The sequence below is a fragment of the Phocoena phocoena genome, chromosome 2 (assembly GCF_963924675.1).
Source record: "Phocoena phocoena chromosome 2, mPhoPho1.1, whole genome shotgun sequence".
In the NCBI taxonomy this organism is placed as follows: Eukaryota; Metazoa; Chordata; class Mammalia; order Artiodactyla; family Phocoenidae; genus Phocoena; species Phocoena phocoena.
Window position 1 is genome coordinate 75,674,901 of NC_089220.1, and position 109,981 is coordinate 75,784,881.

Here is a 109,981-nt window from a genome sequence, read left to right on the forward strand (position 1 = left end):
ATGCAAATCAAAACTACGATGAGATCACATCTCACACCGGTCAGAATGGCCATCATCAAAAAATCTAGAAACAATAAATGCTGGAGAGGGTGTGGAGAACAGGGAACACTCTTGCACTGTTGGTGGGAATGTAAATTGATACAGCCACTATGGAGAACAGTATGGAGGTTCCTTAAAAAACTACAAATAGAATTACCATATGACCCAGCAATCCCACTACTGGGCATATACCCTGAGAAAACCATAATTCAAAAAGAGTCATGTACCAAAATGTGCATTGCAGCTCTATTTACAATAGCCAGGACATGGAAGCAACCTAAGTGTCCATCAACAGATGAATGGATAAAGAAGATGTGGCACATATATACAATGGAATATCACTAAGCAATAAAAAGAAATGAAATTGAGTTATTTGTAGTTTGGTGGATGGACCTAGAGTCTGTCATACAGAGTGAAGTAAGTCAGAAAGAGAAAAACAAATACCGTATGCTAACACAAATGGAATCTAAGAAAAAAAAAAAGGGTCATGAAGAACCTAGGGGTAAGACGGGAATAAAGACACAGATCTACTAGAGAATGGACTTGAGGATATGGGGAGGGGGAAGGGTAAGCTGGGACAAAGTGAGAGAGTGGCATGGACATATATACACTACCAAACGTAAAATAGATAGCAGTGGGAAGCAGCCTCATAGCACAGGGAGATCAGCTCGGTGCTCTGTGACCACCTAGAGGGGTGGGATAAGGGAGGGTGGGAGGGAGGGAGACGCAAGAGGGAAGAGATATGGGAACATATGTATATGTATAAATGATTCACTTTGTTATAAAGCAGAAACTAACACACCATTGTAAAGCAATTATACTCCAATAAAGATGTTAAAAAAAAAAAAAGGCAAAAAACCCCCCAAAACTAGCTGTGCCACGTTAGGCAAATGACTTAACTTCTCTGTGATTTAGTTTCCTCATCTTTAAAATGGGGATAATAAAATGCCAGATGAAAAGTGCTTCACACAGTTATATAAAAGTTATCTATTATTATTATTAACATAATGATGGCCAATAATACTTAAAATCAAATACTACCCAACCTCAAAACCACTAGATGTCATGATTCTGAATTGCTTTAATCTTTCTAATTTTTCCAAACTTTGTAGATAAAGATTTTTTGCTTACTTATTTTTTAATTTTTTAAGCTCAGGGTTTTGGTTATTAAGAAAAAGAGATGAAAGAAGTCCCTGATTACAGATTAATGATGATAATATTCCAGTAAAAATAAGTCCATGTATACATTTTTAAAAATCTGTAAAAATCTACACCAAATAGTTAAGAATGCATATTTTTGGAGGACAGATCACATAGAAGCTTTCACTCTTTCTGTATTTCAGTTTTTTACAATAACCACAAATTATCAGAAAAAAGCAAATGCGGGACTTCCCTGGTGGTCCAGTGGGCAAGACTCCGGGCTCCCAATGCAGGGAGCCCGGGGTTCGATCCCTGGTTGGGGAACTAGATCCCACATGTGTGCTGCAACTAAGGAAGTCCACATTCTGCAACTAAGGGGTCCGCATGCTGCAACTAAAACATCCCGCACGCTGCAATGAAGATCCCACGTGCCACAACTAAGACCCAGTGCAGCCAAAATAAATAAATAAATATTTTTTTAAAAAGAAAGAAAAAAAAGTACATAGGATATTTCCATTTGGAAAGCTTTAAAATAAAAAGAGAAAAAACCAAAACACTAGAAGCCTTGAGAAGGTGTATATCCAAAGTGACCAATAATTTTATTATCAGTATTTAAAACCTTTTTTGCAGAATCTATGCCTGTTGGAGGACAGCAGGGGCTGCCTAGGCCTAGGGTCTTGTGGAAGGGATAACACTGATAGGTAATGAGGGGCCAGTCAGGGAAGAACTGTAAATGAAACAGTGAAAATGGAGGACTGGAATAGAGTGCTATTATAGGATTTTAGTGTGGGAGTCACACAATAAAACTGAACGCTTTCAAATGATTACCATGACAGCAGTTTGCAGGATCAGCTTGGGGGACAGACTCAATGTGGGATAAACAGGATGCAGTCAAAGAGTAAGGCTCTTGAAAGTGGTGTGTAATATATTTATCACGTCATTTTTCAGGTAGAATATGGTTGCCTATAGCAGATAGGTTGCCAACAGTCAGAAAGGTCTTCAAATTAGTGTAAAGAAGGATAAAGTAGCGTTGGGTATTAGAAAGCTCTGTGAAGTTTTAATTAAGTGCTTTGTCTGGATCCATCAGAGACCACCCCTCACTCTCCAGTGAAGTTGCTTATGATATCCTTGGATGATAAAGGATGTAGAGGAAGAGAAGCAATGATGATTGTACTAGTAAAGACCATTTGACTTGTTGAATGGAATAGGTAGATAATTAGGTATGCTGAGGGTGTGTAGGATGATAAATATTGAGGAAAATATTCAGCTAATAAGTTAGGTAAAAAGCAAATTAGGCATTTCATAGCTGTTGCTGCTTTTCCTTTTGTCTCCTTCCTCTTGACAGGTGGCTTAGAACTTTGAGGAGGGAAAGTTGCAGGAGATACATTATTCTGGCAATACCTCTAAGCCACATAAAGCCTTGTTCAAAGAGAATTACTTCTTGAATTAAAGACAAAAGTACAGTTTTGTTTTTTCTCTTTAGCCCAAGGTAAGGAGTTACTGTTTCTGTTTCCTTATCTCTTCCCCTACTTACCCTCCATTACTGGAGTCTGGCTCATGGCTTTCTTTCTACATACACAGCCACCTAATAAAAGCATTCAGCTTTAGAAGTTTAAGGGTGTTTAGAGTAAGCAGAAGAGATAAAGGGACCTTCCTCCACTCCATTTCACCCACCTAAGTTTACAGAGCCTTAAAACCAGAAAGTCCTGAATGTTTATCGTCAACATGGTGCTTTGCATTCTGCCTTGTATTATGCTATTTTTGCACTTGTTTTCTCATCCTTAGTAAATTCAAGCTACCTGATGGAGGGACTGGATGTTAATTCTTCTTGTATCCTCCACTTCCACCCCATCTAGCATAGGGGTGAACTCCTTGAAAACATAAATGCTGTCTCTGAAGTACTTCCCTTGCACCAAATACAGTGTTGGTTAATAAGTAGGTCACGATAAAGATCATGCAGTAAAACTGATTTCTGGTAAAATGAATTTAAGTACTTTTCATTAACATTTTATAGACATTTTTACTCTCTGAGAACAGTGAGTAATAAAACATGCTAGTGTTTATTTTTGTTTACTTAAGTCAGTAATTACATGAATTACATGTCAATCAAGCCTCACAGCATCTGGGTCCCTCTGAATAAGTGCTATATAAAATATTTAATAAAGAAAGGATAGTCTAACTGTCCTGGGAAAGGAACAATTTCCCCTGATAAATAAAAGCTAATGATTAATTACTTTAACATGAATTTCAGACACTCTGTTTAAGGTCCTAGGACATGTAATAGGAGAGAAAATAAGAATGTACACGTACAGAGAGAAATAAGAATTAAACTCTGCAATCGAAAGACATACTGGGACTTCCCTGTTGGTCCAGCAGTTAAGAATCCGCCTTTCGATGGAGGGGACGTGGGTTCGATCCCTGGTCAGGAAACTAAGATCCCACATGTTGCGGGGCAACTAAGCCCATGTGCCACAGCTACTGAGCCCGTGTGCCACAACTAGAGAGCTCGCACGGCACAATGAAGAGCCCTCATGCCACAAGGAAGGCCTGATGAAGCCAAATAAATAAATAAATATTTTTAAAAAATTTTTAAAAGACATACTATCCAGAAGGGGAGAAGAGACGAGTGTAAAATTAACCACAGTGCTATGAGGTCGTCTTAAATAAATTGCAATGTGGCAATTGAGCTGAGGCTTTAAGTACTTGGAGATGTTTTCCCTCTGATTACTTGTTCTAAGTTGACAATTTGGAAAATATAGAAAAGCACAAGGAAGTGAAAAAAAAAAGCACACGTAGTTCTCCCACCAAGAGAGAACCACTATTAACATTTTAGTATATTTTTTCTTACATGCTTTTTGGTTTTGCTTTTTAAATCTGCTTAAAGCAATATATGCATATGGCAAATAAAACAGTACAGAAAGGCATACCAACGAAAAGGCAAAAGGTTCGCTCTCCAAATGTATGTCAAAATAAATTTCTAGGCCCAAGATGGCATCGCTCCTGCTGGGGGTGTCACATCAGCAAACCAAAACTTCATGTTCCTGTAAAGGCTCAGCTTGACCAGAAACGCAGTACATCCAGTCAGCCAATCCTCAAACGCCATATTTCTGGGCTCTATACTTATTTCCTTGTTCCTTAATCTTTCTAAATAAGGTCATATTCCCAACCCCAGCCAATCCCGCCCTGATTGCCTTGCAGCTTCTAATGCTGCATAAAACTCACTCTTGCTCAAACTCCCTGGGGGAGTGCTCCATGGCTTGTGAGTCACTGTACTCTTCCAACCATGGATTGCTTTCCTTTGAGTAAAGGACATTAAACTCGTTACTAAATTGTCTTAATTTTCTCCTTTGACAGGTAAGTTTCCTTGTGAACCTCTCTGAAATTCAGAATTAATTCAAAACTAATGCATACAACTGTATTCACATATGCATATATTCCTTAAAATGTATACAGATGGCATCACATTCTCTAGATAGTGTTCTGCATCTTGCGTTCCCTAACTACACAAAGAAATATCTTTCATTCCTAGCACAGCTGGTCCTATTCCATTGCGTGCATGGCTGCTATAATACAACCAGAGGGACTGCAGTGCAGACGACGCCAGTAGGTGGGGGACGGGCCATTTCAGGGTGAGGGGAATTAAGGGACCAGATTTCGGGGACGGGCAGGGGAGAGCTAGCCGGATAAGCCAATTTGGTTGACATGTAGGGTATTAGTGAGATGATTGGGGGCCAGAGAATGGGTGCTGTAGTATATTCCAGGCCAGCATTTTGGACTTTCTTTACCTTTTGTGGTGGAGAGGTAAGGAAGTCAGTTGTTTTGACCGAGATATGGGTTGTCTGAAGAAGGGCTTGACAGGCTGAGAAGTGTCCAGGAAGGAGCTCTAGGGTTGGAAAAGCTGCAGGGCTGGTCAGTTTTCTGGTCTTTAGTGCCCCCTCCCCACTCTAAGAAAAGTGTTTTCTTTACCCATACCGCAGGACCGAGAACTAACTTAGAGAGCTTTTCCTTTTACCTATGCCCAGGGCAAGGGCGGATCCTTCCAACCGCTAGCAAACAAAACCCAGCAAGCCTTCTCCGCCCTTCCCCCGCCTCCGCCGCGGGAATTCCGAGATCTGGGCGGGCCTTCTACTAGGCGCTCTGAGGAGCACGGATAGGACCCCGCGGCCGCCAATCAGACCTTCCGGATACCCGGATGTGAAGCGGTGCGCGGTACAAAGGCAAGTTTCCACCCAGCTCTCCGTCAGGTACAGTGGCCAATAAGCATTTCTCAGGCGATAAATGACAGGAAAAATGACCAGTTACAAACTAGATTCTCTCACGCATGTGGAAATTCGCTAGGTTAGTCTAACCCACTCCTAATTATGATTGGATAGAATTGTGAGGAGCTGTAAAGCTGTCTAATTAGAAGCGGGAGCTAGAAAAGTCGCAGCCAATAGGAGGATTCCCAGGAGTGGGGCGGGGGTTAGGCCTTCGCCTCGGCGGCAGAGGAGACGCGGGGGCCATTTTGTGAAGAGGCGAAGGCTGAGCTGTTGCGGCAGCGTTGCGGACCTCGAGCAGCAGTCGGCTTCTCGGCGTAGAACTCGGGAGTAGGAGATTCAGAATCGAATCTCTTCTCCCTTCCCCCTCCTGGTAAGTGGAGGGGGCGAAAGCTGGGGAGGCGCTGGGTTTCTCGGGGAACGCGAGGGGATGTGGGAGAGAAGACGAGGGAACCCTTCCCTCGGTAGAGTACGTAGGCCCTCATTTATTTTATTTGCTTTGGGTGATTAGGTCTTACGCGCGCGAGAGTTTTATAGGCCTCAGCCCTTGCGTAGATTTTTAACCTAGTGTCCTCTAGGCCACAATCGGCAGGGAAAATGTCCCTTTTCTTTTTCGGTCTCCTGCGTTAACGGATGCTGCCCTTTCATTTTCTATGAGAGGACGAAAGGGACGATCGAGATGCTTATTAATGTAGTTCAAGTTAATGTAGTGTCGATGCCTCCTGTTAAATTTAAATATTGAGCGGGGGGTGGGGAAGCGTTATCAAGCAGATATTGTACCGCAAGCTTCTAAATTCTGGAGGACACCTCACGGTTTAAGAATAGTAAATATTATAACAATAGATTTAATATTTTACTGATTTATTTTATTTTACTCCTTTCTGAAGAAATGATGGACCTCGAAATAGTTATTTTCAGTTTTATTTTTTTAAATTGTAATCTCATTTACGTATTAACATTAATAATTAAAGGTGGCTTTTTATCTGCAGGTTACAAATCACTTGAAATATATAAGTTAGTGGAACTTGCTTGAGGTGGGTATTACTATCTTTCTCAGACAGGAACCGAGGCGTGAGTGTTGATTGCCAGGGTCATATTAAATCAGTAGCAGAACTAGTAAGGAATTTGGCCACCAGCTTAAGTCAAGTGGCTTTACCTATTGGAATAGTAGGTATTAAAATTACTATATTTGAATCTTTACAAGAACCTAATTACAACAACACTAGCGGTAACTGGAAATTCCCAGATTATCTTGGGAAAATGTTAAATTACGAGAATTGCGTTTATTATTAATGTAACGTCCTAAGATGATAAAGTTTGACTTTCAGGATATTTTGGCATTAATTTTCCAGACCATCCCAACTTAGGTAAAAATGCATAACTGTATGCTTTTTTTAAGCAAGTATTACAGTGCTTACTACTTACTAGGTCCTGAAACTTTACTAAAGTTTTTTGCCAAGTTCGTAGAAATTACGTAGGTTTATAAGTGGTATCACAATCACTTATCCAAGAAATCGCTTTTTTTAATCCTTGGCTAAGATTTAGTTGCTTTTATTTTTCATAATGTGTTACTGTCACAAAAAGTAGTATTATTAAGTACAGTTTAAACCAATACTGTGGGGTAAATTCACGCCGTAGGGAACGTTTTTGATAGAAACTAAAAGTACTCTTATTCTACATAGCTATGCATTTGTTGACCCCTCACCATGTAGATATTGTAATAGGGATCAAAAGCATTGCCTTTAAAAAAAAAAGCCTAAGTATATTATTACATGGACTTAAAACTAAAGTTAAGTGCAGAACTGTTAGAAGTGAGACAAGGGCAGTGACTGGTTAATTTAGGAAACCATACACCTAATAGATATATTGTTGGCAAATAACGAGAAATGTAAGAAATTAGTATTTAAGAACAACTATTGATGGGAATTGAAATTAACCGAAGAGCACTTCTCTTGCCTTGAGATGTTAGAAACATGGATTCCTTAGGATCAGCATGTACCAAGGTAACACTTCCTTTGATTTAATATTCATCTGGAATGATTTGGCCACAAAATTAATACCTGAAACAATTCTAGATTTGATTTCAAATAGATAGGCATTAGTAACGTTTACATGTTCGTTGGAGAGAGGAAGGATTTAAGAAGGTTGAGTAAGTTACAGATCTTCTGACCTCTGTGTTTCCCATGCTCATGCCTCGGGAGTGCCTGGTGGTGTTTTGCTGTTCCTTTGTAAACACACCTTATTATTTGTGATTAGGTCTCTAAGAGTGTTTCACATAGCGTTGGACCTTGTTTTGGATGGAATTGCTGTTAGAAACAAGCAAGGAATAAACTCCAAAACAGCTAGTAATTCTAATCTTAAAGATTGATTATATTAACTGGTGGATGTGTGAGATTTAAGTGGTGAATGTGACGGTTGAAAGAACCTTGGCCTAGGAGTTAAGAGAACTGGATTTTTCTCACCCTGTTCATTATTACCTGACAGGCAAATCAGTTAAACTTTCTGGAATGCAGTTTTATACTTATAAGGGGGCTTATGCATCTTACCTGTTTTAATTTCTACTTTCTGTAACTCAAATCATTTGTTGCCAGAAGGCTAAAAAGTGTACAGAAACAGTTTTATTATTGACAGTAGTTTTTGTATATTAGTTATTACTGGTAACTGCCTTAACAGTATCTGTCTTCAAGTAATTTTATTAGTTATCTTTGAGGAGCATTATGTGGTCATACTTAACATGTACTGATTCGTTCTCATTGGGATTAGGGAAGTTTAAGGTTTTGTACATAATAGATTTACTAGAGAAGTGACTTTGGTGTGACAACTGCATGTATTCTCTTAGATATTGGAAATCTGGGGTTTATAAAGGGGAAAAGGATTACTATAGGGTTTTATAGTATAATATAGCATTTACTATGATATGTTATAATGTTCTCGTATTTATTTTATATCGATCTTAACTGGAGGATAGAGATTCCTTATTAAACTCTACACAGTTCTTAAACATGAGCAGACATTAGAATCAACCGGGGGCTGGTTAAAACATCTTGCTGGGCTCTCCACCACCACTTTCTAATTAAGTAAGCCTGGGGTAGGCCCTGCTAATTTGCATTTCTAATAAGTGCCATGTGATGCTGGTTGGCAGCCCTTACTTTGAGAATACCCCTTTAGAAGAAGGCTCCAAATCTCCCAGGGATTTGACAAAGTATAAACTAGGTATACTGCTAATTGCAAAGATTACAGTTAGGTGCTAAAGTTAGTTGGTCACTTTTATGAGTGGTAGCTCATCAACTTAACATCTTGGGAGACAGCTTCTTGATTTTGAAAGACGTAAATGTTTTCACATTAGCTGCTGCTTTTTTTTTTTTTTTTTTGCGCGGTACGCGGGCCTCTCACTGTTGTGGCCTCTCCCGTTGCGGAGCACAGGCTCCGGACGCGCAGGCTCAGCGGCCATGGCTCACGGGCCCAGCCGCTCCGCGTCATGTGGGATCCTCCCGGACCGGGGCACGAACCCTTGTCCCCTGCATTGGCAGGCGGACTCTCAACCACTGCGCCACCAGGGAAGCCCAGTTGCTGCTTTTTAAGCTTATGTCTTGTAACACTGGTGCAAAGGATTTGTTTGTAGATGAGCCACAGTTACATAACATATCCTGAAATTTTTGTACCAGGTTCAGGCTGTGACTCCTAAGACGAAAATTGAATGTTTCACCATAACTGAACATCCCTAACAGTTACTCAGAGGAGATAACATTCAAATAATGTACGTTTTCTATGTACATTTAGTTTAACATTTTGTACAATTTAACACATCAGTCTAAGCATAAAAGTAACTTACATGTCATGCCTAAACTGGTCTGCTACTACTTAAAAATTTACAGTTATAATTTTAGAGTTACAGTACCTGTTGCTGTTATCATTCATATGTAATTGACTCAAGCAACACTTTCTAAAAGCGCGGCTTAAAATTTTTTAGTTTACTGACATTTGAAAAGGAGAATAAAATCTCATGACTGGATATTGAACCGCACGTATGATCATTCTTACCTGCTCAAAGACCTGCAATCTAATTGCAAATCTTGTTGTAGCTGATGAAACACCCAGTCTGTCGTGGTGGTATTATGTATCAGATTCGTAGAATTCCTATCTTGGAATTAGCTGTATGTTCTAGTTTATAAACAGTGGGACCACAGAAATAAATTCTTTAAGGACCATAATTTACTTTTCATCTGTTTTATGACATTAAATATTCAGTAGCCATAATAATCTTTTTTCCTTCATTTGATTTTTTTTTCATTCTGTTATTGAGAGTGTTAATGTGCTCCTTATTTAAATCATCTTTCCCCCTGATAGGTTCTGTCAGGTCTTTTGGTTTGACCACTCACTGGTTTTGAAACTAGATGTCATTTCTAGTATGTATCTTCAGGGTAGACCATTCCCCTTCAGTTTGTATCATAGTAAAAGCTACATGGACTTAAAACCCACTAATCTGCTTCATAATCTTGATGTTTGACATTTGCTCACTTCTTCATCTCTGCTGACATGGTTTTTCTATATTTTCTTTGCCCAAACTGCTGATTATCAAATTGAATGTTCGAATGTGGACCTTTTTTTGAGACCCTTAAGGGAATACAGGTGCATATTTAGTCAACTTTAGGCACCTGCTGACATTGAAGAATTGTGAGGACAGTCACTGGTAGAGGCGATGATTCTATAGAAGCTGTCCCCATCCCAGTGGGATGTACGCTTTACCAAAATGTGTTAGATGCAATGGACAGATGTTTCTGTCTTGGGGGTTTAGGGCACAACATTTCTGAGGAACTCTGACTCAATCTGTCCCTTCTCCTTTCACAGGGCAGCAAGGCGAACCCCATCCCTACTCACTGGAGCTCAGCTTTGATTTTTAACCTCCCTTCCCCACCCTTCCAGAACACACACATTCCCATTCCAAAACTGATTTTATAAAGACATTTTAAACATAATGATGCAACTTGGTGTGCACTACGGCAGATTTACAGGTGTTTTTTTTTAAATTGTTTCCAAAAACGGGACTTGGATTTAAGATGTAATTTTTAAATTTCTATTTCTATTTTTTCTGCAGCAGTTGGGTAGGAGGAGGAGGAGCCTTTTAGCCTCTCATAAACTGACCTCTCAACTTCCTCGTGTATTTTTAAGTTTGATTGATGATGTGGAAAGGGCTTTGCTTGTCTGCTACTGAGAACTTTACCCTTGCGGTTTTTGTGGAAACTGCTTTTGGAAAGAGAAAAGAAATGAACTTTATTGACTTGACATTTTTGCACCTCCCGTTTTTCTAATCTGGGCTATTTTTATTTTTGTTTTTTTACAGTGAGATTTTTTTGATCTTCAGCTACAGTAAGTTATTCCATTTTTGTTTTTACATTTTTCCTGACTTTCCGCTGATTTCCTTTTTATTGTTGTTACTAGTTACTATTATTATTTATTATTATACTTAATGATGGTGATGATGATGATGATAATGACACTGATGATTTTTAACCGGATTAAAATCGAGTTTTTCTGAATGTTCATAAGAATTTCTCCGGCCTCCTGATTGACTTTGGAGTTTTGCATCTTGGGAGAGAAAGTGAAGGCATTAGCATTTTTAAGTGGATTGATCACATAAACCTTTTCTCTCCCAACCCCCTCCCTCCCCCCCCCCCCCCACCCTCATCCCCTTCCCCACGCTCGAAAGAATTTTACTGGCTGTTAAGTCTGTGACCTTATTTTTCCTGATCTTTAACTTAACTGTTTTAGAGCATCTCTGGACGTCGTCTGTATTTTTAATTTTTTTATTTTTGTTTTTTTTATTTTTAATCTTTCATTTGTTAAATTTTTAAACTGTGCTGCAATAAAATGTGTGTGGTACTACTTAACACCTAAGTTGGTGATGGCATTTTCCCAGAAAGCCATCTCCCTCCTGTTTCCCTTGAAATCCCATCCTGCTTTTCCTGTACACTACCCCTCACAAACCACAAGCTGCAGCAACATGGATGCCCAGCCTGGAGCAGCAGCAGCCAGGATGACCTGGAGCCAGGGGGGCCTTCGGAACAGATGCACACCCTTCCTGGGTGATGGTAAGAGGTGTGAGGTCCACTTGGTTTCATTGGAAAGACTAGGAAATACACTGGTTTAAGTTTAGTTGATGTGGTGTAGGTGATAACTTCTACCTGGAAATGTTTGGGTTAAGGCTTTTGTGCGTATCTCAAGAGATGTTTCCTAAGGGAGACCACTTCAGGGTTTTGTAAACTAATGGAATTATGAGTGTCAAACTGGGGCTTGCTGAGAGTTTTTCATATATGGAAAGAGCAGCTGAAGTTCGCATATACTTTAGAATGAAGACGACTTGTTTTAATGATTAGCAACAAGACAGACATACTAGGTGGTACTTTTTCTTAGATTATTGCAAATCAGCAAAAATTTTCTGTCATTTAGAGTAATCTTCCTTGGGTCTGTGACAACAATTTTGGATTGTATTCTGTTTAGACTGTTTTTTATCATTAAAATTTAACATGAATCAGACCACAAGAAGCATGCTGTGATACTGAAATGCTATCTTACTGGAAGGTTTTTTTAAAAATAAAAAGATAAATAGACTTTTTAACCTCAGAAAGCAGGAAAATCTGTATAATCTCTGTGTCCAAATCAGGAAAGATCTGGGAGTGACCTCTTTTTCAGTGATGACTTGTGGGCTAGCTAGGTATTGGGGAATCCACTGTGTTCCAAGGGTAATAAGAAAGAATGAATCTGGTCTATTCACAAGAAAAATGCAGAGATTAATAAGGATGTGGATAGCCAAGGAGTTGAGAATATTAGCAACCTGTAGTATTTTACTGACAACAGTGGAATATTTTGATAGCTCACTTTAGAGTTGCTTTAATCGATTTTGAGCTGGGATGGGGCAGGGAGGAGAAGTAGAGTGATTTTTAAAGGTATATTTAGTTCTGTGGGTACTAGGGTAAATCACATTCTTGACTCCTTCCCTTGCTCATTCTGAAAGAGTAAAATCTAAAGTGAACACTGAAGGCAACCTCAAAGGAAAACAGAATGGGAGAAAGTTAAGTAAAATGTCCTGAGGTTATCTGGAAGAGGAATGGAAACTTTTCTTCTATAGGTCCAAGTTTTACTGATACCCTCTTTTGTATGAAAGCTGTTTCTACCTCTCTGTTTCTGTTACTGTCATTGTGTGGCTGTTGTTAACTGTAGGTTCAGCTTAATTTATTTCTTAATTTTACAAATCCATTATTTTATGGGTCATGTTCTTCTGGTTTTGGGGATGCAAAAAGGTATAATAGTTCTTCAGGGATTCATAGCCTTGTGAGGGAGACAGATGGATGAGATAATGTCACCATGTGATAGAGGTGGGCACAGAGGTTAGAGCCATGCAAAGGTGGGTACCTAATTGACTTTTTTAAGAGGTCAGGAAATACTTTTAAGAGAAAGGGAGCTGAACTGAATCTTAGAGAGTTAAGGCCAGATTATAAAAGTTTTAATGCCATGCTAAGAAGTTTGTATTTTATCCAGAAACCAGTGGTGAACTATTGGAAGATTCTAAACTGGGGAGTGACATCAGATTTTCATTTTTAGAAATGTCATCTGATAGCAGTGTGGAAATGGCATAGAGGAGAATAAGATTGGAGTAGGTGATAAATAAGGAAGATACTAAAATAGGAAGAATAATGACCTGGCCTGGCCAAAAGCAATGGTATTGGGATTAGAAGGGGGTAAATTTAGGAGGATTTGGTGGTGGCTGTGATAGGAAGAGTGAGGGATTTGGCATGACTCCCAGGTTTCAAGTTAGAGATGTTTGTCGTTAAACATTTGAGTGCTTATTCTGAAAATCACCATTAGACTTGGGCACATACAGATGAGCAAAACATACTGTCTCCTGCCCTCTTGAATATTATTATAGACCATTGAGGGAAGAAATAAAGTGAATAGCACTTTCACAGTTTAGATCCTTGAAGGAAAAGAACAGAGTGAGATGATATTTAAGGGAACCAAATTTAGAATATGGAGGTGGGAGGGTGCTGCTAGCGAAGAGACCTTAAAGGAACTGATGTTGAAATTGAGGTCTGGAAGTAGATTATCTTACCTGAAAGCACAGGTATTGGGGGGGAAATCTTGGCCTCAGAGCAAGAAATACTACTGGAGAATAGTCACGAAGAATACATAGAGTAGCAGATGAAGTTGGAAAAGTAGGCAAGTATCAAGCATAGTGTACAGGTCCTTAAAAGGTCCATGTTAAAGATCTAGATTGTCTTGGGCACAATAGGAATCTGTTGAAGGACTTTGGAGAGATCTGATTACTTTCTTGGAATTTCCTTCAGGCTGTTGTGTGGGGAATGTTAGTAATGAGGACTAAGTGCAAGTAGGACTAAATAGGTTAGAAGACCTGTTATAGTAGGCCACTATCTGTTCACCTCTTGAAGAAAGTAGTAATCGCAGGCCTGAGGGCACTTGCCCTGGTTTTTCCAGATGCGTGTATTAATGAGCAAATGTAATGAGTTTGAAGAGGATAGGTTAGTTAGGCTTTAGGAAGTTACTTGTTATTTCTGCAACACCCCTGTTGGGTCAGACTTGACATAATAGCTTTCCTGTTTGAAAGGAAAAATGAAGTAGAAAAACTTGAATTTCTTCCTTTTGGAAGTAATAATCTGGGCACTTTACCATGTGTCCACCACTGTTAAAGTTCTTGTGTTAACTTAATCATCATCGTAACCTTATGTAAATATTATTGTCTTTCATGCTTTGGAGATGAGACTGTTGAAGCACAGAATTTAAATAATTTGCCCAAAGTTAGACACACTTAATAGATGGTGAGGCATGGATTCAACCTAGGCAGTTAAGCCTGCAGATTTCAACTCTTAGTCATACTAGACGGACTGTGCTTTACTTGACATGTGAAGTATTCTAGGAAAACAAATCTTTAATTTGGTTAAAGTGCCAAAAAAGAAAAAATAAACTGCTCTGGATTTCTATTTTGGGCAAGTTTTAAGCTAAATGTCATTGTTAAATATTTTGTTGTTCAATTCACTACAGTTTAAATAGCATGAAGTATCCAAGGTAATTGTTTAGGTAGATATAGCTTTGTAGTATAATTTTATGGACTCTTTGGATGTGACAGCATTCTTTAGGGAAGTAAACATGTTTAAAAGTGAGTTTCAGTTGGGAGAAAAAATAAATAATTGTATTATTTATGGTTTTAAAAAATATGTAACCCAGAGGGATGTTACTAAATCCAGTGGTTCTTTTTCAGTCCTTATCAATTACATTTGACCTGTTGGTGTGATTTAACCAGTCGAGCCACTTTCTTCCTTAAAATATTTTTTAACTTAACTTACAGGTTTTAATTTTCTTTCTGGCTATTCCTTCTCCCACTCAGCTGGAGTGCTCTGTGGTTCAGCTCTTCCACTTTTTTATTCACACTTCCTGGGTCATTTAATCAGTTCCATGATTTTATATACTACCTGTAAACTGATGATTCCCATGCATATATCACCATCCCGGACTTCTCTTTTGAATGATATACTGTCATCTGTCCAGTTACCTACCTGACAACTCCCTTGAATGTTAAGTATATCAGTTTAAAAGTATGAAACTCTGCTCCTGCTGTTCTTCCCTCAAACCAGTTTCTTCTGCCCATTTCAGTTAATGAAACTCCAGTGTTGCCCATTTCAGTTAATGAAACTCCAGTTTTCATGTCAGTTAGGATGGTTAGCCATCCTTGACTTTTTTTCCTCTCATACCTCACCTTTGGCATTGTAGAAAATGCTGTCATCTCTGCCTTTAAAATATAACAGGAATTCTCCACCCATTCTGCTATGGCCTGATCCAATTTCAAGCCATCATTTGTCTTGCGCATTATTGCAATAGGTTTATGTTTCTTTTGCCCCTCTACACCAATGTGTAACTAGATTGATCCCATTGAAATGTAATGCTTGAAAAATGTATTGAAATGCTTGAAAAATGCTTGAAAAATGTATTGCCTGAGTAGTTTCCTTCTTGAAATTCACTTAATAGCTGGCTATTTCAGTGTTGAAGTCAAAATTTCACTGTGATTTACAAGATGCCCTACCTGATCTGTCGTGCCCCTCCTCCCTTGTTAATGGTATACTACTCTGCTGCAGCCACACTGGCCTCCTTACTGAGACTTGAACATACTAGATGTTCCTACCTCAAAGCCTTTCCTTGGAATTTTCTTCCCCTAGACATTGAGACGGTTGGGTTCCTCAGTTCATTTAGGTTCTTACTCAAAAGCCACTGCCTCAGTGCTGTTTTCCCTCACTTAGCCTTCTAAATACTCTTTAGCTCTTTTCATCAACTCATGTTACATAAGTTTATTTTCTACTACGTAAAGATAGAAATATTTGGGAAATTAGACGCGAAACAACATTGATCGATTACTTCTGGACAAGGGAGAGGGATTTAGGAGGGTTAGGAGAAAACTTTTGCTTTGTGTGCTCAAAGGCTTAATGAGCAACACAGCATTATTTTGCTTCTAATTAAACTTAAAACTCCTTGTTGTAGGTATACATCAACTTCGGATTTTGTGTCTGGGTATAAATAGCATAACTATGGCCTGTGTAGTAGTTCAGTACGTAGTTTTTATAGTTAAGTTGTAAAAACAGCCTTAAAATAGGTTTGGCTGTGATGGAATGAATGAGTCATGTTAGCATTTGAGGGCATAGGCTGCTGTGTTGTCTGTGATGGAGCTGTAATCAAAATTTGGAAGAACTTTATCACTTTTTAAAAATTTATTCTCCAGTGGGAATGCATCGCTATCTTTAAGAGGTAGCCATAGCAGATTAAAGGACATCTGAGTTTTTCTTCCTACCTAATCTGATTCCAATTTCACCAGTCTGAAATATTCTTCCTGCTTCTTATTTAGATAAACCTACAGCTTTTGAGTTGATTTCAGAACTAATATAACTCCCTGGAAGTTCCTTGAACCAGTCTTAGGCTTTTCTAACTAGTCTGGAATGACATTTAGGAATAGTTTAGTAGAATACATGTTAAATGAAAATCTTCCCTTAGCCTTCTAATTAAAATTCTGTATTCTGAAAATGATGTAACCATTCATAGTGTGCTATAATTCCATATATTAATCCTAAGTGGTTTTGTGATAACTTTAAAAAACTTTATGGCTAAACTTGAGGTAGCAAAGTGCTTTCTAAAGAAAAATTTTCCCTTGTCCTTGAAGTTTTGTTGGCTTCTTATGTTAGAATTACAGTTATTTGTGCTGTTTAAGATGTAGTTTTACTGAAATTAAAGAGGAAGACTAATCAAATGACTTAAGATTGATGTGGATTTTTAAGAGAAGATACCCCCATCTTTATTTTATGTTTAATCCAAATTAAGCAGTAGATGCTCTCATAACCTTTAGAAAATGTAATGCAGACCCCTCAAAAAAGACATACTTAATCCAAAATAAAAGGTTTTGATGTGTCCTTTTAGACTTTTTGCATATGTAGGCCTTTGAAAAAGTAATGTCCTACATATGGCACGTACATTTAAGTAATAATTTTTTTCTTCAACACAAACATAACATAAAATGTTATTAGATAACAGCTCTCCTAAAATTTTTTGTGACTACATAGTATTACGTTGCATACTTGTACAATATTTTACTTAACCAGTACTCTATTGTTGGGCCCTTAGGTTTCCCCCCAATTTTCCCTTTTACAAACAATTTTTATAAACAGTTGAACAGTCTTACAACTAAGATTTTGTTAATACCCTTAGTTATTTTCTTAGAATTATGCCCCAGAAGTACAATTATTTAAGAGCATGAATGTTTTAAAAACTTTCAATCTAGGTTGCTCTCCAGGAAGGTGAAAACAGTTTATCTACTTATTGGCAATGTAAGTGACCACTAATAATAACTTCTAGTTTTGTGAATTACTTGAATCTTTTGCTTGTGTTTCAGGGTTTGACCCTGAAATTTAAGTGTTCTTGGTGTTTGATAAGTATAAATTGAAGAGTAAGAATATTTATCGAGGTGCTACCAGGTTGATTATATTTCTGTGTATACTTTGAGATTCACGTGTAATTCTTTTTCTCAGATATATATATGTGTATATATGCATATATTCAGTGCTATCTTAATTTTATTGTGAAAAAAATTGAAACATGCAAAAAAGAATAGTATAATCAGTCTCCATGAACTTGTCCAGCTTTAGCAATTCTTGGGTGATGTTGTTTCATCTATACCTGCATCCAATCCCTTCCCCTCCTGTAGTTTTGAAGTAAATAAATATTTGATATATTTCATCTTAGCTATTTCAGCATCTCTTTAAAGATAAGAGCTTTAAAAATAACCAGTCATTATCACACAGAAACATGTAATAGATATTTTAAGAAGGCATTCTCCAGTTGTGTTTTATTTCTACGGGAATGGTAATGTGGATGATTGTTTTTTGCTTACATGTTATGTTTTGCTTAGTTCTTCCTAGAATTTGGGAAGTTCTGTTTATTAGAGATAAGTGTAAAAAATTTTTTTGAATGAGAATCTTGGTATGATTATCCTCGTGTGATAAAGTTGAGTTTTCAGGATAGCAAAAGATGGGATTCCACTATATTTCATATACATTTTACTATTAAATTCTGAAACTAGGAATAATTCTAAATTTTAGCTGCTTGGATCTGAGTGATGGAGAATGATATAGTAACTTTAAGTCGGGTTTCCTTATTAAAATTTATTTTCTTATAAAAAATTATTTTGCTGTACTCGTGAAGTCTTTTGTTTGCAATTCAGAAATCTATGATAACAAAGATTTTTCATCAGTTTGACAGACTCATTTGATGACAAAACCTGACTTCAATTGACATGAGATTATAATCTGTTACATTTAGTGACTATGCATATGTATTAATGCAGAAATATTAATGTATTTTATTTGATAGCTGAATGCTTGCCCAGATCCCACTGGGTGTTACATAGCAAAACCACAGTATTATCTTTGTAAAACCTGAAAAATCTTGATTTTTTTCCTAACGTGTTTCCTGGGGAGACTTTTAAAAGTGTATTTGTTATAACTCAGTGCTCAGTTTGAGTTTACTGATAAAAGTGAAGCTTTCTACAAGATAATAAAGAAATGAAGTCTTATGAATAAATATTATTGATCCTTGCTATTCAGAATATGGTCTGTGCTACAGCAACAGCATATCATCATCATCATCATCATCATCATCATCATCATCTAGAAGCTTCTTAGAAATACAGAATTTCATGCCCTATCCTTTCACTCCTTTTTATTGCTTGCTTGGGAGTTGGAAATTTCGGTAAAGTTTCTGGCAAGAGTGTTTATGATGTTTGGGGAGCAGAGTTGAGGGTCATAGAGTAGCCATGTTTTACATAAATTTGAAATAATGCAGTATTTAAAATGACCATTATATATACAAAATTTGAATAATGACTCTTCCTAAATTACAAATAGAATTAAAAATCAAGTAATTTCCAACAGGCAGGCTGGATAAATGGCAATGCTACTTAAGCAAGTAAAACAGAATAATGAATTTCTATTTTTCACTTAGATTGCCATGTTTGCTTTTTCTTTCAGTGTTTTTTGCTGAAAACAGTCAAGATTTATTGACCTTATTGAAGTAATTTTGAAATGTTAATCTTAATTCTTTTCCTATGAAAAGCAAAATCTTACATATTCCTAATGCTTGTTTGATACTCGTAGATTCAGGAAATTCTTTTTCAAATGGCTTAAAATGTTCCCAGAGTGAATAGATGTTTGTTGATGGGCAGTTTTACTGTATAGAAGCTGCCCTAGTTAAGAGTATGTTGGGTTCTAAAATGCTGTCTTCCCCCCCTCCCCTTAAGTGTGATGTAACACTCAGAATAGAGGTGACTTAACATTTAATGATGGGGAAGGGGTCAAGTTAGGAGTATGGGATTAACAGATAGAAACTACTATACATAAAATAAAACAAGGATTTACTGTATAGCACAGGGATTATACCCAGTATCTATGTCTGTTAGGACTGCCAATGAATGAGAGACCCCAAATTATGGAATGCAATATCCAGTGAAAGTTTTGTTGTCCTAGAGATGCCCATTTCCTTGATTTTATATAGTTCTGAATTGCTCTTGAGGAAGGGAAGCACACAGCTTTGTAACTTCAGTTACGGGGTTTAAAGAAAAGCTTTGCTGACTTTCGGCCAAGCCATTAAATTCCAGGGTGGATGAAGCTGTCTTTACAGAATGAAAGAATTATGAAACTAATACGGTATTAAAGACTGAAAAAAAAGAGTATTTTAAAACCTCACAATCTTGCCACATCCTGAGACGTCTAACACTTCAGTGTATAATCTTCTAGATAACTTATATATTGTGTATGCTCCTTAACATCTTAAACATCTCTTGGTGTCAGTAAGTTATTTTCAAATGTTGCTGCTTGTATCCAGTTAGACTGATGTACTGAAATTCATTTAGTCAGTTTCTAGTATTATGAACTTGTTTTCTCATTTTTCACTGTTAATATGTCCACATCCTTGATTCCTTCAGATGAGTTCTCAGAGTGAGATTACTGAGTCAAAGAACATGCACACGTTTTGTTTTGGGGGTATTTTGTTTTGTTTTTAAAGAACATGCATAATTTTAAGGTTTTTGATAAAATAGTCCATTTGTTTTCTGAAAATATGGTTACTAGTTCATACTGTCAGAAATAATGTATGGAAGTGACCATTTCAATTTAAAATGTTTTTACTTGTTTGGTAGGTAGAATGTTTGGTTTAATTTTTGTCTCCTTTGTGGTGATACTGATTTTTTTTGCTAATCTCCATAGACCTTTAGAATTATTTGTTAATCATCTTTTGTGTCCTTCTGTCATTGTCCCATTTTTTGTTGGTATGTACCAATAATAGTAAATGATGTAGTAGTAGGAGCAGCTGCTGCAGCTACGCTTGCTGTGTGCCAGGCACTATGTTCATTGTTTTCTATACCTTGCTTCACTTACACCTCATTCATACGATTATCCTATGAGACAAGTACTATCAACAGTACTCATTTTCTGATAGAAGAATCTGGTGTTTGAAGGGGTTGGCTTTCCAGAGGGAAATGCACACCAGAAGTGGTTGAGTTTGAAATTGAAACAGGTCTGACTCCAAAGCCTCTGAGCTCTTAACCATTAGGATGTGTTTATTTTTATATACAATATTAAGAACTTGAATTGTGGACAAATATGTATTACATACATTTCATCAGTTTTTTGTTCTTTATTTATGGTGTATTTTAGTACAGGGATTTTTTTGTATTATGTTATTTAGGAAGTTCTCATCTCAAGGTTAGTCATTACTTTAAACATAGTTTGGTCACGGTGGGTGTGGCATGACTGTGGGAACAGGTATCTTTGTATCTACCTTTTCAGTTAAAAAAATTTTTTTAAAAACAGGTGTATCTAAACATTTACAATTTAAGTTATTAACTTGGGTCCTGTTCAGCAGTAAACCAGGGTGGAGCTTTTCAGTGTACAGACATATGCAGAAGGATTTCTCAGTTGAGATTGATCTTACTAATTATCACTGTTTCAAAACTAATATATAGCATGAAGAAAAATTTTCACTATTGAAGGAAAATTGTGTTGCCCTTACTGAACTTTCTAAAAGGATGGGTGAGGCTGCTTACAGTATGTTGAACAAATCAGTGAAGGGTATATAATTGGGAGAGATTGTTAGTGTTTTACACAACAAAATCAAAGTTTGAAATTTTCTTCAGGCTGGAACCCCAGGGATTGTGAACTAGATATAAGAGGATTAAATAGTATCTGAAATGCAAAGCCGTGCACTTAACAGTGAATTCTGCATGTGTTGACAATGCCAAATTTAGCAGACGTTATAGCGTCTGGATAGCATCTGCAGTGTGTTCCCCTCTTGCAAGAGCAACCAAACTTGGACTGCTGTGTTCAGAGGGACATTGACAGGTTAAGTTGTATTCGTTATCATGCACCATGTCTTATTTTTATGGAAGATAGGATAGGGAACAGTTTGCATAAGATGTTTTCAGTCAAATAAAAAATAATTCGAGGGGACTTCCCTGGTGGCACAGTGGTTAGGAATCCGCCTGCCAATGCATGGGACATGGGTTTGAGCCCTGGTCCGGGAACATCCCACATGCCGCAGAGCAACTAAGCCCGTGAGCCACAACTACCGAGCCTGCGCTCTAGAGCCCACGAGCCACAACTACTGAGCCCATGTGCCACAACTACTGAAGCCCCCATGCCTTGAAGCCCACGTGCCTAGAGCCCATGCTCTGCAACAAGAGAAGCCACAGCAGTGAGAAGCCCGCGCACCACAATGAAGAGTAGCCCCTGCTCACAGCAACTAGAGAAAGCCTGCGCGCAGCACGCAGCCAAAAAAAAATAAAATTATTCGATTGCTAATGAATGGGCATTAAAGAGAAGAGCTAAGGGAGGAAATTAGTTAAGAGCCAACTAAATTTTAGAATTGAGTGTATTCAGGTTGTGAATTCAGTGACTTTAGTGGCAGTTCATGAAGTTTGGTAATTGGTGAGCAAGGAGGTTGCAAGGGAATTTTAACATTCTCTGAAGAATTTGGGGGCATTTAACTACATGATTTAGTTTTTTCATCATTGAGGTTCTGGGAATATTTTCTTAAAGACTTTCATTTTTTAAATTTTCTGTTGCATTACTTATACTTTGACAGGAACAATCCTTTTTTATTATAAAATGTTTATTAAAGAAAACTTGGAAGGAAACATGGAGAGAAGGAAAATATTTACTTACAGCATTAGTGCTCAAAGATAACCACTTTCAGTATTTTGATGTTTTGATCCATTCTCATATCTCATTAGCTACAGATGTACCTGTACCCCTGTATATGTGGTTTTTTCTTTAAGACTTATTTTTTTTTTAAGTGTGGACCATTTTTAAAGTCTTTATTGAATTTGTTACAACATTGCTTCTGTTTTACGTTTTGGTTTTTTGGCCGCGAGGCACGTGGGATTTTAGCTCCCTGACCTGGGATCGAACCTGCACCCTCTTAACTACTGGGACTGCCAGGGAAGTCCCTCCCTATATATGTTTTATATTTTTATAATATATTTTTACCAACATGGAATCATTACTGTATATCGTTTCAGAACCTCTATATTGTAAACATTTTCCACTTAGTAAGTTTTCTCCAATCTTTTTGTTAAGTGGCTGGGGTTTTTTTGTTTTTTTGTTTTTGTTTTTTGTCAAAAGGATTCACAAAACTTAAAGATGGTCAAAGTTCCTTTTTCAGTTCCAAAATAGGATAACCTGAAATTTATTTAACATTGTCAGTTGCTTAATTAATACAAATTTGTTGACCTACCCATTGCTTGGCACTTAGGTTTAATTAAGAATTTTCAAATGAACTTACAGAAATGTGTACTGGTTTTACTTAGTTATAGCAGTGGAAGTGCCAGTTTCTTCCTCCACTCCACCGGATGATCATCCTTATATTAGCAAATCTGACAGAAAAAATATTTTCTGGGAACTTGCTTAAGAGTGTGTGACATGGTATATATCATTTTAACATTTGCTATAATAGGGTCTTTTTTAAAAACTTGAACAGGTAATATGTACTTTTGTAAAATACACCGTCCTTGTGTTTCAGCCCTCCTGTTCTTGTTTCTGGTAGCAACTGTCTAAATTACCATGTTTGTTCTCTGTATGTTTTTTTCCCTCCTGAATGATATTAAAGTTACAAGCGTGATACTTCACATGGGAACTTCAATTTCATGGCTGTATCGCCTAAGAATAATCTATACTATCAAAGCAATGAAAATAAACATTAGTTCAATATTATCTCGTATACAGTCCACATTAAAATTCTCATTTTTACAAAAAAAGTCTCTTCCCCACAACGTTGCTTTCTTAATCTAGAAATGGCCTCCTGCTCTGTTTTTGGAGGAGTCCCAACCAGGTGTGTTGTATAGTGTCCTCACAATCTTGAAATTGCCTGATTGTTTCCCTGTTGTATAGGTTCAAGTCAAATATTTTACCAAGAATATTGCATAGGGGAATGTATGTTTCTTATTTTGTGGAATCAGGAAGCATATGATGTCAGATTACTTGGTTTAAGTGGTGAGCCATGTTTCTATAGTAAAGGTACATTTTTTTCCTCTTTTAATCAGTGAGTAGTCTGTTGGGTAGTACTTTGAAACCATGTAAACCCTGTTTCCCTCCCACCAAGCTTTCACCCAGTGCTTTGGCGTACATTGACCGTTGTCTGAATCAATTCTTATATTGATATAATCTACACCAATCTAACAGTTTAAGTGGTCTAAGTCTTTTTCAATATGCTTTTCTTAAAACAGTTTTTCATATTTATGGTTTATTTTATTCTCGCCCTTATTTTTTTCGGTCACTCATACTTTTTTGGGACTGTTGAGTTTTTTGTCTTATATAGGTTTTGACAGTTGCATATGTAATTTTTACATTTGGATTTTGATCTGTTAATGTTTTTGTGTATAGAATGAGATTGGTCCCCAATTTTTGTTTTTAGATGGCTGTGAGGCACCACTTATTAATTTATTTTTCACTTATATTTATAATCTGTTCTTTTTTAATTTATTTTTTTATTGAAGTATAGTTGATTTACAGTGTTATATTAGTTTCAGGTATACAGTTAAGTGATTCAGTTATACATATATATATGTGTATACACACACACACACACTCAAGTACCATTTATTGAATTCTGCATTTCCCCCTAATTTTTATCTTGAATATTCTTAGTTTCAATTCTTAGACCATAGCAGTTAGCATAGTTTATCTAAAATGGCCAACTTTGGTGTTCTTGTGGCCTGAAAATACCACCATGTACTGTTTTTAGTAGCCTCTGTGTGATAGTCTTTACCTTGAGATCATGTCTATGTTTTGATGAATAATTATAGCTTTGGGGGTGGAGCAAATTATAGTCCCTTGGTATCTGAGGGGGATTGGTTCTAGGACCCTGACAGATACCAAAATCTGGGGATGCTCAAGTCCCTTATATAAAATGGTGTAATGTTGCATATAACCTATACACAACCTCTCATATACTTTAAATAATTTCTAGATTACTTACAATACTAAATATAATTACCTATAATACCATAATGTAATGTAAGTAGTTAGAAATACAATGTAAATGGTGTGCAGCAAATTCAAGTTTTGCGTTTTGGAACTTTCTAGAATTTTTTTCCCCTAAATATTTTTGATCCATGATTGGTTGGGATCTACAGATGCAGAATCTGCCGATACGAAGGGCCCACTGTACACTGGCCAACTTTTGTTTTTTGGCAGTACGCGGGCCTCTCACTGTTGTGGCCTCTCCTGTTGCGGAGCACAGGCTCCGGAAGCACAGGCTCAGCGGCCATGGCTCACGGGCCCGGCCGCTCCGCGGCATGTGGGATCCTCCCGGACCGGGGCACGAACCCGTGTCCCCTGCATCGGCAGGCGGACTCTCAACCACTGCGCCACCAGGGAAGCCCCTGCACTAGCCAACTTTTTGCAGACATATGGGCAGTTTATTGTTGCGCTCTGAAGAGGCCAGAGGGAAATAGTTGATGAATGCAGTAAAGACACATAGGAAGCAGAGAACAGGGTTGGGGTGGGGAAGAGAGTAACAGGAAAGTAGTGTGGAACAGGGACAAGGGTCCTTAAGGGGTAAAATAGGAGCTTAAGAGTGTTAAAGGAAAATAATTTAGACCAGGAGATGCTGCTCTAAGTAGGCAGAGATATTTATTTATAGTATCCAAAAGGTACTGAGGAATGCTTGATAAGAAATTGTGGAAAACTGTGAAATAGGAAGTCTTTGGACTTGATTGCCATCATCTTAAAAATTTGCCAACTCATTGCTGCCATCTGGTGACACTTTCTCTTTAAAAGGTTTCAAAGAAAGATGGGAAATAGCATATTAGGCATATGGCAGTTGCATCTAATTTAAATTGAATGTAGAGGCTATTTTAGGTTTTAAGGGATAGTGATAAAATTCTAAGGTGGGGTTTTGAATTTCCTAGTCCGAGGTAAGTTATTTCCCTTGTTCTCTAGTTAATATATCTGACATTTGATAAGCTGTATTGATACCATCTTTAAATTTCTTTTTTTCTGGTCCAACGGATCATGTGATATGAGTAAGTATAATGTGAGTAGCCTGTTGAATAGGGCAAACAGGTAGAGGACTGACTGAAAAGCTCAGTAGAAATATCTTGTGGCTGATTTACTTTCTGTTGTGTGTTTCCACCTGCCTCCATCCTCCCTGGAAATATGCCTACATATGATACTGAACACAGTCTGAATGAGTGGCACTGCTTTGTCAAGTATTTATCGTCCATCCCCTTTCCACTAAAGGTGGACTTCCAGTGCCCAGTACATAAAGACAAGGGAGTTGAAAGCTTGATTCCAATTATGAATTGATTCTTGCCTAGCTCCCAGCAAATTCCAGGACCATCATAACCTACATTTCTGGACCATTTGAAACTTAACATCTCATGATTGTCAGCACAATCTGCCTTTCCCACCTTGTCATATTTCTTCCCAGCAGAATTTACTTGCTCTTTTTTTTTTTTTTTTTTTTTACTTGCTCTTTAATGTGAACTTAAGAGAAGTTGTTATAAACATTTCCCAAATTTTAAACTGGTTTGACAATCCAGGCTAGGTTTGCCTCTTAAGAGGGCAGAGAGCACAGTAGCTCAGGTTCAGAATGAACAGTTGGAAATAGAATTGACAGGCTTGCTTGCATTCCAATTAGATGTAAGATTTTGTGTTTTCTGTTTTAGGATATGACTGGGATGGTAGAAGTGGGAATAGAAATACATTTCTATAATTCTTGTCCTTCATGCTGCCACTAAAATCTCTTGTTGCTTTTATTGCTTCAACATGAAACATGGTCAAATGGACACATAGATCCTTTGGTGTAATAAAGCAATAAAAGTAACTCAACATTCCTGGTTTTGACTTCTACTCACGTCTTAGTGATCCTTTGATGATAAAAATTGTGGAAGTAAGAACCTGGGATGACAACAAAAATATTATGCAAACACACATATGCGCATGCATCCATGAGCTAGAGGTTTGAGTACTGCCACCCAATAGCCTCTAGGAAAATACTCAATCTTTTTCTGTTGTCTGTGCTATGGTGGCATTCTGCTTTTCTGGTAACCAGATCCACTTGATCTCTGCTACTGAATTAAAGAGGACGCAGAGTATCCAGGGGACCATAATCATTTCAAAAATCTTTCCCCCTTTGGTTTTACTCTTTGAAACCAATTTTAGGAAAGAAACTGATTCTGTATATTTTTTATTCTATGTACTTTTATTTACTTAGCTCTTCTGTAGTAATCAGTACTGAGTTTTTAAAAGAATGAATTTATCTTAATGATTTTGCTGAGAAAACTTTTGCAGGGTGTGACCAGAGTACTCAGAAATTGCTGAGTGTTTATGATGTGCAGAAACATCTGATTTTCAAAAAGTGGAAGAAGTGATTTATAAACTCTGGATCCATGAACTAGACATTATTCTTCACGCAGACAGTAGAATAGTTTGTTAAAGTTAAAACTAATTCATGTGAATTAACGTTACTTCATTATGTAACAGTGTTGTTAAGACTGTTAGTGTACATTAGTACATTGGATGTTCTCAAAACATTTGAAAGTTTTTAAAAAATAAATGTTTAAAGAGCCTGGATTGTTGTTACTAATGTGACAGGCCCTTTTTTATTTCTCTCAAATGCATTTCCTGATTAGGAGTTAGGTGCTTGACTTTTAAAATGTTTTCCTAAAAAGAAAACAAAAAACTTACATGTTCATTGTAGAAAATTTGGGTAATATAAAAAACTATGCAGGTGGTAACAGTTGATTAACCACAAGAGTACCCATGGAACAATATTTTAAAATATTTCTGCCCTATGTTTCCTAAGCACACAATTATTATGTGGGTAGGTATATATGCCTCCTGTTAAGTATTGTACAATTATATATACTGCTTTCTAACTTAAACATTTTATCGTAATTTTTCGTGTCATTTAAAGTAATCTGAATTTTCTAAAGACTGCAATTGCTGGTAATTAGAATACTGAGTTTAAAATCTTTTACAAAAATGTATGTAGAATGTTGGCTTGGCCAAAAAGTTCATTCAGGTTTTTCCATACCATCTTACGAAAAACCGAACGAACTTTTTGGCCAACCCAGTGCAACCTATTGCTACAGCTCTGTATAAAGTAAAAAGCAAAAACTAACCCCTTTCTCTGCAACTTGCTTTTACACTTAAAATCTGATATAGTTAAGACTATACCCTCTGGGTCTGAGTTTTAACCCAGTCAGAACAGTTTTCTCCCATTTCTTCCTTCACTGATACTATCTTTAAAAAGCTAGGAGGAATTGACCTGTCTTATGAGGGTGACTCCAAAGTGTAAACTTCTGTGACCCATGAGCCAGCTTCAGATACACTATTCCATTTCTGTTAAGTCTTTAAAAAGAAAAAAAGCTTAATGAGTTACTATAAAGCAAAAACCCTGCAGTTTCTACTCAAGTTGAGAAAAATACAACTTTGCTAGCAAGGTTTACACTTTGGAATGATTCTGTGACAGTCCAGAAGTAAATGGAATAAAATATTTAAGGAAATAAAATGTTGTTCAATTATTTTTATACCCAGTGAAACTGACAAATATAAAGGACACAGGCAAACTGTTACTAAGATGCAAGAACTGATAAACTATTTTCCAAGTTCTTTCTAAGTAATATATTAGAATCTTGAGGGACCATAATGCCTAGAGAGATCTGGTAGAATTTTAGCATTACTAACCACAAAAAGATAATGCCACCTATATATAATCTTACAGAAGTGTTACACATGAGTCTGATCAATCAAGCCTTTGGTCCCAGCCTCCAATTTCTGAAAATACAAAGGACAGAAGTATATGTGGAATTATACTGAGGGTATGAACTTCTGGGAAAAACTGCAGGACAAATGCCCAGGATTCTTCAACAGATAAATTTTAAGTTAAAGGGGGACTTATAAAAAGAGCCTTAAAAGACACATCACGGCTTCCCTGGCGGTGGCGCAGTGGTTGAGAGTCCGCCTGCCGATGCAGGGGACACGGGTTCGTGTCCCGGTCCGGGAAGATCCCACATGCCGTGGAGCGGCTGGGCCTGTGAGCCATGGCCGCTGAGCCTGAGCGTCCGGAGCCTGTGCTCCGCAACGGGAGAGGCCACAACAGTGAGAGGCCCACGTACCACACACACAAAAAAAACACGTCAAATTTGTTTTAATGGGTAAGACTATACTATGCAGGGATATACATTTAGGTAATAGAACTATTTTAAAAGGAGGAAAGTGATTTTACTGTAAGGAGTTTTAGGGAGACGAAAGGGATTGAGAAAGGAATGGTGCATATGGGATTTCTGAGTTGGTATTGAGATTTTATAGAGACTTCAGCTGCTCTAGCACCTTCAGACCGTTAAGCTGCAGTACCTTGTACTCACCCACTATTGGAGCAGGCAAAATTCTCCCTGTTGGAACTGCTTTTCCTGACATTGGTTCCCTTTTCCTTTCCAATAAATACTACCTGGGTATTTTGGTATTCTTCAATTTCTGGGTCTTTTAGGCTCGCCGTTGCTTCTCTTTGCTTCTCCCACAGTGATAGATACCGTGTGTGTTAGCTGTTGGCTTGCCCTTAGCAGCATGCATTTTGGAGTTTTGGTTGGGATGGATGCTTTGACACAAAGTTCTGTTGTAAATGCTGTCCATGCTTTACCCATGGTTGTTAACTCTCTTTAAAACCCGGGGCGGGGGCTTCCCTGGTGGCGCAGTGGTTAAGAATCCGCCTGCCAATGCAGGGGACACAGGTTCAAGCCCTGGTCTGGGAAGATCCCACATGCCGCGGAGCGGCTAAGCCCATGCGCCACAACTACTGAGGCTGCGCTCTAGAGCCCACGTGCCGTAACTCCTGAAGCCCGTGTGCCTAGAGCCCGTGCTCCACAACAAGAGAAGCCACTGCAGTGAGAAGCCCACACACCACAAGGAAGAGTAGCCCCTGCTCGCCGCAGCTAGAGGAAGCCGCGCGCAGCAGTGAAGACCCAACGGAGCGAAGTATAAATAATTTTTTTTAAAAAGGGAGATTTTACCTGTAATTGCTATTGGTATATTTATTGTTTGTGAAAAACATTTGCTGAAAACTGGCTTAAGTCCCCACTTAATAGCAAACCTTAAGAGCCAAGCAGAAGTATTTGAAACCAGTTAGGCCTTTTATTTTAGTAGGTTTCTGTTTTGATTCCTCTTGGTGTTCTAAGACTTTCTGGTGCTCCCACTTAAGTTGAAAGGCTGTTGGTGATTCTCACTGGCCACTGTGAGGTAAATTTTTACTGCTTAGTCAAAAAATTAACTGTTTATAAAGGTGTAATTTAGAAGGCAAAGTAAAGACAGGCTGTTTCTTGAATTTCAGAAAGGATAGGAGCTTTACAGCTTTAAAATCAGTATGCTTATGAAATGACTAGGTATTTTAAGGGTCAGAATGGTGGTGGTCATGTATAAATGTTATACTGTCTTTTTTTTTTACATGTATGTATATATAAAACCTTTTTACATAATCCATGAAAACTAGTTTGTTATGATTATCTTGAGGATTGGAAAGTTAAGAGATACTAGACACTGGTATCTTGTTTAATTTGTTGTCAGTACCTTTCAAAGGGATGAATGGGAAATAATCTTAAGAATGTTACTCTAAATCTAGGGCGGGTCCATCTTAAACTCTTTAAATTTGGTGTGGGAAGGAGCAGTAGACTGATACAAAAGCTAAAGAATGTCAAAGCATCTGCACTTTAAAATGATATCATGAGTCTCCATGTAATTACAGGATTGTGCCTCTGTAACATACATAAAGATCATTTTTGTTTTGAAATGGTCTGAGGAAAGTTGTATCCTCTTCCTTGGTTCTCCTGGTTCTTTTTTTTTTAATTTATTTAATTTTGGCTCCGTTGGGTCTTTGTTGCTGCGCGTGGGCTTTCCCTAGTTGCGGCGGAGGGGGGGGGGGGCTACTCTTCGTCATGGTGCACGGGCTTCTCATTGCAGTGGTTGCTCTTGCTGTGGAGCATGGACTCTAGGCGCACAGGCTTCAGTAGTCGCAGCACGCAGGCTCAGTAGTTGTGGCTCACAGGCTCTAGAGTGCAGGCTCAGTAGTTGTGGCGCATGGGCTTAGTTGCTCCATGGCATGTGGGATCTTCCCGGACCAGGGATCGAACCCATGTCTGCTGCATTGGTAGGCGGATTGTCAACCACTGCGCCATCAGGGAAGCCCATCTCCTGGTTCTTTTTTGATTCACGCAGTGTTCTACCTGGTAGTTTTATCATCATCACCATCCAGCATTATTAAATGTTCCAGCTATATTTTGTATTATATTTTCACATAAAAACGAAAGAATCATTACATTTTGTAAAAAAGATGGTATTGATAATCTATGGCATACTATAAATCAGTTGAAGTACCTGGAAATAGATTATTTCCAGAGTGAATGAATTGGTTCTGTTTATTGCTTTTGTATAATAAAGTTAATTACACTTGAAGAGTAGTGTGTTAGGTCCACATTCATCTAGCTGAAGAAGAGTTTGTGGGCAGAATTTGGAGTTCTGTGTATCCGCGGGAATGAGTGAGACTCATTTTAGTAAAAGCAGTGTGCAAGAAGGTGGAGTTATGATAGATGGCAAGAAATAGTTAGGTTAGCATGACTGGGAAGGTGAAAAACAAGAAGTCAGTAGTAGAGAGCTTAGGGGGTTCTAATTTGCTTGAGGACTTTAAAACAGGGAGGTCACTTGGAATTAATAATGCCCAAGAAGATTGTGTTGCCAATAATCTGTGAAGAGGATTCCCCCCTCCCCCCCCCAAGGGATAATCTAGCAGGAATATACTACAGAAGAGGAGATTGAATTTCTATAAGGATTTATTCAGGGGGCTCTAGTCTCTGAATAGTAATATACTTGCTGCTATGAGATCCTTTTCAGTTGACTGAAAGTGGTTCAAAATAAGGTAGTAGGTAGTCACAGTGGTTCAAAATAAGAGTAGAACAGGTTTTTATCAAGGACTTTTGTTTTTAACATCTTTTCACCTGAATGCCTTTTTTTCTCGCAGTTTTTCAGCTTTGTGAAGCACCTTACCATCAAAGACAATGGCCAGCAATGTTACCAACAAGACGGATCCTCGCTCCATGAACTCCCGTGTATTCATTGGGAATCTCAATACTCTTGTGGTCAAGAAATCTGATGTGGAGGCAATCTTCTCGAAATACGGCAAAATCGTGGGTTGCTCTGTTCATAAGGGTTTTGCCTTCGTTCAGTATGTTAATGAGAGAAATGCCCGGGCTGCTGTGGCAGGAGAGGATGGCAGAATGATTGCTGGCCAGGTTTTAGGTAAGGTCTGGGTTGAATTAATTTTTCATTGATTATATCATTGATTATATAATTCAGATCTGAGAGTTTTTCTGTTCATGTCTTCTTTTTGTCTCCCTCTGCATAAACTTTAACAGTCTGAGGTGTTCTGGATGTTATGACTGACTTTAGCCTAATAAAAATGTTGGGTTTATAGGTTTCATAGGCTAAAGAGGATTTTACTTATTAGGCCGTTTTGTATTAGTAGAGACTGGATAACTCTTAGTTGGCAGTCTTGAGTAAGGTAGGGGAGATAGGAGTGATATTTCATAAGGTACTATTGCTGCTTAAAATGGCTGTGTCTTACTGCACAGTCGACTGGGTGAAGACAGTATAGCTTAGTCATGTATTCTAGAGTTCGATTGCTGGGCTGTATGTTGGGGCCTCACAATTATGTGTTGGGCAGTCTACCTAGTTTGGCTGAGCCTTAATTTTTCTCGTTTGTTAAAATGAAGGTAATAGGACCTCAGTTTATTATCTGTTCTTACCTGAGTAATAATACTTCGGGATTGTCAAGAGAAATTAGATAAATTGAGAGGATTAATTGAGATGTTTCACGAGAAGCTTCTAGTTCAGTATGTTTACACTCAATAAAAGGTTGTTTTAGATATTGGTTCTCCCAGTAGGGTTCTCTGTGGTCTAGCATGTTCAAATTTTGAGAAATGAGATCTGAGCTCTGTTGATAAACAGTTTATATTCTAAACTTTAGATCGCATTACATATGTTCAGTCCATTGCAAGTCATTCTTTAGAGCTCAGGATATTTTGTCTTTGGCCAGTGGATCGATAACCTTCAAGTTGGTTCCTGTGTCCTTGAGACCTTACTCTTCTAATATTGCATTGCTTCCTTGCTTTCTGGTACCACAAGATATTCCAGGTCATCTGTGTATTTCTTGATCTATCCTGGAGTTTGTCCCTTTTTCATAAGACTGTTGGCTCCTTTTAATGGGAGTTATTTAGAAACCTGTTATACCAGGAGTGTTTATCGTTACTGAATTTCAGTTGCATCTTGGGCAGAATAGGGGACACATTACTTTTTTAAGAAAACAAAATGTATGCTTTTACGTGCGCTTTGTACCGCAGTTTCAAACAATCATCGGTGTTTTTACCAAAGTTAAGATTACTAAATGTTATTTTAGATTTGAGGTTCATTTTATTACTGTATATTCTATTTTGGATATTGACTTAGTACAGTTTTCCTTTGATTGAACAACATGTGTTTGCACTGCGCAGATCCACTTATACGTGGAATTTTTTTTTTTTTAATAAATATGTATTACAGTATTACAGGAACGTTGGTTGAACCCCCCAATGCGGAACCATGGATAAGGAGGGCCAACTGTTAAGTTATATGCAGATTTTCAACTGTGCAGAGGGTCAGGGCCCCAACCCCTATGTTGTTCAAGAGTCAACTATACTGTAGTTTAGAATCACATGAAATAATTATTCTATAAGGTTGTATAATCAACTGATATATAATTTAGTTCTGTTTCATTTTATTACATTTTTAAATTGATTTAAAAATTCTATATTTAGTTTTGTAAAATCTTAAGATTCCAAAGTCAAAAAAACTGTAAAAAGCAAGGTTGTTAATAAACATTACATATTAAAAATTAGAAATGTTTAGTGAGCCAAGAACTCTGAAGATTATTCATAAATGTAATGGTGTTTAGCAAATAGTGTACTTAAATGTCTGTTTTTCAATTAGTCATTTAAACTGAGTTTTGGAGAGCTGGCTAGCTTTTGGCTAATTGTTTTTTGACAAATGGTCTCTTCTGTTAAAATACAAGGGAGAACATGAACTCTTTCATAGGTAGTGGGTGGCATGGCAAGCAGCTGGGTACTCTGGCATAGGTATTTTAAAAATTATGCTGTATATGGAAACTAGGATTTTTTTTTTTGCGTCTTTCCCTTTTCTTGGACTGTGTGTATACATGCATGTAAAGGTTGTTTACTTAAGCATCTCGCTGTTTGCACGGTATTTCTCTATTTTTTTTAGTAGTTTCTCCAAATAGAGTTTCGTTTGTTTTTTTCTTTATAAATTTATTTATTTATTTATAGTTTTGGCTGCATTGGGTCTTTGTGGCTGTGCACGGGCTTTCTCTAGTTGCGGCAAGCAGGGGCTACTCCTCATCGTGGAGCGTGGGCTTTTCATTGGGTGGCTTCTCTTGTTGCAGAGCACGGGCTCTAGGCGCGCAGGCTTCAGTAGTTGTGGCGTGCAGGCTTTAGAGCGCAGGCTCAGTAGTTGTGGCGCACGGGCTTAGTTGCTCCGCGGCATGTAGGATCTTCCCGGACCAGGGCTTCAACCCGTCCGTGTCGCCTGCATTGGCAGGCGGATTCTTAACCACTGTTCTACCAGAGCAGCCTTGCACAGTATTTCTTAAGTATTTTATATGCAACTTTTCAGGTTATCCTGTTTGTAAGGAGAATTAAAAATTCCCCTTTGGGGATAATTTTGAGGGTGCCATACTTCAACCATATTAATTCATGAATTGCTATATATTTATATCTCTGAGGTCATTTACTCATTCCTAATATTTGTGCTTATTTTAAATACACAGAATCATTTCTGGAAAGGCAACTGTTGGTCACTGATACTTTTCTTCTTTGATAGTAACTGAGTGAGCACTCTCTGAATGGTGAGAGTTTCTCATTGAAGTGTGCGAGGTGAGGGTAGAAGGTACCAGAGACAAACTTAATGTGTTTTGCATAATGAATGCTTTGTTGGTACAGAACAGAGGACAAAGAAATGGAAGATTAAGTCCAAACCTTGTAAAAAATTCTTGAGCCTATTTTATATGACAAGGAATGGTGAGGTACATCTTTTGACCTTTGTTGATATGTATGGCCATGTACACTTTAAAAAGCTGTAGTTTGAGGACCACCCCACCCCACCCTGCCCCTCAACGGAGGTGTCATTAAAGCTTTTGTTTTTGTTTTTTTCAGATATTAATCTGGCCGCAGAGCCAAAAGTGAACCGAGGAAAAGCAGGTGTGAAACGATCTGCAGCGGAGATGTACGGGTCAGTACCAGAACACCCTTCTCCGTCCCCTCTACTCAGGTCCGGAACTTTATTATTTATAACTGCATTGTGTCCATCAGTGGGCATCTTCTCTATCTGTTTTCTGGATGTGGGGAGGGTTAACTGTAGTATGTTTTATATGTGCGAAAGTAATGCTTTATTAATTTTGTGTTAATGTACCTCCTTTTACCCCATTTCCCAGAGAATTATTAGAATTCCCTGAGGTTTTTACTATTAAAGAGTAGTTTGGTATTTAAAGCATAAATTACAGTCCTTCAAGAGGAGTTATTTAGCTTCTAAGAAGCTGGGGAGGGAGAGAGGGAAGGAGGATGACAAAGAAATGTTTAATTTACTGTTGTATTTTTCCATGTTCTTATTTTAGCTGTTAATGTTGTGTGTTGACATTTTAGCAATCTTACACCTAAATTTGCAGTTTGGCCACTGAATGGCCAGTGACCTAAGGTGATTGGAATTTAGAGATCTGTTGTGTAATGATTGGATGTTAGTTCATGCTAATCTATTGATCTATTTGTTGGGTTGGTTTAGTGTGGGTTTTTTTTTTTTCCCATCGGCTGTTGTGAATTTACATCAACAGTTCCAAATTAATCCTCTTTGGTATTTATTTTTCAGCTCCTCTTTTGACTTGGACTATGACTTTCAACGGGATTATTATGACAGGTATGTTTAAAATGTTTTGTCTATTCCAGAAAGAAGCTGTCTAGTGAGAACCATTTTATTTTTCTATTGTGTAGTAATGTTCCATTTTGTAGTAATGAATAACAGACATGTTTTCAAATAAAACCCCCTCTTTCTGCCAGAACATAATGAAAAAATAACCTTCCCCAAAATTGTCAGAGGTAGACTAGCTAAGGTGACGTTTCTGTTGATTTCAAAGAATCAGTTTATATATATTGTCAGAGAAAATGTTTTAATTTGTTTGCCACATAAAAGTAAGGACTGACTTGCCTAATGATGAAATGGGACTAAATTAGCAGTATCATGTTCTCTTCATTATTTCCCTATTGCATACTGGCCCCTTGGTTTTGCATTGTAAGGGATTGCAGCAAAACTGTAAAAAATGATTCCTAACCTTAAAAATCCAATAGTCTCCTTTGAGCAAACCAACCAATATGAAATAGGATGCAATAAGCATATATAATGAATTAACAATACAGATTGCTTTAGGAGTTAATGTTGAAGTGTTTGTATTGTAGATTGGGGGTGATGATACAGTTCTAAAAGGCAGGGAGGTTGGAATAATGATTATGATTTCTTGTGCCTACAGAATAGCATTCGTATTTGAAAAAGTCATGAGAAAATTGGTAGATGTGTGGATAGGGATAAGTTATGTATGACTTTGAGTGTATAGAAAACTTTAACAGTGTACACTTCTACCTTCATGAGAATTGTCCTCTAAAGTTTTACTTTTAGTTGTCTTGGTGAGGCAGTGAAACTTTGACCATCCCTTTATCATCCTACTCTAAATAAGTTTGGGAAAAGCCCTTTTAAGTGAGGAATTCCAAAATTGAGTAAAAGAGTTAGAGACAGCAGAGAAGAGTGAAATCATTTAGATGTTTGCAGAAATAGCTTCAAATTTCTTACCACTGCTATTTGGTCTTAAAAATTGGTGACATGGGGGCTTTCCTGGTGGTACAGTGGTTGAGAGTCTGCCTGCCGATGCAGGGGACACAGGTTCGTGCCCCGGTCCGGGAGGATCTCACATGCCGTGGAGCGGCTGGGCCCGTGAGCCATGGCCGCTGAGCCTGCGAGTCCGGAGCCTGTGCTCCGCAACGGGAGAGGCTACAGCAGTGAGAGGCCCGCGTACCGCAGAAAAAAAAAAAAGGTGACAACACCACTGTTGGCCTCACTTCAGTTTTTCAAGAGGCAAGAGAGACCTTTAGTTATTCTCTGTATTGCTTGATATTATGGCGTGTCAGTGAAAAGGAATGTCTTTGACCTTCCATTCTAATCTCAGCCAGTAGAAAAAGAATTCTGATTAGTGATGGAGTAACCAAATAGTAGCTGGAAAAGAGCTCATTTAAATATATACTGAGGTCTGTTGGGGAAACGAACATTTTAAGAATGGAAAAACTTCTCAGGAAAATGGTATAGTTTTCTCTCAGACGTCATCCTGAAGATACTTTATTCACAAGATTAAGATACAGTTAGTAACATCCTGAATCAGCTGTTAGATTCTTAAGAAGATGGGAAATTGGCTGTGAGATGTGCTGAAAGCTCTGCTTCCTGTTATGTAAATGGAGGTTAAATCTGTCTACTTAGTCACTTTAGTTCTTAGTCATACCCTGAAGAACATGAAATTCACATGAATATTTCAAGACATAAATTTGACATTTCTACTACCTATTGTTATGTTAGGGAGGCAGCTGATACAGAGCAAAGAATAATTGAGGAATCCAAAGACTTAATCACTTAGTGGAAAAGGTTATGACCAGAGTCATATATGTCATCTCAGTTTTCTTATTCCTAAAATGGAGATAATAATGCCTACTAATAGAGTTGTTATGAAGACTAAAGGCAACGTGGAAGATAGATTGCATTATAAAATAACCCTCAAATATTATTATGCTTTTAATCAGTCAAGAATTCCCAATCTTTTTAGAGCATGAATATTCCTGTAATATCAAAATGAAGGGAATCATGGACACCCCACCATTCCTCTCCACAAAAACTAACATCTCTAGCATAATTAGAGTTCTTTATGTGGCAGAAGTCTTCATAGTGAAATGAAGACTGATTGGTGTTTGTTTTCTAGACATGCTGCTTAGTAGTTACTTCAACTTTTTTGTTTACTCTGTGTTATGGAACTTTTTAATTCAAATATACATATATAAGAAAGTAGTATATCAGTAAAAGATAAAGACTGCTTTTATAAACATAGCGACAATACCATTTATAATTAAAATAGTTAAAATAATCTCATCAGTGTTCCACAGACTGGAAATTTTTTTAGACCAGATTTTGCAGGTTGTATTTTGTGTTGTTTAGCATGTTCCTCTGCCACCTGTATTCCCTGTGAACTAGTGGGGTAGATTTGGAGGCTAGTTGAGATTCAAGTGCTATTTTCTTCTTTTCTTTTCTCTTTTTTGACATGGGAGAGGTGGGAGAGGAGACCAGAATATTTCATAAAGGTATTATGCACTTTAATCATCATTAGCCTGACTTTTGTTAGAAACTTTAATAATGAAGGCATTGGGTGTTTCTTAAGGAGATATATATATTTTTTAGATATCAGGGAGTAAGTGATAAATGATGTTTTGTTAGGAGAATTAGAGTGATTTGTATTTTTGCTTGGGTATTTGTGGGTATTGGTGATTAAGTCCTAAAGGTTATAAATACTCTACCTTTAAAACTGGAGGATAGGGCTTCCCTGGTGGCGCAGTGGTTGAGAGTCCGCCTGCCGATGCAGGGGACACGGGTTCGTGCTCCTGTCTGGGAAGATCCCACATGCCGCGGAGCGGCTGGGCCCGTGAGCCATGGCCACTGAGCCTGCGCATCCGGAGCCTGTGCTTTGCAACGGGAGGGGCCACGGCAGTGAGAGGCCCGCGTACCGCAAAAAAAACTGGAGGATAATCAAATATCAAAATTTAACTGAGTCACTTATATTTTAGTATGCTGTCTTCTGAGGAGACAGCAGAATGGATTCTGTAGTCTAAACGCAAATTACCTTTCTCATAAATTATGTAAATTAGGCCTGTCTTTTTATTTGTTCTTAAGGCCATTCCTGATGTAAAAGATGTTGGAAGTTCTTAAATGAGTTTAACATAAATTGTGCCAACATACGTGAAACTGCCACTTTAGATAGAGTTGTTAATGTCACTCAGATACATTGTCAGCTCTTTCAAATATGCTATAAACTGTCATGCAGAGTTTATAATTACTCAAAGATTTGTTAACACATTTTTTTTCTGGTAGGAATACAAGGCTCAAAGTTGGGTGAATATTCATGGGGGTCTGTGTATAAAACTAGGAGAGTTGCATCAGTTACCCTTGAGTACAAAACATACTGTTCATTGATGTTGAAAGTCTGATAAGTCCTGTAAGCTGACAAAGATCCAGTTTGAGTTGTGTCCTGTTGAATCTTGTTGCTTCTAGGGAAATTGTTGCTGGAATAGTTCCTGTTAGAGGACTTCTTGTGTGAAGCAGTTCCTTTGAGTGTTTTTTCTTTCAAATGCTTAAATTAATTTCTCTTTATTTATTTTAATTCTCTTTCCACATTGATATTTAGTCATTTATTTTTGAAATTACTGATCATTAGAAGGCACATTGTGCTGTTGTACTGAAAGTGTTGTAATAAAAATAATTGGCACATTGTTGGAGATATCTAACAGGCATTAAAGCTGTAGTTTTTGGTATATAGCACAGGGAACTCTACTTGATACTCTGTAATGACCTATATGGGAAAAGAGTCTAAAAAAGAATGGAGATATATATATATGTATAACTGATACACTTTGCTATACAGCAGAAAGTAACACAACATTGTAAATCAACTCTTTTCCAATAAAAAAATTTTTTAAAGCTATAGTTTTTGAGGAATCCTATCTTTCACGCAAGAGGATTGGAATATACTAAAAGTAGATCTGAAAGTTCTTCGGTAGGCTAACACGTATGAAATTGTTTGTCACAGCTAACCTGGCAATATTCTTATCAAGCTTGATTTATAAGTGTTTCTGATTTCTGCCACAAATATTTACAGTGTTTTCTTAAGTGTAAAAACATACCCATTTTTAGGAAAAGCTTTCAGATGTACTTTCTGTAATCAGTTGTAGTCCCGCTTTTCTTTCCCTTATAAGATCACCCAGGGAAAATGTTTTGGAATTAGAGTGGTGATGATAGCAGAAATTTGTGAGAATACTAACAGTCACTGAGTTGTACATATTCAAAGGGTTTATTTTGTGGTTTGGTATGCGAATTGTGTCTCAATTTCAATAAAAGAAATATCAGTTATGGACAGTGGAGTAATTCTTTCTCAGTCATTCTTCTATAAAGAACTTGGGAGCACTTAGTCAGATTTGATAATAGGCTATAGTATGATAGCTGAGATATGTTAAACACCTGGTAAGCAAAAGATCTGGTTCAAAAGGACCCTGGTTTTAGTTCAGTGGTCTTTGAGGACTTTATAATACATAACTTATCATAAGTTGCATATGGATAATAATGTCAACAATGTATAAGTGACTGAACTGTGAAGTTGTTCCACTAGAGATTTTTCAGAGTGCTGTTATTACTCCACATACAAATATATTAAGTAAATATTGCTAGTACACCATGAATAGAGCAATGAAGTAAATCTACAAGCAGATCAAATATGGTACATGTATGATATGTACTATATTATACAGTGAAGAAAGTGCTATGAAATTAATAGGGGCTGCTGTGTGTCCTGCTTTGTACAGGATTGTCTCATAGAAAGATGAATTGTGTTGCCCTTTGGGGAGCTATAAGCTCCCCTGTTAAAATTTAAAGAGCTCCAGGTAGTTTCACAAAGGGCAGTATTTGAACTTGCCTTTGGTATTAAGCAGGAGGTTTTTTAGGCGGATAGGGTGAGGGTACATCTCTAATAAAGATACGCAGTTATGAATATCCTTAGCATATTTGGGGAAGCAGCCAGCTGTGATTGGAAAGAATGTTGGTCGTCAAGGGCAGTTGTATGGCATATTTAGTTGTGTCATATTAGCAGTGATGTCTTATAAACAACTCCATGACTAGAAAAGAGAAACTGGAGGAGGAAAAGATGTGTAGTTACCATTGTAAATGTTGGAATGGGGAGAAATTTCTGAGGTAGACTGCTCTTGGCATGATTTATTGGGTCAAAGTTATGAGAGCAGGTGCTTTGTAGGGAGAAAATAGTCAAGTAAAGCTGAGATTTTTATCTTTTATGACTAGAATTATGCCATCAAAGGCATAACCTTTTTGCTAAGTGACAAGTGTTTGGAAGCTTTGAGTTAGTCGTTAGAATTTTGGGAAATAAGCAATTTTGTTGATACTTACCCTACAGATCTTTTCCACTAAGGTATGCTGGTGGTAGAGAGTGGAGAAAGGAAGTTGAGGTGGGGGAATCTCCATTGAAATGCAAGACAGGTAAAAGAGACTGACCATCATATTCCTTAAACTAATATTTGAGCCCTTATTTTGTTCTAGGCTTAGTGTTTTAGGTTTTGAATTAAGAAGTCAAAAAATACAGTACATGGATTGGAGGCACCACCACCCGTCTTATTGGTGTTAGAGGAGCTGTCTTCTTGGCTCCCTCCTTTTCTTCCAATTTTCTGATATTCCTGAGTAACACTGGACCCAAGAGATGGGCTTTGTATGTGTGTATGAAGGAAGAGTACATGAAATATTTAGGTTTTGGAGAACTGAGTGTGACCATCTGCTTGGAAAGGGCATGTGATTCAGAGAGCAAGAGGGTTCTTGGCTACTTGGAAAAGCTAAGAGATGCCTCTTTAGGTGACAGTTTAGATGTCATTTTAGGCATAGGGTGAAATTTTTCATTTGCTTAGAGCCCTTTTGTTGGTTCTTTCTTATGGGAACCTGATCATGTTGCAGTTGGCAGAAAGATTTTAGATGCGTGCATATATTAGTATGACTATACTTTGAACATAAATATGATATTATTGGATTTAAATTTGTGTCCTGGACTCTTGTTGAGTAAGTGGGAGATATTTATTTGAAGGGGAAGCATTTGAGTCTAGATCAAAGAATCTGCTTTGGCTCTGAATTAAGTGGTGTTTTGGGTACATTATTACCTAATGGAAATGTAACCTCTGCTGTTTTAGGAATCTACTTCAGGACATTCTCCATCCGGGTATACTTTGTCAAGCTCCTTGATGTTAATTTTTTCTTTTTTTAAAACGTAGCTTTGTTGAGATGTAATTCATTTTACAGTATACAGTTCAATTTATATATTCAGAGTTGTGCAGTCATGACCATTATCTAATATTAGAACATTTTATCACCGCAAAAATAAACAACTTACTAGCAGTTGTTCCCTATTCTTCCTCTATCCCGAGGCCTAGCATCCGCTTTCTATCTATAGATTTGCCTATTGCGGACATTTCATGTCAGTGGAATCATATGAGATGTCTTTTGTGACCAGTTTCTTCCGTGAATTTTTCACAGTTCATCCATGTTACACCCTGTATTAGTACTTCATTCCTTTATATTGTTGAATTATATTCCATTGCTTGGATAATACCACATTCTGTTTATGCCTTCATCAGTTGGTAGACTTTTGAGATGCTTCCACATTTTGAATAATGCTGCTCTGAACATTGGTATATACATTTTTGCATGGGCATATGTTTTCATTTCTCTTGGGTGTGTACCGAGGAGTAGAATTGCTGGGTCTTAATGATAATTCTGTTTAACTTCTGGGGGGACTGCCATACTGTCTTCCAAAGCATCTGTACCATTTTACCTTCCTATCAGCCATGTTATGAGGGTTTTAATTTCTCCACATCCTTGCCAACATTTGTTTTATTATGTATCTTTGTTGTTTATTCTAGTGTGAGGATTATCCTATTGTGATTTTGATTTGTATTTTCTTAAAAGCTGATGTTGGGTTTTCATGTGCTAATTGCCTGTTGTTCATCTTTGGAGAAATGTGTTCAGATCCTTTGCCCAGTTTTATATTGGGTAAAGCTTTTTCATATATTCTGGATATAAGTCTCTGGATACAGTATCTAATATCATTTTTGAAGTTTATTATTAATCTTTTTAGCTTTTTTTAATAGTTTCACCATTTTGTTTTGTGGTCACAGGAGATGTGTAACTATCAATTTATACTAAGGACATTTAGCTAGTTGGTTATGTTTTTGTTATAGACTTAAAGTTATAGAATTTTAGGCTCTCTTTGGAAATTATATATAGGTATAGGTAGATGTCTGGAAGGAACAAACCAGAACAGCGCTGTCCAATAGAACTTTGTGTGATGATTCTATATGTGCACTATTGTTGTGGTAGACAGCCACATATGGGAAATGTGGCTAACATGACTGCAGAACTGAATTTTAAATTTGTTTTAAATTAGCCACACATGGCCAGTCACTACTCAGCTGGACAGTACACGTCTGGAGTGCTACAAAGTTAGTCCTAACTAGGTATAACAAATTTTGAGTAGTGTTTGATATGAGAAATATAATGAGTGAAGACTGCTCTTATGGAAGTTGGAGAACCCAGACAGTAGTTTTGGAACAAAGCTGTTGGGAATAGTGAAAGAATATCCAGGAAACTAATGTTATTTTTCAAGGAAAGAAAGAGGACATATCCTTTTGATAAACAGGATAAGATTTTACTTTGATACCCTCTTAAACTGTAATCCATGGAATAAGAAACAGAGTCTACCAAATAGAATTTGACTTGTTTAGGTGGATAAACTTTTTTTCCAGGACCTTTATTACTTTACAGTGATAAATGTGCTATTACTGTGAGATTAGTGGAGTTTAGCAAGGGGAACAGATTAATAAGGTACAAAAAGTATAATAGCAGGAGAAACTCATCTATGGAAAATTGTCTTTGTGATTTCCTTACAGGAAGCATGGCATAATAGGCTCAAATTACATACATTATAGGCACAAGATCTGATTTTTATTTTGTAATAAATAGCTTGAAAAAGGATTCGGTTTTGTGGTAGATTATTATTCAAGTTTTGTCTGATTTTCTTAGGGAAAAACTCTCCCAATAGTCTTTGTAAAGCTAGAAAAAAGGCAGACTAATCCTACTGGCTTTCCTTAAATGGGTAGGTTTGGTTTGTTATCTGTTGTTGATGAATTGTGATAAATTCTTTCCTAGAGGCCAGTTTAGGAAAGTCACTTATTTTCTCAACAACTATTTGTTAAGATCTTATTAGAGGCATTGTTGTGTGCACCAGGGGTACTAGTGGAAAATAGATGGTCTCAGAGAAGATGAATGGGTTGAACATATATAGAGCACTGTTAAGATGTTGTGTATCTTTACTTTTTACTCTGAATGAGGGGGAAGGCCATTGGAGAGTTGTGAGCAGAAAGGATCTTTTTTTTTTTTTTGCGGTACACGGGCCTCTCACTGTTGTGGCCTCTCCCGTTGGTGGAGCACAGGCTCCGGACACACAGGCTCAGCGGCCATGGCTCACGGGCCCAGCCGCTCCACGGCATGTGGGATCTTCCCGGACCATGGCACGAACCCGTGTCCCCTGCATTGGCAGGCAGACTCTCAACCACTGCACCACCAGGGAAGCCCAGAAAGGGTCTTAGTTGTAATGTCTTAACAAGATTATTCTGAAAATAGATAATAAGTGGATGATGGAATTATCTATACAATCATTTGGGGAAGGATCAGGGAGGTGACGGTGGGAATGGTGAGAAGTAGTTGAATTTTGAAGTTAATGCAGACAGATTTGCTTCCAGATCTATGTGAGGGCTAAGAGAGGAATCAAAGATGTCACCAAAGTTTTGGCTTGGAATTTATAGAAACAGTGGATAGGGAGAGAACATAGAAGGAACCAGGGTGAGGGGTGAATATAACAGATGAGTTGTGGACATGTTAATTTAACCTCCTTATTAGATATCTACTTTGAGAGATGTAAAGTAGGCAGTAGCATGTGTGGAAATCATTAGTGATAAGGGTAGGTTTTGATAATGGTGGGGGCACAAAACTTTACAAGGAGATTGAAGAGAGAATGGAAAGACAAATTGTGGAGACAACTTAGAAAACTTTTAATATATATATGTGTGTATATATATATATGTGTGTGTGTATATATATATATATATATATACACACATGCAGTAAAATTTACTCTTTCGGTGTACAGTTTTTACATGCGTACCCATGTATCTACCAGTACAGTCAAGATATAGGTAGTTTTATACCTCCAAAAATTCGCCATGAAGCTCCTTTGTAGTCAGCTCTTCCCTCCACCCTATCCCCTGGCAACCACAGATCTGTTTTCTCAGACAACTCCTTAAAAGAAATTTTATTGTAAGTGAAAAGAGAGAATTGTACTCTGACCTGGCTTGATAATATGAGAATATAGGAATGAATGAGCTTATATGTTCTTAACTTACTGTTTATAAATAGTATTTTTCATAAATACTGTTTTTAATTTCAGCTTTTTAAAAAGTAAAAATTGGACTACACTGAGTTTAAGACATTATCTTTTGGATATGTTGAGGACATCATGACAAATGAGTAATAGTATAATTCTTTGGAAATTGAGGAATCTTGAAAAGATTATCACCTGGATGGAAAGTTTGATAAACAGAAGCAAAGCCAGGGATTAAAAAGGTTTTTTTCCTTAATATTTTCTTGGATCCAGTCCTGTTTCTAAAAAGATGGATTTAGGACTCAAAGCAATCTGCATTTTATCACCCAGATTATTTTTTTCAAGTGAATTTTCAAATTGCCTTCCTATGAAACATATAGTTTTATGTTAACATAGCTTTCCTATGAATCCATCAAGAAAGTTCAATATAGTTGCTTAATTTTAAGAAGCAACTTTTCATATTTTAAAAGTTGTGAGATTGGATGCATCTTAAAATGAGTATGTACATTCGGTATTTCTTCCCTCTCTTGCAAAACTGTTTGTAAAAATCAGTGGGACAGGGCTTCCCTGGTGGCGCAGTGGTTGAGAGTCCGCCTGCCGATGCAGGGGACACGAGTTCGTGCCCCGGTCCAGGAAGATCCCACATGCCGTGGAGCGGCTGGGCCCGTGAGCCATGGCCGCTGAGCCTGCACGCCCGGAGCCTGTGCTCCGCAACGGGAGAGGCCACAGCAGTGAGAGGCCCACGTACCGCAAAATAAATAAATAAATAAATAAAATCAGTGGGACAATTTTTAATCAAATGTATCTTTGAATTTGCAAAAATATCTCTAAATACTAATATCAACAGTTCTTTTCAAAAGAAGATTGCAGAACCAATCATTGATTGCTACCATTGGTTCTACATATATAGAGGCTGTTGATTCCTGCTCTTTGTAAGCAGCAGTGCATGTGGTGTTCCCCAAACTTTGGGCAAGGATCTTAAACCTTACAGGGGTACTAATAATCTGTTTTTTTTCCCTTTAGTTAAAGAATTGTTATTTAGTTAAATTTTGATAGTTTGAGTGACCCTATATATTGAATGAATCCTGTACAGCAGACTGGTTTATCATTTAGTCCCTTTATCATTTAGATCAGAAGTACTTGCTGTTACTAATTTTAACTGTCATACAGATATCTGTATCCTTAAATGGACCATAAAGGGCAATTTGAAGAAAGTTAAGGACCATAAAGTGCAACTATGCAAATTTACCTTGGTATTTGGAACTCTATTTACAAATTGTATTAGCAAAACAAGTGTTAACCCTTGTATCTAGTTTGGCTTCTCCCAGACTCCTCAAGGCAACGTTTGGGGAGGGGTGCCTACAAATAACAGTTTTCGAAATTGTATCTTAGGAATAAAAAACAAATTCTAAGAATTTCGCTAGTTTATTTTAAATCTCAACAGGATGAATTCCAACTACATCATGAAAATGGGTTTTGAGGGTCAGTATTTGACATAACACAGTTTCATATTTTCATTTTAATGTAAACCTGAATTAAACATGTCACATTGTCATTTTTTGCACTTTTCCCTTATGTAGTTAAAGTCAGTAGTCTACTCATTTGTAAAATAAAGCTTTGACATTTAAAGAAATATATACTATTAAAATTAGATTAGGGTGAACTTAAAAAAATTAGTTTTTAATAAGTATTTATATGTTGGAATTGTATACCATAGTCTTCAATAATAAATTTAAGATAATTTCATTGTGTTAATTACTAAAAAAAGAATGGTAAGATATAAAATCTACTTGATAGGGTTGTACCGTCAATATAATCCGGTGGAAGTTTTGGTAGTTTTAAAAAAGATTGCAAAATAGTTAACTAAATCATTCAAATATGGTTTCTCAGAAGGTTTTATAAAGAGTGAGGAAGAAATATCCAGGAATACATTTATAATGTTCAAAGATGCCAGTTATTGAAGGCCTTGATTCTTGGAACAGTTTTTTAAATTCTGGTATTCATGAGTATCAGTAGTTGATATTCTGCTCATGCAGTATAATGCTTCAGTCCACACAAGGCCAAAGATAAATAAATTTTGTAAAGTCCTTTTCTACAAAACTGTACAGCATAATGTTACATAAGGGGTGTGTTCTGAAGGTTTACTCTGGATGATAAACTGGGAAACTTACAATTGAAATTGTAGAAGTTGTAGATTGTTCTAAGTCGGAGCGTTCACAGAATTTTAGCAGACAATTTCAGGAAGTCTCAGACATTGTAAAGCCCCAAAACATAGTACCCCATAAAATCAGTCCCTTTTCTAGGAAAATCAAAGGTAATGAGGAAGAAACTTCATCTTGAAATTTTTCTGTTGTAGATGAAAAATAATGAAGTGGAAGAAAAAAATATCTCCTAACCCTTGAATGAAATTATAATGAGATTGCATGTTTAAAGTGAATTTGATAAATCAGTATTGTCAGTGGGGGGGGTGATCTTACTAGATTGCTGTCACCTATAAATTATTTCACATTATGGCTTTTTTTTGCTGTACGTGGGCCTCTCACTGTTGTGGCCTCTCCCGTTGCGGAGCACAGGCTCTGGACACGCAGGCTCAGCAGCCATGGCTCATGTGCCTAGCCGCTCCACAGCATATGGGATCTTCCCGGACCAGGGCACGAACCATGTCCCCTACATCGGCAGGCGGACTCTCAACCACTGTGCCACCAGGGAAGCCCAATGGCATTTATTTTTTATTCACATTTTTTTGTGGGCAACGATACCTGAAAATTAGTTGGTTTTCAGAATTTGATAATGAATATGCCTAAAATTATTTTTTATCTATCCAGTTTTTAAGAGTGGAAACAGTTACAGTACATTAAATAAACATTCAGGAGAACGTAGGTTTTTACTAATACCTTTTTTTTTTTTGCTGCATTGGTTCTTTGTTGCTGCGTGCAGGCTTTCTCTAGTTGCAGCGAGCGGGGGCTACTCTTCGTTGTGGCTTCTTATTGTGGTGGCTTCTCCTGTTGCAGAGCACGGGCTCTAGGCTCGTGGGCTTCAGTAGTTGTGGCACTCGGGCTCAGTAGTTGTGGCACGCAGGCTCTAGAGTGCACGCTCAGTAGTTGTGGCACACGGGCTTAGTTGGTCCGTGGCATGTGGGATCTCCGCGGACCAGGGCTTGAACCTGTGTCCCCTGCATTGGCAGGTGGATTCTTAACCACTGCACCACCAGGGAAGCCCACTAATACTTTATTCTAGTTGTTTCTATCAATACTTTCGTAGTGGTTGAAACGTATTGCTATTAATCAGGGTTTTTGAGGCCGAAGATCACTATGTGTTACATCTAGTCATTTAAGAAGCTTGCCTTTGAAAACCTGTACATTTAATGCCTTGTAATGCTTATGTTTTAGCCTGGAGATTAGGGTTTTGTCTTATCTGTTTATGTTATTAGCTAATGTGTGTCCAGAAATGTTTTAATTTCTTTAAAATGGTATTTTAATTGCCTTTTATTTCTGACTAGTTTTTATACCAACACTTAGTGTCCAGATTTCTGATTCAAGGTGCAGCCATAATTCTCTTAGTGTTGAGTGCTTGTTCCTCTGGTAATAGTGAAACTTTCATGAAGATTGGGCTTTATCATTAGAGGATCAGCAGCTGTTTTGATGCCTCCTGTGATTTATTTGTATAGCTTTCCTGTGGGGAAAATGGTTACTTAATTTGTAGCTGGTTCTTGAAGCTTTTATACTGAGCTTCCTCTTATCTATTCCTTTGACTTTAAGGGTTATCACAGTAGGTATGGTTTTTCTCTTTGTGTTTTTGCCTCATGTTTTCACATTGATGCACTTTGGCATTTTATAAGCCAAGGTCTACTTAAACTTCCTTAGAGGAATCTTTGTGAGTTTTTTGAGAGCCCATTTTTGCTTAACCAGCAGTTAAGTTCTGTGGCACTAAAAAGCATCACCAGTTGATCTTTTAAAATACACTTTTCTTTAGAGAACTAGAGCATTTGACTTCCATTTGTGTTCAGGAGGCCATTACATAGATTGAAAGTAGGCTGCATTTCTTCATTTTTGCTATGGCAATTTACCCCGGTTAGATGAACTAGTATGGTTCAAAAGGAAATTCCAATGCCTTGGCGTGTAGGGAATGTGGAATGGCTAGCTCATTGGTTTGGAGACTGATGCCAGTGAGAGTGAGTAGATTGGAAGGTAGGTTAGATCTCTGAATTCAACAGGGCTGAGGCATGAGATGTTTCATACCTAAAGATGTGGATAACTCACTTTTTTACCCCCAGAAATTGTACAAAGTAGCATCACCTTACACAAAGGAAAGTAGTTTCTGAACACTGATATTTTATAGTTTCTGGATCATTATACTTTGGAAAAATTTGGGCCAGAAGATGAAAAGCTTTACATAAAAATGGAAGGAGGTAGTGATAATAAAAAGTTACTGTTGGGGACTTGCCTCGCAGCCAAAAAACCAAAACATAAAACAGAAGCAATATTGTAACAAATTCAATAAAGACTTTAAAAGTTGTCCACATCAAAAAAAATCCTGGGCTTCCCTGGTGGCGCAGTGGTTGAGAATCTGCCTGCCAATGCAGGGGACATGGGTTCTAGCCCTGGTCTGGGAAGATCCCACATGCCGCGGAGCAACTAGGCCCATGTGCCACACTACTGAGCCTGCGCATCTGGAGCTTGTGCTCCACAACAAGAGACTGCGACAGTGAGAGGCCCGTGCGCCGCGATGAAGAATGGCCCCCGCTCGCTGCAACTAGAGAAAGCCCATGCACAGAAACGAAGACCCAACACAGCCATAAATAAATAAATAAATAATCCTAAAAAAAAAGTTAGCTGATGCATTATAAAATTTCAGAGCTTTGCGGTTAGGCAGAGAAACAGTTGGGTTGTTAATAGCCAAAAAGGTTCAGAACTAGAATTACAAGTTTTTTTCCTACAGGTATGTCTTAGCTTCATATGCTGCCACAGGCTTTTGTAAAAGTAACAGCATGGAATAAAGAGACTGTCTAGATCTGATGTCCATGTGGGAAGTTTTTTTGTTGTATTTTGATTTTTCTCTTTACAAACGGAAGCATCAATACCAGGCCATCACTTCGGTATATCTTTAGCAATCACAGGGATACTTATCCAGTGGAAGTAGCAATTGAGCAGTCAGTGATTTTTGAAAGCTAAATGTGTGCTAGGCAGTGGATTTAGGCAGTAGTGAATAGTGAACAACATAGACAGTATTCTCTGTCCGGTTGGAGCTTTGAGTGGAGAGTGCTAAATGTTGTTAGAATTGATAATGCTATGTACACCCAGCTAACAACACATGAAATACCGGTTTCTATAGGCCAAAAATGGTTAATATTGGCAATTTTATATGGTTTAATGTAATACTACAAACTAGTGATAATTACTTGTATGCTTCTGTGGGTGAAAAGATCAGGGATTTAGCTACCAAAAGCTCTGTTTGCAGACTTGGTTAATTGCAGTCTTTTGTAAGTACTTTATTTGGCTTATATGGATTGCTTATTGTAGTGTATATGTGAAAAGAATAAGGTCCAGGTAAAGGCCATTCATTGTAAAAAGTAAAAAGTAGAAATACTGTAAAAAGTATTCTGTTAATACTGCCATTGTACACAGAAACCTTTTATGTCCAGTGCTTAAGGCAACCAACCGTATCATTGGATATGTGTGTATATATGTAGTATTTTCTTGAAGAAAAGTAGCTGCAGTATTAAAAATATCAAAGAGTAAACTGGCCTTTTGAATGAAATTAGCTTAGCAAAAAGAAATAATTGTGGAACAATGGACAATGATTTATCATTTTACAAGGACACCATTGTTGGAATCTTCCTGACTTATTTTTAGTTGTGAAGGAATTCTGTTTTCCTTTTATCCAATAGGATGTACAGTTACCCAGCACGTGTTCCTCCTCCTCCTCCTATTGCTCGGGCTGTAGTGCCCTCAAAACGCCAGCGTGTATCAGGAAACACCTCACGAAGGGGCAAAAGTGGCTTCAATTCTAAGAGTGGACAGCGGGGATCTTCTAAGTCTGGAAAGTGTATGTATTATTATTGCAGCTTTGTGATTCTGATATTTCTTGTATGTTAAAATATGGAAATTAGTGCAGTTAATGTTCAGGTTTTGTACAAATAACTTTGCATAATCAAAATAATAGAAGATGAGACAATAGTGATTAAGGGGCCAACTCTAGGAAGCCTTCTATCCTTAAGACCTTGGTAATTGAAAAAAGTCATTAGATTTTAGGGAGTTGAGGGGCGCCCATTCATTGTGTAAAATATGTTGGTAAAGTGCTTTTAAAATAGAATTGAGGTCTTTAGCAGACCTACAAAAGTAAGAATGCTGTTGCTAAGGAACTAGGCACATTAGATTCAGTTTTCAGCTACCAACTAAAAGATTGGTGGACCCCATAACTAGGACAGTCTGGTACAGGCTCCATTTCTCTCCAAGGATCTCATGTTGACTACTGTTGTATAGTCTAGTGGGGGAGTGTGTGTATAGCTAACTGGTAGCTTCTGGTACATTTGATTCTAATCTAGGGTTTTGTTTGTATTAAAGTGAAAGGAGATGACCTTCAGGCCATTAAGAAGGAGTTGACTCAGATAAAACAAAAAGTGGATTCTCTGCTGGAAAACCTGGAAAAAATAGAAAAGGAACAGAGCAAACAAGGAGGTAAATGGTCCTTTTGTTTGTTGGGTGTAAAGTAGAGGTAGCTATCTAAGATAGTTGAAAGTGTATGTTGGAATAGTGGGATATAAAGCAGTTTAATTGGAAACTTGTGGAATTTGAATTGGGAAGGACATTTGTGTGGGAGGATATAGACTTGTGCTGCAGTTCTATGATCATCAGTGGGGATTGTCTACATCCTGTGGACATTACTTGCCCCTAGACAGACTTGTCCTTCTCATCCGCAGTAGAGATGAAGAATGATAAGTCAGAAGAGGAGCAGAGCAGCAGCTCCCTGAAGAAAGATGAGACTAATGTGAAGATGGAGTCTGAGGGGGTGGCAGATGACTCTGCTGAGGAGGGGGACCTACTGGATGATGATGATAATGAAGATCGGGGGGATGACCAGGTGAAAACCACGGGAAAGGAAAGGAAGAGGTGGTGGAGGGGGGATCAGGGACACATGGAGTGCCTCTAACTCCATCCTATTTGTGTCTGTTTCTCACAGCTGGAGTTGATCAAGGATGATGAAAAAGAGGCTGAGGAAGGAGAGGATGACAGAGACAGCGCCAATGGCGAGGATGACTCTTAAGCACATAGTGGGGTTTAGAAATCTTGTCCCATTATTTCTTTACCTAGGCGCTTGTCTAAGATCAAAATTTTCACCAGATCCTCTCCCCTAGTATCTTCAGCACATGCTCACTGTTGTCCCCATCCTTGTCCTTCCCATGTTCATTAATTCACATTGCCCTGCGCCTAGTCCCGTTTTCACTTCCTTTGATGCTCCTAGTAGTTATGTTAAGTCTTACCCTGTAATTTTTGCTTTTAATTTTGATACCTCTTTATGACTTAACAATAAAAAGTATGTATGGTTTTTATCAACTGTCTCCAAAATAATCTCTTGTTATGCAGGGAGTACAGTTCTTTCCATTCATACATAAGTTCAGTAGTTGCTTCCCTAACTACAAAGGCAGTCTCATTAGTTGAGTAGCACCTGAGAACAGCTTTGAATTAGAGGTGTGCGTGTTATACCCCACATAAGAGTGCTGTGTGGGGCTGTTCAACACAAATGTAACAATGTATTTTTGTGAATGAGAGTTGGCATGTCAAATGGATCCTCTAGAAAAATAATTAGTGTAATAGTCTTAAGATTTGTTTTCTAAAGTTGATACTGTGGGTTATTTTTGTGAATAGCCTGATGTTTGGGACCTTTTTTCCTCAAAATAAACACGTCCTTATTAAACCAGGAATTTGGAGAAAAAATAAACACCCTGGTTTTTTATTTTTGTATTTTATAATTGTTTACTTCAAATTCTTTGTTTCACAGCGGCATCCACAAAACCCCTAGAATATACTAGATATATTTTTCTTTGAGTCATAATTATTATGCATACCAACATACACTACTCAAATTGTGTTTCATTGGGGTGGGTGTTGAATTAAGGAGACAAGTAACTTTGATGTGAAGTGGAGATTCTTTTGCGAAAATGGCTTTTAGATCCTAATGAAAAAGTTTGGGAACTGCATTAAGCCTTTTCTTCAATGTTTTGTGGTCCAGTTGGCACCTTTTTTGAGTTTTTTTTTGTCGTGTGCTGAACTGTTTCAACCTTAAATAGAAAGAGGCTCAAACATGTCAAGATTTTAGGAAAAGTGAAACAACTGAAGAATAAAACCTGTATTTTCTTCCATTTTGTTCTTTTAATTGCTGTTTATAGCCCCAGTTACCAAATGGATTCTGAGTCTGTACCTCAGTGTTACTGAAAATAGGAGAGCTTTTTATTTCCTGGTCTTTTGTAGCCTGTGCCTTCCTAGGTAACTGAGGACACAGAGTTACACATTTATTTCACTTTCAATTAATTCAATCCATATAAACTAATTTTAGGCATGGTACTAGTTAGCACCCAAACTTCTAAGACTGGACTTATTAAACAGCTTTCAGTTTTGTGATGCTTTCCTTGTCCTGAAAGGTCCAGTTTATTTGTTTTATACTTCAGTTTTTCCTGCAGAGCAGGACAAAAACAGTTAGTTTTGGGCTGTTATCACTCACACAAACCTTGGATTCCCCAGAAAGTTGTTGCTGTTTCAAAGGTGTTTATATACAACCTAGTATGGGCAGAAGTCATATCCTATTTATAAAGATTTCATAAATCATTTTATATAATAGGTGACAAAGTAGAATAGAAGGGAAAGGCTGATCTGTGGACTGCCCTTGGATCTCAGATTCACAGTATATACGTAGCTTTTGTGTGATGATTTGGTCAAAAATACTTTTAACCACCTTGTTTTCTCATCTTATATGTTCTCATGTTAATACAAACTCACTTTTACCACATAACTGATGACAAGAAAATAAACTAGATGCTTAGAAGAAGAGTCAAAGTTCTAAGACTAAGATGCTAATAAAACCTGTTTGAGATTATGTTAGCCATCAGTATTTAGAAGTACTGGACCAATTACCCTGGGCGTGCAGTTGTCTGTTTTTAATTGCATATGAAACCAGGTATTGAAAAAATTGTGGAAAGCTCAAAACAAAGTAAAATACGGTGATGCGTTTGTTTGGATATAAAATTTAGAATAATGGGTTTTCTCAGTATGCCATTGAAATCTAAGAAAATAGCCTGGAAGATTTTAAGAGTGCAGTTTCCAACAAAGGTTGGAATGCAAGAGAGGAGGTTGGATGATTGAAAAGAAATCCCTTTGAAACATTTCTAATGGTGCGTAATTTTTAATTGGTAAACTGTTCTTTGGAGCTCACTGGCTTAGGGTACTTTGTAATTTGCCGTTATCTAACCAGTGAAAGGAGCAAACGATGTCCAGTTGGGGTGGATGACAAATTTGGAATGCTTGGAAGGGGGTTCCCATTAGATTTCAGTTCAGATGTTACTCCAGCATCTGAAACCTGCAAGGATTATAAATAGACTAGTACCAGTCAATGTATGTTTTAAAGCCCCTGTTTTATAGAGGGAACTGGATGTGAAAGAAAAGGAAAATGATGCAAACAGGAACAACAAGATTATGGTAAATTGAAAGGGAATAAACTGAAGTCAGATGAGGATTGAGAATGTAATGGAAAGAGTAGAAGAAAAATAACCATCATTTGAGTCATACAGTAAACATAAAATATCCATACAGGAATCTTCTGGACACCTTAGCAGTATGTTCAAAAGAAAAAGGGATAGCAAAGCCCCAGGGGTATGATACAGAAAGTAAAGAAACAGGACACAATTTGGGGGGTCTTTTTTTTTGTGGTACTCGGGCCTCTCACTGTTGTGGCCTTTCCCGTTGCGGAGCACAGGCTCTGGACTGAACTGAAATGCATTTTCTTGGTCAAGCTGATCTGAACTAGGGTCCCAAAATTCAAACCCCACTTGACATTGGTGCAACTGCATTCTCCTCATATTTTCCTCATATTAAATAAAAAGGTCAACTGTCACTGAACTTTATCTGGCTAAGTCCTTCATTCTCCCAGGCCACCACAGTCAATAATGATGCTTCCTGGTTCTCTCCTGAAAGTAAAATTAGCCCATAAATGGTCAGTCAATGCGGTCACAGGCCAGCCATGTGTCCTCAGAACAAAGTACATTTTTAAACTGTTCTCTTTAAATATACAGCTATTTCCTATTCCCCAACTATTTCCATAACACATCCCATCATTTCATCTGGGTTAACTAAAAAATACTAGTACTTGTGAAGTATAAATTGTGGGGGCTTCCCTGGTGGCGCAGTGGTTGAGAGTCCGCCTGCCGATGCAGGGGACACGGGTTCGTGCCCCGGTCCGGGAGGATCCCACATGCCGCGGAGCGGCTGGGCCCGTGAGCCATGGCCGCTGAGCCTGCACGTCCGGAGCCTGTGCTCTGCAACGGGAGAGGCCACAACAGTGAGAGGCCCGCGTACTGGAAAAAAAAAACAACAGTAGGTGGTTTCATTAGTAACTTTAAAGTTTATCAAAAAAATTTTAGAACCCCAGTTAAGAAAACCGGGACCTGTTTAGACAGTGTTGAAGAATTAAAGCCCTGTTGTGAGCTACATTGGGACTCTGCCCCCACCACTTAAATTAGAACTATAAAACACAGTAGGAAGAGAGAACGGATAATGTAATGCCAAATAAGACAGAGCGGTTAATAGGAAGGAGTTGTAGCCCAAGGTGTGTGGGGAATAAGAAACTGCAGCATGGTCCACTGGAACTTTATGTGATGATGGAAATGTTTCATCATGCATTGACCAGTATGGTAGCCCAGTGGCTGAGGCCTTGAAATGTGGCTAGTGTGGGGAATTCCCTGGCGATCCAGTGATTAGGATTCCAGGCTTTCACTGCTGGGGGCCTGGGTTCGACACCTGGTGAGGGAACTAAGATCCCGCAAACCAAACAGCCAAAAAAAAAATGAATTGGATTTTAATTTTCTTTACTTTTAAATAGTCACATATAGTATGTGGCTACCTTCTTGGGTAGTGTAGTATTAGAGAATACTAAGCAGTTTCTAAACAAGTACAGATACAGATTACTAACAAACTTATGTGAACAAATGTGACTGTTTCCAAGATGTTTCATATCCTGAGTTCATTATTTCCAGGCCCTAGGCACTAGCATTGAAGACTTCCCTAGAACATTGAACATTGCCTGGAACATCCCTAGACCCTAAATTGAAGATTTCCCTAGCATGAGAACATCTACAACTGCAGGCCTAATCCATGTTGCTCACGCCTTGATTTAGCGAGGCCTCGTGTAGCATAAAATATATTTTTAAGTGGTAAACTGACTTGGCTGGGTGGCCCAAGGCTCAGGCAGATATTACCATTTATAGAGAGTTTTAAATGCATCCAGCGTGTTGCTAGGCAAGCCTTTAACATATACAATCTTACTTCATTCTCACACAATTCTATTACATGTGTATGGAAGTGGTAATTGCTGTTCCAAAGGGTTTCAGAGAGATTAAATATCTTTAAAGCCCCATAGTTATTAAATGATGCCAACATTTCAATCTGTGATCTGACTTAACATCCATGGATTTCGGACCTTAGGAGAGGGAATGGTGTATTTGAACCCACATCCCAAATCCTAGAAAATGACAAAACTATTTCCAAATTACAGTAACCTACTGTCAGCACCTACTCTCTTAACAAATGGGGAAAAATATCTTCATTTTTCTTTCCTTTCTGTCCACTGAGTACTAGAGTGGTTCATAGACCTAATCATTGGAAAAGCACATTGTTGAAAAATGCCTGGCTAAGAGCTGAAATGCTGCTGTTTTATGCTACATGGGTGGGCTTTAGAAATGTAGGAAGAATACAGAAAATACATTCTCTCTCACCCATTTTCTTTTGCTGTTCCTGGGGCACCCAGAACCCCTATTTTAGACCATTTCTTTCACTTCAGACAACATAAACTTTCCAAATACCTTGTAAAAATTTATTCTTTGTCAGGATAGTACAATGACTACACATCCCTTAAGGCTGCATGACTCATAAGCACCTGGCAGCGCCATTGCAAGATGAGTCCCTCCCAAAAGGACTTCTTCATCTGGAAGGGGTTCAATGACACAGATTGACTCACCTTTGCAGACCCACACAAGCCACAATAATGAGTTGCTGGCGTGGCTATGAGACACATTGGGGGTGGGAGGAAGGTGAGGCTGCTGATTTCCAGCTTGGTCCTTGGTTAACAGCTTTACTAGTTCCCATCCAAACTTAGAAGTGGACCTTGACGTCTGATGTTTTTTTTGTTTTTGTTTTTTGCCTGTTTTGTCTCTGCCTTCAAGGATACTTGCTCCAGAGTTATGAATGTAATACTTCAAACACTGTCTTGGTCTTGCTGGGAGAAATTACGCTAACCAGAGAGCTTGTAGTGGACCAGGTGATCTGCTAAATAGCTGTCTAGAGCTAGCTTCCAGCCCAACCTCACCCACAAAATTCCTCTCCCTGCTCGGAACCTGCGTGTGATGACCTTTTGTTAGTTTCCTCATCCAGCCAAATTTGTTCTTTCCCCAGAATTTTATATGCACTCTTCACAAAAGCTGTTGGGTAGCAGCAGCTAGGTCATTCCCAGGTCCCAGAAGTTGCTGGCGTTTAATTGCCAGGAAGTTGTCTGCATAACTGCTGGAAATGCTGTGATGGTCTGCACTGTCTTTTCCAGGTCCCCCATCTTGGACTGACCCGCAGTGTTTTTCCAGCTAGAGGTATTAATACCCAACTCTCTCTGCTTTGGGCAGAGGAACAGCCTTTGGCAGCATCTACTCCCCCAGGGGAAGTCTAGCAGCATCCTCACTTTGTTTTCTCATGACACTTTTGGAGACAGCCTCAGTGTTTGCTGTGTTTTCATTCCCTCTTAACTGGGCATACAATCCTGATCCATTCTGGTGGGCCCCTGCTGTCTCCCCCTCAGCCTGGGATCAGGCACGTGGCAGGCACTTGTCTGAAGTTGTACTGTCTTGTCCTCCTAAGCATCCACCTGAGTGTAAGTATATACATCTTTCCTTCAAAATATTAACACCCTCAGCAGAGTCCCTCACTTTCTCAAGGATTCTGCATTCTTCCTGCAAATGACTCAAAGGTTCGTTTTCCCAAAATCTCTACAGACCTTGAGAAGTTTTGTCTTAGCTTTGGTGTATCTGGAGTCCTGTTTCAACATTTTTCCACCAAGATGGCAGCCTCCTGCCTGCCCTTTGTACACTTGTTTTTCATTTTGCCTCCCTTGCATTGTGCCCTTTGGGTGTTTTTTTCTTCATTGGTGGTTCCCTAGCCATGTTCTCCCCCTGCTCCCTTTTTTGGCAACTTTATGGCAATCTTCAATTCTTTTCCTTAAGCAATATTGGTACTTAGCAGCTTCAGAATATCCCAGGCACAATTCAGTTGCAACATGGCCACACACCTTTTTTCCTAAGAAATGTGCTAGTGAAACAATAACAACCGAAGTTAACAATATGTATGCTTTTGCATCTAGCTATGTAAGCACATAATTTGTTCAGAAATAAAGATGACACACCACATTTTAATAGCTACTTTTAAAGCTCATGTGCCTCCTAAATATCTGTTCAACTGTTTTATTTCTCTCCATCTTGACTGCCACCATCCCAGTCCATGCTACCATCACCTTTCTCCTGGCTTAGTACCATCCTGTATACCCACATCCACTGTGATCCTTTTCCCGTCACTTCACACACCAGCCATAGTAATCTTTTCAAAACACACATGTAATGATGGCACTTCTCAGCTTAAAACCCCCCTGGCTTTGCTTGTCCTTAGGATAATGACAAAACTTCTTCACACAGTGTACATGGACAAAAATGGTCTTCCCCTGTCGATCTGTCCAGCCTGTCTACCATTTGCTCCTGCACTTTGCTTTTTGCAACCATATGGGACTTTTCTTTGTCCCTCTTATTCCCCATGCTCTCTCCCTCCACCTTTGCCCATTTGTCCCTAGCTAACTTCTATTCATCCTTAGAGTTTAGCTCAAGTGTCACTCCCTACCTTTCCTAAGTAGACCAATAGGCTCTCAAAAACCAGGAATCTCTTCTTTGTAGCACTGATTACAGTCACACTCATCAATTTGAATTGATTATTTGATTAAGAGTTTTCTTTTTAGAATGGAACTCGGTGAGAGCAGGAACCACATCCATTACTGTTCAGCAGTATATCCCAAGTGCTTAACATAGTATCTGAAACACAAATATATGTTGGATGAATGAATGAATGAAGAAGGGAAAGGAAGAAGGTGGGGAGGGTTAGCCCTGAGTGAGGCAGTCTTGGAAACAGGCAGCAGGAATGCCAAGCAAGGCTGAAGAACTGACTTCACTGCACACCTGGAAGAATGTTGTGATGCCTGTGCCTGTCTCAAGGAGGTGCTTTCCTAACAGGTGAATTTCGGTGCCTTTGCTTCCACTGTAATGTTTCATAATCCTCTCCCAGTGTCAGCCTGCAACAAATCCCTCAGTAATCTGTGTCTGATGCCAAGGATGAGAGAGAAAGGGCATTATCCAGAAAGATGGATGTACCTATTGCAATTAACCTTTCAATACCTTTACGTCTGATTTCCCTTACATAGCCCACTCTCCCATTAGTAAGCATCTCTTCTACTCCTCAACACCTGCATTCTTTAATTTTTAAAATTATACACATATACTATAAAATGCATACATTTTAAGCATACAGTTTGGTGAAGATTTGCAAAGTGAACATGCCTGTTTAAGCACCACCCTGATAAGGATATGGAACAGTACCCCAGAAACTTCCTTCATGCCCTCTCCAATCATTACAGCACTAGGTAACCACTATTCTGACTTCTGTCACCATAGATAGATTTTGTCTGTCTTTGAACTATGTGTAGATGTAATAGTATTGTATTGTGGAAGTTTGGGCTCCCCCGAGAAAACACTTGGATGCAGTAGTTTATTGGGGGGGATGATCCCAGGAGACAGGAGTGATGAAGTGGGGAGAGTGAGACAGTTAAGAAGGAAACGCCAGTATAAAGGTGTGTTATTGAGATTGGACACATAATGCTTCCCAGAATTATCTGAAGGTTGGGAGAATGGGAGGCTGGTATACTTATCCGTGGGCTCCTCTTCCCCATTCACTGAGGGATGCCACAGTGAAGGTTAACTTCTATACAATTCTGGGCTGTAATTGATCTTAGGCTCCAGCAGCAATGAAGGACATTTGGATTATTTTCAGTTTGGGATAATGTCTTTGGAGAACACATATGTACACATTTGTACACATTTCTGTTGGGTATATAATTGGGTGGAATTGTTGGATCATATGCTATGTGTATATTTAGCTTTAACAGATACTGCAAAACACTTTTCCAAAGTGATTGTACTAATATATATTCTTACTAGCTGTAAACAAAATTTTCAGTTGCTCCACATCCTTGCCAGCACTTGATATTGTTAGTCCTTTTAATTTTAGGTTTTCTTGATGAGTATGTAGTGGTATCTCACTTTGTGTTTGCTTTTTGGTAAACTTTTTATTGAAGTATAATTTACATATAGAAAAGTGCACAAATCATGTGTATAGCTGTTACTTTTCACACACTGAACACACACACAATAGGTAGAAATAAAGAATTGGAAAATCAGCACTAGAGCCCCATACATGCATGTCCTCTTCCCATCACTATACCACCATCCCAGGAACATGTTATCCTGGCACCATAGATTATTTTTGCCTGATTTTGAACTGCAAATAAATGGTGTAATATATAATATGTAGTTTTTTGTGTCTGGCTTTTTGATCCAACATTGTGTTTGTGCAATTCATCTATATTGTTGCATGCTGTAGTTCATACCGTTGTATAGAATTATGTTGTAAAAATATATTGCAATTTATTCGTTCTGTGAATAGGTATTTGGACTGTTTGATTTTAGCTGTTATGAATAAAGTTGCTACGAACATTCTAGACCATGTCTTTTTGAACATATGTATCTATTCTGGTTATGAAACTAAGAATGAAATCACTGGGATAAAGAGTATTCCCCACACCCTTGCCTACCTAGATTCTCTCTAATTTTAAAGGTGCCTAGTGGAATCACATTAAATTTTTTTTCTTTTTTTTTTTTTGTTTTTGCGGTATGCGGGCCTCTCACTGTTGTGGCCTCTCTCAACCACTGCGCCACCAGGGAAGCCCTATTTTTTTTTTCTTTTTTTTTAAAAAAAGCTTTTAATGTTGAAATCATGTTAGATTTACAGAAAAGGTGCAAAGACAGTACAGAGAACTCCTTGTATATCCCTCATCCAGTTTCCCTTAATATTAACATCTTAACACTACCATGGCACATTTATCAAAACTCAGAAACCAACACTGGTACAATACTATTAAACTCCAGACCTTATTCAGACTTCGCCAGTTTTTACATGCACGTGTGTGTGTGTGTTTCTGCACAATTTTATCACATGTATAAATTCATGCAACCACCACCACAATCAATATAAAGAAGTGTCCCATCACCACAAAGGAACGCTCATACTATTTATTGTCTCATCACACACACACACCCCATCCTCCCACTACCATCCCTAACCGCTGGAAACCACTAATCTGTTCCTGGTCACTATAACTGTGCCATTTCAAGAAGTTATATAAATGGCATTGTACAGTGTGTAACTTTTTGAGAATGGCTCCTCCTTACCCCACAGCACAATGCCCTTGAATTCCATCCAAGTTGTTAACGTGTATCAATAATTTGCTCCTTTTTATTGCTGTGGATGTACCAGTTTGTTTAACTATTCATCTGTCGAAGGACATGTGGGATGTTTCCAGTTTGGAGCTATTACAAACAAGGCTGCTATGAATATTCATGTATCAGTTTTTGTGAACATTTGGTGGTGATTGGTGAGTAGTATGGTAAGTATGTATATGTTTATTTTTATTAAAAAGTGCCAAACTATTTCCCAGAGATGCTGTATTACTTTACATTCCCATCGACAGTGTATAAGACATCCAGTTTCTCCGCATTCTTGCCAGGATTTGGGATTATCACTAGATTTTATTTTCACTTTTCTAATAGGTATGTAGTGGTTTTCTGTTTCTGTTTGGTTGTTTGTATTTCCCTAATGGCAAATGCTGTTGACCATCTTTTCATGTGCTTATCTGCTATCCATACATCCCTCTTTGGTGAAATGTCTGTTCATGTTTTTATCCATTTTATAGTTGGATGCTTTTTAAACTGCTGAGGTTTGAGAGTTCTTTATATATTCTAGATACATGTCCTTTTGATGGTTTGCAAATATTTTCCCCCAGTCTGTAGCTTGTCTTTTCATCTTCTTAATAGAGCCTTTTGTAGAACAAAGGTTTTAACTTTTCGTAAAGTTCAGTAATCAATTTTTTTTTATTGTCATGCTTTTAGTGTCATTTCTTTTCTTTTCTTTTTTTAATATTTATTTATTTGGCTGCGCCAGGTCTGAGTTGCGGCATATGAACTCTTAGTTGCAGCATGTGGGATCTAATTCCCTGACCAGGGATGGAACCTTGGCCCCCTGCTTTGGGAGCACGGAATCTTAGCCACGGGACCACCAGGGAAGTCCCTTAGTGTCATTTCTAAGAATTCTTCACCAAGACCTAGGTCCTGACAATTTTCTCCTATGTTTTTCTCTTAAAAGTTTTATAGTTTTACCTTTTAAGTTTAAATCTATGATCCAGTTAACATTTTTTGTATTGGTATAAGATGTGAGGTTTAGATTGAAGGATGTTATTGTTTGTTTGTTTGTTTTTAACCTATGTCTATTCAATTATTCCAGCACCGTTTGTTGAAAAGACTATCCTTCCTCCACTGAAATGCTTCTGCACCTTTGTCAAAAATCAGTTGAGCACACTTGTGTGAGTCTGTTTCTGGGTTCTCTCTTTTGTTCCATTGTTCAGTGTATTTATCCATTTGTCCATATCATACTTTTGTTAACTGTAGCTGTATAGAAAGTCTTAAAATTGGGTAGAATGTTTCCTTCCACTTATTCTTTTATTTTTTTCAAACTTGTTTTAGTTATTTCCTTTGCATTTCCATATACATTTTAGAATATGCTTGTCTGTATGTTAAAAATCTTACTTGGATTATGATAGGAAATGTGTTAAATCTGTAGATCAATTTAGGAAAATTGACATCCTTACCACGTTGAGTCCTCCAATCCATGAACATGGCATGACTTTCCATTTGTTTAGATCTTTTATTTCTTTCATCAATGTTTTGTAGTTTTAAGCATATAGCAAAGCAGATTCTGTACAGGTTTTGCTAAATTTACATCTAAGTATTTTGGAGCAATTGCAAATGGTATTTTATTTTAATTTCAGTTTCTACATGTTCATTGCTAGTATGTAAAATATAGTTCATTTTTATATCTTGATCTTGCATCTTGCAACCTTACTGAACTCTCTTATTCTAGGAGTTTTGTGTGTTTTTTTGTAGCTTCATTGAGAAATGAATTTTCTCAATGCATTGAGAATTTTGTAGATTTATCTGCCTAGACAGTCATGTCATCAGCAAATAGGGATTTTCTTCCTTTCCAATATGTATGCCTTTAGTTTCCTTTTCTTGCGTTCTTGCACTGGCGATGATTTCTAGTACTATGATGCATAAGGGTGGTAAGAGCAGACATCCTTGCTTTGTTCCCAATTTTAGGGGGGAAAATACTCAGTCGTAGTTATGATATTAGCTGTAGGATTTTCACAGATGCTGTTTATCAGGTTGAGATAATTTCCCTCTATTCCTAACTTGCTGAGAGTGTTTTTTCATGAATGAGTGTTGAATTTTGTCAAGTGCTTTTTGTGCACCAATTGATATTATTGTGTGACTTTTTTCCTTAGCCTATTAATATGGTAGATTCCAACAACTGTGTTCCAAATAGTGAACCAATCTTGCATTCCCAGAATCAACACCACTTAGTCATAGTGCATAATTCTCTTTATATATGGTTAGATTCTGTTTGCTAATATTTTGCTGAAGAGTTTTGTGTCTATATCCTTGACAGATTTTTTTTAAGTATGGTCTTTTTCTTTTTTTTTCCATTTTCCTTTTTTTTGTTGTTTTGTTTGTTTTGTTTTTGGTATTATGGTAATACTGGTCTCATAAAATGAGTTGGAAAGGGTTTCTTGTATTTTCTTGAAGAGATTATGTAGAATAGATGTGAATTCTTATTTAAATATTTGCTAGAATTGTCCACTGAAACCATCTAGACCTAGAGATTTACTTTTAAGGATTATTTTAAACTAGGAACTCAGTTACCTATTTTGTTTTGGGTGATTTTAATAGTTTGGTTTTTTTTTTAAAGAATTAATCCATTTTATTTAAGTTGTTGAATTTGTGTAGAGTTGTTTGACCTGTTCTCCTACTATCCTTTTGAAGTCTGTGGGCTCTGTAGTGGCCACTGTTTCATCCTTGATGTTGGTAATTTGTGTCTTCTCTCTTTTTTCTTCCCTTGTCAGTCTTGCTAGAGGTTTATCAAGATTGTTGATCTATTCAAAGAGGCACTTTTTTGTTCAATTTTCTCTTATTGTATTTTCAATTTCATTGATTTCTGCTCTTATCTTTATTATTCGCCTTCTGCTTGCTTTGATTTTGTTTTGCTCTTTTTCTAGTTTCTTGAGATATAAGTATTTACTGCTGTAAATTTCCCTTTCTCTCTGCTTTAACTATGTCCCACAAACTGTGGTATGTTGTATTTTCATTTTTATTCAGTTTAATGTAATTTTAATTCCTCTTGAGGCTTCTTTTTTCATCCATGGATTATTTAGATTTGTGTTGCTTAATGTCCAAGTGTTTGTATGTCTTCCTATTATCATTCTGCTATTGATTTCTAGTTTGTTGCCATCATGATCAGGGTGCCTATTCTGTATTATTTCAATTCTTTTAAAGTTGCTGAGGTTTGTTTTATGATCCAGAAAATGATCCATCTTGGTAGGTGTTCCACTGATGCTTAAAAAGAATGTGTATTCTACTCCATTGTTTGGTGGAGTGTTGTATAAATTTCAGTTAGGTTCTGTTGGTTAATGGTGTTATCCAGATATTCCATATCTTTGTTTTTAATCTAATAGTTATGTACATTGTTTAGAGAGGGATATTGAAGCTTCTAACTATAATTATGATTTTATCTATTTCTCATTTCGGTCCATCAGTTTTTTGTTTGTTTAATAAATTTATTTATTTTATTTATTTTTGGCTGCATTGGGTCTTCATTGCTGCATGCGGGCTTTCTCTAGTTGCAGCAAGCGGGGGCTACTCTTCATTGCTGTGCGTGGGCTTCTCATTGCAGTGGCTTCTCTTGTTGCGGAGCATGGGCTCTAGGCACGTGGACTCAGTAGTTGTGGTGCGTGGGCTTAGTTGCTCCTTGGCACATGGGATCTTCCTGGACCAGGGCTTGAACCCATCTCCCCTGCATTGGCAGGCGGATTCTTAACCACTGTGCCACCAGGGAAGCCCAGTCCATCAGTTTTTGCTTCATGCATTTGAACCTCTATTATTTGGACCATACATGTTTAGGATTGCTATGTCTTCTTGATGGATTAGACCATTTACACTTAATGTTATTATTGGTAGGTTAGGGCTTTAATCTGCTTTTTTTTTTTTTTTTTTCTGTTTGTTTCCTCTCTATTTTGTTCTCCCCACCTCCCCATTTTCCTGACATCTTATGGGTTACTTGAATACTTTTTAGAATTTCATCTTGATTTAGCTCTGGTAGTTTTTGTGGATAATTTGGTTAACTTAAAATGTTTTTAGAAATAGTCTTTTTAAAAAATTGTGGCAAAATATACATAAAATAAAATTTATCATTTTAACCATTTTAAAGCATATAGTTCTGTGGCATTAAGTACATACATTCACAATGTTGTGCCACCATCACCATCATCCATCCCCAGATCTTTTTCATCTTCCCCAGCTGAAACTCTACTCATTTAAGTACTAACTCCCCTTGTCTCCCTCCTCCCAGCCCCTTTCTGTCTCTATGAATTTGACTACTTACTTTAGGTACCTCATATAAGTAGAATCATACCATATTTGTTCTGTCATGACTGGCTTATTAGCATAATGTCTTCAAGGTTCATCTATGTTGCAGCATGTGTCAGAATTTCCTCCTTTTTAAGGCTGAATAATGTTCCATTGTATGGTGTAAAGTGTTTCTGACACTACATATATGTGTCTTTTTCTAGCACCAACCAGTTCATTCTGGTTCTCCAACATTGACTGGATGTCCAATAATTCAATTCTGACGGTAACTCCTGGAGTTAGTGCAGACCCCACAGGTTAAGTACTTAATTCCAGAAGACTGCCCCAACTTCAGACCCCAGCTGAAAATGCAGTGCCCAAATTAGCCACTCTCTGCCTGGCCTATTGAAAATTTGGGGGTTCCAACAACCCTCACCTCCTGCCTCAGGTTCAATAAATTCACTAGAACAACTCACAGAATTCAGGAAAGTGCTATGCTTACTTTTACTGATTTACTATAAAGGATACAACTCAGGCACAGCCAAATGAAAGAGATGTATTGGAAAGACGTGGGGGAGGGGTGATGCAGAGCTTCCCTGCCTTTACCAGGTATGCTACCCTCCCAGCACATTGATGTGTTCACTGATCTGAAAGCTCACTGAACCTTGTTGTTTAGAGATATTTATGAAGGTTTCATTACATAGGCATGATTGGTTAAATTGTTGGCCACTGATGCTTGAATTTAATCTCCAGCCCCTCCCCGCTCCCCAAGGTTTGGGAGTGAGGCTGAAAGTTTTAGCCTTCTAATTAGTTGTTAGTTTTTTTGACGACCAGTCCCCATCCTGAAGATATCTAGGTGCAACCCCCCCACCCCATGAGTAATCTCACTTGCATCCAAGAGACACTCTTTTCGCGTAGAAGATTCCAAGAGCTTTAGGAAATCTGTGCCAGAAACTAGGAACAAAGTACAAATATTTATTTTTTATTATATCACATATATATCTATACATACATTGCTTTAAAAATTTTTATTGACGTATAGTTAATATACAATGTTGTGTTAGTTTCAAGTGTACAGCAAAGTGATTCAGTTATTCATATATATTCTTTTTCAGACTCTTTTCCATTATAGGTTATTATAAGATATTGAGTATAGATCCCTGTGCTATACAGTATGTCCTTGTTGTTTACCTATTTTATATATAGTAGTGTGTGTATGTTAATCCCAAACTCCTAATTTATCTCCCACCCCACCCCACCCCTCCATTCCATAAGTTTGTCTGCGAGTCTATTTCTGTTTTGTAAATAAGCTCCTTTGTATTATTTTTTTTAGATTCCACATATAAGTGATATCATATATTTGTCTTTCTCTGTATCACTTACTTCACTTACTATGATAATCTCTAGGTCCATCCATGTTGCTGCAAATGGCATTATTTCATTCTTTTTTAATGGTTGATTAATATTCCATCGTATATATATGCCACATCTTCTTCATCCATTTATCTGTCAGTGGACATTTAGGTTGCTTCCATGTCTTGGCTATTGTACATAGTGCTGCTATGAACATTGGGGTGCATGTGTCTTTTCGAATTAGAGTTTTCTCCAGATATGTGCGCAGAGGTGGGATTGCTGGATCATATGGCAACTCTACTTCTAGTTTATTAAGGAACCTCCATACTGTTTCCATAGTGGCTGCACCAACTTACATTCCCATCAAAAGTGTAGGAAAGTTCCCTTTTCTCCACACCCTCTCCAGCATTTATTATTTGTAGACTTTTTAAAAATATAAATTTATTTATTTATTTTTGGCTGTGGTGGGTTTTCGTTGCTGCGCGTGGGCTTTCTCTAGTTGTGGCGAGCAGGGGCTACTCTTCATTATGGTGCGCAGGCTTCTATTTTTGCAGGGCACAGGCTCTAGGCACGTGGGCTTCAGTAGTTGTGGCTCGCGGGCTCTAGAGCACAGGCTCAGTAGTTGTGGCGCATGGGCTTAGTCGCTCCATGGCACGTGGGATCTTCCTGGAGCAGGGCTCGAACCCATTTCCCCTTCATTGGCAGGCTGATTCTTAACCACTGTGCCAACAGGGAAGCCCTGTGGACTTTTTAATGATGGCCATTCTGACCGGTGTGAGGTGATACCTCATTGTAGTTTTGATTTGCATTTCTCTAATAAATAGCAATGTCAAGCATATTTTCATGTGCCTGTTGGTCATCTATATGTCTTCTTTGGAGAAATGTCTATTTAGGTCTGTCCATTTTTTGATTGGGTTGTGTTTTTTTTTTATATTAAGCTATATGACCTCTGTATATTTTGGAAATCAATCTGTTGTTGGTAGCATCATTTGAAAATACTTTCTCCCAGTGTAACACAAGGTCTTTTCATTTTGTTTATGGTTTCCTTTGCTGTGCAAAAGCTTTTAAGTTTAATTAGGTCCCATTTGTTTATTTTTGTTTTTATTTTCATTACTCTAGGAGATGGATCCAAAAAAATATTGCTGCAATTTATGTCAAAGAGTGCTCTGCCTAGGTTTTCCTCTAAGAATTTTATAGTATCCAGTCTTACATTTAGGTCTTTAATCCATTTTGAGTTTATTTTTGTTTATGGTGTTAGAGAATGTTCTAATTTCATTCTTTTACACGTAGCTGTCCAGTTTTCCCAGCACCACTTATTGAAGACACTGTCTCTTCTCTGCTGTATATTTTTGCTTCCTTTGTCATAGATTAATTGACCATAAGTGCATGGGTTTATTTCTGGGCTTTCTATCCTGTTCCATTGCTCTTTATGTCTATTTTTGTGCCAGTACCATACTGTTTTGATTACTGTAGCTTTGTGGTATAGTCTGAAGTCAGGGAGCATGATTCCTCCAGCTCCATTCTTCTTTCTCAAGATTGTTTTGGCTATCCAGGGTCTTTTGTGTTTCCATACAAATTTAAAAAATTTTGTTCTATTTCCGTGAAAAATGCCATTGGTAATTTGATAGGGATTTAATTGGATCTGTAGATTGCCTTGGGTTTTTTTTTGGCTGTGCTGCATGGCTTGTGGGATCTTAGTTCCCGACCAGGGATCAAACCCATGCCCCCCTGCAGTGGAGGCGTGGAGTCCTAACCACTGCACCTCCAGGGAATTCCTGGTAGTATGGTCATTTTAACAATATTGATTCTTCCAATCCAAGAACACAGTATACATAATTCAAAAAGAGTCATGTACCACAATGTTCATTGCAGCTCTATTTACAATAGCCAGGACATGGAAGTGACCTAAGTGTCCATCGACAGATGAATGGATAAAGAAGATGTGGCACATATATACAATGGAATATTACTCAGCCATAAAAATAAACGAAATTGAGTTATTTGTAGTGAGGTGCATGGACCTAGAGTCTGTCATACAGAGTGAAGTAAATCAGGAAGAGAAAAACAAATACTGCATGCTAACACATATATATAGAATCTAAAACAAAAAAATGGTTATGAAGAACCTAGGGGCAGGACAGGAATAAAGACGCAGACGTAGAGAATGGACTTGAGGACATGGAGGGAGGAAGGGTAAGCTGGGATAAAGTGAGAGAGTGGCATGGACTTATATATAACCAAATGTAAAATAGGTAGTGGGAAGCAGCCACATAGCACAGGGAGATCAGCTCGGTGCTTTGTGACCACCTAGAGGGGTGGGATAGGGACGGTGGCAGGGAGACGCAAGAGGGAGGAGGTATGGGGATATATGTAAATGTATAGCTCATTCACTATGTTATAACGCAGAAACTAACACACCATTGTAAAGCAATTGTACCCCAATAACGATGTTAAAAATATATATATAAATAGGGGGAAAAAAGTCAATTCTAAAATAAAGTTCTTGAAAAGGTGAAAAAACCCCAAGAATATGGTATATCTTTCCATCTGTTTGTGTCATCTTTAATTTCTTTCATCAGCATCTTACAGTTTTCAGAGTACAGGTCTTTTGCCTCCTTAGGTAGGTTTATTCCTAGGTATATATACCACTTTTTTTTTTTCATATACCACTTTTGTTTATCCATCTGCTTAATGGACATTGGTTTGCTTCTACCTATTGACTATTGTGAATAATGCTGCTGTGAACATGGATGTACAAATATCTATTCAAGTTTCTGCTATCACTTTTTTGGGCTATATACTTTGAAGTAGAATTGCTGGATCATATGGGAATTCTGTTTAATTTTTTGAGGTGTTGTCACACCATTTTCTACAGTGGCTGCACCATTTTTTGGCTGTACCATGCGACTTGTGGGATCTTAGTTCCCCAACCAGGGATCAAATCCGGACCCCTGGCAGTGAGAGCACCGAGTCCTAACCCCTGGACCACCAGGGAATTCCCTTGGCTACACCATTTTAAATTTCCACCAGCAATGCACAAAGGTTCAGATTTCTCCACATCCTCACTAACACTTGTTATTTTTTTTCTTTCTTTCTTTTTTTGATAATAGCCATTCTAAAAGATGTGAAGTGGTATCTCAATGTGTGTGTTTTTTTATAAAGTCTCTTTTTTTAAAAATGTTTTTTATTTTTATTTATTTATTGCCACACCACAGCATGTGGGATCTTAATTCCCTGACAAGGGATCAAACCTGTGCCCCCTGCAGTGGAAGTGCAGAGTCCTAACCCCTGGACTACCAGGGAATTCTGTGGTTTTGATTTGCATTTCGCTAATGATTAATGATGTTGAGCATTTTTGCTGTGCTTATTGGTCATTTTTATATGTTCTTTGGATTAAGTCTATTCAATTCCTTTGCCCATTTTTTAATTAACTTGTTTGTTTCATTTTTGTTGGGTTATAGAAGTCCTTTATGAATTCTGGATATCAGTTCCTTATGAGCTATATTCAAATATTTTCTTTCATTTTATGGATTGTGTTTTCACTCTGTTGATAGATTTCTGTAGTGATTTTTAGAGATTGCTTAGATATTACATTATACATACAAAACTGATCACAATCTACTGCATTTAAAAAAATTTTTATTTATTTTATTTATTTATCTTTGGCTGTGTTGGGTCTTTGTTGCAGTGTGCAGGCTTTCTCTAGTTGCGGTGAGCAGGGGCTACTCTTTGTTGCAGTGTGTGGGCTTCTCATTGTGGTGGCTTCTCTTGTGGAGCACAGGCTCTAGGCATGCGGGCTTTAGTAATTGCGGCATGTGGGCTCAGTAGTTGTGGTTCGTGGGTTCTAGAGCGCAGGCTCAGTAGTTGTGGTGCATGGGCTTAGTTGCTCCATGGCATGTGGGATCATCCCAGACCAGGGCTCCTGTGTCCCCTGCATTGGCAGGCAGATTCTAAACCACTGCACCACCAGGGAAGCCCACAGTCTACTGCTTTTATTTTACCATTTTGAGCAAAATTTTGAAACCTTATTTAGATCCCTTTACCCTGTTCCTTCATCATAAAATTGTCTTAAATATTTCCTTTACCTGCACAGAGAACCACATCAGACAATTTTATTTTTGCTTCAACCATCAAACAGAATTTTCTTTTAATTCAAGAGGATAGTGTATTACCTTTAGTCATATTTTTACCCTTTTCATTTTCCTATTTTTCATTACTAATATTCCAAAGTTTCTTTTTCAAGATCCTTTCTTTTTCTAGAACTTGCTTTATTCTTTAGAATAGGTTGGTTGACAAAAATTCTTAGTTTTACCTCAGTTGAAAATGTCTTTATTTAACTTTCCTTCCTGAGGGATATTTTCCCTGGATAAAGATTCATGGCTGACCATTCTTCCAGCACTTGAAGTGTGCCACTCCTTTCTGGCTTCCATGATTTCTCATGAGAAGTCTAATATTTGAATTCTTATTCCCCTATAGGTAATGGATATTTTCTCTCTAGGTGCTTTCAAGATGTTTTCTTCATTCTTAGTTTACAAAAGTTTTGATTATGATATTCTCTGTGTGGATTTCTTTGGGTTCATCTTGTTAGGAATTATTTGCTAGGCTTCTTGAATCTGTAGGTTTATGCCTGTCACCTAATTTGGGGGAAATTTAGCTTTTTTTTTTTAATTTAAAAATTCTCATTCTCTTTCTGTTCTTCTGGGACTCTGATCATACAAATGTTAGATCTTTTGTTATCGTCCCACAAGTACCTGATGTTTTGGGGATTTTGAGGTTTTTCTTTAGCTGTTGGTGGTGGTGGTCTCTTTGTTTGTTTAGTTTGGGGTTTTTTTTGGTCCCTTTTCTCCCTGTTTATTGTTTAGATAGGGTAGCTTCTATTGTTCTATTTTCACATTCACATATTCTTTCCTCTGTCATCTGCATTTGTACTATTTTAGCCCATACGGTTAGTCTTAAATTTCAGTTATTTTTAAGTTCTAAATTGGAAATTTAGATTTCCATGGAAATGGAATTTGGTTCTTATTTATATCTTCTATTTCTTTGCTGAGATTTCCTTTCTTTCACTTGTTTTACGCATGTTTATAATTTCTCATTGAAGTATTTTTATGATGGTTGCTTTAAAATCTTTCTAAGATAATTCCAACAGTGTCATTTTGGTGTTCATTTGGTGTTGCTTCATTGAAGTTGAGGCTTTCCTTGGTTCTTGGTATGACAACTGTTTTTTTTATTGTATCCTGGACATACTGGGTATTATTTTTTGATTTTCTGGATCTTATTTAAATCTTGTCTTTTAGCAGGCCTCCAATGACACCTTGCTGGTGGGGTAAGAGAGGACACCTCTTTTTTCCACTGGGTAGGGGTGAAAGTTTATGCTCTCCACTCAGCCTCTGCCTACATGGGGAGAAATGCTTCATTACTGCTGGGTAGGGGTAGAAATTTAGACTTTTGATTCAGCCTCTACTGACATCATGGGTATCCAGAGGGGCACTTTGTTACCGTCAGGCAGGAATGGAAGTCTAGACCCTCCACTCAGCTTCTGTAGGGAGGGAGAATGGTGCCTCATTACTGCTGGATGGGTTGGAACTCTAGGTTCCTCATTTGGGACTGCTGACTGCAATTTTTGATATGGTGGTTTGTAGTAGTGTGAATATTGTCCAAAGATTTTCTATTCTCCTAGGCCACCCTTTGCCATTCCTTTGGCTAAAGAGAGGATTTGGGGAGGGCCTTTTTAAAAAATCTGTAATAATTTTTTTTTTTTTTTGCGGTACACGGGCCTCTCACTGTTGTGGCCTCTCCCTGTTGTGGCCTCTCCCGTTGCGGAGCACAGGCTCCGGATGTGCAGGCTCAGCGGCCATGGCTCACGGGCCCAGCCACTCCGCAGCATGTGGGATCTTCCCAGACCGGGGCATGAACCCGTGTCCCCTGCATCCACAGGCGGACTCTCAACCACTGCCCCACCAGGGAAGCCCCCAAAAATATGTAATAATTTTTAAATCAGCTTGCAATTTCCAAAGACAAACTGCTGGAAATTTGAGTGGGACTGAATGTAATCTATAGATCAAAATGGAATGAATTTTTATAATTTTGAATCTTCCAATCTATGAAAATAATATAACTATTTATTTAGTCTTCTTTAGTTGTTTTAGTATTATGTAGTAGCTTTCATATACATCTTTCATTAGAATTCATTAATTTTGGATACCAGTAGAAATGCTATCATTTGATGTTTCATTTTCTAATGATCTTTTCAATAATTTATTTTTTATGCATTAACTTTGTATTCAGGTCCTTGTAAAATTAACTTATTAATTCTGTAGATTCATTTTGGACTTTCTATGTATTCAATCATGTCTGTGAATAATAAAAGTTTTGTTTCTTCTTTTTCAATACCTCTTATTTCTTCTTCCTGCCTATTACACACTATTGAATACAAATTGTTCAGTTCAATATCAAAACAAAATTGTGATAGAGGACAACCCTGCTTCATTCCTGATCTCAGGGAGAAAACTTTTACTATTTATTGGATTTTAATAAAGCCAATAAATATGATGCTTGCTGTAAAGTTTTTGTATTTATCTTTTGTTAGATTAAGGATATTCTTTTTTATCACTAGCTTGCAAAGGTTTTTAAAAATCATGAGTGGGTATGGAATTTTATCAAATGCTTACTCTCCATCAATTGTGACAATTATATATTTTATCCTTTATTTGGAATTAAAAAAAAATTTATTGGAGTATAGTTGATTTACAATGTTGTGTTAGTTTCAGATGTACAGCAAAGTGAATCAGTTATATATATACATATATCCACTCTGTTTTTAGATTCTTTTCCCATATAGGCCCTTACATAGTATTGAGTAGAGTTCCCTGTGCTATACAGTAGGTCCTTATTAGTTATCTGTTTTATATATAGTAGTGTGTATATGTCAGTCCCAACCTCCCCGCCCTTACCCGCAGTAACCATAAGTTTGTTTTCTACATCTGTGACTCTACTTTTGTTTTGTAAATAAGTTCATTTGTACCCTTTCTTTAGATTCTATCTTGAATGTTAAATCAACTTTGCATTCCTAGAATAAAATCAACTTGATGTAAGATTTACCTTTTTTATATATTGCTGTCTTTGCTTTAGTAATATTTTATTTAGGATTTTTGTATCTATGTTCAGGAGAGAAATTGACCTGTAGGTTCCTTTCTTACAGTGTTTTTTAAGTTTCGTGGTCAAGGTTATGCTGGCTTCTTCCAATGAACTGAACAGAATTTCATCTTTTTCTATCCCCTGGAATTTTTTGTGTAATATAGATGTTATTTATTCTTTAAATATTTGGGAAATTTTACTGATAAGCCATCTGGGCCTAGACTTTTCTTTGTAGGGAATTTTTAAAATTTTATTTATTTTTTTGGCTGCATTCGGTCTTCATTGCTGTGCACAGGCTTTCTCTTGTTGCGGCGAGCGGGGGCTACTCTTCCTTGTGGTGCGCAGGCTTCTCACTGCAGTGGCTTCTCTTTTTGCGGAGCACGGGCTCTAGGGTATGTGGGCTTCAGTAGTCGTGGCACGCAAGCTCAGTAGTTGTGGTTCATGGGCTCTAGAGCGCAGGCTCAGTAGTTGTGGCACACAGGCTTAGTTGTTCCACAGCATGTGGGATCTTCCCGGACCAGGGCTCCAACCCATGTCCCCTGCATTGGCAGGCAGATTCTTAACTACTACGCCACCAGGGAAGTCCCGGGAACTTTCAATAATGGATAAAAATTTTTATTAGCTTTAGGACTATTCTGATTATCTATTTCCTCTTTGTTTTGGTAAGTTATGTTCTTTAAGAATGTTTTTCGGACTTCCCTGGTGACGCAGTGGTTAAGAGTCCACCTGACGGACTTCCCTGGTGGTGAGAGCCAAGGTCTCTCAAATTTCTGACCAGCAGAAATCATGTGAAATACTAAGTGTTTATTGTTCTTTTAAGCTGCTAAATTTTAGGACAATTTGTTACACGGCAATAGATAAGTAATACAGACTTTGGTACATGGAAGTGAGACGTTGAAAAGTTATAGTGTCTTTGACAGTATGGTGGGAGGAAGCTGAAAGAACTTTGAGGAAAGTATCAGTGAAAGTCTAAAAGGCTTTGAGGAGACTGTTAGCAAAATTCAGATAGCCTTTGAGAAGGCTGCCAATGGGACTTAAATAAACCTGAGGATAGTGTTATTGGAAACTGGAGAAAAAAATTCTGTGTTATGCAGTGGCAGAGAGTTTAGCAACTCTGTTGTTACAGTAACGTAAGTGGTAGAAAATGTACCTAATGAAATGGGTGATCTGGGAATTCCCTGGTGGTCCAGTGCTTAGGAGTGCATGCTGTCACTGCCCGAGGGCCCAGGTTCAATCCCTGGTCAAGGAACTAAGATCTCGCAAGCTGCGTGCAGCCAATCAATCAATCGATCAATCAATCAATAAATCAATAAAGATGAAGCTGAGGGTGACAGTAAAATCTTTCATTAAGACCTTAGGAAGATCCAAGGTGGTGCCTCAGAGAACAGTTCAGACAAATGATAGGACTTCCAGGAAGCTTCAGAGTGTAGGCCCTCAGCAGTCTCAGCAGAGGTTCAAGGTAGAGCGTTATCTCAGAGATTTGTTAAGTTTTTAAGAATGTCATGGTGGCAGAATCACCACCAGCTTGAACTGTAAGACAGTATAAAATGAAGAGAAGCCTTTCAATCCCCAAACTCCTTCAGACAGGAAGCAAGCTAAGAAAACTACTCAGCTACAAACACAGGCTAGCTTTCATATAAAATGAAGGATAATTTAGTGGGCAGAGCTATAATCTCAGAGTGGAGCCAAGAGCCACAGAGAATTATTCCTAGGATTTGAGTCCTAATCAAGGACTTGCCAACAAGTGTCTTACTGGATTTTAGAACTTTTGTGACTCAGCGACTCTTGTGTGCCCACCTTCCTCTACCCTCCCCTTTTTCCTGTAGTGGTTTTCCTATACCTGTCCTGCCATTATGTGTTTTGTGTGTGTAGAAGCCAGATGTAACTTGTGTGTTTAGCTCACCGATCTTATGACTGAGAGGAACTGTACTCAAGAACTCTATGTAAGGAACCACATATGATGCACTTCATCCATACCTGTACCTGATTTAGATGATGTGATTGTGGACCTTGAGCTGATACTGTAATGCAACGTGACTTTCGGGATTCTTGGGAGGGGGTGAGTATATTTTGAGTGTATATTCATGTGTTAAGTTGGACGTGAATCAGTGAGGGCCAGAGGGAGGACTACGATAGCCAGTCTTTGAGATGGCCCCAGTGATTCTCAGCTCCTGGTACTGATGCCCTTGTGTAGTCCACTCCCGCAGTGCATGGGGCTGATCTGTGTAACCAGGAGGATACTGCAAAAATTACAGTACTGTGTCACTTCCAAAAGTATAAGAAAATGAATGTTTATTGAGATAATCTGTTGTGTGACAATAGATAACTAATCCAGTGACCAATTAATTTAAATATCATCATGAACTTATGGATTTAAGCATATTTGATAGACTTTGTTAAACTAAATATTATTGTTGGATATTTAAGGATAGCTACTAATAGAAATAGAGGAATCAGTAGAGGGGGAAAAACATACATTACAAAACAAAGAAAACTTAATCCAAAAGGAAACAGGAACAGGATCAGAGGGTGGGGGAGGGAAGCAAATTGGAAAAAGTGTGATAAATGGAAAACTCAAGGTGAGAAATAAAACAAATTCAATATACCTGAAAGCCCCAAAAGTTGAAAAGCAAAAAACCAATACCCCAAAATCTCACCTATATAAAAACAGATACTCTGATTAGTTAAAAGAGAATATTCTAGATATATGCTGTTTACAAAAGCCACACACACCTGAAACTTTGAGTGTTGGTTCCCCAAAGTGATTTTAATGTGAAACAAGCTAACAGACACAAATAAAGGGCAAAAATTCCTTTACTGTAAGTAAAGGATGTGAGAAATCAACTGAATAAAGACACCTGCATGGAGAAGAAGATACAGCAGGACTCTATCAAAGTGACAATCATCTCTGGCTTTCAGGGCTCCACAAAGGCTGCCTATGATACCATCCCATCCTTTGCAAAGTTGCCTTTCACAGGGTTTGTTTGATTTCTGCCTAGCCCATACCAGCTCTTCTGATAAAGCCCCCAAATATTTCTGAATGCTTACTGTGTGTCAAGGTACATCTGAAATCAATTTTCCAGGCATATCATCATCCTAGAAGACCAAGATTTCAGGTCTGCCTGGGGAAATTCTGCAAACGTAATGGTGCAGAAAAGTTGGGACTAAAGGGTTAGCAGTAAAGAAATGAAAAAAGATATACCACGCTGAGTAATCAAAGTAAAACTGTAGTGACAGTATTAATTTCAGAAATGTATGTTTCAGAGCCAAAATATTAGCAGGCATAAAGGTCATTTTATAATGTAAGTGGGGAAATTTATCAAGAGGACATAACAATCTTAAATGTTTATGCACCTTATAACAAAACTTCAAAATACATGAAGCAAAACTGAAAAACAGCAAGGAGAAATCAACAAATTCACAATTACAGTTAGAGATTTCAATATATTCCCCTTTCAACTCTTGATAGAACAAGTAGGCAGAAAATTAGAAAGGATATAGTAGACTTGAACAACACTATCAAGGAACATGACCTAACTGACAATGATAGACCATCTGACCTAACAACAGCAGAATATAATTCTTTTCAAGTGGTCATGGAACATTCATCAAAATACACCATATTCTGGGTGGGCCATAAACAAATCTCAATAAATTCAAAAGCATTCAAGGCATACAAAGTATGTTCTCTAATCACGTTATTAAATTAGAAATCAATAACCGAAAGATCTCTAGAAAATCCCCGAGTATTTGTTAAGTAAATCACATACCTCTAATTTTATTATGATCTTGATGGGTATAGAGGTCCTCAGCTATAATCTAGGTCCCAGTGTACATTGGGTAACTGGAATAAAAGAAAGAAAAACTGTAAAAATTTTGTTTTCCAGTGTAGAAGAAATACAGATAATAATTACACAAGAGTTCAGTTTGGGGTTGAGGTAGAGAAGTCCTTTGGGGCTAATGACCAGTGTATTGTCAGGGATCTGGTGTGGAACCATTCCCTTCATTTCCAGTTTCCCAATCACCAGATTCCTCAAGGGTAGAGGAGCTAGTAACTTTGCAAACACGTTAATGGATCTACAAGGGGCCAGTTATTCTCACTTCCTCACCTGCCTGCTAAGCCCTCATTAATGAACACATCGTCCTCCCCAGCTGTGACGTGATGGGCCGCCCAGAGGAAAAGGTGGCTCTGGGGTGTCTCTTCCCAGTACAGGATAAGCTGTGAGTGCCTCTCAGGGAGGGGGCTGCCTCCCTCCCCTCACCACGTGGGAGGTTAATGTCAGTAGCAGGCTCTGATCCCCAGACTCAGTCTATGGACCGAATGAGTCTGGCTTTGTCTTTACTGTTTTTCTAATGAAGGCTTGTGTTCTGACCCCAGAGCAATAGCTCTGCCACCAAGTCACATGCTTTGTTGGAATTAAATGGTTTGCTTAAGGACATCTCAAGCAACCTTGAAGGAGGAAATTCGCTGGTGTTTGATTATCAACAGATAATACTCAGATTTCTGGGAACTGTTAACTACTGACACATATTCTGGAAGGAAGAGAATGTCCAGGACAACCATCCTACCCCACAGGCTGATCTGATTTTCCAGGACATGGAGAATTCTAGCAACTTAGAAAGGATACTTATATGTGGCTCAGGGGAAGTTAACCCATGGTTTAGTGTTTCTTAAAGTATGGTTCAACAACCACCTGTTTCAGATTCACCAGATTTGGCGGCCTGGCTATAGACTTACTGGCTCACATTTTCTGAGGTTGGGACCTGGAATCTGCACAGAAACAAGCTTCTCCAGTGAACCTGGGGCAGGGCACCTTAATGTTTAAGAACGCTTGCTTCGGATCACTGCTGCTCAGAGATACTGGCTGCTCCCTCTGACTGCCGGCTCTCCGTTGTACTCCCACTCTGCTAGCCCAAGGAGGAGGGCAAAGAAGCAGGTAGAAATAAAATCCCTTGCTTACTTCTCCCTCATCTACAGGCCCCAGGCACCTGCTCTCACTCCTAAACACTCCACTCCACAATCCATTTCCATATGATAAGACCACTCAAATTTTCTTCCTCGTTTTCATTCACAGGTACAGACTGCAGCCAACAGAAATAGTGGCTACTCCAGCATCCTCTGAAAGACTGTCAGAGATGTCAATTTCTCCACAATCTCTTGCTTGACTAACTCTCTATATTCTGAATAGTTTTGAATTTAGTGCAGGCTGGAGAAGAGAGATGAGAGAGGAAAGGGGAGAAGAACAGAAAGAGAGAGTAGATTTAAAGCAAGTAATAAATCAGAGGCTCTGATCAGCTACCCATTGTATTAACCACCACCCTACCCTACCCTATTCCAACCCACCTCCCTGCCTGAGTGTTGGCCACATTCCTTCTCTTCTCTGCTTTTGTCCATTCTTTTAATCAGAGAGGTACTTGCAGACCCATTACCCACACTGAAAGAGTCAACTGAGGAAGAAGATGTGAAGCTGCGTCTTAAGAAGTTCTGCTTCACTCTTAGCAACAATTCCTCAACTTCCTTGAAGTTCCTGTAAATTATTCCATCCTGGGATTTTTACTGTCAATTCTTTGAAGTCCTTGTAATTTGCCTTGAAGCTGAGTTGCCTTTTGACACCAATAGGGCCAATGACATTTGCAACCCAAATCTAGGGCTGTCCACATTCCTGCAATAATGGGGTTTATTATAAACTAGAAACTGTTGGGTTAAGAATGGCTGAATATTACATCTCAGTGACCAAATAAATCAGTTACGCTCCACGTGCTCTAAAAGAAGTTACCGAGGCTCCAATTTGGTATTCAAATTTGCCCTCGTATTTTGTGTCTTAACTTCATCAGGGCATGTTACCTCTTCGGGCATTACAATGCTTTCTTCTTGTCACCGTTCACCACTCACAGTGTTCTATCAACAGCCATAGTGCCTTCATTACCTACTTGACAGGTAAATTTAGTCATCCCTATGTCCAGAGTCTTCCGCTGCTCTGGTAGTTTGCTGATTCCGGAAAGTCTGCCAGTGGGATAAACTAGAATCTTTTGCCTGTTCATTACAGCTCTTTCCTCTCTGGAATCCTCCCAACATCTTTCACAGCTGTATTATTCATTTACTCTCCTCAAGGCAGAAGGAGGGGGCTCAATTTTGTCCCTTTCTATCCTACCCCAATCACATCTGCTGGTTTCAAAACCTTCACAACTGAAGATCCTCACCAAAGAGCACAGGGTACTTAACTGACTCCAGAGCCCAGAGGTAATTCAGGAACAGAGCAGCCAATGCGGCGGAAGAGAGTGTGGTGCTTAGGTGATGCATCGTGGCTTTGTTCATTCTCTGAATAGAAAAGGCATTTTTACAAAGCCCTAGCCCTAGTCCTAGGGAGGGGCTGTTCCTTCCCTGCTGGCCCAACAGCCCTTGAGAACAAGGTGATTCTACTCACTGGAAAGGATGGTGACTTCGTGAACGATGGGTGGCATTTTCCCTCTGGCTGATGCTCCCGAGTGCAAGGTCTCAGCCCGCTCTCTACAGCCCTACACCATCCCCATCTCTCCACATCCCGACCCCCATCACCTTTACAGCCCATAGTAGTGTCTGGCTTGGGCCAAGTTCTGAGCGGCAATTTTATAGCTGAGCCAATGAACCACCTTTAACTCCTCTAGAACACTCAGGATCCTCTGAAGGCCTGTGTAGTCACTCTTGCTTAGTACACGTGTCTCTGTCTATTTTGTCTGGTGGTAGGTTGCTTGCCAAATCTTGTCATTATTTCATTTATTCATTTTATTGTTGTTTAGTTTTGTGTTAGATCTATCTCTCCAATAAGAATAATCAAAGCTAACATTCTTTCTCAATGTGCCAGGCTTTGTTCAAGTGCTTTACATGAATTAAGCCATTGAATTTTCACAACAAGCGTTTGAGATTAGTGCTATTACCCCTATTTTACCGAAAACTGAAAATCAGAGAGGTTAAGAAACAGTCCCAAGTTTACACAGCTAGTTAGTAGTGAGGTCCCGGCTTGGAACCTTGACAGGCTGACGCCAGAGCCTGTGTGCCTGAACACAAAATATACTGTCTCTAGAATATGAACTTCCTGAGGTCAGACACTCTTGACTTCCTGACAGGAAGGACACGGAGCTAAGCATATGGCAGACGGTCAATAAATACTTGGTAAGTAACTGTCTCATTATTTAGAATTTTTTAAGATCCTTAAGAGAGCAAACTGTGTATATTTCTTTTATATTTTCCATTGCTGCTCAAGTCATGCTTCCTAACTAACCAACCAGCCAAGTAGTGGAGAACTTCTCTGTGACAAAGTTCTATCGACAATCTTCAGAAGGCTGTCCTTCGGGCAGAACTAAACCAGTGAGAGCCCCTGGGTGTTTCACCTCATTTCTGGTGGTCCTCTCTTTCCACGTCGCAGAGCACTGGAGAAATATGGAAAGGGCAAACCTGAGCCGAGGGATTGAGTTTGAGCTCTTGGGCCTCACCAGCGACCCCTGGCTCCAGAGGCTGCTCTTCATGGTGTTCCTGGGCATGTACACTATCACGCTGCTGGGGCATCTGATCATGTTCATTATGATCCACGTTGAGTGCCACCTTGCACACACCCGTGTACTCCCTTCTGAAGAGCCTCTCCTTCTTGGATTTCTGCTACTCCTCCACAGTTGTCCCCCAGACCCTGGTGAACTTCTTAGCCAAGAGGAAGGTGATCTCTTATCCCGGCTGCATGGCTCAGATGTTTTTCTACGTGGGTTTTGCCACCAGTGAGTGCTATCTCGTTGCTGCCATGGCCCACGACCGCTATGCGGCTATTTGTAACCCCCTGCTCTACTCAATTGCCATGCCTCCTGAGGTGTGTGCCTCTCTGATCGTGGGCTCCTACAGTGCAGGATTCCTCAGTTCTCTAATCTACATGAGCTGTATCTTTAGTCTGAAATTCTGTGGTGCTCACGTGGTCACTCACTTCTTCTGTGATGGACTGCCCATCCTGTCTCTGTCACGTGTGGACACTTTGCTGTGTGAAATCCTGCTCTTCATTTTTGCTGGTTTCAACCTTTTGAGCTGTACCCTCACCATCTTGGTCTCCTACCTCTTCATTCTCATCACCATCCTGAGAAGGAACTCAGCCCCGGGCAGGTTCAAGGCCATTTCCACCTGTGCTTCCCACTTCGCTGCTGTGTGCCGCTGCTGTGGCACAACACTTCATGTACCTGCGTCCCAGGTCCAGCCACTCCCTGACCCAAGACCGCATGGTTGCTGTGATCCACACAGTGGTGATCCCAATGCTGAACCCCCTCATCTACTCTCTGAGAAACAAGGAAGCTTTAAGAAAGGTTTGGGGAAGGACAATAATGGAATGATCTTCTCAGTTCATCACCATATATCTTTAGAAAACTGAGGGTACTTTATGTGGTGCCAACCTGAGTACAACTCCATGCCCACCCCTATTTATAGGGGGCACTCTCTGGTCTACAGGCGCTTCTGCATCTACCTGCCACAGAAAGAATTGATGGTGTCATAGAGACTAGAAAGAAGCAAGGAGTGTCAGCTTGTTGCATAATTGGACCCACTGGCAATATTTAGTCATGCCTTTGTTCAGATGCTTCATTCATATTTCCATGTTTGTGGATATTTTAGTTTATTATTACAAACTGACATTTATATTCTTCATAATGAAATTCTTCCCTTGACTAACTTGAAGACCTTCACTTCTTGGGGAAATCCTCCCCATTCTTTATAGTCTCTTCTTTGTAAAGGCTGACTCCTTGACTTAAATTTTTTTTGATTGACTAATTCTTTGAATGATACTGTAACAACAATTTCAAAAGCTCAGATGATGTTCTATTGTCTTGACTGACTTTTTTTCCTGGCCAAATAGCTACTTAGTCACTTCCAAACTGGATAAACTTGAGCAAGTTACTTAGCTTTTCTGAGCCACAGATATCTCATCTTTTAATTGGTGTGAGTTTTAAACCAAGCATTCAATTAGATATTGCAGGTAAATCATTCAGCACAAGGTAGGCATTTGTGGACTTCCCTGGTGGTCCAGCAATTAAGACTCCGCACTTCCACTGCAGGGGGAACGGGTTTGGTCCCTGGTCAGGGAACTAAGAGCCTGCATGCCACACGCCCCATCTTTTCCTTTCTATCAGCCCCTAAGTTCTCACAAAGTGAGAGAGAGGAGTACATGTTCTGCCATTCACAAAGGTTTGTTGTCCCTGCTTGGTTCTTGGTAGTTTATAAGTTGTGACTGAATCAAATTAAATCTTTTTAAATAAGAAGAATCACATAGAGGGAGCTCAATCAAACATAATATTCCTGGACTCTCTGTGCTCATTGACACACTTGAGGAAAATAAATCAGGCACGCTTGGCTAGTCCCCCGAAAAGGGGAGACCTGCCTCGGGCCGGTGCTTCCATGACTGGGTCAGCAAGGTCTGCCTAACTCTGGAGTTTAGTTTCCAAAGTCCATTTCCCACAGATGTAATCCATGAACTCTAATCTAGCCTTTAATGGTAATATGATTGATATTTTTCTCCCTGATTACATCTTATGCTTTTTCTACATTGTTCAGAATCACAAGGGAAAGAATGGTGCTATATATATTGACACACCCACACAAAGATCCTGACACTGAACTTGTTTCTGAATTTTAATGGAAATTTCACCTTTTCTTGTAGAGTTTACTGTTAGCCTTCAATAATGAATGTTGATCATATTTAAGTATAGTGACTTTTTTTTTAGTGCTAATTAGAGATTTTCTTAGTGGCAGTGTAGTCTAGCTGATAAGGATGTGGGCTCTAGAGAAACACAACCTTTCTTCAAATCCTGGCTCCATCATTTTCCTATATGTGGGACATTATTTAACCTCTCTGAGTTCAAGTTTTCTCTTTTGTAAAATAGCAATAATAATGATTGTAGCAATACAGTTGTTAGGAAAATTAAGTACGTTAATGCAAACAAAGTACTTAGAACCGATGCCTGGCACACAGCAAGCACTTAAACATTAGCTGTTATTATTAGAAACGGCTGCTGACAATGCCTTATATCACTCGATATAATCATGTGATCTTCCTCCTTTATTTTGTTCCCATGGTGAATTGAAGACATAGATTTTCTAATGTTAAACTATTACTGTTTCCTGGAGTCCTACTTAGTCATGAAATGATTTTCTTTTAATAGACTGTTGGATTTGATTTGCAAAGATTTTATTTAGACTATTTGCATCTGTATTCAAAGATAAAGTTGATCTATTATCTTTTCATATTATCTTTATTATGTTTTAATATTAAGTGTAGGCTAGTCTTATAAAATGTATTTTAAGTTCTTCTTTTCCTATAGTGTGGAATAATTTAAATAAGATAGAAATAGCTGTTCTTTAAAAATGATATATGCTCTGCTATAAAACCATCTGAGACGGGTATGTTTTTAAAAGGTAGATCTTTAATTACTCTTCTAATTTCTTATATGATTATTGGTTTCATTTTAGGTTTTCTCCCTGCTTATTAAGTCAGTTTCATCATTTGTATTTTGCTCAAAAGTTGTTTCCTTCTTCTATGTTTTCAAATTTATTGCCATGAGTTGCACATAACATTCTCTTATAATTTTTGTATTTGTTCTTTAGGTCAGTAACATCTGCACTTACTCTTCTAAGTCTCTCCAGAGTTTGTTCCATTTTTTAGGACAATCCAAAAAAAGATCCTCTACCACAAAATGAGAGAAATGGATTAAGTGGTCTGTAAGGATCTTCTGGACTCTAATAGTCTATGAGATAAACATTTGAAGGAAGACAACGTTGAGGAAGGATTAAACACGTATACTGCCTAGATTCCAATCCCAGATCTGTCACTCACTAGCAATGTAAACTTGGGGAAGTTCTTTTACCTCTCTCTGCTAAGTTTTTCTCATTTGGGAAATAGCAGTAACAATAAAAGCTATCTCATGTATAAAACTATTGTGAAAATTAAATGACATAATACTTATACTTGTGGAATTTAAATGACGTAATATCTAAAACATTGTCTGACACATAGTAAACCTTTCCTAAGTCTGTATTAGCTACTTTTATTTCTTTTGTGTGTTTCTGTGGTTATATTGCCTTATACATTCTTCATATATTTGTTTTATTTTCCTTAATAATGTTTAACAGAAGATTTTATCAACCTTTTAAAACATTCTGTTTTCTGGTTTTTCTTCTTATTTCTACAATGTATCAGCTTCCCATTTTATTAATGTCAGGTTTTTCTTTATTAATTCCTTCTTTCTGTTTTCTTTTCATTTATTTTGTTTGTTTTTGTCATGTTATCGTTATTAAATACTGAAAATCCACAAAAGAATATTTTAAACATATTCATGTCTATCTACCATACAGTGATTAAAAATAAAATACAGGGCTTCCCTGGTGGCACAGTGGTTGAGAGTCCGCCTGACGATGCAGGGGACGCGGGTTTGTGCCCTGGTCCAGGAAGATCCCACATGCCGCGGAGCGGCTGGGCCCGTGAGCCATGGCCGCTGAGCCTGCGCGTCCGGAGCCTGTGCTCCGCAATGGAAGAGGCCACAACAGTGAGAGGACCGTGTACCGCAAAAAAAATAAAAAATAAAAAATAAAATAAAATAAAATGCAATCACTCACAATCCAGCTAAAGAGACAATATTACTGATTCACTAAGAACTATTCTTGTTTATCTTCTAGTGAAACCACTAGGTGGCATTTCGGAGGGCTCTGGTCCTTTATGTCTCCACACAGAAAGAATTCAAAGCAAAGTGATAGATAAGAAGTGATTTATTAGAATAGGACGCTTGTGAGGCTTACAAGCAGACAGGTGAGCATTGCGCTGCCCTGAGTACTTAGTGGGTTACATTTTTATAATCAAAGGAAAAGTGGGGAGGGGGAAAATACCACCTTCTTCCTCATTCTTGAGTAGATGTCATGCTTCCATCATCATCTCCTCCTCCAGGTTGGGCAGGGGAGATTTCCTGTCCCTACATGGTCAAGCCAGGACTGTCATGGCATTATGGAAAAATTATTTCAGGTCTCAGTACAGTAAGGGTCTTTCACTTTGAAATGTCACCTTTCCATAAATTATTGTTTTCTATGTGTGCAGAGAGCATGTCCTAGGAGTCATTAACTTACTGAGCTCACTGGGCAGGATGTGGGTCTCATGCCACCATTGTGTTACAATTTGCGGGCATGTCTCATGCTTCTGTTGCATGGTTTTGTTGCTAAGCAAGCCTGCTTGATTTTGTGGTTAAGCAAACCTGCTTTCTTGAGTGATCATTAACTTACACGGATCTCCCATACTTTTTCTTTATTTACAATTCCCTAGTGGGATTAACTATTTAATCACATACTTTGTCCCTTAACTCTGTGCCTATCACTAGGGGGTGCTTATTCATAAGTTACATCTTTTTTTTTTTAGTTTTTTGTATGCTGAAAACTAATCTTTTGTTGGTTAAATGTGTGGCAAGTACCTTCACCTAGTTATGTCTTCTAAACATGTTATTTATTTTTACTTTCTTTATGACGTGTTGATTAACAGAAGGTCTTAACTTTAATATGAGCAGATTTAGCAATACTTTCTTTTCTGGTTTGAATTTTTTTAATGTGTATCTTAAGAATCTTTCCCAAATGTAAAATCATAAAAATATTCTCTGTGTTTTCTTCTAAATGTTTTTAAAAGTTTTGCCTTCACATTTGTTTTGCTGTTAGGTTGGGATTAAATTTCTTTTTTTTCAAAATCGATACCCAATTGTCCCAGACCATTTCTTGCATAGGCACTCAATACCTCATGGGTCTGCAATGCCAGTTCTGTCTAAATCAAATTCCACATAGGCATGAGTCCTTTTCTTGGTTCTCTATTCTGTTTTTTTGGTCCATTTGTATTTCTCTGCACTGATACCACACTGTCTTAATTACTTTATCTTTACAATAAATCTGTATCTTGTGAGCACATATTCCTCCTCCCCCCATTTTCTATATTTTCTTTTTGTCTTTATCTTTCAACAGGTTTATTATGATGTGTCTGTTTTTGAATCTCTTTGCATTTATCCTAGTTGGAATTCATTAAGTTTCTTGGGTGTGTAGATTAGTATTTTCATCAAATTCGAGAATGTTTAATCCATTATTTCTTTGTATATTTTTTCTTCTCCATTCTCTCACTCCTCTTCTGTTTGTACTCCAAGTATGCATATGCTGGTGCCCTTAAGTATGCCTCACATTTTCTGAGTCTCTGTTTATTTTTCTTTATTTTTTTTCTCTCTGTTCTTTGGATTACAAAATCTCTATCAATCCGTCTTCAAATCAGTGATTCTTCTGCTAATTTAAAGATACCATTGGGCTTCTCTAGTAAATTTTTCAGTTTGGTTATTTTACTTTTCAAGTTCAGAATTTCCATTTGGTTCTTTTTTGTAATTTCTATCTATTTATATCCTCTACTTGATGAGAAATTGTCATCATATAATCCTTTACTTCTTTAATCATGACTTTCTTTGGTTCTTTGAATATATCTATAATAGCTGCTGCTAAGTCTTTGGTTGCTAAGCCCATTTTCTGGGCCTGTTCATAGGCAGTTTCTGTTGCCTCCCCCTCCCCAGTCCTACCCTCGGCCCCCCACGTATGAGTCACAATTTCCTTTTCTTTACATTTCTCATAATTTTGTTGTTGTTGTTGAAAACTGGATGTTTGAGATGATTAAGCAATTCTGGATACTAATGTCATCCTCCCCATCCAAGGCTTGTTGTTTGTTTAGTGACTTGGCTGGATTATTTTGAGGATGTCTATTTCCTCCACAGCATATAACCTCTGATGTCACACCCTGAAGAGTGCAGTCTTAGGAATATGGATAATCATCTTGGGTGTTTTTAGCAGGGCTCTTTTTGACTGTTTCCCTGATCTCTCTATTCAGCTGTCTGCCTCTATATCATACCCAGCTCATAGGCTTCACTAATTGGTGGCTGATTGCTTTATTGTTTTTGACAATGCCCTAGGGCATAAATTCTTCCAGTCAATTAAATTCAGGTCTCTTCCTACAGGTGGTTTTGAGGTCAGTCTCTGGGTTTGTTCTGAGGACTCTTTATAGCTGTCTCTTTCAGTGATTCTGGTAAACTAGCTGGCCTACAGTTTACTTTGTTCCTTTCATAGAGCTTCCAGCCACCTCTTAATGGCTTACAATTTAAATCTCCATTGTTTTTGACCCTCAGCCTTGAAATTCCTCACATTATTTTTGATGCTATTGTGAATGGGATCACTTTTTCACATAATTCATTGTTAGGGTATGGAAATGCTACTTATTTTTGCATGTTAATTTTGCATCCTGGGTTTCCCTGGTGGCGCAGTGGTTAAGAATCTGCCTGTCAGTGCAGGGGACACAGGTTCAAGCCCTGGTCTGGGAAGATCCCACATGCTGCAGAGCAACTAAGCCTGTGTGCCACAGCTACTGAGCCCATGTGCCACAACTACCAAAGCCCGTGCGCCTAGAGCCTGTGCTCCGCAACAAGAGAAGCCACTGCAATGAGAAGCCCGCACACCGCAACAAAGAGCAGCCCCCGCTTGCCACAACTAGAGAAAGCCCATGCGCAGCAACAAAGACCCAAAGCAGCCAAAAATAAATAAAAATAAAATAAATTTATATTAAAAAAATTTGCATCCTACACCTTTACTGAATTTATTGATTATATCTAACAGTTTTGTTTTGTTTTTTTTTGGTGGAGTCCTTAGGATTTTCTATATATAAAATCATGTCATCTGCAAATAGGGACAATTTTACTTCTTGCTTTCTAGTTCTGATACTTTTTATTTCTTTCTCTTGCTTGATTGCTCTGGCTAGGACTTCCAGTACTATGTTGAATAGGAGTGGTAAGAGTGGGCACACCCTTGTCTTGTTCCTGACCTAAGAGGAAAAGTTTTCAACATTTCACCATTGAGTATGATGTTAGCTGTGGATCTGCCATATATTGCCACCATGCTCTTTTTTCAATTAAAGTCAGTTCACTTGGGGAGAGTGCCACAGCCCTTAAGAACCACCCCTGCCACTGAGAAAAATCTCAGCCACTGCTTCAGGACTTGGGTGGAGATAGTTGCCTGCTTTTCTTGGAATGATTCCCCTGCTTTATTAGCAGGCCACAGGGTAGAGCAGTAATCTCTGGTCTTCTTGGCTTGCCTCTCTTGCTGTGGAACTCCACCATAACACTACCTTATGAACACACTGGGTGAGGCTATTTGGGGTCCCAGTATTCTCATCCTGCCATGCCTCAGGTAGAGCCTCTGCTCAATGAGTGGGAACCAGGTGTAAGAAGGGAGACTTTGATATCTTGGCACACTTGTCTCAAATTTAACCTCTGCAACATGGAATTTGGAGAGATGAGAAATGCTGGCGGCATGTCCCTCCCAGTGAGATACGATAGCCATTGGCTGGGATCTGGGGGAAGATGGTACCTGTCTTACTGGCCAAACCTGCTTGGAATGGACAAAACCTGCTTGGTGTGGAGAAAAGGGAACCCTCTTGCACAGTTGGTGGGAATGTAAATTGATACAGCCACTATGGAGAACAGTATGGAGGTTCCTTAAAAACCTAAAAATAGAATAACCATATGACCCAGCAATCCCACTACTGGGCATTTACCCAGAGAAAACTGTAGTTCAAAAAGACACATGCATACCACTGATGAACATAGATACAAAAATCCTCAACAAAATACTAGCAAACAGAATCCAACAGCACATTAAAAGGATCATACACCATGATCAAGTGGGGTTTATCCCAGGAATGCAAGGATTCTTCAATATACACAAATCAATCAATGTGATACACCATATTAGCAAATTGAAGGAGAAAAACCATATGATCATCTCAAGAGATGCAGAAAAAGCTTTTGACAAAATTCAACACCTATTTATGATAAAAACCCTCCAGAAAGTAGGCATAGAGGGAACTAACCTCAGCATAATAAAGGCCATATATGACAAACCCACAGCCAACATCGTCCTCAATGGTGAAAAACTGAAACCATTTCCACTAAGATCAGGAACAAGACAAGGTTGCCCACTCTCACCGCTGTTATTCAACATTTATTGGAAGTTTTAGCCACAGGAATCAGAGAAGAAAAAGAAATAAAAGAAATCCAAATTGGAAAAGAAGAAGTAAATCTGTCACTGTGTGCAGATGACATGATACTATACATAGAGAATCCTAAAGCCTCTACCAGAAAACTACTAGAGCTAATCAATGGATTTGATAAAGTAGCAGGTTACAAAATTAATGCACAGAAATCTCTTGCATTCTGATACACTAATGATGAAAAATCTGAAAGAGAAATTATGGAAACACTCCCATTTACCACTGCAACAAAAAGAATGAAATACCTAGGAATAAACCTACCTAAGGAGACAAAAGACATGTATGCAGAAAACTATAAGACACTGATGAAAAAAATTAAAGATGATACAAACAGATGGAGAGATATACCATGTTCTCGGATTGGAAGAATCAACATTGTGAAAATGACTATACTACCTAAAGCAATCTCTACAAATTCAATGCAATCCCTATCAAACTACCACTGGCATTTTTCACAGAACTAGAACAAAAAATTTCACAATTTGTATGGAAACATAAAAGACCCCGAATAGCCAAAGCAATCTTGAGAAAGAAAAATGGAGCTGGAGGAATCAGGCTCCCTGACTTCAGACCATACTACAAAGCTACAGTAATCAAGACAGTCTGGTATTGGCACAAAAACAGAAATATAGATCAATGGTACAGGATAGAATGCCCAGAGATAAACCCACACACATATGGTCACCTAATTTACTACAAAGGAGGCAAGAACATACAATGGAGAAAAGACAGCCTCTTCAATATGTGGTGCTGGGAAAACTGGACAGCTACATGTAAAAGAATGAAATTAGAACACCTAATTAGAACACCTAACACCATACACAAAAATAAACTCAAAATGGATTAAAGACCTAAATGTAAGGCCAGACACTATCAAACTCTTAGAGGAAAACATAGGCAGAACACTCTATGTTCACATAAATCACAGCAAGATCCTTTTTAATCCACCTCCTAGAGAAATGGAAATAAACACAAAAATAAACAAATGGGACCTAAAGAAACTTAAAAGCTTTTGCACAGCAAAGGAAACCATAAACAAGACGAAAAGACAACCCTCAGAATAGGAGAAAATATTTGCAAATGAAGCAACTGACAAAGGATTAATCTCCAAAATTTACAAGCAGCTCAATATCAAAAAAACAAACAACCCAATCCAAAAATGGGCAGAAGAGTTAAATAGACATTTTTCCAAAGAAGATATACAGATTATCAACAAACACATGAAAGAATGTTCAACATCATTAATCATTAGAGAAATGCAAATCAAAACTACAATGAGGTATCACCTCACACCAGTCAGAATGGCCATCATCAAAAAATCTAGAAACAATAAATGCTGGAGAGGGTGTAGAGAAGAGGGAACCCTCTTGCACTGTTGGTGGGAATGTAAATTGATACAGCCACTGTGGAGAACAGTATGGAGGTTCCTTAAAAAACTAAAACTAGAACTACCATATGACCCAGCAATCCCACTACTGGGCATATACCCTGAGAGAACCATAATTCAAAAAGAGTCATGTACCAAAATGTTCATTGCAGCTCTATTTACAATAGCCAGGACATGGAAGCAACCTAAGTGTCCATCGACAGATGAATGGATAAAGAAGATGTGGCACATATATACAATGGAATATTACTCAGCCATAAAAAGAAACGAAATTGAGTTATTTGTAGTGAGGTGGATGGACCTAGAGTCTGTCGTACAGAGTGAAGTAAGTCAGAAAGAGAAAAACAAATACCATATGCTAACACATAAATATGGAGTCTAAAAAAAAAGAAGAAATGGTTATGAAGAACCTAGGGTCAGGACGGGAATAAAGACGCAGACCTACTAGAGAACGGACTTGAGGACATGGGGAGGGGGACAAAGTGAGAGAGTGGCATGGACCTATATATACTACAAAATGTAAAAGAGATAGCTAGTGGGAAGCAGCCGCATAGCACAGGGAGATCAGCTCGGTGCTTTGTGACCACCTAGAGGGGTGGGATAGGGAGTGTGGGAGGGAGGGAGACACAAGAGGGAAGAGATATGGGGATATATGTATATGTATAGCTGATTCACTTTGTTATAAAGCAGAAACTAACACACCATTGTAAAGCAATTATACTCCAGTAAAGATGTTTAAAAAAATGTATTACAAGAAAAATAAGTCTGTTTAAGTAGGTTTTATAGGCACATGATTAAAAGCATTAAAAATGTATTACAAGAAAAATAAGTCAGGTTCTGTGTTAGTTATCTAACACTGTGTTAATGAATTACCGTGAACTTAGAAGCTTAAAACGACACACATTTATTAGATCATTTTCTGTGTGTCAGGAATATGAGCATGGCTCACCTGAGTCCTGGGTGTGGCTCATCTGAGGCTCCTCTGGGAAAGGATACCAAGCTAACGTCACTGTCGCAGGATTTGTTCCTTGTGCTTGTGGGTTATCAGCCAGAGGTATCCTCAGTTCCTTGGCATATGACCTCTCTGAATGGCTGTTTACTTCATAAAATCCAGCAAGTGTGAGGTTCAGTAGAGTCTGCTAGCAAGATGGAAATTACAGTCCTATTTAACATAATCACAGAAGTGACATCCATCGCTTTTGTTGTATTCTATTGTCTAGAAACAAGTTGCAGATCCTGTCCACACTCGAAGGGGAACGGATTACACATGGGCATGAATGTTAGGAGGCAGAGATGATTTGGGACCATTTTAGAACCTGTCAGTCACTGCCTCCCACTCCAGATCCCCAGTCCCTATCTTCAGGGGGCAGCTCCTGTTACCTATTCCTTGTGAACTCATCCAGATATTCTATGCACCTGTGTGAAGTCACCCCGCCCCCTCCAAAAAACAATCAAAAATTATAATGTTGTATTCACAGTGCTCAGCACCCAGATTTTTTCATTTAACAATGTATGTCTTGAAATCTAGTTCATATTAGTACCTACAGATCTGCTTCGTTCTTTTTTATAACTGCATACTCTTCCATTGTTTGGATATCCTATCATTTATTTAACCAATTCCCTCTTTCATGGATATGTAGGTAGTTTCAAATCTTTTGCTATTACAAACAATGCTGGTGGATACATATTCCTGACCAAATAGTATATGCATTTAATATTTTGAGTTATTGCTAAACGGCCTTCCTGAAGAGTTGAACCAATTCACACACCTATCAGCGATGAATTACAGCACCTATTTTCATTCACAGTTTATGTTCTAGAAATACTGATCTATTTTGTATTTTCCCATGCTTTCTCAAGCCTTTTTTCTTTGCCTCACACTGTACTTTTTCTTTGCTTGTAACATTTTCCTTCTGTTCGCATTCTTTGAAAACTCCTACACATTCTTCAAGTTCTCTGCTCGCATGTTACCTTTCCATGAAACAGCACTTTGCCAAGGATCCTATATACTTAATGACCTTGTGCATGGCTCTATTAAGGTATGCAATTATCTTTATTTACAATGTTATAATTATAATAGATAATTCCTCTCCTCCTCCACTAGACAGCAGGGACAATTCCTTTTTTTGTTTTTTCCCCTAGTACACAGCACCACACCTAGCTTACAATAACCACCCAAGTATTCGTTGAGTTAATTAAGATGAACGTGAATCCACAATGTATTCCAGATCCTTTCCCAGGGATTATTGCATCGATGACACTAAATCAGCCTCCTTTAAGTTGTACAATTTGGGGGTTAAAAATATCTCTGGGCCAACCCCTCCTTTCAATAACAATGCAATAACCTCCTCCAATAACTACAGGAACTTGTAAAGAACCAGAGAACACCAGCAACTGGCAAATAAGCTCAGGTCACTGGCTTTTTCCTCTAAAATCAACCGTGGAGAAAATGTAAAGTAAGAGGGAAGCATAGAATCCAGGAATTAACCACCATAATCACTACCTCTGTGAGAAACCCTTAGGGAAACTAAAAAGTCTGTCTTGAATTAGAGTGTGTGGGAAGGGGGGGAAGAAGATGGGTACTGAGGAGAGAAAGAGAGACTGGGGGCTACATTATGGTGGAGGGTAGCAGTGAGAAGGTAGGTGAAGAAAACCTTCTTAAAGTTCTGCTCTTTCCTTCTGCAGAGTTGCTTTGAGACAGACAGTCACTGCCTGCCCCTTCATGGTAAAACTAGTGGCAGCATCCTAGACCACTGGGGATGGTATCCGTGGGGGTTGTTTCCATGCACGGCATGTCATGATTCTATCTGCTGTGTTCTCTTATCCACCCTACCAATGCTGCACACCAGTTTACCTCCAAATTCCCTGCCCGTATTCCTTCAAATTATTTCTTTTTCTGCTTAAATCAGTGGTTAGTTTCTGTTTCTTGTAACTATTAATCCTGACCATCAGTGGAAACAAGCCTGGAGGAAGGGAAAGGATTAGAGGTTATTATAATAAACCAGATGAAAAATAAATAAATAAACCAGATGAGAGGCAATGATGGTGTGGGCAAGAATGTTGGCAGTATAAGAGGTTATTGGATTGGAGATATAGTTTGGACATTAAGTAGACCAGACTTTCTAAAGGATTGGATGAGGAAAGGGAGGAAAATAAAGTAATCAGGGATGACTCTGAGGTTTTTGTCTAGCAGAACTGTGTGAATGGTAGTGCCATTAATTGAAATGGGAAAGATTGAGGGAGAAGAGAAGACTTTTTTTAAAGGTAGGAATTAGAAGTCCTGTTCTGGTCATGTTGTACTTGAGATCCCTATTAGGCATCCAAATGGAGATAATATATGAGTCTAGGATTCAGGACAGAGTCATGTCTGGAGATAATAAACTGATGGGATCGGCAGCATATAGAGAGTATTTAAAGTCATGGGACTGAATGAGATCATTAGGGAAAGAGAGTATATAAAGAAGAGGACCAAGAAATGAAGCCTGAGGCAACTGATCTTTAGAGATTGGGAAGAGAAGGAGGATCCAGTAAAGGAAATTAAGAAGCAGCCAATGAAGTACAAAGAAACTAGGAGAATGTGGAGTCTCTGATGTCAGATGAAAGCATTGTTTCAAAACTAAGGAGGGGTTAGTATGTCCCATGTTGCTGAGAGTTCAATAAGATGAGAACAGAAAATTTAATATGAAATTTGAAAATATGGAAGTAACTGGTGAACTTGGCAAAAGCATTTTCAGTACAGTGGTGCAGAGGAAAGCCTAGGATTTACTTCTTTAGTCCCTCCTCCAATTTTCTACTTCTATTTGCCTGGAACATAGATAAAATGTCTGGAGTACAGTAGCCATATTGGGTCATGAGGTAATATTGAGGCTGGAAGTTTTACGCTAAGGATGGCAGAGCAGGAAGACAGAGGAGTTTGGGTCCCTAGGGACAATATGAACCCATAATATCTACCTCTGAGCTTCCTTTATATAAAAGAAAACAAACCCTGCCTTATATATACTAATCTATTCTGGATTTTGTGTTATATGTGACTAAATGTAATTCACACTGACATTGACATAGGAGAGCAGAGAAAATAGGCAGTGTCATGGTAGAAACAAATTTTTTTTTTCTCCAAAGATGGGAGGTACTGTAACATATCTGTAGGCTATAGAGGAAGAAATTGATGGCGCAGGAGAGAGGGTATAACTAGAAAAGCAGAGCCCATGAGTAAGGAAAAGGAATTGGAGTCTTATACACAAATGAGGGGATTGGCCTTAGATGGTAGTGAGAATAGTTCATCCATTGTAACAGGAAAGAAGGCAGACAGGTATAGGCCCAGGTAGTTTGGTAGCTTGGTGAAGAAGACGCAGTAGTTTTTAGTTAGATTTTCCTATTTTCTCAGTAAAATATGAAATGAGTCATAAACGTAATTCTAGTTCATCTCTAAAATGTGGATAATTAGGTGCATGAACTCTAGAGCAGGGACTCCTGGATGTGAACTTAATTTTCCTGTGCTTTATTTTCCTTAACTGTAAAACAAGGATAATAATGCCTGCCTTTTAGGGATGTTGTGAGGATTAAGTGAGTTAAAACACTAGAAGTGCTTAAGACAGGGTCAAGCACAGAGTAAGCGTGACAAAGGCACATGTAAATATTATCATTAGAAATAAAGGTATTGGGGGCTTCCCTGGTGGTGCAGTGGTTAAGAATCCATCTGCCAATGCAGGGGACATGGGTCTGATCCCTGGTCAGGGAAGATCCCACATGCCACGGAGCAACTAAGCCCATGCACCACAACTACTGAGCCTGTGCTCTAGAGCCCATGAGCCACAACTACTGAGCCTGTGTGCCACAACTACTGAAGCCCGCGCACCTAGAGCCCGTGCTCCACAAGAGAAGCCACCACAATGAGAAGCACGTGCACCACAATGAAAAGTAGCCCCCGCTCTCTGCAACTAGAGAAAGCCTGCGCACAGCAACAAAGACCCAACGCAGCCAAAAATAAATAAATTTAAAAAAGAAAGAAAATAATAATAATTATTATTATAAATGCTACATGACTGCTCATAACTGCTATTTTCTCAGGCCCCTTCTGAAGGTTTTTTCATGAACACAAACCACACTTGCAGCCCATATGTCTTGCAACCCAGTTGGCAGCTGTAGTCAGAGATCACAGATTTGGTCAATAGTTTTCTAATTTCTTCCTGAGTTCTTTTTTAATTCCCTGGCACTGTTTGTTACAATCTATTGCAAAAGGAACTTCTAGTCTGTACCTCTTAATATGATTCTGTTGAATCTTTATTCTCTTTTCTTTGCTTGCCTTTCTCTTTTTGAAAGGTATTTCTCCCCTGCAATAACAACATCTTTGACTCAGCTATAAAAGAGGTTTTTTTCCTTTCTAAGCAAATGCTTACTTGTCTCTCTGAATGTTCTCTTCCACCATAATTTTAGTAGTTTCCAGATTCTTTGGTGTTATTTACCTTTAAAATTCTATCAATTTTTCCCCAACTAAAGGTTTCATTTAACAAGTAAAATGAGTTTTGGTCTCAATATAAGGAAAACTTTTTTTTCCACTTCAAGTTGATGTAGCTTTCATTTTTCAGTTTGATTGGGAAATGGCATATTTATTTTATTTTATTTTTTTAATTGAGGTAAGTTTCATGTGTACAACATTATAATTTTACTTTTGAATACACAACAGTGTGCCTTCCACCAAAAGTCTAGTTTCTATCCATCACCATACAGTTGACCCCATTTACTTATTTCACCCTCCCTCTCAACCCCCTTCCCAACTAGTAACCACCAATCCGTTCTCTGTGTCTATTTGGGGGTTTTTTGAGGTTTTTGGTTTGTTTGTTTGTTTGTTTGGGTTTGTTTGGCCATGCCATGTGGCATGTGGGATCTTAGTTCCTGGACCAGGGATTGAACCCTCACCACTTACAGTGGAAGGGTGGAGTCTTAACCACAGGACTACCAGGGAAGTCCCCTTGTTTTGTTTTGTTTGTTCATTTATTTATTTATTTATTTTTTATATTCCACATGAGTGAAATCATACAATAGTTGTCTTTCTCCATCTGACTTATTTCACTTAGCATAATACCCTCAAGGTCCATCCATGTTGTCACAGATGGCAAGATACCATCTTTATGGCTGAATGGTATATATATACCACATCTTTATCCATTCATCTGTCGATAAGAACATAGGTTGTTTCCATATCTTGGCTACTGTAAATATGCTGCAATGAACATAGAGGTACGTATATCTTTTCAAATTAGTGTTTTTGTTTTCTTTGAATACCCAGAAGTGGAATACCTGAATCGTATAGCAGATCTATTCTTAGTTTTTTGAGGAATCTCTACTATTTTCCACAGTGGCTGCACCAATTTACATTCCCACCAACAGTGTATGGGGTTCCCTTTGCTCCACATCCTCTCCAACACTTGTTATTGCTTGTCTTTTTGATAATAGCCATTCTGACAGGTGTGAGGTGATATCTCATTGTGGTTTTGATTTGTATTTCCCTAATAATTAGTGATGTTGAACTTATTTTCATTTGCCTGTTGGTCATCTGTATGTCTTCTTTGGAAAATGTCTATTCATAGCCTCCACCCATTTTTCAATCAGGTTTTTTTGTTTTTGTTGAGTTGCATGTGTTCTTTATATACTTTGAGTATTAACCCATTATCAGATATATGATTTGCAAAAGTCTTCTCCCATTCAGTAGGCTGTCTTTGCTTTGTTGATGATTTCCTTTGCTAGGCAGATGTTTTTAGTTTGATGTTGTCCCATTTGTTTATTCTATTATTATTATTTTTTGGCCACGCCACACTGCTTGTGGGATCTTAGTTCCCTGATGAAGGATCAAACCTGGGTCCTTGGCAGTGAAAGCATGGAGTGCTAACCACTGGACCACCAGGGAATTCCTACCCATTTGTTTATTTTTGAGTTTGTTCCCCTTGCCTAAGAAAACATATCCAAAAAGATTACTAAGGCCAATGTTAAAGAGCATATTGCCTCTGTTTTCTTCCAGGAGTTTTATGATTTCAGGTCTTACATTCAAGTTGTTAATCCATTTTGAGTTAATTTTTGTGTATGGTGTAAGATGGTGGTCTAGTTTCATTCTTTTTCATGTGACTGTGTAGTTTTCCCAACACCTTATTGAAGATACTTTCTGTTCCCCCATTGTATGTTCTTGACTCCTTTGTCATAAATTAGTTGCTCATATATGTTTGGGTTTTTGTCTGGGCTCCCAGTTCTGTTCCATTGATCTGTATGTCTGATTTTCTGCCAATACCATGCTGGGTTTTTTTGTTTGTTTTTTTTAAATTAATTAATTAATTTATTTTTGGTTGCATTGGGTCTTCGTTGCTCTGCATGGACTTTCTCTAGTTGTGGCTAGCAGCAGCTGCTCTTTGTTGCAGTGTGCAGGCTTCTCATTGCAGTGGCTTCTCTTGTTGCAGAGCACAGGCTCTAGGCACACGGGCTTCAGTAATTGTGGCATGCGGGCTCAGTAGTTGTGGCGCACGGGCTTAGTTGCTCTGCGGCACGTGGGATCTTCCCGGACCAGGGCTCAAACCTGTGTCCCCTGCATTGGCAGGCAGATTCTTAACCACGGTGCCACCATGGAGGTCCCTACCATGCTGTTTTGATTACTCTAGCTTTGTAGTATAATTTGAAATCAGGGAGTGTGATACCTCAGCTTTGTTCTTTTTTCTCAGGATTGCCTTTGCTGTTTGAGGGTTTTTTTTTTTTGGTGGTTCCATATAAATTTTAGAATTTTTTGTTCTATTTCTGTGAAAAATGTCATTGGGATTTTGAAAGGGATTGCATTGAATCTGTAGATTGCTTTAGGTAATATGAACATTTAAAAATTGTTCTTCAATTCATAAGCACAAAATATGGTTCCATTTCTTTGTGTCTTTTTTTTTTTTTGCGGTACGTGGGCCTCTCACTGCCGTGGCCTCTCCTGTTGCGGAGCACAGGCTCTGGACGTGCAGGCTCAGCGGCCATGGCTCACGGGCCCAGCCGCTCCGCGGCATGTGGGATCTTCCCAGACCGGGACACGAACCTGTGTCCCCTGCATCAGCAGGCGGGCTCTCAACCACTGCACCACCAGGGAAGCCCTCTTTGTGTCTTTTTCAATTTCTTTCAACGTCTTATAGTTTTCAGTGTACAGGGTTTTCACCTCCTTGGTTAAATTTATTCCTATGACTATGGATAACCAACAAGGACCTACTGTATAGCAAAATAAAATAAAATTAAAATTAAAAAATTATTCCTATGTATATCATTCTTTTTGTTGCAATTGTAAATGTGATTGTTTTCTTAATTTCTCTTTCTGATAGTTCATTGTTAGCATATAGAAATGGAACTGATTTTTGTATACTGATTTTGTACCATGAAACTTTAGTGTATTCATTTATTATCTCTAATAATTTTTTAGTGGAATCTTTAGGGTTTTCTATATATAAAATCATGTCATCTGCAAATAGTGACAGTTTCATTTCTTTCTTTCCAATTTGGATGCTTTTTATTTCTCTTTCTTGTATAAGTGCTCTGGCTAGGACTCCCAATGCTATGTTGAATAAAAATAATGAGAGTGGGGACTTCCCTGGTGGCTCAGTGGTTGGGAGTCTGCCTGCCAATGCAGGGGACACAGGTTCCAGCCCTGGTCTGGGAAGATCCCACATGCCGTGGAGCAACTAAGCCTGTGCACCACAACTACTGAGCCTGCATTCTACAGCCCGTGAGCCACAACTACTGAGCCCACGTGTGCCACAACTACTGAAGCCTGTGTGCCTAGAGCCCATGCTCTGCAACAAGAGAAGCCACCGCAATGAGAAGCCCGCGCACTGCAATGAAGAGTAGCCCCCGCTCGCCACAACTGGAGAAAGCCTGGGCACAGCAACGAAGACCCAAAGCAGCCAAAAATAAATAAATAACTTTTTAAAAAAATGATGAGAGTGGGTATCCTTGTCTTGTTCCTGATCTTAGAGAGAGAGCTTTCAGTTTTTCACCATTGAGTATGGTATTAGCTGTTGGCTTGTCATAAATGGCCTTTATTTTGTTGAGGTATGTTCCCTCTGTACCCAATTTGTTGAGGGTTTTTATCGTAAGTGGACGTTGAATCTTGTCAAATGCTTTTTCTACATCTATTGAGATGATCATATGATTTTTATCCTTCATTTTATTAATGTGGTGTATCACGTTGATTGACTTGCAAATGTTGAACCATCCTTGCATAACTGGAATATATCTCACTTGATCATGGTGCGTGGTCATTTAAATGTATTATTGCATTTAGTTTGCTAATATTTTGTTGAGAATGTTTGCATCTATATTCATCAGTGATATTGGCTTGTAATTTTCTTTTTTGTGTTGCCCTTGTCTGGTTTTGGTATCAGCATAATGGCCTTGTAAAATGAGTTAGGAAGCATTGCCTCCTCTTCGATTTTTTGGAATAGTTTGAGGATTGGTATTAAATCTCCTTTGAATGTTTGGTAGAATTCACCAGAGAAGCCACCCTGTCCTAGACTTTTGTTTTTTGGGAGGTTTTTTATTACTGTTTCAATCTCCTTGCTAGAGATCAGTCTATTCAGATTTTCTATTTCTTCATGATTCAGTCTTTGTTGTATGATTCAAAGGATTTATTTTTTAGGTTGTCTAATTTGTTGTTGTATAGCTGTTCATAGTATTCTCTTATAATCTTTTGTATTTCTGTGGTTTCTGTTGTAATTTCTCTTTCATTTCTGATTTTGTCTGAGCCTTCTCTATTTTTTATCTTTTCAAAGAGCAAGCTCTTACTTTCATTGATCTTTTCTGATATCTTTTTAGTCTTTATTTCATTTAATTGCATTCTGATTTTTATTATTTCCTTCTTTGGCCTTCATTTGTTCTTTTCTAGCTCCTTTAGGTGTAAGGTTAGATTGTTTGAGATTTTTCATGTGTCTTGAGGTAGGCTTGTACTGCCACACACTTTTCTTTTAGTACTGCTTTTGCTGCATCCCATAGATTTTGGTATGTCATATTTTAATTTGTCTTCATATATTTTTTAAATTTCTCCTTTGATTTCTTCATTGACCCAATAGTTTTTCAGTAGCATGTTGTTCAGTCTCCAAATATTTGTGATTTTTCCAGATTTCTTCTTGTAACTGATTTCTAGTTTCATACTGTTGTGTAGGGAAAAGACGTTTGATGTGATTTCAGTCTTCTTAAATTTACTGAGAGTTGTTTTGTATCCCAACATCTAGTCTATCCTTGAGAATGTTCTATGTGTACTTGAGAAGAATGTGTATTCTACTGCTTTTGAATGGGGTCTTCTGTGTAAATCTATTAAGTCCATATGATTTCAGATTGATATTTTCTTGTTGAATTTCTGTCTGGATAGTCTATCCATTGATGTAGTGGGATGTTAAAGTCCCCAACTATTATTGTGCTACTGTCAATTTCTCCTTATAGGTCTATTAATAATTGCTTCATATATTTTGGTTCTTCTATGTTAGGTTCATATATATTAATAAATGTTATATCTTCTTGATGGATTGTCCCCCTTGTCATTATATAATGTCCACCTTTATCTCTTGTTACCTTTTTTCCTTGAAGTCTATTTTGCCTGATATGAGTATTAATTATATCCACTTTCTTTTGGCTGCCATTTGCTTGGAGTATCATCTTCCATCCCTTCACTTTGAGCCTGTTTGTCTTTAGAGCTGAGTTGAGTCTCCTGGAGGCAGCATAGAGTTGGGTCTTGATTTTTAATCCATCCAGCCACTCTTTGTCCTTTAATTAGTGAATTCAATCCATTTGCATTTAAGGTGAGTATTGACAGATGAGGACTTAGTCCTGCCATTTTATCTTTTGTTTTCTGGTTCCTCTTTATCTCCATTGTTTCTTTTTCCTTGCGTTTCTGTCTGTCATTTTGGTTTGGTAGTTTTCCATGATGTTTTTCTGTTTCCTCTTTTTCATGTTTCATGTCTCTGTTCCAAATTTTTTTTGTGGTTACCATGAGATTTGTATAAAACATCTCATAGATAAAATAGTCCTTTTTAGGACTATAGTTTCTTTTTCTGCTGATAGCATCTTGTTTTCATTTGCCTATACAGATTTTGTCCTATTCCTCTTCCCTTTCATGTTTTTATTGTCACAAATTGTCCTTTTTTACGTTGTGAGTTCATTACCAAATTGAAGTAGCTATAGTTACTTTTAATACTTTTTCCGCTTTAACCTTTATGCTATAATTGTTTAACAATCTATAATCTATTCTGATATAGAGTTATAATTTTCTTATACTATTTGTCACCTTACTCAAGGTTTTGCATACTTTTGCCTTCTTGTTTCAGGTATAAGAGCTCCTTTCAACATTTCTTGTAAATAGGTTTAGTGGTAATGAAATCCCTCAACTTTTGTTTTGTTTGTCTGGGAAAGACTTCATTTCTCCTTCATATCTGAATGATAACTTTTCTGGTTAGCATATTTTTGGCTGACAGTTTTTATCTTTCTGTATCTTGAGTATGTCATTTTGCTCTCTTCTGGCCTGTAGAGTTTTTGTTGAGAAATATGCTGATAGCCTATTGGTTACTGTCTTTTTTCCCCTCAATGACTTTAAAATTCTTTCTTTGTCACTGACTTTTGACAGTTTTAATATAATGTGTTTTGGAAAAGGTCTTTTTTCATTGATATAATTAGGTGTAGTATTAGCTTCATGAACGTATATATCCAGTTCCTTCCCCAGATTTGGAACATTCTCAGCTATTATTTCTTTAAATAAGTTTTTTGCTCCCTTCTTCCCCCCTTCTCCTTCTGGGGTACCCATTATCCTTATATTGCTTTTCCTAAGGTAGTTAGATAGTTCTCATAGAATTTCTTCATTAAAAAACAAAAGAAAACACAAAACTTAGTTCTATCTCCTCTTCTACATGCATCATTTCTAGATTTCTGTCTTTGAGCTTGTGAATTTTCTCTTCCATATGGTCTTCTCTATTTCTAGTGCTTTCTAATGCATTCTTCATCTCATTTATTGAGTTCTTCAGCTACAGATTTCCTACTTAGTTCTTTTTTAGAGTTTCAATCTCTTTGCTAAAATATTCCTTCTGTTCATTGATTATATTTTATTTATTTGTTTTTTTGGCCACACCACCTGGCATGTGGGATCTTAGTTCTGTGACCAGGGATTGAACCCATGTCCCCTGCATTGGAAGGTGGAGTCTTAACCACTGGACCACCAGGGAAGCCCCTGTTCATTGATTTTATTCCTGAGCTCATTGAGCTGCCTTTTTGTGTTTTCTTGCTGAATTTCTTCATGACAGCTATTTTTGAATTCTCTAATAGATTAAAATCTTCTGTGACTTTAAGTTTGATTTGTCATTTTCTTTTTTTTTGATACTGTGTTAGCATGTTTTCTTTCATGGTGCTTGATGAATTGGTCCTCTGCCAGCGTATCTGAAGTAGCGAAAACCTTTCTTCTTTAGGTAGTTTTGTTTACTTTGATTTTAACGATTTAACAGATTGGTCACTAGAAGGCCTTTCTTTTGTTTTTCAGTAGGTGGCGCTATAGCACAAGTTTTTGGTTTCTCTTACCTGAGTTGTTCTATATTTGAGAATCGGCACTTTCCATCTTCCACTGCCTCTGCCAGAGGTGTTACTGGTGCCCTTGTCATAGCTGCTTGTGCCTCTGGCGTTGCTGGCGTCGTCACCAGGGGCACTGGGATGGCGGGTACCTTTGCCTTGTCCAGGGTTGACTGGGTTGCAGGCATTGCCACCACAGTGAGGGGAGAGGATTGGTGGGGGATCCAGGGTCATGGGCACCTCCGCCATGTCTGGGGTTGTTTGGTTTGCAGGCGCCGCTGCAGTAGGCGAGGGTGGGGGAGGGGGGGAGAGTTGTGGGCGTCACCACGGTTGGAAGGACTGAGTCTTGGCCTCACCAGTGCTGCTGCCCAGTTTCCTGCACCCATAGGCACTGGTGCAGCCAGGAGGCTGAAGCTGTGTCTGCTGCCCCTCCTCCTGCCACAGGGCTCTCTGGGGCTCCGGGTTCAGCTGCTGTGGCCGGGGAGCTGGGATCATGGGCACTGCCTCCGCTGTTCCCCTCACTTCTGCCTCCTTATGCACCTACCTTCACATGCAGATGTGTGGATCTCTCTAGCATTCTGCTGTGTTGGGTAGGGAAATTTTCTTGAGTTAGGGATGTTTTACTAGTTGTAAATTGAAGGGGTGAGACAAAGGGAGCTTCTCACACTACCACGATGCTCATGTATCCTCCAGGAAAACTTTAAAATAATATTTAAAACCCAGATTGTGGAGGTAATATATATATATACATATTCACTGGAAGAATTTTGAAAATGTTATTTTTTAAAAGTAAATAAAATTCACCTATAATCACCCCCTGAAATATAACCATTAATATGTTGGCATATATACTTCCAGTAGGTTTTTGTTCTATGCAATATGTGTGTTTTTACAATAAAATTGGTTTTGTTCAAATATACTGGTTTGGATGCACCCCAGTGCAGCATTATTCACAGTTGCCAAGAGGTGGAAGCAACCTAAGTATCTATCAACAGATGAACAAATAAGAAGAAATGGTATAAATGTTCAGTGGAATACGACTCAGCCTTAAAAAAGAATGAAATTTTGCATTTGCAGCAACATGAATAGACTTGGAGGGCATTACATGATGAATGCTCCTCTCTTTCATTAAATATTATTCTATAGCATGTTTTAAAAAGGAGTCAAGTAATTGAGGATTATTGTGGAAAAGTTAGAACATTAGTCCTAAATGACAACCATGGATGACCAGAGTAGTTTGATATTTACCCTTCTACACTTTTTTTCCTATGCATATACTTCTAGAAAAACAAAACCAACTATACCTACTGTTTTGTAATGCACTTCTTGTATTGTGGTAAAATTCACATAATATAAATTTCACCATTTTAACTATTTTAAAATATACAATTTGGTGGCATTTAGTACATTTACAGTGCTGTGCAATCATTACCAATATCTAGTTCCAGAACACTTTTAGCATCACAAAAGGAAACCTCATAGCCATTAAGTAGTCATGCCCCTGGCAACCACTAAAATGCTTTTTGTTTCTATGGATTTGCCTATTCTGGATATTTCAGATAAATGGAATCACACAATATGTGACCTTTTGTGTCTGGCTTCTTTCACTTAGCATAGTTGCTAGGTTCATCCATGTTGTACATAGTGGAATAAGAAGTGTTTCATTATATGGATATATACCACATTTTGTTTATCCATTTATCAGGTGATGGACATTTGAGTTGTTTCCATCTTTTTGCTATGAACATTTATGTGTAATGTTTTGTTTGAACACCTATTTAGTATATACCTAGGAGCAGAATTGCTGGCTCATATGACGATTCTATGTTTCACCTATTGAGGAATCGCCAAGCTATTTTCCACAGCAGCATTTACGCTCCTACCAGCAATACATGAGAGTTCCATTTCTCCACATCCTTGCCAACACTTGTGATTTTCCATTTGTTGCTGTTGTTTTTATAGCTCTCCTAGTAGCTGTGAAGTGGTAAAGTAGTATCTTGTTGTGGTTTTGAATTGTATTTCCCTAATGACTAATGATGTGCCACATCATTTTCATGTGTTTTTTGGTCATTTGCAAATATTTTGGAGAAATGTCTATTCAAAACTTTTGCCATTTTTTAACTGGATGCAATGTGCTTTTTTTTTTTTTTTTTTTTCCACTTAGGAATATACCATGGACATCTTTTAGTCTTTTTATGCCAGTATAGTATAGTATAATATTTCAATCTCTACATTTATTATACTTTAAAGATCAACTACCTTATTGTTAGACATTTAGAACTGCTTGTACTTGAAAAATTAATGCTGTACTGAACATTTCAATAGGTAACTCCTTATACATGTCCAAAAGTATTCCTGCAGAAAATTCCTAGATGCAGAATTGCTGGGCCAAGGGTAGGTAATTTTTAACCTGTATATACAAGATGTTAAATTGCTTTCCATTACAGTTGTACCAATTTACCGTCCTATCAGAGGTATAAGAAAGTGCCTATTTCCTTGCACACTCACCAGTGATGGGTTTTATGCATTTAAAAATAACAATGTGATTGGCACAAAATGGCATCTTACTGTTTTAAATTGCATTTATTTAGGTATTTCTCTGGTGGTCCAGTAGTTAAGTTTCCACGCTTCCACTGCAGGGGGCACAGGTTCAATCTCTGGTTGGGGAACTAAGATCCCTCATGCTGCAAGGTGCAGCCAAAAATATAAATAAATTGTATTTATTTAACTACTATTAATATAAATCATCTTTCATAGATTTATTGGCCATTTAAATTTCTTTATTTGGTAAACTGGCTGTTTTGTCTTTATCAGTTTTTCTATAAGAAAAGATTCAATATTAATACTAACAATCTTTTAGCTATATGTTACTCCCAGTCATCCTTTCTTAAATTTACATTTGAACTTTATCTTTATTGTAATTTTTTTTATAGAAAGCCTAAAATTTTTAATGTAAAATCAATCTTTTTCTTTTTAGTTTCTGCTATTAGTGTTATATCTAAAAGTTCTCATCTGCCCCAGGTTATATAATTACCTATATTTCTTCTCACATTTTTATGGTTTTGATTTTTTCCATTTAAGTCTAGAATTTATTTTGGTGCATGGAGTATGATAGAAGTGTAACTTAGTGCAAATAGTTATGCAGTTATTCCAACATCACTTATTGAAAAAAATTAGTTTATGATTAACTGATGGATAAGAAATAGTGCTACTAAAATATATTAAATCTTTGTATATACTTGAGCTCTTTTTTTGACTCTATTCTATTCCATTCATCTATCTGTCTATTCTGATGTCAATACCATAATGTTTTAATTTTTCATCTTTATAATACACATTAATAACTGATAGACCAAGTCTCACCTTATTATTCTTCTTTTTAGAAGCCCGTTCTTCCTTCTTTCTCCCTTCCTTCCTTCCTTCCTTTTCTTTCATTATCATTTGTTTATTCTTCCAGATGCACTTTAGAATAACTACTGAAAACAAAACAATACAAAAAACTTGAAGTAGAAGCTGTGGAAATTTAGAACTGCCAATAGTAGTATTATGGGGTTCCTTTTAGGATCTAGTTGCAGTTTGAGATCATGTATTTTTTGTGGCACCAGCTGCCATGTTTGAGTAATTTTCTCTAGTAGCACCATTACTGTTAATGTTTTAGCAGAGACTGAATGACTATCAGAATGTTGCACAGGAGTTTCTGTGTTGAGTAGAATGCCTTCTAAGACTCCTTCTGATTTAATTTATTCATTCATTCAGTAAACATGTATTGAATGTCTCCTTATGCCATTCACTTAGCTAGGTTCTGGGGTTATAAAGATGAATAAAACACGGTTCTCTCTTCAAAGGTGGGCACATAATTGATAATTTCAATTGTAGGGGAAGGAAAAACTTTACCCTCTTTGGTTTAGTAGCTGGTGCTTGCAAATTAAATTGACAAAAGGCAAATTAACAGGAGAAAAGGCATACACATTTCACTTGATGTTAATATTTCAATTTTTATGTATACAGAGGATCTTCACAGAAAAGAAATGAAGGCTCGGGGGTGATTAGACACAGGGTATTATATAACTTTTTTTTTTTGCATTGGGTCTTCATTGCTGCGCAGGGGCTACTCTTCATTGCAGTGTGCGGGCTTCTCATTGCAGTGGCTTCTCTTGTTGAAGAGCATGGGCTCTAGGTGCTCAAGCTTCAGTACTTGTGGCACGCAGGCTCAGTAGTTGTGGCTCACGGGCTTAGTTGCTCTGCAGCATGCGGTATCTGCCCGGACCAGGGCTCAAACCCATGTCCCCTGCATTGGCAGGCGGAGTGTTAACCACTGTGCTACCAGCAAAGTCCTATATACCATTTTAACAAAGGGTGAGAAATTGAGGAGAAGTGACAAGACAAAGGAAAAGCATTTTGGGCTCCTAGGGGTCATAGATTGCAGGAAAGTAAGTATATAGGGGAAAGTGATGGAAGGTAAGTGTGATTTTAGTAAGGTTTGTTTGTATAGACCCATTCATGGTGCTGACTCTCTGTCTGCAGTGTAATGGTTGTTTTTCTTCCTCCTTCTATGAGAGAGGGTGGGGAAGACCTTCACAAAGGGAAATTTACATCCCATTTTTACTCAGATAGGGGGAAGGCAGGGAGCATTTTCTGAGTTTGCTGCTTCTTATTTGTCTTCCAATAAAAACAATCCCCATGCCAATGTGGCACATTTTGGGGTGGTGCATTCTGATCCTCTTCACAATACGTATAGAACTGTGTGTAGAGCACTGTAAGAGTACAGTCTTGGTGGTGATGGGAGAGGTCAGGGAAGCTTCCCAAAGTAGGTGAAGACTAAGCTGAGTCTTAAAGAAACAGTACCAGTTAGCAATATGGGGTTAGGACTAGTTACAACAGCTTGAATAAGGCATAGAAGTAAGAAACATATGTGCCATTGACCCAAGAATTCTACTTCTAGGAATTGAACCTGCTGATAATACTATGAATGTATGAAAAGATGCATGTATAGGAATGTTCAATGCAGCATTATTTGTAATTGCAATAATAAAAATTACTAAAGATCCAAAAAAAAAAAAAAAAAGAAAGAAACATATGTGCCAAAGTGAGATGTTTTGACTTAGCTATTTTGACATGACATGGCTTTGACTTATCACTGGTATTTTAATTGTTCTGACTTCTTATTAATGTGAGCAACAAACAGCCCTGACCCCCACCCTGCCCATCACTGAGTCATTGCTATCATCATCATCATCCTTGGGCTAATCAAAAAGAAAAAAAAGGAGAGGGTAAAGCTCAAAGATGGGGTGGAAGTGTTTCTCATACATATTAATTAATAATTAAAACAAAATTTTAAGGCTGCACACCAATGCCACCTTCCTCAGATCGCTGTCACTGAAGAGTATAGTGCAAGGGAGGGCATGTGGAGATGACACTGCAAAGGCGGGGGCCAGATCACAGGGATCATTGCACCATTTAAAAAAGCTTGGAGCTGATCTTATAG

The 109,981-nt window shown here is 38.2% G+C and overlaps 2 protein-coding genes across 11 annotated transcripts; both read left to right on the forward strand.

The window, feature by feature from the left end:
• The first annotated feature begins 5,647 nt into the window (after positions 1–5,647).
• Positions 5,648–52,837, forward strand: HNRNPC (heterogeneous nuclear ribonucleoprotein C). 10 transcript variants are annotated; one of them, XM_065871922.1, is made up of 10 exons: positions 5,680–5,808; positions 10,284–10,447; positions 10,777–10,802; positions 31,545–31,822; positions 34,786–34,861; positions 35,492–35,539; positions 50,791–50,948; positions 51,467–51,580; positions 51,823–51,983; positions 52,083–52,837. In XM_065871922.1, the coding sequence occupies exons 4-10, from the start codon at positions 31,582–31,584 to the stop codon at positions 52,164–52,166; spliced, it is 882 nt and encodes a 293-aa protein (XP_065727994.1). In that variant the 5' UTR covers positions 5,680–5,808; positions 10,284–10,447; positions 10,777–10,802; positions 31,545–31,581; the 3' UTR covers positions 52,167–52,837. The 10 variants fall into 10 exon arrangements, with proteins under 10 accessions (XP_065727993.1, XP_065727988.1, XP_065727992.1 ...); XM_065871915.1 differs by lacking the exon at positions 10,284–10,447 and adding an exon at positions 6,425–6,469 and having other exon boundaries at positions 34,786–34,900; positions 52,083–52,452; XM_065871923.1 differs by lacking the exon at positions 10,284–10,447 and adding an exon at positions 6,425–6,469 and having other exon boundaries at positions 5,682–5,808; positions 52,083–52,452.
• Positions 52,838–81,799: 28,962 nt separating this feature from the next.
• OR5AU1 (olfactory receptor family 5 subfamily AU member 1) lies at positions 81,800–82,806 on the forward strand. Its single transcript, XM_065872871.1, is given in 3 exon segments — positions 81,800–82,033; positions 82,035–82,645; positions 82,647–82,806. Coding segments are annotated over 3 exon segments (924 nt in total). The 5' UTR covers positions 81,800–81,880.
• The last annotated feature ends 27,175 nt before the right edge of the window (positions 82,807–109,981 follow it).

Excerpts from the sequence above, each read along its gene's own strand:
- HNRNPC (XM_065871916.1), top strand. The coding sequence starts at position 31,582 with ATGGCCAGCAATGTTACCAACAAGACGGATCCTCGCTCCATGAACTCC. Across the intron at positions 31,823-34,785 it reads GATTGCTGGCCAGGTTTTAG|ATATTAATCTGGCCGCAGAG; the intron begins GTAAGGTCTGGG and ends TGTTTTTTTCAG. Across the intron at positions 34,901-35,491 it reads TCTCCGTCCCCTCTACTCAG|CTCCTCTTTTGACTTGGACT; the intron begins GTCCGGAACTTT and ends TTTATTTTTCAG.